General features: G+C 38.9%; 2 protein-coding genes across 7 annotated transcripts; both read left to right on the plus strand.

Annotated features, from left to right (window-relative positions):
* The first annotated feature begins 7851 nt into the window (after positions 1 to 7851).
* Positions 7852 to 26798, plus strand: TMEM41B (transmembrane protein 41B). 5 transcript variants are annotated; one of them, XM_062000251.1, is made up of 7 exons: positions 7852 to 7903; positions 18479 to 18596; positions 19597 to 19725; positions 21290 to 21383; positions 22177 to 22281; positions 24078 to 24216; positions 25083 to 26798. In XM_062000251.1, the coding sequence occupies exons 1-7, from the start codon at positions 7888 to 7890 to the stop codon at positions 25250 to 25252; spliced, it is 771 nt and encodes a 256-aa protein (XP_061856235.1). In that variant the 5' UTR covers positions 7852 to 7887; the 3' UTR covers positions 25253 to 26798. The 5 variants fall into 5 exon arrangements, with proteins under 5 accessions (XP_061856235.1, XP_061856234.1, XP_061856238.1 ...); XM_062000250.1 differs by lacking the exon at positions 7852 to 7903 and adding an exon at positions 16708 to 16885; XM_062000254.1 differs by lacking the exon at positions 7852 to 7903 and adding an exon at positions 17127 to 17147.
* Positions 26799 to 34219: 7421 nt separating this feature from the next.
* On the plus strand, positions 34220 to 101897 carry DENND5A (DENN domain containing 5A). 2 transcript variants are annotated; one of them, XM_061999297.1, is made up of 24 exons: positions 34220 to 34438; positions 54423 to 54494; positions 55089 to 55198; positions 55897 to 56557; positions 64699 to 64886; positions 71422 to 71739; positions 74038 to 74253; positions 75138 to 75372; positions 75812 to 75962; positions 76563 to 76656; positions 79747 to 79878; positions 81482 to 81634; positions 82413 to 82517; positions 84714 to 84798; positions 86081 to 86165; positions 87040 to 87168; positions 90956 to 91077; positions 92990 to 93135; positions 93687 to 93805; positions 94742 to 94923; positions 95772 to 95854; positions 96314 to 96437; positions 97398 to 97566; positions 98799 to 101897. In XM_061999297.1, the coding sequence occupies exons 1-24, from the start codon at positions 34330 to 34332 to the stop codon at positions 98980 to 98982; spliced, it is 3972 nt and encodes a 1323-aa protein (XP_061855281.1). In that variant the 5' UTR covers positions 34220 to 34329; the 3' UTR covers positions 98983 to 101897. The 2 variants fall into 2 exon arrangements, with proteins under 2 accessions (XP_061855281.1, XP_061855280.1); XM_061999296.1 differs by lacking the exon at positions 82413 to 82517.
* Positions 101898 to 107936: the final 6039 nt, after the last annotated feature.

Raw genomic sequence — 107936 nt, forward strand, 5'->3', positions numbered from 1 at the left:
TATACTTGTAAATATTAATGAGATCACCCCTCAGTCTCCTCTAGACTAAATAGCCCCAGTTCCCACAGCCTTTCCTCACAAGGAAGATGCTCCAGTCCCCTGATAATCTTGGTGGCCCTGTGCTGGACTCTCTCCAGCAGTTCCCTGTCCGTCTTGAGCTGGGGAGCCCAGAACTGGACACAGGACTCCAGATGAGGCCTCAGCAGGGCATAGTAGAGGGGAAGAACTCCCTTGACCTGCTGGACACACTCTTCTTGATGCATTCCAGAATGCCATTGGCCTTCTTGGCCACGAGGGCACATTGTTGGCTCATGGTTAGTTTATTATTATTAATCCAGTATTCTGTTCTGCTAGTTTTAGGAAAAAAAAAACCCCAAACCAAAACAAAACAAAACAAAAAAAAACCCCCAAAGATGTGTCAGGAATTTGACAGAAAACCATTATTAACAAAGCTGTCATTTCTGGAGGGGCTGACATACACAAAATCAGAATAGCACTGCTTAAGTTGACTCTCTGTAAGTCACTTCTGCAGGCTTTATCCTACAAGCATTTAGGCACTGAGTAATTTCACTTACATGAGTAATCACAATAAAATAAGCAATGCAGTTAGGTGCGTAGTGAAATGTAAAATTTAATCTGTAGTATAGCGAGTCATTCACAGTTTTGTCTTCATTTGGGAAAATGACATGCAGTTATATACTTGAAATTTTAAGTGTTGTTTTTGTCAGAGGAGTTTATTGAACAGATAATAAAATTGAGAAAAAAAAGTTTCACAGTCTGCCCTGGAACAACTCTGAAATGAAAGCAAGTTAACAAAAAAAACTACTTATCAAATAAAAAAGCAGAAATGCAAATATGTGTGGAAAATAATATAAGTTAATAATGATAGCATTTATGAAACTATGAAGGGCGCTGTCTCTTCTAAGTTAAATGATTTCAGTAAATGCCACATTAAAACTTTATTCCCTTTACCACCCTACTGTCCTAGTGGTCATGAAACCTTTTGAAGGCCCCCAGCCCAGAGAATAGCCTAAGACTGGATAATCAGTATCATCTCAGCTGGCAAAGTCTGCACTAGTCAGGTTTATCTAGAATGTCTATTCATATATGAAAGAGCTTTACAGACTTTCTTTTGTATATATATTTTCCAAATTAGTAACTTTTACATCATTGCTGTACCAAAACCTGGATTTTTCAATTTCTCTTACTACAGGCTTGTTGGTGTGGTTTTCTTACATGATGCAAAAATCAGTGATATACACTACATATATGGGTGGCTGTGTTTGGTTTTGAATTGCAAATATTAAAATGAGTGCCTCATTTATAAAACTAAACAGTGAAGCAGCCATGAATGGCTGGCTTTCTAAATAAGTCCAGGAGACAGACAGGCCCAGCAGACTCAAGTGGCAGTATAGCATAATTTGAGGACATGATGTCACAGGGTGATCTTCTGGAAGTTGCCCAGATCGGTAGTCACACTCCAATTCTAGATGTAGCCCAAAATTTTTTATAAAGGGAAACACAGTAGATTCAATACCATTTTAAAATGCTACAGCAAAGTATTTTCCAGGCTTTTGTGTCACAGCACAGATCAAATCTCAGTACTCTTTGTATCAAAGGAGCAAAGCAATAACGCCACTATGCTGAGAGAACACAGGTATTGAGCTAATCTACCAATTTATGAAACGGAATATATCTTCTTTAAAAAGAAAAATAAGTACTTCAAGTGACAAAGGGCTCATGATGTGCTGGTTATACATAATACCCTTTGTCAGATATACAAATGCAAAATGCTGTGAAGGAAAGCACAATGGGATGTGAACCATTGTCAGCAGAGGGGCTGTGGCTAGAGAAGCTTCTGCAAGAGCTGTTACTGTTTCTACACAAAAGTGAGAAGGACAAAGAATGTTATGCAGAAGATCTAAGCAATTGTCCAGAGTCTGAGTACTCTGAAAAAGAAAACACTATATGTCAAGGAATGTTTGCATTCACATCTTTGCCTGGCCAGAAATAGCAGTAACTAACCTCACAGCAGGAAATGTCCTACCAAAGCATTAATATCTTGCAAGATGCAACAAATGAGTTGATGTAAGAATTTCTAAGTAAAATTTCAAATCATGAGAGTTAACATTGGAGAGAAATATGTCCCTTAGTCACACAAGCCTCATTAAATTCTTGGTCTCAGAACAGAAAAAATAGTATACCTGCCGCAGAGCTTATCTGCCCAGTAATGTATTCTGTTGTGTATGAATGCTTGTAGACAACCTCAGGCTGCTATGAAAGAACTGAGCTTCTCAAATTATCTCCTAAAAGGCCGATGTGGAGGCTTCAAACGTGGGATATAGATTGGTCGCAATTACTCCTGACGATAAACATTCTCTCGTAGACCGTCCTGGATTTAGCAGTCGTGGATATTTTCCCTGGAAAGTTGGAACAACAACAACGACAATATTTGTCAGCTTTAATAAAGCAGTATGCTCCCTTGGAACTGACTGCAAAGCACTGCTTGGCAAGTATGCCTTTCTGGAGTACCATTCTCTGTACAGTAAATGAAAAGCTAGAAGCCAAGAATTGTGTATAGAAAGGAGCACGGCTATTGAAGATCCTGCTGGAGCCTTGTCGAGCTTGGGTGCTTTCGCCAGATCTTTCTAAAACATTTTGCATTAATTTTTACACCATCTACATATCCCAAAAAAAGATAGTGACTAATAAATGCTGCTATTGGTTGGTCCATGCCAGAACGAAGTGGCAGTATCCAAATTGACTCTAGCTCTGCAAAGACTGTAGGTGCATCCCTGCATCAGCAGCATTCAGAATATCAACCCAGGATTTGGAAGAAGATAATTCTAAGTGAAGGTACCTATTAAGTCAACAAACCCAATGGGCACTTGGACATGGAGTGAGCAGATGGATCACCAGCACTGAAAGCTATTCTGGAGCTACTTCTGCTAAATCAAAGATGGCAACAGGAAGGAAAAAGCACGTGGAGAAATATTGTGCCAATATGTGAAGACTGCAAATAACTGTTTAAGACTAATATAAAAGAAAAAGCTCGAATGGGATTCAGATATGAAACGACGAAATGAAACCAATGGGAGTCTACATTGTTGGTGTAAAATTGTCACACAAAGGTGATTATCTGAAGAGGTCTCTAGTTTGGCTAGGAAAATGCTGCAGAATAAATAGATTTCTTTGCTTTAAAGTGTCATAGTAGGATATAACGCTGAGCAGAAATTGAAAGGATTAAGAACAGGCTAAATTAGTGTTCTATGTAAAAAGGTGATAAGTGAAAAGCGATTATTTAAGGGATTGGTTACTATTGGATTTCTACTGATAGCGCCAGCTGACTCTTTGCTATTTGATACTTTATAGACAGTTTTGAAATAAATATAAAAATCACTGCAGATCATTGCAAGGATCAAATAAGATTAGCAATCAATCCTATATGAATGGGACAAGCTGGTAACCTGAACTACAAACAGAAATGCACTTTAATGCAGCCAAATGTGAAATTACATGTTCAAGAACAGGAAACGCAGGCAGGTTTCTGTAGACTGAAAGGATTGTCAGGGATACCATGGGCATGCAGGTTTTAACATAAGCTCATAGCAGGATGTTGTGGCAAAAGACTCAGTACAATCTTGGAACTTAAAACAAAAAGAGGAGTGTGAAAGTGATTTGACCCTCCCCTTGGTGCTGGAGAGATAGATGCTACATTGCCAGTGACTGCCAGAGGACATTTACAGATTTTAAGTCTTTACAAACTGGATTGTGTAAAATAGCCACAACAATTATTTGTGATTCAGAGTTTATTCTCTTCCTCTGTGCAAGATGTATTTGAAATGTCCAAGGTAGGTGTAAGACAAAAGTTGTGAGAAGTCTTGATTACTGTACATCACTACTAAAGCAGAGATTTAGTGGGCAGCAGGATTTAGTAGGAAGTTCCTTACCAAGTCTCTGCTCTGAGGCTGGCTTTAGCTGAGAGAGCAGGATGCCATAGCCTGCCCATCCTATGATTGCACAGCTCCCTTTAATCCTCTTTAGTCAGATGGGAGTTGGCTTTACCCCCGAGGTAAACTTTGCCGAAGTTTTGTTCAGGGAGGACTATAAAGTAGCCACTAAACTCCTTTCTGTAGCCACCAGCCCAACAGTCACTGCACTCTACCAAAAAATAAAAAGCACAAGCTACCACCACTCTCTCCAGCCAGATGGCATGGATGAGCAGATGCTAAACCCTATATTAAAATAGTTTTCCCAGGAGACAGAGGCTGAAAACTAGATTCAGTCATTAGCTGGTGGAAAGTGTATTGAAGTGGAACAGCAGGAGTAGAAATGCAGAGACAAAGGAGCAAATAAACAGTCACTGTAATAGAGACAATGATAGTAAGGTCCTGAGTAAATGCCAAGAAGATAGAGCTTTGATATAGCTTTTAGACCAATGGTTTATTTAAGAAAAAAACAAAACCAAACCAAAACAAACCACAAAATGCTGATTTATGATTCTTCTGAGTTCAGAAAAGTGGGACTTTTAACTTTTTTTTTTTCTTTTTTAATAATCATCTTTTCAAAGGTGCAGGACTCCCTCATACTTTTAATCCCTCTTTTAACAGTGAACTCTGGGCAGCAAGCTGGGAAAAAAAGAGCAACAGTATCTCAAGAAGAAAATATGGGGTACTGAACAGCTCTTTAGTAAACAAAGATGCAAGCAGCTCAAATGTCTTAACAAATGAAACTAGAGAACCACTGAAACAAATTCCCAGTGGCAGTAATCAGTACTGTGAGTACTGTGTCTTTTGATGTCTTCTGACTAAGACTGGATGCTGTTCTGGAAGATATGTTTTAGTAAAAACACAAGCTGTGCTTCAGTCACACCAATAAGATTAGGGCTTTAATAAAAAAATATGTGCATAAAACTTGAATTGCAGTACAATACAGTATGCTGGACTAGATGATGTGATCATGAACTGCACCATGGTTTGGGTTTTGCTGTTCATTTTCAAGTTAGATGTTTCTGCTCCCGAAGGCTCAGTTTGCAGAGTGTGAAGTCCAGCTAACCCAGCACAGAACCCGCTTCAGGCTCAATGTGAGAGTGGAGCAAGAGTGTCTGTAGCTACACAGTTTTACCCCCTCTTCCTTCACACACAGTTTTCCAGCCTGTGTATTTGTATATGCATTTACGCTTTTAGCTTTCTGTTATGGAGATACAAGGTCCTCTCCAGCTCTGTAACTACCCCCTACCAATCTGTCAAAAAATGTACTCATGCAGGGAAAATAAACCCTGCATGAGGTTTTTTCAAATAAACCTCAATGGCACGTAGATACAGTGATTGCCAGACACCAGAAAATGCTGAATTCTGTGTGCAAAAACATTGAATTTCATGGCCCCTGGGGAAAAAGCCAACCTTACAAAGCTGCAGAAGGGTGGATCTGGGGCAACCTGGAGAGAGAAGCAGGAGGTAATAACTGGTGCTTGTGGTACCAAGATAGCACTAACAGTTTATCCTTTTTGTATTGTTTTAATTTAGTTACCTAAACACTGAAGTTACATATGCATCAAATGGAATGGGTTATATTTTTGTGAAATGGAAACTCGTGCTGAAGATCACAGAATTGCTGCATGACATGTCCTCACAATAATGACTGTGATCACTGTGTTCTCCAAGAATCTTTTCTCTTTATATATGCATTATGGGTATGGTTTTATTATTATATTTTTGAAAAAAAATAAGTATGTCCTTTCCTACTGTTCCTTAACTAGGACCCCAGGCTCATGGAGACCTGTGGATCAAATTTAATGCAGACTTTAAATTTGAGGAAGCAAATTTCTAGAAAAACTAAGCATAAGGGATGTGCATCCATGATTTAGTAGGGCTGAAAGTGCTGATTTTTTAAATACAAGCTTTCTAGTGCAGTTTTTTACAGCCAAGATGCAGTAATAGACTGAAATTATTCAGAAATAGAAATAGAAAATGATCAAGCTGCAGAACAGGCAAAAATTTCTGAAACTTCCTATGAGTAAAAAATCATATTTAAGCAAAAGCTTTATTGTATTGGTAAATATTTTCTCAGGTAAGGCTTTTGCAAGCTATATGTAAATTTATTGAAGTATAATATTTAATAAGACAGAGAGTTCAAGTTTGTCCTGTTTAGAATAATTTTAGTCTTTATAATCATATCTTGTTTCCATTTAAACTGATTAAATACCAATGAGTACAGTAGAACAGGACTAAGATTTTATTATGTTAAAAATTCACTGAGTATACTCAGCACTTAGGAAGAGCTTTTCATTTGCAAGGAACTACATACGTGCCTGAAGAATTCAGTTTATTAACTCATTCCAGCCTGTACAATTCTAAGCAGTTCCCTCCACATCACATCTGTGTTTACAAGGTGTGCCAGTGTGTCTCCTCAGCAGCAGATGTATTTACTTAGGAAGCACTTCTAGAGCCCTGATGGCAAGGGAGGTGGTCAAGGCCATGGTGAGGAGCCTCTGGTGTACTCAGGGCTGCCCAGACACTTGGCCATGGTACTGTGAAGTGACACCAGAAGCCAGTATGTAGGGAAGCTCAGTTTCTTTCAAGCACCTTAAATTACCAGTAGGTATTTAAACTATACAGATGGTGAGCAGGATGGATGTATGTCATCAGTAGCAGCAAATATACAAGAAGGGAGGGAAGAAGAAGCAGCAAAATGGAAAAGGGAGGGAAATAATATCAGAGGTAGAAAAGAACGAAGTGTCATTTATGATAAATTTATTATATAAATATATACGTATTTTGGTTTTGCTGGCATGGTACTATATTCCTTTTTCTTACTTTTCCAACTTTTCAGAGCCACCTTTCCCTCTATCCTTTCTAAACTTGAGAAGGCAGTTACGTATACGACTAAGTTAGTATAATGAATCATAGTTTAAATAAAATACATAGTTCAACTTCTTGAAACTTTCATGTTTAATTTTCATAAATTGCAAGTTCAAGATGATGGTTTTCCAATGCCAAAGAGATATCCCTCAACTCCATTCCATTCCAAAATTTTAAGGTTAAAATTTAGGCCAGACAATTCTATTTCTTTGCCTATTTAATTTGTAAACTTTTTTTTTTTTTTTTTAAAGAGAAGTAAAGTATATGGACAGCACAGTTACCAGAGTTCTGCATAATACAGGGGAAGCAAGTAGATAGAAAGGAAGCCTTTTCTACAGGAAAAATATAAAACTAATTCAGTTCCTTAGTGGAATATATAGCTGAAATAATCAGAGCTGTGTTAAAAGCAGAGGTCCTACACAGGGCAGGTGAAGAATTGGAACTACACAGCCAAGTGCATTTATTGGGGTCTTGCTGCAAGTAAAGGAGACTGACTGTTGCTTGGTGAATTCTCTGTCAGTTTGAGAGGAAGCATAATAAAAGCGTCAAAGAGATACCCAGAAGCAAGGAGGGAAGTACTTCGAGCTGACTGGGAGAAAAACTAAGATGAGATACAGAGTTTGTGAGCAGCAAATAAGCTGCAGCGTTTACTTACAAGTACTTTAAGAAACATATTTCTCCTTTCTGTTTGATTCCTTCTACACTAAGTGACATACAGCTTTGAATACATATTTTTTAAATTAATGGAATTTCATAAAAGTGCCTTATTCCTTCACCAAATTGCTCTGGTATTAGAAATAGCTCTATATATCATAAGCCTTAGCTACTTCTGTTAAAAGAGTTAAAAATAACTAAATTAGATTTGAAAAGCATGGAGATATGTATTTCCTAATTAGAGCAAAGATAAATATCAGAATTTGAGTGTATTAAAAAGTATATTTTTGTGTTGTAAGACTAAATTATTTTAATTTCCTTCTTTTATGTGCACTTTAGATGTTATCTGATGAGCACTTTTATGAGGTGACTCATGACATTTATCCTTGGTAAGTCTTTACAATTTAGTATTGCTGAGCCAATTGGATTAATTTGGTTTCTATTATATTGTTTTAAATACTAGTATTTTCCTATTTAACAAAAAGACTTATAAAGCTGCAGAAGGGTAAACATAGGACTCGTTCTGACCTGTGTGCAAATTGCTAAAGAAATACAGATATTAAAACAAGTGATGAAATTGATACTGTTCAGCTTTATACTCTACCAGTGGGCACATGTGTGTTTCCTGATGACTGCTGGCACACCACTAACTGCTTTTGTGGAATATGGAAGCATGTCTGTGTTGCTGCTGGGTATTTGCCTCTGACACACAAACACACAGGACACGCACTTTATCTTAGTTAGCTTCTGTGTGAACAGCAGCCTAGGTATGTGATCATTATCTTAAACTGAGGCTAGCTGAGTTCATACAGAGCTGGCCCAGAAATTCTTACTCCTGTGGCATCCAGGCTCTTGGTAGCCATTAACATTAACTCAGCCTGGCCTATGGGACAAACACACTTCATGACTGCTGCAACAGCAGGGTGCGTGGGGAAATGTGAGCACTATATTGCCAATGCCCATGTCTTTGGCTGAACAAGCTCCATGTCTTTCCATGTGTTTTGTAAAGTAACAAAGTGGAAAACACATGCCTCTCATTTCACATTTTGAAGGCACAGGGAATGATGTACTTAGGGCAACATCATGTTCTCAGGATAACAAAGAGCTGTGTCAGCTTCCTCCCTGGCTGCTCCTCATACACCTTGGTTCCTGCTTGCCAGCATTCTGCTGTTCTACTCCTGGCCTTTCCTGAGCAGGATTCCTCTCTACAGAACGTGAAATGCATTTTCATTCATGTTTCTGCTGGGTTGACAAGATAAAATAATTAACTGCTACAGCAAACTATGCTGAAAGTTTATGAAAGAATTTGCATGAAATTGTATCATCAGTACAGCAAGTAATTCCACATAGAAAAAAGCAAACCTGCTGGTTCAGCTACAGTAAGGATTTCTACTGAAGAATGGCATATGAGCATTCCTCAGTTCTTATAAAACCATTTCTCATTCTTCCAGTGGATTCCTTTAATTTTCTCTCCACTAGCCATGCTTATTCAGAAATTATTAGGTCTTATTAATTAATAATGTCTTATACAAGCATTGACATTTCTGCAGTCATTGGCTTTAGCCTATTTTGTTGTGGCAAGTGGGCTAAAAAGCTGACCCCATAGTCTGTAGCAGGCAAAAAAGGAATGAATATCATGTGCAGAATTAAAAATGTGCACACTTCCCTGTCACAGGTATGTGTAAATCTGGATTTCTGCATTCAGCCAAAGTTTTCCACTGGAAACTTGTTTAGGACCGGTGCATCATGTTCAGGATTTCAATGAAGAGGTTTCCTTCACAGAACTGCCCTAGGTAGAAACAGTCAATATTTAGCAGGTTGTCTCTGTTTAATCTCTAATCCTGATTAACAACTGACTCTGATGCTCATTTATGATTATAGTAAGTGCTGTCAGTCACGTTATAACTCTTTCATTTAATAATTTCCCATAGGAGTACATGTACAGCAATTCATTCCTCAAAATGTTTGGCAGCTTTTCTAAAATGTTTCAATTAAACAGATTCTGACCCCTTTGATGTTGCTCTGAATGTTAGTTATCTTCTATTGAAGGATACTGGTTTAATAATGACATTAATATATTTCTTAAGTAACTATGCCTGTGGTTGCATATAGCATGGGTGAAAGGTTTGTTCCTTGTGGATTGGTTTTTGGCCCACTAATTATGATTGGTTCATTTCTGGAAGATCTTGGACCTTTGAGGCCAAATTGGGAAAAATTCTCTCACTGTTTGTATCTCACAGAAAAAGCAAAACAGAAGAAAATATGGTGTGACATTTCACATACTCTAGTTAGACCATGCATTCTTAAATTGTGAAACATATCAGAACAGGAAAAAAAATCCTATGAACTTTTGCCCCCCTAATTTTTACTGCAGTTCATGCAATTTATCTGAAGGTCACAGGGATGCCTTACAATATGTACAAGTTATAAACTTTTTCATCAGAAGTTTTGCTTTTTTGGAAAAAGTAATACTGGGTTTTCCTACTTTAATTTTTCCTATCCTTTCTTCTACAGTCTCTTTTGCACTTCCTTATTAATCTCAATGCACTCACTCCTCCCTCTTCCTTTCCCCATCAGAATCAGTGTTCCACATTTTCTTCCTGAATCATATATATAACCACTATGCCATTTTTCCCCCAAATGTTCATCTGTCTGGTGTCCACATCTAAAGAGTCCAAATTTTTCCTCTCTTCCTCCTCTAATATGGAAGAAATGTTTTAAGTTAACAAACTCTTCACATCTTCTGATATCCTTGGGCATCACCTGAAAATAAAGCAAAATATCAACCAACCTGTAGTCTCTCGCCTGCTGGTCACCCGCCAGTGGTTCATTGGCAACTGTCATTAACTGCTGGCCAGACTATTGAAATCTGAAAATTAATTCTGAAAAGGAGGGTATATGTAATTTTGAAAATCTTCACTGAGGTTTCTAGTGCAAATTGGGAAAAACTGCAGAAATAAACCTCCAGCTACCTGACCATACTGTTTTCCTGCAGTATTTCCATAGAGTGCCTGCTTTTGGACAGACTCTGAGATCATCCACTTTTCTCTCCTGAGCAGGGGCACTGTCTTTAGTTTCAGCCATTTTTGATCACTCTGTATGTTGTGCCTCAGTGCTGTGAGATGCCCCATTGTGAGCAGGAGAAAAAGCCTCTGCATTTATATGGCTGTGTGATGAACTATATTTTATTCCCTTCTCATCCCACCTATGCACACACTGCATTTCTGCAATGCAAACGACTGTCTCTCAGAGCATGTGCAGGGAATGGCTTTGTTCTTCCAAGCTGCTATGATGTGTGGGTACATTGGTGATGAGAAGAGATTCAGAAACCACAGCAAAAGCAGCAAAACTTCAAGCTGATGATTTCCTAAGGATTGAAAGAAGGATGAGTGAAATACTGCCCCTGTCAAGCATAGTAGTGTCCACTATGGTGTGTAAGGCCTTATATCATACACACATGCTCCTGCCATGAAAGCAGAAGGATGTTCTTTCTGCCTGTGTGACACAATATTGTTTACTAAGTTGTGTAGGTAAGAGAAAAATGTATTCCCAGAATATAAAGCCCTAGGAACACAGTGTCAGATGACACTGCTACATTGAGACATTCCAAGCCTGAATTTCAGAGAAGCTGATGTCACAAGTCAGATACTCTGCATTTCTGAAAAGCTCAGTCTTTATAATTTCTCCTTTTCCAGACATGGTTACCATAGTCTGTGTCACATTGCTATGGTCATTCTGTTATTTGAGTAATTAATGAGAAGACATGCAAATCCTTCCTAACACTGAAGCAAGTGTTAATTTTCTGCTTTATTGATTTGTTTTTCAAAGTGGTGTGCCTGTACCGCTGATTCGCTCCTCCTTTTCCAAGTCAAATGCATTTACTGCTTAACATGAAAGAATGATTAGAACTGTACTCTGAGCGTGACATGGAGGATGATTGCTGATAATTTCACCATTTGACTCTGCAGTGCCATTAGGCAATTGACGTACCTGTTGCCTGTTGACATACCCTTTCTGCTGGTAACCCAGCTCAGGTAACCAGCTGGCATGTTGTGTAAAGATCGCATTCCAGGAGAGCTGTAGAATAAATGAGGAAGCTGAACTGATTTCTTTTCAGATCTCAACAGGATCTTATTTTTTAGCTTTCATGATATTTACTCTCTGCTTTGCAACTTAATAGTTTAAATTATTTTTATAAACACATTTTCCCCCTCTAGCTTCTTTCTCAACGTTTAGGGGACAGAGCTAGAACATCAATTTAGGGCAAATTAGAATAAAAGGAAGCTTTCTTTACAATAGTGTAACCTGCTTAGCCTTCTTACAGTAAGAAAGCAACATGCAGAAAGGAAATATTAATAGTTACAATGATCTGACCCCTCATCTGTGTTTTAAGAACTCTGGCAGCAAAAACGGAGATCACTCAGGTCTTGGTGAGTTTCACTGGGTGGTTCCACTTTGGCTTTTGTGAGGATAGTGGAAAAAGCAACTTAAAAACAACTGACTGCACTCTGCAGCATTTTTCCTGTCATTACTCCAGCAGATTAGCCACTGTCAAAGCTACACACCCCAGTATGTGTTCAATACTGGGAGGTGGCCTGAAGTTGGCTGTCCAGACCAATGATCTTACCGAGTTACCTTCACATGAACCCCAGGCTTTCCACATAAAGCATATTATGGGCCCACATGGCTGGATACTGCTATCAGGAACAGTGACACAGGCCACAAAAAGGTGATAGAGTTGAGACAAACACAAGCTGTTGAAACAAGCACTGGAAATCTCCAGTTTTTTTCTGGCAGTATACAATTCCCACTTTTGAATCACACCATGGCCATCCAGTGAAGCAGTTTAGAAACTATTCCAACAAAGAAACCACTGAAGAGAAACACTGAAAGATTATTCAGCCAGATCAAAGGTCCCTGCTTAGGTTCACTGTTCAACCCCTCCCTCTTGAATTTCTCATATTATAGCCCAAGAACAAGAATTGAAAGACAGAAACTTCTGCCAACACCCCAATATACATCCTAAGCCTCAGTTTAACTGAATTGAAACTCAATTCCATATTTGTGGAGGCAGAATCTGTAAAAACAGTCTTAAGAGTATATAATGAGAAATTAAAAAGAAGGCTTTGGTCAGATTAAAGTAGCATTTTTCAGAAGCATGGAATAACGTAGAGTTGGGAAATTAGATGAGAAAAGGGTTCTAAATCTGCACTTCTCAAGAAAATATGCCTATGATTTATGTATTGATTAATGCTCTTGATTCTGATCATTTTCAGCTAGAAGCTCTCAGGAGCAGGATGACTCTCAGTCTCTCCTTCCTCTTGCTGACAATTATCATGACTCTGTCTAAGAAGCATGGCAGTGTCAATGACTCAGTCATGTGACACATGCCCTATCAGTCCATCTGGGTGTAACTTTTAAAAAAGGGCTAAATATGCTGTGGGAAGACAGCTCTTTTGATTTGATAAAAATAAAGCATTCCATCCAACCAACCACAGAAGGAAGTGGCTCCATACAGCTGACCACTTGGCTGTCACCCTAGTAATTAGCAATATAGTTTGTTTCTTTCTGGCAGGTCAAAAAAGCATTTTTTCCTTTTGGTTCACATATAATTTGAAAGAACTCATATTTTGAGTTAAGGTGTATTTCCAAAACTTAACTAATATAAAGCTGGTGGGTGCTTGCTTCATTTAGTCTATAGCCTATAGGTACATGAAATGCTGCTCCTGCTGGTAAAGCCAGTGAGCAGTGCTATAATTTTTCCTCTGCTGAACAGAGTTCTTACATAGCATATGTTTCCTTTCAGGAGGGGCTTAGAAAGAAGCTCCCAAGATAGGAGATTTTGTGTTGTTTATGAAGTTATACATTATGATGAGTGATACTTAATACATGAAGAGAGTAAACCTCCTTTCAGTCTACAGCTACAATTCTCAGCACGGTGAGGAGTGAAGCTCTTTCCAGCAGTCCTGATCTCAACCATGTGTTGAAAGTTTCCTTGATCACTCATTACATTCTAGTAACCCAAAATCTTTCTCCTCTGAACATGTAAGGGATGTGGCTTATGTGTAGGCACAAATGTGGCTTGGACCAGCCAGCTTGAATAAAGATGGTAGGGACAAGTTAATGCAGATGGCAAGCTACTTCCAACTATCAGAAACGGGTGCTGCAAGTTAATCAATTGAGCCCTGGGTGATCACATGGGCAGAAGCAGCATATAAGGAGGTAGCTAGCAAAGGAAGGGTGGCTTCCAGTCAACTCTGTTGGTTGTACTACATTGCCTGTGTATGTCTCTGTATGTGCATTACCTAGATTCTCTATGTCTTTGAATGAATATTGCTTGCACCACTACATGGTGGTATTTTTCACTCCTTCCCAGTAAATTAATCTAATTTAATGTTTTAAATAGGCGTTCTGAATTATTTTATTTAGAGTCCTAAGGAGCATTTCCCGGAGAGGTCCCTGTATTTTCCTAAGCAAATGCAGAGGTCTTGCTGATCGTTGCTATATGTGGACCTCTTTAGAGATTATTACTCAGTCTGTCAGCAGATATGACATACTGGTGACAATTTCAAAGTTTAGAAATAGTCAACACATTCACAACAGCTGCATCTCTCTCAAGGGGAACCAAGGACCACATAACACAGACAGTTTAAGAGTCTGCTGGTAACTTAGTCAAACAAATATCACTTAATCAGTATATTTCAACTTCAAAGTGATCTAGTAAATGAATCCTTACATGTCACTCTGGCAGCAATTCAGAAGGCTGGAGCTCCATAACACTGAGTTGGTTAGAGTTATCTTCTCTATTTCTAATGAGACATATACTAATACCAGGAGCTTACTGCAGAATCAGCGTCCTGGGAACCATCTACAGGCTATGCAGATGTACTAAACAGTACTAAACAGAAGTACTAAATAGAAGAGGAAGCATGGAGCAGATTTGTATTGCTGTAATTACTTGTTCTATGTCTTAGTGTGGTGTCTTGGAAAGAGGGAACTGTAGAGAATTGAGCAGGAATTAATGTTAGCCCAACCTGTCTTGTCAGGTTACCCACATTTAGGTAATACAGAGGGGCTACACAATACAAAACCAGTCAACTGGAAGCCCGAGATAGCCCAGTTTGTGGCTCTGGGTGATTACAGAACAACAAACGTGACAAACTGGGATTCGTGCCCCACCATACCAACTGCTACACCAAAGTAAGAGGTAGCCCTTGCAGCATTTGAAATCTAGTCTACATCTTTTGAATCATGGTACCTATTTTATTTACAGCTTTTAGTACATGCTTTTTCTTCTCTGTTTCAGGATGATGTGGTAAACTTTTTTTTTTTTTGCATAATAACCTGATTTCCAATTTAACTTCTAACATTCTTCAGTTTAATATCTGACATTTTGTCAGAAGTTATCCAGACAAGAAAGCAATCCCAATGTTTGAATTATTTTATTTGGAGTACCAGAAGCAACATGATAATCAAAGACAGATGACACACATGATGCACATTACAATAGGGGGAAAAAAGGCCATCATTCACTATGGTATCAGCAACTCCCATCTTGCTAGTATGTACAATTTTCTAGTGAAAGGGTTTGAAAAAACAAAGGATTCTGTCATCTGGCACCAATGCCCAGAACAAATTCATAGACATGACTGACTCCTCAGGGCATTAGCATTTCTGAAATATCAATTAAAAATATTAAAATAGGGAATTACAAGATTTAATGAAATAATTTTATTCTAAATATAAAAAATTCTGAGTAAATTAAAGCTTCCTGTGGAATCTGCTCAGGAGTTGAAGGTTTATTTGGAATCTGATCATAATTTATAGCTTGGATTATGTCCTCCACTGGATTTGGCAGGAGCTGTCCTTATGTAATAACATATTACACTATTTAGATATTAAATGAATCATCAACTTCCTGTGGCCACTTACACTGTAACAGAAGTGGGTTTTGTACAGTGTATCAATAAAGCAGTGCTTCTAAGAGGACTCCTGTATGAACTGCACCTTCCTCACTGCTTTACAAGGATCTATGATCTCAGGAAATGCAACCTGTAAAAGTCAACTGCTATAAAATTACTTATCTGTTGTAACCTGTGCAAGGAATTTTAAAATATATGTTTAGTCATGGTATAAAATTGGTTGCAGCCAAAGTACCCAGATAAATGAGGCTTAAGTTGAATCTTAGAATGGTGTCTGCCCTGAAGGAGTGTGACATACCATCTCCTTCAGTTAACAACTCTGCCCAGAAGCTTATGCAATGCGTGTTGTCTGCATAGTTTCAGTATTGTCTCGGGAGAACGCTGACTGTAAGTAGCACTTCTCGCTGGCAGGGGAGAGTTGAAAGGTTAAACGGTATGCTACAGCCAAAAGGCTGCATGAGGAAATAGGTGCTTTGAGGTCGGACTGAGCTTGAACGCCAAGGAATCTCCGAGCTGTACCTTTTCGGAGGGATTTCAAACCTTCTTACTGTCAGGTAGAGGCAGTAGGAAAATCCGGAGATGCTACAGCCGGTTTCTTTCTTCCCAGGAAAGCGCAATGGGCTCATTTAAATCATCGCACCGAAGCTTTCCTATCGAAAGCGAGGGAAAAAAAAAACAGGTCGAAAACCCTAAAAATCTCCCTGTAAAATCAAACCAGGTGTGCCCTTCTCAGAGCGCAGCGCCGTCCCGCCCCGCTTCTCAGAGCCGCGCGGGCCCCGCTGGCCTCCCGCCGAGGGCTCTCGCCGCCCTATCTCTGAGGGACATTCCCATCCTACTTCACACATGTGAAGGCGCTCGCATGCCTCACGCAGTTACCGAGGTTAAGGCAGCCCGCAGAGGGGATTTAGCCCGCATACCGCAGGCACGGCCGCCCTTTTTTTCCAGCCAAGGCCGAGCTGGGCCACCCCCACCCCACCGCGCTGGGGGGGAACCCCGCGCCGTATTTACCCCTACTGCGCGCAAGGCCGATTACCGTTTATACGCATATGGACGCTCCCAATGCGCTACCGCATTTACCGCGACTAACGCACCACCCCATTTCAGGACGAGAAGCGCAACACGTGCTCCCGTATATCACAGCGCAGAAGCGCAAACCGTAATGCCCTTCATAAAGGCGGCACGCGAGCAGCGCATGCGTCGTGCCGCCACAGGGGCGGGAGCGCGACCGCGACCCGGTGGGGTGAGGAGAGGAGAGGAGAGGGAGGCGGAGCGGCCGGTTCCGCCTCCTTCCCGCGTCTCTCAGTGCCGCGGAGGGGTGTCTTGGCACTGGTTCGCCGGCCTGTGGGGCCCGGGGTTACCGCGGAGCCATGGCGCAGCGGAGGGCGGTGGAGCGTGGGCCTTGCCAAGGGACGGCGGAGAGCGCCCGGTACCAGCGGCAGCTTCTAGAAGGTGTCGGGGATTGGGACGACGGGAGCGCGCGATCTCGTCCTGCCAACGGCGAGCCGCCCGCCCCGCCGCCCGCGCGGGCCTGAGAAGCTTCCCGCTGCGCCGGCAGGCAGGCGGCGTCCCGGGCCCGCGCGGCCGGCAGCGCGGTCGCCTCGGGGAACGGTGTGTGAGGGGGGTGAGGCGGCGCCCGTCGCGGGGCCTGTCAGCCGCTGACCGCGGCGGGGACGTGCCTTCCCCCATCGTTGATGAGGAAAGAGGCGTAGAGGTGTGTGGGTCAGTGTCACCTCACTGTGGGCACGACTGAAGTACAGAAAGTGGAAATGGCTGGAAGTGCAGCTCATTGTATTTTCTATCTTCATCCTCTTGAGTTTTAATTTATTATTAATTTATGGTTTTTTTCTCTCTGGAGAAGATGTTATTAAAATAACCCCTGGTGAGGTATTTGTGCTTGTAACTGCTACATGGATACTGCCTTTGGCCTTGGCAGAACCAGTGCACACCTGTGGGATCATACTGACCTCAAAAGCGAAAAACAAACGATAAGGAGGGTGAAATGGCAAGCTCGCCCAGTCGGCATTGCTTACTCCCTGGGTTTCATCACCCTTTTGCTATGTTTCACAACAGTGAGGTGGCAGTGTGACCCGCTGGCATACTAGTCTTGCCACCGCAGCCTTGGCGGTTTTTTCTGTTCTTCAGCTGACCTAAAAGTGACACTTGCTGCAAAGTTGTGCTAGCCTAGCAGTGTCTGAGGAGAGAGGTTTAAGTGTGCACACATCCACCCTCTAGTGTGGATGCAGAGAGTTCTGTCATTTATCTGTTTAAAATTCTTTGTACATGTGGATGTGTTGTGCCAATTAGTGTCTGGCATATATACGGTCATATTAGTAAAAGTCTGAAGTATAATAGAGGCCTAAAATGTAATTGTGTCACTTATTGTACTGTCACTACTTTACATAAGAATTTAAAGGCTAGAAAAACTATAGACATATGCAAGAGAAGTCTTTTAATGTGACTGTAAAGTACATGTAATTCATAGGTCTGAGGACTGTAATCTTTATATCTCAGGCTGGTGTGTGTTTTCACATGTTTCTTCCTGATGCCTGTGTCTCGTCTAACTGGCTAGTGGCTGTGCCTGATGTTCTTTCGCAGGAGAAGAAAAAACAAAAGGTATCTGTTAATGAGCATGTTTACAAATTGCACTGTACATGCTGAAGATTTAACTTCAAGTTAAATCTCTAGCTAACTAGACTGAAAGAAGATTTCTGGCAAAAAGGAAAAAAAAAAGTAAGGCTGATTTCTACTGTGTTTTTCTCTTTACAAATTTATTTATTAACTGAGGCTTAAATTATTACAAATCATAGAAGTTGACTTCTCCAGGGTGTTTGTCAGTGTAAGAACTTCATATGAGGTTGAAAGCTTTCAGGGAATGAGAGCAAAGTGTTGTATATGTTATTGGCAGCATTGGTGGCACAATTTTGTCTGCTTAATGTTTCCTTGAAGTATAAGTTTGAAATCTGTTGTAAGATTTGATGGTTTTCTTTGTTGTTGTTGTTTTGGTTTGGATTTTTTTTAAACATTGGTTTTCTTTAATTTCAGGGAAAGCTCAAGCAGAAGGTGGATCAGCTCGGACATCACTCCTTATTTTAGTGTCCATCTTCTTATCAGCTGCTTTCCTTATGTTCCTGGTATATAAAAACTTTCCACAACTTAGTGAGTAAGTATGTTGGGAAAGGTTAATTTATTTGCTTTTCAGTCAGTATTAGGTTGTAGAGGAGTCTACGTGGGGTTAAGTGATTTTTAAACTGTCATGATTAAGTTACAGACATCACCCAAGTTTTTTGAAAGATAATTCGAGTTTATAACCTAGAATGTCAGGATACAAAACTTAATATTGAAACACTAACTGGTAACATCTGCATAAACAGAGTTGTACTTGACTTAGGGTTTCTGTTTGCACAGTTCAGGTTTGAAAAGTTACCCCTATCACATTAGCAATTGTGATGTTCTTAACCTTCTACAGTTGAGAGCCAAAACATGCTTGGTTAGGGCTAGGTTAGGGTTAGGGCTAGTCCTTGTGTTGGGAAGGTAGATAGTTTGACAAGATGAATTGTCTGACATTTTTTTTTCCTTTAGTAGTTAATTTTCTCTCTGATTATTTTGCTCAACAAGTTCAGTTTGCAGCAGTTCAATCACTAAGTGTGATACAGAGGAAGCGAGGGCACTCAGCTGCTCTGCCCATGGTTGCACCAGATTAAGGTGTGACTTGAGATTTTGCTCTTAAAGATTTGTTTGTAAGGTAAAGCTCTCGTACTCCCGCTGCACTTCACATGTCATGACCCTAGTGCTGAGGCAGTTACAGTTGTTTTTGGCTGAAGTGTCCACTGTTCAGTTGCCAAGATTTGGTTTGAGCAATTCTTTCTTTTTGATCAGTACTTGGTAAGAAAAAAAAGGATGCTGGAAGTGAAGCAGATTTTTGTAATAAATTTTTAAAAAAGCAAGTATCTATAATTGAGTTTTTCTAATACAAAACACTGTACGTATTACGTGTTCATCTGATGACGTTATCACAATAATCATGTGATTTTTCTGCTGAAGTTGTAGCTTAGTTATGGAGCATGTCTAATAACCTATTCAGTAAATCATTTGACCGTACTATTAGATTATATTTACCACTGTTCCTGCTTTGTTCTTTTTTTCTTCTTTTTTTTTTCCAGAGAAGAAAGAGAATGTATCAAGGTTCCTAGAGATATGGATGATGCGAAAGCCTTGGGAAAAGTCCTGTCCAAATATAAAGACACGTTTTATGTTCAAGTGTTAGTGGCTTATTTTGCCACATATGTTTTGTATCCTTTTTTTTCTAATGCAAAGGACGGTTTGATGTCATCTTACTTCTCTGAAAGAGAAATGAAAAGATACAAACTTAAGTTCTTGATCATTAGTGACAAAGGCTAGCATGCCTAGGGCTGTTTGTAAATAGACACAGGTATTGCAAAATCTTTGAGTGCAACATTTCTTCTGTTTCAGTGTGCTTTTTGGATTGTAAGAGCACACTGAATAGAGGGAAACTGATGCATATCCTTATGATAGTAAATGTGTTGGGGATTTGCATGCAGCTGCACTTTGTTGCAGTCAATATTTTTAGCTTTGATATTAGACTTGATCTCGTTCTAGAGTTACGCTAACTTTTTGATTGCCAACTGAATTGCTAGGTTGAAATTACTGTTGATTCTAAAGGAAAAGTGAAACTACTGCATTGCTTTTCCTTGATATGTTAAAAAAAATGTGTATAAAGGTAATTTACAGAATATTTACAGCATTTTTGAAGGAATATATTTTGAACTTTCTTTAATCATTAAACACCCTTAAGTGGATACTTAACTAAAGGTTAAAAAAAACCCAAACTGTAGTGGAAGCTGTATAAGAGGTCTGCTTCATAGTTTAATGGGGGAGGCTTTTGTAACTCACAGAAAAATTGATGGTGAACATGCCATTAGTAATTATCTTTTATCTCCTCCTTTTTTGATGTATTTCTAAAGTCATACATTTATGACGATCATTAAAATCTTAGTTTATATATTAACAAAAAGTAGAACAGAATAAGCTGTTAATTGCACTACTATAGCAGCTGATATGACGACATTTACTATCTTGGCAGTAGACTGTGATCAGTTTACAAGCATGTTACAGTTGATTACAGAGCCTTGACATTTGCTTGGGAAAAGCTGTACTGGTTGTAATGGCCGTAAGGAAGATTATTTGACTTCTTGGTATCTCAGTCAATTCAGATAAAATAGTGTGCGGATTTTTTTTGTGTCATAAGATGCATTTCCAAGGTGGACAGTACATCATAGTCTCAAGTATGCCTAGCAAGACTTAAACTCAAAAGCCTGCTCGCTTATGCTGCAGAAACTTGCTTTTTGCCTTTTTGAAAAATTCTAACTGAAATGAGTGATCATGTATCCTAGTTATCTAGTGACTGCACCATGTCTATTAGTAGTTGAATTCATACATGTAAATTTTCCATTAATTCTTAGTTTATGGACTCAGTTTTTACGGAGAAAATGTCTGAAGTGTGCATATCTACAGTCTACAGTGTAAAATCAGACATATGTTTACTGTAATGTCACAATAAATCTACAGATGTATGACAGATAAATAGATAAATTAGTGTAACTTTTATTAGTGACTTATTATTGTATGTGTAATGGTGAATCTACCACTTGTTTCTCTGTGCTCACACTTCTTGTGCTGCTCTGCAAATGTATTTTGAAGTGCAGATCTTTAGAGACTATGCCAGTTTATATTTATGGTTTTTCAAATTGTAACATGTATCCTGCCTGCTTATTAAATTAAGGTTTGGATAGCTTTTTTTAAAAAAAGTATATTTTCTTAACTAAGAACATCCAGCTTGCAAACATTTGCTATTCCTGGGTCTATTTTTCTCAGTATCCTGTCAGGATTTCTTTATCCCTTTCCACTGGCCTTATTTCTTGTTTGTCTGGTAAGTATGGAAAATAGTTGGTGAGGGCATATGTTATTTTAGTCTATTTGGAATACAGTCAAACATCTGAAGAGCTTCCTGTTTGAAACTGAGAATCTGAGTGAAATAGGGGTATAATTCAGTTTCTGAGGAATGAGTAAGTTCTCATTCAGCTTTGTTGTGAGAATGTCGTTAACCACAGAATTTGCTGTAGCAGTGAGTGATGATCCAAAAGCCTGAACTGTTTCTCCAAGTTGTCTTTATAATGGAAGCACCTGAATGTGAGTCAGTTTCCTTTACTTGAAATGTGTCTAAGCATCCCCCAGAACCTGACTGTAACTTTGGAATATAGCTGTGTTTTTATTAGCAGATTGTAAAATGCATCTCGTTTTGAACTTCAAGCTTCAAAGAATGTCACATATAAAAGACACAGTCATAATGACTGTAGTGCATAAGGATGAGAGAATTGAGTAGCTATGGAGGACCACGTTGATTAATTTTTGAGTTAGAGTCTAATGCCATTATGCCCTTTATTTGCAAAGCTTTCACTGTTCAAAATCTTAAAACTTCAGAAGCACTCCATATTAACTAATAAGTAATCATTGTTGTCTACTTGGAATGTTAAGATTGATCTAAATGCCTTGGAAATAAAAGGAACTGGCTTGAGTCAACAATTCTCATGGATTGTGTACATACTACTGAAGGACGGCTGCATAGAAGCAGGCTTTGTTCAGCTAGTGTAAATAGGTATATAAGGCTCAGAATAACAATTCAGTTTCTGTTCATTTGTTCTGTTTGTTTTTATTCCCTGTAGTGCTCAGGACTTGGAGCTTCATTTTGTTACATGCTTTCATACCTAGTGGGACGTCCTGTGGTATACAGATATTTAACAGAAAAAGCAGTAAAATGGTCAGAACAGGTAAAGTTTGTAGAGATGCTGAAATTTATGATAAAAAAATGTATAGTAGAATAGCATGGAAAACTAGGGGGGGTTGTGCTATGTATCTAGTTACAACTGCTTTTTAACACTATGTAGTTACTTTGTCTTAGTGTTTTTAAACACTGGGGGGGTACTCCTTAATTTATGATAGTTCCACTGAGAAAGTTGTTTTTATGAAGAGTCTGCAACTGATAAACCTTTGTCTTAGCTAATTTAATTAGCAGCCTCCAGTGTTCATTTCAAGTAATAGCTTTCTAAGCATCAGAACTAAAGAGAGCTTAGTTTGTGTTGGGTTTTTTGTTAGTTTGTTTTTGTTGGGGGAGAAATCTGTAGCTGTATGTCTGATTGCAAAACCTTAATTGAAGATATTATAGTGGTGTCATAGTGGAGCATTTAGAAACTTTCTCTTACAGTATCTGGTAATAGTTTCATCAAGCTTTAATTGTTGGATGAAGTTAAATATTTTGTAATACAAAGAGTGTGATTAGTATTCAGCCTCATCTCTTGCTTTGATATTCTGAAACATGTTCAAACAGAGGTTGTGAGATGGTTTTTTTTTTTGGCAAAGGGAAGCACAACTTGCTACTGTACTCTGATCAAGATTTTTTTAATCACATAAAATATTTAAAATATGTTCCTCACTAGGGAAGATATGGAGCTTTGTCTGGTATAATTGACCTTATTAAATAATACAGTAGTATTTTTTTACTCTGGACCCAAGTAAATCTTAATATTGCAGTGTAATCCTGAGGCTGTTCTTTGAGTAGCAAATGGTGACTGTTTCCATTAGTAGTATTGGTTATGTGGCTTAAAATGGTATAATTACATATGCAGCTCATATATCCCTATTTCCAGGTTACTTGGACTAAATTATACTTAATATTTTGTGGGCTAAGACATTTTTATATGCGGGAATAATCAATGTTTAAATATTTGTCCTTAGCTAAGATTAAAAAACCCGCTGTGGTATTGCTGAACAGTAGCAGGGCTACTGTTTGAATTCAGCTCTTTGGGACCAGATGACCATGTTTAGGTTTAGTGAAGGTCTGCCAGGACAGGCCAAAGTGGTGGATGCTTTGCTCTCCTTTTAACTTGGTTTGAGGTTACAGTTCTTGTTCTGTCTGGAAGGAGAAGAGGCTTTGGTGTAGTACTAGTATAAGCCGCTGGGCTAGGTTTGGGAATAGACTGTAGATAAAGTTGAGGCTGGTGTAGTTGCTCTGGAGGGTAAATGTTAATGCTATCCATTGTAATGCACAGATAGATAGATTTTGCAACTGTGATGACAGCAATCACCTGCTGAACTTCAGAGCCTTGAGTGGGTAAATTTCCAAATGAGGAATACAGCTGTGTTTTGAGTTTGTTCATGAGTTAGGATAGAATGGGTTGAGGAACACACTTCAATGGTAGTTCCTGAAAAAGCGTTAGGAATAGGGTGACAAGCTGATCCTGTTGATTGATAGACAGTTAAACAGGAAGAGGTCGCTGTGCTAAAGTTAGGTTGGGCCTGCTGCTCTTTGCTATTTAAGGTGGCTGATTCAGACACAGCATCACCATGCTCTGCTGAAGACTGGTATTTCCAGTCTAACTTGAGTACTTTTTTAACAGCTGATTCACTGATGACTTGAAGAATCACTTGTTTAACAATTTTTGTGTTAACTAACTTGTTAATTTCTACAGAAGATATACAACCTCCCCTAAACAAACCTCTAGTAGTAGTACATTATCTATTTTCAAGGCAGGGATTCTTTTTACCATATTTCCTTTTGTTTTGGCAGGTTGAACGGCACCGAGAACACCTCATTAACTACATCATATTTTTGAGAATAACACCTTTTCTCCCCAATTGGTTTATCAATATAACATCTCCTGTAATAAATGTGCCTTTGAAAGTGTTTTTCATTGGCACTTTCCTAGGTAAGAATTCTGGCCAGTGGACTAATACTTTGGGGGTAGCTATTTGCCTGTCACTACGTGTGGTGTTCAGCAGAGACCACCACCTCCTGGACAGCTGAAACATTACACTAGAATGTTAGTTTTGTACTTTCCAACATGTGGAGCTTATAGCATCAAAAGATTTCAGTAGTCAGGACTAATCTGATGTGCTAGATGAGAGGTAATGAGCCAAGGCTTAATTAGTTGCCCAAGAACATGTACATTATATGAACACTTAATCAGTAACTTTTTGTTCTACTCTGTGTCTGTGAGACTTTTGTGAACTATAAGTTCCTGTTTTGAGTTCAGCATAATTATGTGAGAGTACATGTGACTTTGATCTGAAGGATATTTTCTCCCCTTTGTAATACATTTTTTTCATTGTCATATATCTTCCCATGAGCAAATTAATACTTTAACTAATGTAGTGCTAAACATTTTAGTTTTTTAATTAGCTTATTTTTGCAATATCTTTGCTTAGGAAACTATCCATATTTCTCCTTTGTGAACTCAAATAAAATCAGTTTGTAGAGAGACAGCTTGAAATCTGCAGTCTAAAGAGCAGAGATTATTTTCTTAGTCTTCGAAATGTGTCTGAGTTGTTGTTAAAAATATTGGAAATGGCATAAACCCTGTTCTTTAGGGGGTTTTTTTGTCTCTGAATTTTGTATTTGCACCTCACTTTTTAAAAAAAAGTACAAGGCCGCAGAGTGAAATTTTTGTTGTTAAAAGTTGGGATGACTAATTTATGGGGCTTTTTCTGTTTTTTTTTTTTTCCCCCCTAACAAGCTCTTTGTTTTTTTTTTTTTCTTCCGCTGTCCTCCCACCATTCTAATTCATGGCTCCAGGTGTGGCACCACCTTCTTTTGTAGCTATTAAGGCAGGAACAACGCTCTACCAACTGACAACAGCAGGGGAAGCTGTTTCCTGGAACTCTGTTTTTGTTCTCATGATTCTAGCCATCCTTTCCATCCTACCAGCTGTATTCCAGAAGAAACTGAAACAGAAATTTCAATAAGGATCAAACTGGACCAGAATTCCCACATCCTTCATCTCAGGATCAGCACTTCTGATATTTGTATATTTGCTTTTATATTGGATCTTAAGCAATTAAAGGGGAGGTTTGATAAGAATGTCTTTAAATGAACACATGGCCTAAAATTGAAGGAACTGTGTTCAGAAATGTACTGCATATAGTTTTGTAACCAAGCCATCGGTGTTATACTTTGGTAGGCTGTGTTTGTGGCCTTTGAGATAAGGGAAGTGAGAACACAAATGTCACATTTTGCTCTGATTATTTGCGGAGCAAAAATTGTAATGTAGATATAAATGACAGATACTGCTTTCTAAAACTTGCAGGAAAAAAGCCCTTAATTCAGTCCAGTTTTGTAACATTGTCTTTACGCTCATGTGTGATCTGGTCTGAGTACATTTCTCATCAACTATATTTTTCTTCTTTGGTTTTTTTTTTGCCTTTGGGAGTTCCAGATTAATAGTATAATATAACAACGGTGCTCACTCAGTCAAAGTTTTTTCACAGTACTTAAACTACAATGACATTCTCATCCTGGTTGTTTACTTATATTTATTAGTGCTGTATGGATTGAAATACTTGAACCTACATCTGCTTTACTAACTGGATTAACAAAGGCAGTGTCATATTGTTCCCTCTTGTCCTCTGGAAAGTTTTATTCTGGGAGAAGATCTAGGAAGGTGAAGAGTGGGTTAGAATTTTTATTGTGGCTGGCTGCTGATTTTGAAGTTCTAGTTTTAATTTTTTTGTGTTGATCATTTTGTCAGTCTTCATACATGTATTCTGCCAATTTAAGAAAGTGATTGAATGATTATATAAAACTTTCAGCTCACAAGTGATTGAAAAAAATGTTTAAGCAGTGTAATATCGCCACTTCTCAAGCAATATGTAGAGTGTAAGATTTTTCCATTGCAGCTCAATTAGCTGGAAGAAATGTCAGGTACACAAATTGGTGCAGTTCTTATTAATAAGAGCTGATTTTGAATAATGTTCAAAGCATCACGTAAGAGAAGGATCTTGGGTCAGTGTATATACGTTAAAAGGATGGTTCCATTGTCTGTAAGTCAGTAGCTGGCAGTGGACAGCCAGGTGTGATACTCCTTTAAGTAGAAGTACATATGTTCATTCAATAAGGTATACAATACCTCCCTTTGTATGCTTGTAACTGTTGTAGTTTCTTGTATTGTCAGTGGAATCCTATAAAATGAGGCCCCGATCAGCAAGGAACTGGGCTGCACGTTTAAGTTTTACCCTGGTGAAACCAGTGCTACTTATATGCTTTAAGTTTGTGCTCCAGAAGTCTATTGCTGAAAGGGGAGTTGATACATTAGCCCATGCTCCAATCAAGGGTTTATTTGTATGTTTCCTGTTATCCATATGATAGGTTGTTGATGTGAGTCAAGTTCCTTAAATGTGATAATGTTAAAGGTACTTGTACCTTTAAAGGGTTTTGTTCTTGTTATACCATAATGTTAATTGACTCCATTTCATCACAGTATTACATGTAAATATATAGTAAATATTATTGATACACTATTTGTCTTTTATTTAAAGCTGGGCTGCACAGTAAATGATATTTTTTACTTACATAGGTAAAGGATTTCATATCACTCCTGTTTGCAAGTTCCTTGTAAGATTATTTAGCTTCAGCAATTGCTTAGAATTTACTCTAAAAATTTAGTGGACTTTATTGGCATTTAAAACAGAACAGTGATTATTTGTATTGCAGAGATTTTAATCTCAGAGATCATCTAACCAGGGGATTCATTCCAGAGTAAACCTGAGTGTGAATTTAGCTGTAGTGAGCAAGTGTCCCCTGGACTATCAAGTGCTGTAAATTTACAGCCTACTTTTCTGCATAGTTAACTTTTCGTGCAGGTGAACTCTCAGAATAAATTACCTGCTTCTTATTGTCTAGTGGCTTTTCTCAAAATTTGTGTCAAATTCTGGTCAATAACAGATGCTGTTGTAACATCCCTTCTATCGTGTGTAAAGCCAATGTTTTGGTGGAACCTTGACTCTAAAGAAGGAACTGAACTATGTTTCAATGTAATGTGACTCACGCTATCCCTTGACATTTTTCACTGGATTATATTTCACTGTGTAGAAGAGATCAGGCTACGTGACTGAAAAACCAGCTGTGTTTCAGCTGTAGCCTGGGTTCCCATCACAGTAGCTAAAAGCTTTAAGACCTTAAAAAGGTTGAAAATAAGGTTCTTTCCTTTTGTAAAGTCTTATTATGTTTTATTTTTGTTGTTTTTGGGTTTTTTTTCATCTGTCCCTTCTATATTTCTCTTCAGCTGCTAATGACCTCAGGTGGTTTCCTACCCTAGGGGGACTTCTGAGGGTTGTGAAGGGTAAGGAAGGCCCTGTGAAAGGCAAAAAAGCACTGCATTACAGAATACTGGTACTAGCCTGCTCTTTCCTTTAGGGAATCCAGCAAGTGATCCAAGAGATGGCCATGACATTTTGACAGGTCGACAATGGCTATCATAACACTGGGAAATTAGGAAGGTGGAACTTTGTTTTTAATTGCAAGAAATTTTAAGCTGTTAGGCGACATCTTTTGGAGTTTTTTTGCATGACATCATTCCTAAATGTCTCTTGCCATTTGATAGTAAAACTCTTATGTAAAACATGAAACACTGTATTTTTTAATACAATGAAGCATGATGAACCTCTCACTAACCTTAATTTTTTTATTAACCTGTTCAAAAGAGATGAGTTATTAAATGGTATTTTTAATCACTGATTAAAAATTTAACTGAGATGATTACATCTGGAGATGAGATTCATTTTGTTTCCACATTGATTTTGGATGTGTAGGTAAACTTCTGTTTCTATCTGGAATTAATTTCTCAAAACCATGATTTGGAAGAGTTTTTACTTTTTGCACAGGAAGGAAATTGGATCTATCTTGTTTTATCTCCTCCAATAGAACCATTTGCATTTGATTTTTTTTTTTTTTTAATGAAATCCTGATGGAAGGCTCATGTGCTGAAGTTATTATAGTTCTGTTCACCTTCCCTTAACATTCCATCACGTCCAGTGTATTGAATTCTTTTTTTTGCCTTGTATAGGAAATGGATATTGAAAGCTTGATGAAGGTTAGGACAAAAGAAGTAAAAAAAAAAAAAAAAGTCTTCCTTTAAAATGTTATTGAAATATGCTCTTATGCAAAGTCAATTTGGTAACTTTCAATATTTTTTGTGGGGGTTTTTTATTCCCTGAGAATAATCATCATGTCTAGTTTCTGTGGTAACCTAGTTTTATGATAGTAACTAAAATGCAGTGTGGATTGCTCTGCTTTGCATTGGAAGTGAAGTATGTGTCTGCCTCATGCCTTGCAGTTTACTGTGATTAAGCTGAACAACAAGCAGGATCAACTCAGCCAGGTAGCCGATCAAGGACTGAAACACCCAGCAGCTACTGCAGGTACATTTTTATAAACGTAAGGACTAAGTGAAATGGAGGTTTTTGTGAGAGCTGTTGCTGCAGGAGTTAAATGAATACCTCTAGTGTTTTGCACTAGAAATACACTAAAAAAGAACAAACCAGGAAATATTTGCGTTCTTAGTAGCATGTTTTTTCTTTCATTCAGTCTTTGAAGTAGTAACAATGAAGTAACTGAGACTTGTGGGAGCTAAAGCACTAAAAATTATACCTTCTAGTCAAATCCCTCCATTCAAGATTGTTCTGCACAGTTAAATCCTCTCTCAGGAGTGCTGTGTTGGATACCTGTCCATTCCTTAGCATCCACTACAGAGCCAATGCCGGAAAGGGGAATTCAAAGTATCCTTCAAATATATAGTGAACTGTTTTTCACAATGTAGTACAGTCTTTGCAAGAGTACAAAATAGGGGTGTTTTTTTTTTCCCCAGAAGGCTAGTAAGAATACAGGTCAAGTTATAGAAAGCTTTTCTTCTGACATAAATAGTGTGAAGTTTTGGAGCCTTATATTTTAGTATGAGAGTGTTAAGAGGGAAGTGAAAGAAGTTTTGACAGGAGAGCAGGATCCCAGAATGAGCTCTTCAAATTTCCATCAGAAAAGTCAGTTATTCTGACCATTTTAATGACCAATTGATGTCTTGCAATTACATGTTTTCTGTATAACTCAGCTGGTGGCTTTGTAGCTCAAGGTCACCCAAACTGAAAGAAGTTACGGCCTTTTAATTATGGCAATTGGTATGAATTAGAGCATAATATGTTTACTATGAGACTGTAAATCCCCTTGTTCTTCAGAACATTCCATGTGGTGTAATAATTCATGTTTCATTATTTTGTAGTATACAAGGAAGAATCTGGGTCTGGATTATGAGAGTTCCTTTTTGTAGATAATCTTCAAAACAGAATTCTGTCTCTGCGTATCTTTAGGACTTCAATGATGTCTTTATAGCTTAAAAAGGTTAGTGGACAGGAGGTTAGTAAGTTCTAACTTACTAACTGGAGTCCAGGAGTCCGGGAGCAGGAGTCTAATGTTGTGGTCATTAACTCCTGATTTTTCTTTAAACAACTTACCTCTTGAGCCAGTTTTATTTGATAACCTGCAATCTGCAGTGTTTGCTATACTTGGAAGAATTCATGCCATGAAAATGTACTTGGAGCAGATAATGGAATCATTCTTATGTTTGACTATTTATTATGTGTAAAATGATTTCTCACAGGGAGTATCCCCAGGGACAGTTGGAAGGGTAGAACACAGCTTAAACATACCCATGGTTAGTGGGGTTGAGACCCCAGCTGAGGCTCGCCAAGACCACTAAGGTCTACTGGTACCCTCAGGACTCTGTAATAGGCAGTTTCTATCTTGATAAGCTGACTTTGATGGGACTTACCCTGAACTATATCCTGTAATATCCTCTGATTCTCGTCCAGTCTTAAGGGAGATCCTAAATTCTCAGTCTGAATGCTATCAAATTTATTAAGCAGATAGAGTAAATTAGGCATTTTGATACCCAAAATGGTACAATTTTGATCCGTTTTTTGGATTTAGTGTCTTAACTAGGACACTAGGCCAGACAGGCACAAGTTTTCAAACCAGTCAGACTTAACCAATGTGTGACCTTGACTGTGTCACTATTGTGAACTTTCCTGGAAATCTGATTCTCTTTGGCTTGGTCTTGACATGGGTGATGAAAATCAGAGTGTTACTTTCTCTCTTCTTCACGGTTGATTCTGAGGTCAAAGGGAAGCTCATAATAATGTAAAACTCAACCTTGTTCTGTTGTGAGGTGCTCTTACAGGGGTTCCTGGGCTGCCTTTGCAAACACTGAATCAAGTCTTGGCCCTCCCACAAGTGGGAAGGTGCAGGCCTTGAAACTATGGATGTTCTCAAGAGTCTTCTTGGCTGTTGGTGCTTAGGCCTTTGCCTCCACCTTGGAGGACTTGGCCTCAACAAGAGGAAGTGAAAGAAGTGGAAATAAATCATTCACCTTCTGCCTTCATCTTTGATACTGACAAAATTGGACCTCACCTACACGTGGCCTGTTGCCACTGCCTACCTGATCCTCTGGGAGCCCTTGTAGTAGATAGACCTGCACAATGGACCTATGACAGCCAGATGTGGGCTCCTGGAGCTGGGGAGAAGAGAACAGGTGCTGCATGGGAGCTTAAGGAATGTTCAGCACCTTGATGTGACAGTTCCCTGATATGTGCTGTGGGAAGGTGTTTAAGTTATCTGTTGCATGACTATTGCTTACACCAATTGTATTGTCATTTAGCAGTTGTAGAAAGTTTCAAGTGTCTAGTTTTGCAGACTGGAGAGTATTGCTTTAATGTTAAGTGTTCCTGATTTATGATTTTTTTAAGAATCCAGAGTAAATATCTTAATTGAAGTTGTCAGAAGACACCATGTACAATCAGCACCCAGACAATTGTAGTAATCTGTTTATGCTTTGATCTCTGTTAACTTTCTAAGCTTAGTTCATATTGGGAAACAGTTGCACAGAAAAAAGGCAGATATTCTAGGCATTTTCAGTTCTTTGAGCAGTGTTGACTGAAACTGATTTGCTGTTGGGGCTTCTTAAATAATGATGAGTGTGCTTGCTGGCAACGTAAGTCTGAATTAACTAGTATGAGGAATAATCAAGATATGTTCACATTAAGTTCTGTCTTCACTATTCTTAGAAGACTTTACTCTCTGACTTAGGGCTTGAGTTTGAAAATTCCCATCTTTGCCACTGAAAAGAGCAGCTGAATCAACAATGATCATCTTGCCAAAGACAATGGATCTTTTAAATCACTTCCTATTTACTAATATATCTTTATGATTCTGTGGCTAAAGATTCCTAGTTTCCACAGTTTTTACAATTCCACAGATTGCAACATAAAGAATGCTTTCAAGAATCCATCAGGAGGGTCATTGCCTTACTCAAGGCCGTCTAAGCAATTTGCAAAGTTTACTGACAAGGTTGCCATATTTTGAGTTTCCTGTGATGGGAAGACTGAGAGACTAAATCTATTGACCTTTAATTTTTATGTCAGAGATGTTGCTTGTGGTCACTAGTCAAGAGCATTTCAGAAATTAAATTACCAGGGAGAGGAGAGACTTTCATTGACAGTATGGGAAGAGAAGGCTCTTGGGTACATCAACTGAATGCCTAGATTTAAGAGTAGGGTGAAGGGGAATGCACAGCATCAGTCTGACAAACCATATAACAAAAAGTTGTGGTAACCCTTATACTTCTTGATTAATTAGCCTTTTGTGGATTCTGGTTCATGTAGTTTCTCCATTCTTGCTCCTTTCTTGTAGCAATTCAAAGCAAGTCTGAATTTCTTAGTCTAAGACTCTCCTTTAAAAAAATTACTTGTCCCCTTACCCTGTTGCATATCAAGGCATGTGCATGTTGAAGTATTGCTGTTCAACAGCATTTCTGGTAATCCGCTGCTTACTTATTGGCCCATCTAACTTTATTTGCTAAATCTTCTATGTACATGTTACTGCTGGAACAGTTGAAGTGCAAGGAAAAACATTTTTTTTACTTCTCCATTTTACTCTTTGACACACACCCCCCGCCCCCTGCCAATATCTGTGCTGTTCCTCTAGACTTTCTTACAAGCCCTTTTTAGACCTTCAGGCTATGATTTTTGTTTATAAGGGTTAAACTGCGGTTCAGGCTTAGTCAAAACAAGTTTACTATGTGCTGAATACATTGTCTTTTGCCTCATTGAAAGCAGACTGAGAAGAAAAATGTGTGAAAAATGTCTAGAGAGCACAGCAGAACAAGAGCAGCCGGATTTATCTACTTCTGTTCTCTGTTAGTCTTCTGCAAACCTCCAGGCAGGCTCAACGTATAATGTAAATGTATGTGCTTGCTGTAGAGTTAGCTTGAGACTTTAAAGTTGCTCTTAATTTTCCTGTTATCTTTATTGAAATCTCTCCCTCAGGTTCAGTAGTGGTTTAAAATTGAATGGTCAGAAGTGTCAATCAAAGCTAAGCAGTAATTCATTCATTTGTAACCCATTCTCTGGTCCAAACACTTGTAATCAAGTGAATGTAAGAAGCACTGGTGCTATCAGGAGTTTTTCCTATTTCTCAGAAGGCTGGAAAAGCCTTCCAGCCTTTCCAGCCTTTCCCTTTCACTGGGTAAAATAGTGTAAGACCACAGTTGTGCTGTAAAAGGCTGTAGACCATTGACAGTGAAGCCTTACATGTGCTGCTGTCTCTAGTGCTTGCAAAGAACTCCATCTGTCTTGGCAGTGTGAACTCAAATACGTCAAGTCTTACATGCTGGATACCAGGGTACGTTAGACTGGTGTCTGAGTTCAGCATTATGGATCCAACCTTAACTACTTAGGCAGTCCTAGTTAATAGTCCTAAAAGTTTTAATTTCTCCTTGTAAACCATTTCATATAGGGAAGAATCCTGTTGTGAAAGCCACAAAGAGAGAAGAGAGTAAGGAAAGGAGATGGGGGAAACTGCTTACAGGCCTTATTTCAGTCTAGCAAGGTTATCCTAGGTGAGAACAAGAGCATGAGTACGTGGTCCTAGCACCTCAGCAGCTTGGTTTGAGTGATTCATTTTCTTGCCCTGTTCCACAGGGGTTGTTTCTTTTTCCAGGCTGGGCCAGAGTCTGGTAGGGGGTGTAATTTCATTTAACCGTTAACAAGAATTGTCATAGAATCATAGAACGGTAGGGGTTGGAAGGGACCATTAGAGATCACCTAGTCCAACCTCCCTGCAGAAGCAGGGTCACCGAGATCAGGTCGCATACGAACATGTCCAGGCGGGTCTTGAAGACCTCCAAGGAAGGAGACTCCACAACCCCCCTGGGCAGCCTGTTCCACTGCTCCATCACAGAAAAATAGTTTTTTCTTATATTTAAGTGGAACTTTTTGTGTTCCAGCTTCATCTCATTACCCCTTGTCCTGGTGCTAGATACAATAGAAAAAAAGGACGTCCCAGCCTCCTGACACCCACCCTTTAGGTATTTGTATAAAATCCTCCCCTCGGTCTTCTCTTTTCTAAACAGTCCCAGTTCCCAATGTTAATTCAAATCGAAGAAAAAAAACCCTGCACTAAATCGAAATCAACCCAGAAACACTTCTGCAACCACCCTCTTTCCCCTGCCCTGTGCCCGTTGCAGGGGAGGGCTGCTCCGCAAAGCTGCGGAGTCACGCCAGCCCCTGGGGCTGCAGCTCGGGGAGCGGCGCTGGGCAGCGGTTGGTGACAGAGGCAGCTGCACGTCCAGACGCGCTTTCACAACCCTCTAGCGCTAAACCGCGCTGGCGGCGGGCAGCCCGGAGCAGAGTCTCCGTAGCCTCTGTCCGTGGCCGCGCGGGGACCTGCGGGCACGGCCCCAGCGCAGGCCGGCGCGGCGACTGCCGGCCCCAGCGCCCGCGGCACCAGCAGCATGACGTCACCCCGCGCCCAGGGCGCAGGCGCAGCGCTGCGGCTCCCCCCCGCCCCCCGCGGGAACAGCTGGGGGCCGTACCCACAATGCCGTGCGGCGCTGCCCGCTCCGCTCCATCATGGAGGCGGCGGGCGCAGCTGGCGCAGCCCCGCCGCCCGCCGCCGCCCGGCCCCGCACTCCGTGAGCCCCGCGCACCCCTCGGGCTCCAGCATGAGCGGCGGCAGCGGGGGCGGCTCCTCGGCACCCGGCCGCTTCGCCGACTACTTCGTGATCTGTGGGCTGGACACGGAGACCGGGCTGGAGCCGGACGAGCTCTCCGGTGAGTGGCCGCGGGGCCGGGGGGCGGCGGCTGTGGATGGTCGTCTCGGCGGCGGCGGCGGGATGACAGCTCTGGACGCGGGGTCCGGGCTCACCGCCTCCCCGCTCCGCGGACCCCAGGCGCCGTGGCTCCGGGGCACGGCGGAGCCAGCCGGGGGGAGCCCGCGGCGCCCCCCGCCCCGGCAGCGGCGCCTGTGCCCCGCGCCGCCGGCCCCGGCTCCTCGGGCGGTGTGTGGCTGCCCCGAGGGCTTGACGGGCAGAAATGCACGAACGGTGCCTAACTTCTGAAAAACCGCGCCGAAGTATCTGTGTAAGGCGGCCTTGTCAAAGTGAAGGCTGCGTGTGGCAATAGTATTGTTACAGATCATCTACTTTACAGCGGTCTGCTGCGCTGTTTTTGGAGCTTGGTGACGTTTATCAACTTTCAGTTAGGTTTTGGACATTTGAAACGTGACGGTGATCTTAATAAATAAGATTTTGGAGAGAAAGTGAAGACTTTTTGCTTGTTCTGGATTAAGTTTTGTTGTAGCATGGGACACATTCTCTTCCAGCATTATCAAAAAAAAAATCGGATTAGGAAGTACTTATTATGTTAGATGAGAGTGTTCACACCAAATGCGCAGCTAAACCGCATCAGTCTGTCTTACATCACTGTTGTCCAACTGTGGTTCTAGGGTTTTCAGCTTTAGTTTTACTATCCTGGCTTCAGTTAAATTAGATTAGATTGTTACTTGGTATCTTTAGCTGCTCTGAAGGATACAGGAATGAGGTGGTGAAAAGCTGACCTAACATCAGTGCTTGACCAAAGATGTGTTTTGTTGTTCTTTTCTTCATAAGATATCATGAGGTTTTTTACATGACTGTGTTTAACAACACATACACACACACACGTGCTCTCCACTCACCTCAAATTAACATTTGTTTTTGGCAAGTGAAATTTGTGTTATTGAAACTGACTTTCCCCAACTTTGGCTATGATGGAAACTTTTTTTTTAATGACTTCAGACTTCTCATTTATCCCTCATGCTGACCTGTACCTTACCATAAAATAATTCATGTTTACCTAATGTTAAAATAACTGTAGATTCCAATTTGGGACGTTAAGAGTGAATACTGCATAATAGTTTGCTCTATAATAGCGCTTCAGTTTAATTTAAGAAATTCAAGAGAACAATTTCATTGGATATGTGAGGTTCTACAGATTTGGTTTTTTATTTGATTAAATCACAAGTGAACAGAATTTCTAGATTGAGAACAGTTTCTGATTTTAATTTTGTTATTAATTTGCTATACATGTGTTTGTGTAACATAGTGCAAGGTGCACTCAGTAATATTTCCTGATCTTGATAAGAACAGGAATAACTTTCCTCACATAATTAAATTTAAAACCAGCAGTGTATTACTTTGAGCTAGCTAGCTAATAGTAAACTGGAAGACATCAATGCCTTTTTAAAAATATCCTGCCTGAGTGTGCAGGTCTCAAAGCTGGAACATGATGTTCTTCCTCTACTTGCTTTCCTGGTCAAGGGCTTTGTCTATCGTATGTAAAACTGCAGTGTGCAATATGCCTTGGACTCTGCTGTTCCACCGTGATGCTGTAATGGTGTTGGCTTGTGGCACGATGTGGGATTTGGAGGAGAACAGATTTTAGTGTTTATGGGGAAGACCGATTTCTGTGTGATTTCAGGAAAGAGTTTAAAAAAAGGGGTGGGGGGAACAGGAGATGGGAAGATAAATTTATGATAGTGTCACAGCATATGAGCTAGCTGGAATTCCAGTGCATTTTCTTGAGTTTGTTGTGTTATTAATAATGCATGATTATGTGACTGATAATGCTGTCAAATCGTGTGTCAGCTTATAGTCTCCTCCAGTGTGCACTGATGTAAATGGAAAGGGTCTCTGTTGATTTTAGTGGGTTTTGGATAAAGCTTTGAAACACTTTGTACTTCCTGGAAGGCTTTCTTGTTTGAATGAAAGGGTTATTGTTCACTGTTGTGGGGTGCTTTTTTCCCTTCTTATTTCTATGCTGAAAAATAGATTCTGAATGCTTGTATTGTTGAAACAATTCGCTTCATAAGTGTCCATTGTTGGAAGAGAGGTACTGACACTTGAGCTGGTGGGTGCAGGGGTGGGGAGCAGGATGCCTCCCCGGCAGGGTGAGAGCGGCAGATCGGGTCTCTCCAGGGCTTTCCTGCGTCAGGAGCTCAGCCTGGCATGATGTCATTGCTACCGGCGGTTGCTGCTGGGGCCCCCAGGGATGCTGCCGGCAGACTTTGTTCTCACCAAGCTAATGAAACCATATATTTTAGATATTCAACCTCAATATTGATGATGCAGCATTTTCTGCAGGCTTATAAGTGAAGCACAAGATCATGAATTGATGCTCGGTCTATTTTCTTTGCTTGAAGAGACACCTCTGATAGCGTTTTCCTTTGTATGTTGGAAGCTTACTAAATAGCACAGCTGTAACACTTTTTTTTCCTGAAAAAGTTATCTGACTGATAAAAAATGCACTGTATATGTGTATATATGTTTGTCTTCTTCTAATACAGGGAGAAATGCTATGTTTATGACTTTGTAGTTAGTGTGGATTAAAGATACAATGTTCTCTATTGCTAGGGCTTTTATCCCCAAATGCAAGTGATCTGATTGTCTGAATGTCGTTTCATATTTTGATAATTGCATTCCCACTGCGTGACCAGTTAAAGGTAGAAAAAGATCACTAGGTAATAGTAAACCAAAATGAGTAAACAAAGAGAACTACGAAGCCCCCAACACTGGATGAAGCATCCAGAGTCAGTTGCTGAGCTGAACAAGAGAGGAGCTGAGGTCATTTTCACATTTCCAAATGGTGTTGATGTGCCAGAAATGATGATAGAAATCTCTTAAGTATGCTGCAAGGGTCTGTCACGGGTACATTTACTTCATAGAGGAAATCACAGAATGGTTGAGACTGGAAGTGATCCCTGGAGCCTGTCAGGTCTAACCCCTCTGCTGAGACAGGGCCACCTAGAGCTGATTGCCCAGGACCAGATTCAGGTGAGTTTTGAGTATCTCCAAGGATGGAAACTCTACAAAACTCTCTGGACAATATGTGCCACTGGTAATCACCCTCACAGTGGACAGGTGTGTCCTGATATTCACATGTAACCTCTTGCATTTTGGTTTGTGCCCATTATCTCTAATTCCTCATGGGGCACCACTGAAAACAGCCTGTCTCCATATTCTTTGCATCCTCTCTTCAAATATCTATATGCATTGATAAGACTGTGCCTTGAACCTTCTCTTCTGAGCCTAAACAGCCCCAGCTCTCTCAGCCTTTTGTCATATGGGAGGTACTCCAGACCCTTACCGTCTTTATGACCCTTTGCTGGGTCTCTCTGCTATGTCCGTGTCTGTTTTGTGCTAAGGAGCATAGAACCGGGCACAGCACTCTAGGTGCGGACTCACCAGTGCTAGTAGAGGGGATGGATCACCCCTCATGACCTGCTGGCAGTCCTTTGACTAGTGAGGCCCAAAGTACCACTTACTTTCTTTGGAGCAAGGGCATGTTGCTGACTCATGGTCAACTTGGTGTCCACCGGGAAATAACTCATCAACTACCAAAAAACTTCTGTGTGTAATATAACTTGTCACAATGTTGCAAAATTGTGATAGGGTTTCTTAATTTAGACTGTATGCCTGTGCCCTGGAAAGGTAATGAGAATGAAGTGGAATCTCATCTTTCAGCTGAATCCCTGTATTGAGCGAGTCAGATGTGATCTGAGTTACAGGGGAAGTGCTTGTACTATATGGAACTGCTGGAGTTTTTGTTCTACATTCTTTTTCACTGAAGATTTTTTCCCTTTTCCTCCTTGGTACTGTGTTAGTTTTTAACAATCACTTTCCAATAGAGTTTGTTTATTATGGAGTGCCAAAACAGAGGATCAACCTCCCATTGCATTACACTTATGTGTGATTGTAGTCTGGGAGTTGCTGTAACAAGATATAAAATTTAGACCCAAATATGTGCAAACTGTATTCTACTCTAAGATTTTCTGTTGCATATGCCTTAGTAGTATTGAATGTCATATCATAAAGGTTATTATTCAAGGAGCTTCTCCACCCTAGCAGCTCCTATAGCAAAGTCTCAGGCTTTAAGACTAATGATGTAATTTGAGAGGCACAGTGGTAGAAACAACTTGAGCTGGGTGACTCTGCAAAGGCACCCTGAGCAACGAAATCCATGGACAAATATACTGTTGCAATCTAAGTTCCCCACTTGTCTTGTGACAGCTCTGACCAGTAGTAATATTAGAGTCTGGAGTCTACCAGTTCTTCGTTAGATCCCTTCATTGTCTCTAGCTGAGCTGTTTCTTGTCTTAACTCTAAGGTTGCAGCTTCTGCTGCTGAGTGAAGTGGCCTTCCTTGCTTCCTTACCTTCCAGCTCAAACCACCTCTGAGGCCTCCTTTTACTTGACTAAGTAAAAGTTCAGCATATCTAGATGAATGTTCACAGCTTATGGCCTAAGGCTTCAGCAAATTTAGCTACTCATGCTAAGCAAGTTACACTGAGCAATTAATATCCTTTATTTCTTTACAGTTATAATAGTTACTTCAGAAATAACAGTGTTGCAAAGGAGAGAGTGTGAAGAAAGAGAAAAGGAAGAAAATGCATGTAATCTGTGAATAAAAGGTTGATGATTTAATAATAGGATTGTTCTTGAAAAAAATCTTGCTCTGGAAGACAAAGATCAGTGACTAGTCTGTCACGGGTATTTCTTTCTGCCTTTCTTCTCAGTCTGAGCTGATGTTTTAAGATTTGTTCTAAAAATTAATTTATTCAGTAGATGGACTTGTGTTCCTTTTGCCAAGGTTGTTATCATGGTGCTTTGAGTTGTCCATCTGATGATGAGCTTCATTCTTAAAGAAGGATGAAAATAAGTGTTAGATTAGGCCAGTGTGTCCAGGAAATACCCTTTCTGTAGAAACCCTTCATGTGCCTTGCCAGAATCCATATTAGATCTCCTTTAGTATATGAAGTGGTGATACCATTTTCATAATTTTGAGGTGAGATCTCCCTGTGTGTGTAGATTATGTAGCATAACAGGACTGATTATGAGTAAGGCATCTATATGCTGGCACTGTAGCCAGTTTGTTAGTGCTGATGTGTGAAGTTGTAAAGGAAGATGGTACCTGGTGTATAGAATTCACATAGCTCTGCTCCAAATTAATCTGACAAACTGATATTAGAAAAAGTGTTTCTTCTCACTGGTAAAATACAAATCTCATCTCACCACATCCTTTGGCTTGTAACTGAAATGTTGTTATTTTTCTACTTTGTTGGCTTCTTAAAATGACAACTTGTCTTCATACATGTCCTGGTAGTAGGATTTATTTTAACAGCATGCTATATCAGTATAAACTTAAAATAAATTAAAAGGCTGCTATGAAATGATTTAAGGCATTTATCCTAAATAAACCCATAAACTACTTAGAATTTCAGACTTAGGGTAGTAGTTTCCTTTGTAGTAATCCATGTAGTAATGCTGTTATTGGCACTTGTGTTAGATTCCAAGCTCAACAGACATAAATGTTTGAAAGGCCTTTATGCTGCCTCAGAGATATTTTTAAAGGGTAGCTAGAAGGAAAGGGAAGGAAGAAGAAGAGCAAGCTTGAGTTAGCAGATAAAAAACAGGTCAAACATCACTCAGAAAATTGTATTTTTGTCTTTTGGGTGTTTTTATCTTGGAATTAAGAAATTGCACTTGAGGTTGGAGCAAGCTGTGATTCACCAAGTGAAGCTCTTCTGCAATACAGTTTCTTCCTTGGATAAATAGTGAGTAAATTTCTCCATCTCTGCTATGGTACTGGTACCAACGCTTGCTTCAGAAGCGAATTATGTTGGAGGGAGCCATTGCTTGATTTTTCCAAAGGCTGAAGTGTTCTTTGTGTTCACCCCTTGTGATTTTGGGGTTTTGGTGGTGGTTCTTTTTTTTCCTCACCTCTTCCTCTCTTTGTCCTAGTACAGATGGTATCCGTACAAGCTTCCTACAGTTACCTAATGGTGTGCCCCTTCCCTTGGGAATTCATTGTGAGACTGAAAGGGAGGTTTTTCAGTCTCTTTGCTTCTCTGGGATTGCTAACCAAGGTGTTAACTCTGTGGGGGGCCTCTCCAGCAGCACCAAGACTGAGACCACACACTGTTTTCGGATTGGTCACTGTGGACTGGCAGTAGATAGCAACAACTTTTGGCTAGACTTACACTGGCACATGTGAAACATTTAAATCCAGATAATAGTTTATCCCACTCTTCCCTACCCCCTCTATATTTTCCCAAGAAGCTGAAGCTGTTTGCCATGTTTGAGTGCCAAAAAGATCTTTTGTCTCTTTGGGAACTGAGGCAGACGTGCTAGGGTAGCTGATATGTAGAATAAAGAATGGGAGAGCTGATGTAAGGGGCAGCAGCTGTGCTTTACTGAACTACATTTGAAACCACTATTTGTTAGATTGTGTTTTGATAATGTCAATCTTGTGATTATTATATTTGTATTTTAGATTCAACTTAGCTGTGTGCTTTACAGAATCACCCCCTCAAAACCCACAAGACTTCATTCTTCCATCCTTCAGTATTCAGTTACTAATTTGGCATATTTTGGAAGGCTCTTAGATAACGTGTGGAGAGGAGAAAGGTTGTCGGTTTTTGATCTGAGAGTAGACTAAAGATGCTAAAACTGTGTCTTAAAGTGTACAAGTGTGACTTTTGAAGCCTTTTAAAAAAGCCATTTCACCCTATTAAAAAGGCATACAAAGATACATCAATTTTTCTTTTTGTTCTTTTGGGGTTTTTTTGCATTGTGTTTTCTTTGCAGTTTCTTTTACAAGAGAGAAGGTACAAAGAGAGTCTTAAATGGTTGTGTAGTAAACACTGCCATTTACAAATAATAAAGCACTTCCCCTGCACCTCCCCTCCCAAATCTTCAAATTATTGATACTGTAGTTAAAAACCATAACTGTTTTCGTCTGCCTTTTGCCCTACTGATGTCATACTTGGGTATTCTTGGTGATGACTTCTCATGCTTATCCTTTGAATTCCCTCTAACTTGCAGAGCTCCTATAGCAGAGGTAATGCACATGAAGGGACAGTGTCAGAAGCAATTACTTACCAATATATGCTGTGCAGTAATTATTCTCTGTGGATTTCTTGACAATGCTTTCCAATTTGTGGCTTGTAGTAAAATTTGCAGTGAACTGGAATGTTAGTCCTGGGAGGCTTAAAATAGTATTGCATGGAGAAATTATCAAGCATTCTAGCACAAAACAATGAATGATGAAGAATTTACTTGAATTGTTTCTGCTCAAAGCTTGTTTCTTAGTCTTTCCAGGAAAATGTGACTTTGTTTATGGTCTAATAGGCAAGAGACCTTTAGTTTCAAGCTTTCCTGTAGAAGCACAGAGTATTACATTTTTTATGTAGGGTTTTTTTGTTTGTTTTTACTGCTTGTATGATTAGCCACAATCAGGTGCAGTATTTACCTCTGTTTTCAGTCATTTACATATTGATACTGAAGCATCTTGAGAAAGAAAATTAACTGCGTTTAATTGATAAGTGATCTACAGGCAGATAGCATGGCAGTCATAAGCAATCTTTTCATTTTCGAATATAGCAACATTTCAGTGTTCGAGTGAAGAGAAAAGCTTGGTTTTACAGAAACCTCTTCTTTTAGTATGGCTTGAGGTGAGTTTGGAAAAGTTTTTTTGCAACTGTAGTTGCTGCAGCATGTGTCCACAATTGCACTCAGTGTTGCAGAAGTGTGTGGTCCAGGATCTTGAGGTTGCTACAAGGTACTGATCTGTGCATTGCTCCCGACCTCTACAAGCATACATTTTTATGAACTATTCTACTATTTGCATATATTACTTATTCCTCCTTAACCTTCTACTTGGAGAAGTTTTTTTACCAACTATTGTTTCCTGATTTTGCTCCCCAAGCTCAGCACTGCTTTACTTGAGCTGTCATCCAAACTGCATTGGGGAAGAGATAAGTCCCTTCAGTTAAGGTCAGTGCCAGCTCTCACTAGCCTAAGACTGTCGTGTCCCTTTGTGGCTCTTGTATTTGTGTAGTCTGGGAGCTTGAAATGTGAAATAACTTATCCAAAGGTTTTGCTGAAGTCTGGTAAAATTTCTGTTTATCAATATCTCAGTCATTTCTGACAATGAATCTGGCAGAGATTTTATGGCAGCTCAGGCCAGTCTAACTGTAGGTTGTTAGTCTCTCTTTTCCTGTCCTTACTGTGGTCATGTGCTCCTGCGTCCTTCCCTGGTGTAAGGACTAGCTAGTCACATTGGATGTGGTAGCAGATTCCAGGGAGCTCCAGGCCTTGTTGGTCATGCACAGCCATTGGCATAGGTGTCCTGAAGCACAGCTCCATTAGAGCCATATTCAAAAAAGTTCTTTTGACTGAAATGTGTGTGAATGGATTCAGGCAGAGCACTGAGCTGGCCTTAAAGGGATTTGTTGTCCAGAGGGTGGAAATTGCTGATGCTTTGTGAAGTTGCTGTAATGCTACAAGGTTCATAACTTTCCTGGAAGTGTGCTCAGGATCCATGAACCTAACCTTCCCTACACAGGGGTCTGCCCTTGCTTGTATTAGTAGCCTTGAGAATGACTGCCATCTCACAGCTGAGGCCTTACAAACAATGCCTAATCTTGGCTTGGAAAGTCTGGATATATCCACAGAATGAGATGAATTGAATGTTCTTTTGATAATTCATTCTATGAATTGTCCAGAGTCTATTAGCCATGGGTGACAGTATGCTCTGGGAGGTACTTATGTGTGTGTGTGTGGGGAGCTAATTGTTTTGGTTTTTATTACTTGTGTCTTTTTTTTTCCCCTTCACGGATAGTCTTCCATAGTTAAAACTATATGTAATGTAATGTTTTGTTTTCCTCAAGCTCAACCAGGGAAGGTATTTAAGCTTCATTCTATGGAAGTAGGAGTCAGCATCTTTGTTTATGACTTTGAACAAAGGAATTATCACAGTTTCAAGTGTGAACTTGTGTTTTTAGGTCCGAATAATATTTATTTATTAGTTAGTTCTTCCTATTCTATTCAGATTTTCATATTGAAAACTTTTAAACCAAACTTGAATCATGTCTTGTGAAGAAAAAAGGTAAGCTTGATGTGGTACATGTAAAAGGAAGAAAGTTTGAGATAAGGAAGTATATATTCAGAGCTAAGATAAACTTCATAATTTGTCATATCTGTTGACCAAGCTGTCAGGACATCTGATGAATTTCTGGTTTTGGAAATCAATTCTATTTTAAAAATATATTTAAAAAAATCAAGCTGCTAGATTGTTTTCTTACTTTGAGGGGGGACAGCAGTCCTTATTAAGGCAGGTTACTGCAAAACACTGCTTTCAAAGGTTAGATAACAGAGAGAAACACGTTGGACAGGACTTGTATACTGAGATGGTTGTATAGCTGAACTTCCTGTATTTTACTGACCTCTATATGTTGTTGAAAGCTGTCTGAGAGGCTTCACGTGTATTTTAAGATATGACTATCCAGTTCAGTGCAAAACCTCAGTGGTATCCCATAAAAATAGCAATAGCTGGTTAAAGGATTCAATGAGACACTTCAATAACGTTTGGTCCTTGTGCTTTTTACATAGCCATGTTTCCGTCAGTCTTCAGAGCTCAAGTTGGAGGGCAGTGGGAATACAAAAAGTAGGGACGTTTAGATAGGACATGTCACTGTAAAAGGAGATCCACAGTGGTTCAGGAGGGTTTTCTGAGATGGTCTGTGTTTCTGTCTGCTCAGACTTTCCTGAAGCAGTTTCATGGAGTCTGCTGCTGTTAGATGAGCATGAGGAGAGGAGCTGACTTCTGTATTAAATATACTTAAAATATACCTGTCTTCACTTCTGTTTTTATATTTATCGTAAAATAATTGTGTGGTATTCTGAAGAAAGCCAGCCTTTTCCTTTCATAGATTCTTCTGCTGCACGTATTTCAGATCTATTGTGTAATGGAAAGACCTTCCCCACTCCAACTCCTGTGGCTGAGAGCATGCTTGTCATTGTAATTTCGAGTGCTGCTTCTGTTGTTTAGTTGGAAACAGACCTAAATATCTTTGTCTAAGTCTTTTTGTTGTGACTGAAGCAGAAAAGTAGCTGAGTAAAACAATTCTGTTTTGTAAGAATATTTCTTTGAAAATTTCTGCCAAGTAGTCTTGATAAAAATACATCTGCCTGCCTGTGTTACATGCAAAGTAGTAAAAACAAAAGTTTGGAATGCTTTTTAAGATGCAGGCTGAGGACTTTTTTGGTGTTTTTTTGTTTATTTCTTCAAAAGCTGCTGTAGCTTCTTGGTAATTTCTTGTGCCACTTCCCCGTTGAACCTCTTCCCGCCTTCCTTGAAATGGTACCAGAAAAATAAAAGCTTTTGGTTTCCCGATCTTATCGTCACAGAGTGCAGATGTCTTCAGCTGTTTTTCTGAGGTGCTTTAAATTCGTTGTTGCAGCTTTTGAAACCACTCCAGAGTGTGTGTGGCAATATGTTTTGTTATCAAGTAGATGAGTACTGAAACTTAAAAGTTTAATGGATGTCTATTAACTCCTAAATTTTTATTTACCACAGGAGGCTTGGGGACATTCATGCTTTTGCAGCAATGGATAGTCAAAGGATTATATGTATCTAGGAGAGTTTATAATAAATACCTATTTAGTGAAATGAGCTCTTTTTTTTAAATTTCAGTTTACTGTGAGGTTCTTTGTGTTACAGTTCTTGAAACATTACAATTCTTGAGTTCTGTAAGACAAAAGAAAATGGGAGATTCTTTTGCAGTTAACAGGTTTGGGTTAACTTGTTTCTTTGCCCTTCTTGCTCTTTAATGACTACAGTAAGAGGAATCGTGTTGTTCATTGAATGTGCAAATATATGTTGTATACTGAAAGGAATGAGTTCTCATGGAATTGAGATAAGGGATATTTTCAAGCAAGTTTGGGTTCCCTGTATGATAAGCATGCAAAAAAAATACTGAACTGGTTATTTTCTTCTTTTCTCTACTTCCTCTAAATAAAGTCTTTCAGCTTTACAGGTGAAGGATGATACTCCACCTAACACACATTTCATTTGCAGATTCCCAAGTAGAGGGCAGTGTCCCCATCATGCATATTTGCACCTTTGTTTTAGAAAGGCAGGCAGCAGACTGACTTCATTTGCCTTTGACCTCTTTTTTCAGGGAAAGTGAAAGAGTAATTTACATAAAGAAGTTCTTAGAGGAAATCTTACATGTGAAAATCATAGGTTACAGATGTGTTACAAATTCAGTGGAATGACAACTGCTAGAGACAGCATTTAAGCCCCCTGATTCGTTGGAGGCAGTGAACAAACCTTCTGATTCCAGTTGCTTAAACATCAGTGCTGCATTGAAATGCAAGTGATCCTGAAGATTTTCTCATATTGGTAACCTGATCCACTTTAAAAACTGTTTAAAGTCCCAGTTTAAGTAGCAAATTAACTGGTCTAACTACCACTTAAGCTTGCACTATGCCAGGTAGTCTTGCCATCAGGCAGGAGCGGGGAAAGAAGTGTAGGGCAGAGAGTTTATGTTTCAGGATAAAATGGAAGAATTCTTTTTTCTGTATATCTGAGGAAGAGGCTTGATGGGGGAGTCCTCTCTAATGTGAAGTACGTGCAGTTTTGCTTATGGAGGAGGAACTTGAAGGAAGGAAACAAGTCATAATTTGAAGACGTTTGTTCATTGATGAGGTGGCTGTTTGTTCACAGATTTGGCAGCTGCAGCTTTTCTTGAATCGTGTTTTTTTTATTCCAAGAATTATTGTTTAAAAACTTTCTTTAAAAAAGGTTTGGATGTTTATTTCCTACACTGTAGAGTTGGGGCTTTTTTGTAGTTATGTATGGTTTAAGGTTTGTTAAAGAAGGAATTGGAGAAACTTGCTGTTTTGTTTTTAAAATAAACTTGATCTAATTATTAGTATATTGATAGCTCTCTAGGTATGTATTGAAAGGATTTTAATATTAGAATATAGAGTTCGGAAAAATCAGAGTGGTATTGCTTTTCTAAAGGTTGTGTGAGGTGGTTTTTTTCTTTTTTCCTTGTCTTTTTTGAGTGCTGGAATGAATCAACAGACAGCCTTGTGTTTCACATCTAACATGGTATAGGCCAATAATTTAATTACTTTTTTTATTATCCTACTTTTAAGATTTGGAAATAAAATATTTGACCATTTCCATTGGTGAGTAGAAATACGACAAGTCTTATTTTTAACACCTGTTTTAGCTTTGATTTTAAGGTACTGATTTTTTGCTTGGTTGTCTTTCTATGCCTACATGCATCTTAACCACTTATATTTTCTTTCACAGTGTAATCAGGTCAACTGTTCATCATCTGTCAGCTTGACTAATCAAAAAGTCCTCAAATCTCTCAGTGTATATACCACCTCTTCTCCCCAGCCCCTTCCCTGCAGATTGCTCTCATTTGCACCGTGTGGATTCCAGAAGTATGCACACTATCTATTTTGACAGCCAGCTATTTTTATTTTTACTTTGGAGTTGGGGTAATTTTATGTTCAGTAAACATAATTATTTACCCTAATATCTATAGCCTTATTGTGTGTACTGAGAACAATTGCAGGCTGAACTAGGGATCCTGCTGCTGTTTATGACATTGACTGCTGGCCTTAGATTAACTGAATTCTAAATGTGGACTGCTGCCATTCTTGTATCTTTGGAAACAATTTGGGCTGCGTTTCCTACGTGTTAGGCCCTTTGACAGGCAAGTTATTGCAGTTACTCTTTTCAGCCAAAACCCAAGAGTGAGAGACATTGTTTTCAAAATGTCCTACGATGCCCATTTCCACTTAAGTATGTCTTTATCCTTTATTATATTTTTTAATTGAAAGCAGGATGAGATTAGGCTTGTTGATTGACTTCTGACTTGCAACCCATGCTTAGGAAAAGCTCTATTCTTTATCTGTCGTGGTCAGCTCCATCTCAAGCCTGCACCCTGCACAAGTTGGGATGACTCCCACCAGTGCAAGATCCTTTGAACTGGGATGTAGAAAGTGTGGAGGTAAATATATGTTTGTAGGGTTCTCTAGGGTTTCTGAAATCCTAAGTTCAGTTTCTCCAGTGTGCTGTATAGTACGGGGAAGCTGCCCTAACTGTATGGCTCATTGTTTCCGTTGCTGGTATGGACTCTCATTGTTGTTATTCATTTGTTTAATTACAGCAATATGACTATTACATGTTGAAGCTGTTTTATATTTATTTCATCAAGGCATTCATTTTAGTGGCAGCAGAAATGGTGGCAGCTCTGTTTGCTAGCAAATTCCTGTAAGGGAATGCTATCTAATATTTTTTTTTTCTGTGAAGATGTCGTGTATACAATGAATGTACACTGAGACTAAATGAATTGGATTAATAACAGGCTGTATCACAAGAATTTAAAGAAGCTGCTTGGCAGGGTGAAAGCAACAAACCTCTTAATCATAATCAGTAGTGTTTTCTGGATATCTTTGTAATTATTTTGAGCAGATCAGTAGACTCGATGAATAGATGAAGGTGGCAGTATTAATAATTCTTTGAAATAAGCGTTGCGTGACCATTTAGTTTGTTTATCAAGCACTTTTTTTCTGCTAATTAGAGTAGCTTCTTCTGACTTGCTCCCTATTGTCATAGAGGAAAAATTGAGCTAGACTCTACCTCTGAAATAGCTGCTTAAAGCCTTTTTTTCTAGCTAAGATTCAGGGAGAAGTTCCTGTACCCTTCTTAGCATTTCATAATTTAGAGTTGTGGCACTACAGTCACTTTCTAAAAACTAAAACCAGAGAACTGACAAATATAAAAAAGACTGTGATTCGGTCCTAAAAAAATTTTGCTTGCTGAATAACCCTATATGTTTTGTAATCAAGTTTACCCTTTCTACTTAAGGACAACTTAAATCCCATGGCACTGTTCTGTAATAGATTTTTATTACATGAGTGGACATTTTTCATGGCAATGTGGATTACAAAGAAGAATGATGTATTGAAGAGAAAAAAATACCTAGGATTAGAAGCATGCTTACAAAAAAACAGACTACTCAGCAGGAAAAATGGAATTGTTACAGTCTTGTGAAAGTTTTCTTGGGAACTTTCATTAGAAATTTACAAGCCATCCATTTGGATATGTATTGCTTCTGTTGCTATAAGCTGCCTGAGAGGACTTACATGATCAGCAGGCATAGCCTGAATTTATAGTATATGCATTTAGAGGTTTCAGTACGGGTCTAGCTTATTTCATGGCTGCACAGGAAGGTTTGACAGGAAATATATTACTATTTAGATGGTTACATGCAGCTAATAATAGTGACAGCAACCATAAATTTTACTCCCCTGTGAGTCAGGTTGTAAACAGAACTTTGCAAATGGCATAATCAAGAAAGGGAAGGGAGTGGAGTGAGAGGTGTGTGTCTGTGGTGATAGGGTTTAAAGTCTGAATTTCTGTCTTTTAAAAAGAGCCTTGTCTTCCTCTTTTGTCGAGGATTCAAAATTTCATCTTACACTTAAGAGTAGATCCTCTTTTCAGTTGAAACTTTTAATTGTTTATATATTTGAGGAGATCAAGTTGTAGAACCTAATCATTGTTTCTTTTATGGATTTGGGAGGACTTTTTTGTTTCTGTTTCTTGAAGAGGAATACAGAAAGCTGTGAATCAGATTTTTCTCTGGCTAAATTAGGAAATAGCTAAAATTAGACTTCACTCTTTTTTTCCTTCTCAAAACTGAGGAAAGCTTTGTAGGTAGCATTTTGCAGGTTACTTACTGAATTGAAGAATGATTTAGGTCATTCTAATCTCTGTACCTTGTTTTTTGTCCCCGCTGTATGATCTTGCAAACAAGTAATATCCACTGATATGGATAGCTTCAGGCAGATACTTCTAAAGCAATGCTGTCCTGCACGGGTTGGAAACTCCATGTAGTACCTCTGAGTTTCTCAGTCTTAATTCTCATCAGACCAAGGCACAGCTGTCTTCTGCTCACATGTTGATTGGCAAGAAAAGCAATACAGGTTAGAATAGGGAGGAGCATAACAATGAGAGGCAAAGAGGTTGCCAATGTATACTACAAATCTACATTGTGATACAGCTTTACATTCAGTATTAGGTGACTCAATAAGGTATCACTCAATAAAATGAGGTGTAGGTGTTAGTTCAAATGTGAGATAATTGGAATGTATGCATTAGCAGTTCTGATGTGCTCATAATTAAGAAGTCCAAATTGCAGATACTTAGGTCAGTATCATTTAATATGGAATAAGTAAGTTTAGAACTGGAAGTGTCTTAGGCCTATGGTTCCATGCATTGCAGATGACTGTTAGAGCATAGGTGTGAGCTTCAACACAACTGTGAAAAGGGGTTGGTTTTAACTACACGTTCCAACAAAATGTAATGTATTTCAAATCTTTGATCATCTTGACCAGGTGTATGGTTTCCTTTTTGCATGCAATACAGTCATAGAATGGTCCATTATGTTCAGTTCATTGAAGATATGTAGAATGGCGGAATAGGAGAAACTACTTGACTCTTACGTGAGGTTTAATCTGGCCAGGACCAAATACACCTCACAGCAGTCTGTGACTCACTCCACTGTGATCGGAGCTCTGCCTGCCCTAGGAAGCGCTGGGCCAAGCCAGCAGTCTAGGTAGCAGCAGCATTCAGTGTCCTAGACATCCTTCAGCCAAGGAGATGGCTTATGCCTAGCTGATGGCTTCCCTTTTGAAAAGCAAGCTCACTCCAAGAACTGAAGTCTTTTATGTGTGTCTTTAAAAATTACATGGCAACAAATGAGAGAGCAATATAGGACTGTAATGAGGCTGACTGCCTACAGAGTGTAATGGGAAATAGCTTAGGTTTTGCCCCACTTGAGATACATTACAATATTTTCAGGTCCCTGATAGTGTAGCATTTCTGCTCCTTCTCATCCCTTGGTGGAGTCTTAGGGGTCTGATGAAATATGAAATAAGAGAGAGAAAGGAAAAGGTGTTACCAAAGCCAGGTGGTGGTTCCTGGTGTTGAGGACCACTACTCAATGATCAATGAGATGAGGATGGGCTTGAGGAGTTACTTGGTTACCCATGTAGGTTATTAAAACTCTACTACAGACCCATGTTTTAGAACTTTTGTGTCTGTGATTTACTCTTTGCTTCCTTCCTTTTCTAAGGGATACCTGTAAGGTAACAAAGTGGTGGACATGGGCTAAACTGGAATAGTGAAACACTAATCTTTGTTAACATGTTCTTCATTCTCTATTTTTTAACTGATTGTATTTTGAGTGGGAACACAACATTCATTCCAGCAACAAAGAAATTCTGAGATTATCTGCTTCACTGTATCTGGTTACAGTACCAGGTCTCATTCTAACCTAGTGTTTGTGGATTTGTACAGTGACTAGTGAAATGGTGTTTATGCTTTTATAATATTATTTACATTACAGAATACAAAAGGGTTCTTATTGTTTTGAAGATTTGATGTTAAAAAGCATCTTGGCCTGAAACTTTTTGAAGTATTCCTGTTTTCTTTTTCCTGAAATTTTGTATCTTTATGGATTTATGTGTTCTATGACAGTTCCTGACAAATGATTGTGTAGTTGTGGCTATTTGTATTTGGTTACTGTTCCTGCTTTAAATCCAATATAGTTGTAAGTTTGTAGTCTGGGAGATGGTTTGTATCTTCATTTTTGTTGGGCTTTTCCTATGCTGTGACAAAACAGCAAGTGATAATGTGTATGTGATGATCACAAAATGTGTTTGAAATGCCTCCTTAGGCTTCAGCAGGCAATACTCTATTCCATTTAAAAAAAAAAAATCCCCTTGACATAGAACTTGCACACAAAAAAGAAATTCTTTACAGAGAAATCATGTTTGAAGACCTCTTTATTATAACTCGGATCAATGCTTCTTAGCCATCACTTCTGCTAGAGAACAGAAACCTTATGAAAAGCATGATCAGATGATAATTGTTAAGTGTGGAAACTTGTACTAACTCTGAAACTTACGGGATACGTCATACTTCTATCACTTTGTCTGTTCGTATATCATAGAATCATAGAATGGTAGGGGTTGGAAGGGAGCTGTAGAGATCATCTATGTCACCCCCCCTAAATCTTAATTTTCTCTCTTCTAGAACAAAACTTTTTATCCTTCAGTTGTTAAATCTCTGCTCTTCAGGGTTTTTTTGTTAAAACCATTTCAGTTAGTACTGAATTAATCATACATTTAATTCACACAAAGACAGATCTTGAAACCGTGAGTTATTTTTGCTTGATGGAGATTGCTGCATTTGGAATTTGCTGGACCATTGTGTTTATGTTTGAGACTTCTGATGATAAATTTTGGTTTTTGAGTCTTGATTATAAGATACAAGTTTTTTGAGTCTTGATATAATATAAACACAATATTGTTTGTGGGTGATTTTTTGCCTGTCTGTTCATGGAAATCTACTGACAATCGCTAGCCAATTAGTGGGAGAAGCATTGGGGGAGCCCAGGCAATGGACTTGCTAGTGCTCAGCTTCTCCTTAGTTGTACCGACAAGAAAACAGAGTGACCAGTTTCCTTGGAGTTGCACAGATCACCTTTCTGTTCTGACTTGAACTTTCTAGATATTGCTGGTGAGCTGTCACTTAAGATTCCCTGTCCTATCAGTATCTTTGGAAGACAGCACTGCCTGATCTGAAGGTCCAGTGATTTGCTGTATGTTCTTACAAAAAGAGATAGTTAAGGTGGAATATTGTGCTGCTGTGAAAGACAAAATGAGCACACTCAGGCAGAAGTCAACACTAGAAATGAGATATTGGAGCTGGGTGGCCCTAGAAGAGAGCTGTGATATGGAGGTACTCTTGCAAGAGCAGTGTCTGTGCAATGGTTGAATTACAGGAAGCCCTTTAAGTGTTGTCTTATGTTTCTGACTGAATCAGGACTCAATGAGTTTCCAGAAAATAAATTTCATTACTTTCATTAAATAGTAGATGGATTTCAGGTCTAAAAAATTTAAATGTGTCTTGAACAGAATATCTCTTTGAAGGTGATGAGGCAAGGCTTCTTAAAATATATAAGTATCCTTTTGGTGTTGGTTTATTTATCAGAAGGGAAGAGCAGAATCATGTGTTTTTCACTATTAATCATCTTAATGATAAGGTCTTTGAATCACACACTTTATTGCTAAAATATGCATGATCTTGCACATTGATGAACACAATCATTGTGGCATGTGGTTTCCAAATTTAGGAGAAAATTTGTCCTTTAAATGTTTTCTCCCATATATGTATGTGGAAAGAAAAAAACCACAGAAACAAAACAGCTTAGTAAATGTCTGAGGTGTTTCCTCAGTTATCTAAAAGTTGACATTACATCATCTTCACAGATGTAAATGTAGAAAATAGGTGTGTTAAATCACCTGGCTTGTTTTTAAAATATCTTTCACGGAGGACATGCTTTACTTGAGTGTATGTTTGTGACAGTGAATAGAGTAATGCCTATACTTATTTCTCTTTCTGGGAGATTAGAAATTTCTTTAAATGCTTATTTTCATTTTTAAAGATTATTTTTAGCTCCTGTGAAAGTGCTGTGATGTTTTCTGTTGGCTACTCTGCTCTTTCCCAGGATGATAGTGCCTCAGTGAAGCTATGTTCTGTTTTTTTCCTAATTATCCCTCTCCCCCTTTCTCTGTGTTTCAGGTTTTCCCAAATATGCTTTTTTTTCCCTTTCTGAACAGTGATATTATTGAAAAAAATAGTAAATAACATAGTCGAGTGGTTTGGTATGAAAATCAGCTGAGCTGTTTTAGACAAATAGGAAAAAACAATACTTTCTTTAATTTTAGTGCCATACTCCAGCAGATTAGTAAAATAGATGTGAATATTTTGAGTATTGAGACCTGTCCTAGGTCCTGATTCAGGATTAGTTTTCTGTTCGAGGTAATAGTTGAGACTTAGGTTAAACATAATCCAGAGTTAAGTGACTTCTCAACTGTCAAAGAATTTTTTAAGCACTCCGTGGAAATGAATGATTTTTTGGTGCAATGTATTTGTTAGGTTATCGTCTCTAGGCAGTGTTATAACTATCTCTGTGTATGGCTACTTTGTCAATGTAAATGTATGAAGTAAAGATTCTAAGTTGGCTTAGAAATTGAACTTTAAATAATGCTGTAAAAGAACAAACCCAACCAATTCTGAAATCAATTTGTATTGCCATGTAATTGCTGTATGTAAGAAAACAAGTGAAAAGTTGAAATGTGTTTTCTCTTTTGCAGGTGTTGCTGCAATAGTTAAATATATTTAAAGCGTATGATTTCATGCAATTGTGCTTGATTGTTAGTGCAGCTGCTAACAGCTGCATACTCATTTAGCTAATTGTATTCTAGTAAGATGCTTATTTTAAGATACACAGTTAGGCGCTGCTTTTTCTTTAAAACAACTGCCCACATTCAGAAAATTTAGTGTGGAAGGTTCTGTGCTGTCACAGTGAACAATCTTTGGTGTAGGGGAAATTTGAGAGCTTAAAACCAAGACTATCAGCCAGTCTTGTGTGTGGATAACATCAATGAAAAGTTGGACCGTGCCACTTTAAACTTGTATTTTTCAAAAGGCTTTGCAATGGTATTGTCTTTGGGGTTAAGTCTGTCATCTGCTCCTTGGCAATATTTTATGGTTTAAGATGTAAAACTTTCTTATAACAAGCAACTAATTCCTATTGCTGCATCAGTGTTCTCGTTGTGTATATGGGAACTATGAGCTGCTGTTACATACTGATCATCTCCTTCAAGAAATATGTACCTGAAATGAGAAGTCTGGATCAAGTTATATATGTATCGAAAACACATTAGGAGGGTAGACTGTCTAACATGCATGCCAATTCTGTACAGCAAACTTGTTAGCTACGCAATTACGGTTGACACTATGAAATTTATAATGCAGTGTTGTTTTTATTTGTTATATAGCTTTATGCCAGTATATACAGGCCTCTAAAACCCGAGATGGTGCCAGCCGTTTCATTTCAAGTGCAACAGAAGGTAAAGGAAAAAGTGTGGGGGAAAAAAGCACACAATTTCTTGTTCATCTGATACCCTGTCTTTATGGGCATTTATGTAGTTCTTGATCTTCCAGCCTTCTAGCCTCTCTCTTCACAGCTAACTTCTTGTAGTAGATGATGGATATCCTTTTTTTCCTAAATCTTGAAGAAATTAAGTAACGTCACTTGTGTGTCTATCTTAGACTTGAATCATCTTCTACATCTTGTCTATTTGTGCTTTTCTTCTGTAACAAAAGTCCACTGAAACTAGCTTTAGCTGTGCTTTAACAAGAATCTCAAATATCTGAACGATAGCTTAGAAAATTGCTGTCATGACCATAATCTTAAGATATTGGCACTCAAGGAAAACCACAGATACTTAAGGACGTAGAAATATTACAGTGCTAATCCTTGCTAATACCTGCACTCTGATTATATGCTAACTAACTGTCTTGCATTTTCTGGTTCTCTTAAAAGGAGTGTGTGCTTGATTCACTTATCCTCGCCTCTGCTCACTGATATCCTGCTTTTTGGCCTTCTTTGAGCTTAAAAGGAGAATGAAATGTTTATTTCTGTATTTTTCTTTCACCTGCAGGGGAAAACTTTGAACAGACTCCATTAAGACGCACATTTAAATCCAAAGTTCTTGCTCGATATCCTGAGAATGTTGAATGGAACCCTTTTGACCAGGATGCAGTGGGAATGGTCAGTATCACTTAATGGCTTTTGTTTTTAAGATAAAAACCTATGTTAACAATTGAAGGCATTCATCTCTATTTTCTTGGACAAAAAAAGCATTAAGTATATTGCAGATTGGAAGTAATAATGAGTTTCTTTAAACTGTCCAGACTCAAAGGCCTTTTCATTTAATTGGGGTATTTTTAAAGGAAATTAACTTCAGAGGTGGAAGTGGTAAGCCCTTAGGAGGATTTTTTTGTTCTTTTACATTTTTTTCATTACATTTTAGAGAATTGGTAGAGAAGTAAATTGTCCTGCAATTAATGAATCTTTTTTTATGCATGATTTTTCTGTTTAATGAGATGCATTGTGGTTTCTCAGTTTTAGATTAACTTCTCTGCTGGGTTTTCTGGTCTTAGTGACCAAGATACTTTCCTTTATCTGAGTTTGAATTCTGTTATTTTATTCCCATTGAGATTGGTAACAAAATGGTTGTGAGTTTCAATAAAAACTGCACACAGCCCTTCTAATGCGTTCCTTTAGGTTTTCTGATTTAGGTGCATATTACTGTAACACAGAGACGTAACACTTCATCGAATTTGAAGTGAAATGTGATGTCAGTCTGTGGAGTCTAAGTCCTATTTTCACCAGTGATTCTGGAGGCAAGGGGAGAGAAAAGTGTGTTTTAATGGATATTAACTCCCCTCTCTTATTTTTTTTTATAGCTGTGTATGCCTAAAGGGCTTGCTTTCAAGACACAAGCGGATTCCAGAGAACCTCAGTTCCACTCTTTTATTATTACCCGTGAAGATGGCTCACGGACATTTGGATTCTCTCTCACATTTTTTGAGGAAGTTACTAGCAAACAGATCTGCAGTGCAATGCAGACATTGTATCATATGCACAATGCTGAATATGACATTATTCATACTCCACCCACAAATGACAAAGATAGCTGCAGCAGCACTGGAGACTGCAATGGCACTTCTGTTTCAAAGCTACAGCGTTTTAACTCCTATGACATCAGCAGAGACACACTCTATGTCTCAAAGTGTATTTGTCTGATTACTCCAATGTCTTTTATGAAAGCTTGTAAGAAAGTCCTTGAACAACTTCACCAAGCAGTGACTTCTCCTCAGCCTCCACCTCTACCTTTAGAAAGCTACATCTACAATATTCTCTATGAAGTTCCACTTCCTCCAGCAGGAAGGTCGTTAAAATTTTCAGGTGTTTATGGACCAATTATCTGCCAGAGGCCAAGCACCAGTGAACTGCCGTTATTTGATTTTCCGGTTAAAGAAGTTTTTGAATTGCTTGGAGTAGAAAATGTGGTTCAACTCTTTACCTGTGCCCTCTTGGAGTTTCAGATACTGCTTTATTCACAGCGTGAGTACTTTTTGTTTTCCTATCTCGTAGTTGTACTGCCACAAGGTCTTTTCAGTTATTGAATTTTAAAAACCATACAAACAACAGAATAGCTGCATTAAAGTGACATTGGCATGCTAATGCAGTCGGACTGATCTATGTGCAGGTTTTAATGTCAAGAAAAGAACTGGAGTTGCAAAGAGAGTGTTGCATTGGTTCTTGGTTTTAAACACCTAAATTTAGAGCTCTGGGCTTTCACATAATCTCCTATATTCACAGACTGACTATCCCTGTTATTGTGGTCTCTGGAAATGTTGTTTTGTTGGATAGAGTAGTATGCCTTCTCTCTAGCTGCTTAGCTAAATTCCCTGGATACAACAGAAAAAAAAAAAAACCCACCCCAGAAAAAAAGTGATGCCCCAACCTCCTGACATGCACTATTTAGATATTTGTAAATATTAATGAGATCCTCTCTCAGTCTCCTCCAGACTAAACAGCCCCAGTTCGCACAGCCTTTCCTCATAAGGAAGATGCTCCAGTCATCTTGGTGGCCCTGCGCTGGACTCTCTCCAGAAGTTCTCTGTCCCTCTTAAGCTGGAGAGCCCAGAACTGGACACAGGACTCCAGACGAGGCCTCACCAGGGCAGAGGAGAGGGGGAGCAGAACCTCCCTTGACCTGCTGGCCACACTCTTCTTGATGCATCCCAGGATGCCATTGGCCTTCTTGGCCACGAGGGCACATTGCTGGCTCATGGTTAGTTTATTGTCAATCAGGACTCCCAGGTCTCTCTCTGCAGAGCTGCTCTCCAGCAGGTCAATCCCCAGCCTGTACTGGTGCATGGGGTTGTTACTCTCAAGGTGCAAGACTCTGCACTTGTCCTTGTTGAACCTCATGAGGTTTATTATTATTATATATAACCTGCAGTTATTAGGAAGATTATTTTATTAGCATGAAATACAGGTGTTTGTTTGTTGAAATGTGTCCACAGATTAAAGCCAAAGATGCCTTTTGTGTGTACTGTCAAAGTGATTGTGTGTATAGTGGGAGCAGTGTTATATCACAATTGTTGCATTGTATAAATGCTACTAACTACCAGAGAAAAACTGTACAGTCATTCAGGCACAATCAAAAAAACTTGTTGTACTCAATAGTGGTTTCTCTTTTTGATTTTAAAAATAAATGACTTGGCTTATTATTCATAGAAAATCTAGAAGTACTAGCAGACAAAGTTGGGGTTTTTTTGTGGTTTCCCCAGAAATGGATTAGGCATTTCTATGTTTGAGATTTAGGGAGAGTTTGTTTATGTGGATAGTTTGTTTATCTGATGTGCCATCAATGCAAGATTCAGACATCATCTCTGTCATGGTTTGGCCCAGCTAGCACAGCAGCACCACGACAGTCTCTCACTCGGTGCCTCCATTCACCCCCACCCTCATTAGGATGGCGGAGGCCCTAGCAAAATGGGAGTAAAAAGATAAGCAAAGTTGTTGTGGATGGAGACAAGGGCAGGGAGGGCTCACTGCCATATACAGTTCTGGGCAAAACAGACTCCAGTAGTCTACTTAGAGAGGAAAGTAGGAAAGTTTATTCTACAAGAAACAGAACAGAATAAAAGCAAAATAGGAGTAGGATTATGAGAAAATTACAACCAGCACTTTAAGATCTCCTTCCTCCATCCCTCCTTTCTTCCTGGGCCCAGATCACTGCTCCTGATATCTCTACCTCCTCCCCCCTCAACAGCTCAGGGGGGCAGGGAAGGGGGAATGTGGTCAGTCTTTCACAGATGGGCTCTGCTGCTTCTGTCTTCTCAGATGAGGACAACTCCTGGCATTCTTCCTTGCTCTAACACAGGGTTCCTTCCCTGGAACACAGTCCTTAATGAACTTCTCTGGTGTGGGTTGTTCCCAACAGCTGAGGCTTCTGCTGATATAGGGTCCTTCACACAGGACGCAGTCCTTGATGAATATCTCTCACGTGGATTCCTTGCCATGGTTGCTGTTTCTGCAGTTATAGGGTCCCTCTCTTGGGACAAAGTCTCTTCTGGGCATAAGTTTAATGAGCTGCTTTGTCTTGGGTTCCTTCCCACAGTTACAGCTGTGGATGTTGGGTCTCTCTGTTGGGACACAGCCTCTTCCGGCCATAGTTTTAAAGAAGAAAACCACTGCCCCTGGCTCAGGGTCTGTAGTGAAGTGATTGGGTCCCTCCCACGGGACACAGCCTCCTCCGGCCATAGTCACTGCCCCAGTGAAATGAGTCTCTGCCCCCGATACAGGGTCACTATCAAAATGAGTCTCCACCACTGATGTGGGGTCAGCTTCACCAGCTCTCTCCATAGAATGCAGGGGAGTCTCTGCTCCAGCACACTTCCTCCTCTCTTTTGTCACTGACCTTGGAGTCCACATGGTTGTTTCTCTCACTGTTCCTACTCCTTGCACCACCACCAGCCAGAAGAAGAAGAAAGGACAGAAGAAAAAAAGAAATAGGAAGAAGATGGAGGAAGAAACCTCCTCTTCCGGCTTCTTAAAAAGTGATCATGGAGGCGTCTAATTGGCTCAGCCCCAGAAGTGGGTCTGGCTCTGAGCTGAGGAGAGTTGCAAACAACTTCTTACAGGAGCTGTATTTACAGCCCCTTCCCCCTTACCGGAAAAGGCTGTCATGTCAAGCAATGATAATCTCTCCCATCTGATGAAGAATGCTGTCCAGTTGGCCTGTGTCTGTGCTTGAGCCCTTCCATGGTAGAAGCCACGTGTGCCTGGCTGGTGGGAAGCACTCAGGGGACAGGAGGCCTGCATTGCCATGTTGGAACTGTGTTCCCTCATCTCTTCTGAGGCCTTTGCGTTACAGGCACTCTCTTCTCCTGAGCTGGAACTCAGCTCACTTCTGAACTGGTCTTTGCTATACTGGGTTCTCTTTCCAAGTTGTATTAACAGGCTAAGCATTTTCCTTGGACACTTGCCAGGCTCTGATCAGTGGCTAATTAAAGAAGCTTAAAATAGCCCTGGAACACTTGAGTTTCTTGTTTGCATGCACGGACACATGGAATTCAAAGAGACAGAAGCAGCTCAAGGCCTGTGGAACTGGCTTGTTATGACAGTTTTTGTCCTCTGTTCCCCCATCTCACATCAAGCTTTGGCTGAGTTGTGGTGTGTTGCACCTTATGGATCTGTTGCTCCCTATGAACTTCTCACCTGTAGTTTCTGCCTGAAAAGTCTTCTTTCAGTAGAAAAAATATTTTAGTTATTTGTCTGCTGATCTTTGGCCTATGGTTTTGGCAAGTTAGCTGTGGCTGTGCCTTCTCAGTAACAGTAGCCATAGTTTTTTGAAATGAAGCTTAGCTTAAGTAATTTCTCAGTACTTTTTTAATTGCTGATACTTCAGGTCTTTTACCTTGTGTTTCTTCTTAAAACACCCTTTGGTGCAGTTTGCTAACGTGTACTCATTTTCAGAGCTCCTGGTGAGTAAATAACAGAAGTTACTGCATACTGCTGGCATTGCCAACAGCCAAGTTGAAGACTCTTTTCTACAATGGTTTTGATACACATGTACTTTATTTTCATGTTACTTTGTTTTCACACTACTTGAAATAGGAGTGTGAAGTATTTTGGAGTTCTAGAAAGTCAGGTTTTTCTTTCTGTAATTTCTATTTTTATCTTTTCTTACCATGATAATCTGTGTTCTCCTACATTGCAATAAACTAGAGAATTGTTTTAGTAAAGCAATTACTTGTTTTGCATGGAAGGATAATATCAGTAGGAAAGTGAAACTTCTGACGGAGGTTCTGATTGTACCTTTCTACTTCGTTTTGTTTATGGTTTTGGGATGTTTTTTGGGGGGATGTGTGTCTGGTTTGTGTTCAGTTGTTTTTTTAACTGGAACATGCCCCCACTCTTTCTTCTGTATTGTTGACTAACATCTGTTTTTTGCTGTTTGTAAAACAGAGGAAGTTGAATGGTGATACAGGTAAATGTTTACCCAGTTCTAAGTAAAATCAGAAATTACTTGAACTTGTGCAAGGGCTTGCTCATGTCCAGGCACATGCATTAGTGTGAGGTCTAAGTTGTTCTTAAGAATATAGATTTTTGGTTTTTTTAATGTCCTTTGGGTTTGTTAAATCTCTTGGTGCTCAAACCTATGACAGCTGAGATGATTGGGATCATTTCTTGTCCTAGGTCAGATGAGATTGTGTTACTCATGGAGTGGATTTAGGTTCAGAACAATACGTGTCAAGACCGGGGGTTTGCTTGTAAAGGTTTTTTAAAGATTATTTTATTGTTTTTAAAAGAACACTGGAAAAACACCCCTAAATCCCGAATTCTTGGAGGACTTTGCTGAAAAATGAAGTTATTTTTGAAATAAATTATTTAACATCTTAAATTGCTGTGAGTCCTTGGAACAGTAGTAACTTACCTTGGCAGTGAATGGGTTTTGCTTTAAGATTCTGTTGACATGTTTCTGATTTTATGCTTTTTGAAATTTTTCTTTTATCCCACTGTATTGGTACAGCCTGTTTGGTTTTGGTCAGTGTAAAGCAAATGGAGGGAATGAATATCTCAGTTTGATTGTTACCTTGAGGGATTTGTCTTCCATTTGTAAAAGTGTTAGAAGAATGCAAGTGTCTGTAAGACAGCGAGGAATCTGAAGCTGCTGCTAATCCTGAGCCAGTGCTGAGGAACTCTGGCAGAGACAGTATTGCTGGAGGCCTTTAGTAGTGCCCTTATGCTGTGGGAGCTGATTTGCATTCCTGCAGTTTGTTGCTCTAGTATCTGTGAAATGGACTTATTCTTAATCTGTGTAGAACACCTAAGGCTTTTCGGAAAAGTGTGCACTGAGTTAAGACAGCTGTGAAATATGCTTGGAGCTGACTTTCTAAACATCTGTAAACAATAAAAGGAGAAATACAGTGCACCACTGCTGCACTATCATCTTGATCAGTTTTTATTTTCTGGCCACTGCTGTTAAATACAAATAGGGTTGGAGTGTTTTTCCTGCTTTCTTTTGCTTTTGAATCATTCCTCTCATCGTTTTTCAGTTGCTTAAAATTACGTTCACTCTGGAGATTTAAAGTATTAGTTTTATTTCTTTGCGGTATTAATCCCATGTTGTCCAACTCTCATCTCTTACAGTAGGACATTTTCTTCTTATGCAGGAAACTTCCTGCTTAGTGCAGACTTCTTTAATCAGCCCATCAGACACAGAACTGAACATGAATAGCAAGTACTTTGACCCACTGCTTCTACTAACCTCAGCTTGCTCTTACTGCAATTAAAGGGTTTGTTTGAAGTAAAAGTCCCAATTAAATGTTTCCTCTAAGGAGTCTGACATACCAGATAAGCATATTCTGGTTTCAAAAACAAGAGCAAGTTCACTACCAAAGTGCTTCTTCCCCCTTATTTTTAAAATTAGTGCTTTTGTACTCAAAATCCAGACAAACTCCATACCTCTCAGGGCAGGTGTAACATAAACATTTTGATTGATATCCAGTTTTGGGCTCCCCAGCTCAAGAGGGACAGAGAACTCCTTGAGAGAGTCCAGTGCAGGGCCACCAAGATGATCAGGGGACTGGAGCATCTTCCTTATGAGGAAAGGCTGCGGGAACTCAGGCTGTGTAGTCTGGAGGAGACTGAGAGGGGATCTCATTAATATTTACAAATATCTAAATAGTGGATGTCAGGAGGTTGGGACATCACTCTTTTCTATGGTAAATCTATTAACAGGACAAGGGGTAATGGAACACAAGCTGGAACACAAAAAGTTCCATTTAAACATAAGGAAAAAACTATTTTACTGTTCAGGTGAGGGAGCCCTGGCACAGGCTGCCCAGGGAGGGTGTGGAGTCTCCTTCTCTGGAGGTCTTCAAAACCCTCCTGGATGCCTTCCTATGTGACCTGATCTAGGTGGACCTGCTTCAGCCAGGGGATTGGACTAGATGATCTCTAAGGTCCTTTCCAACCCCTAACCATTCTATGATTCTGTGATATTTGCAGGCCTCTTGCTTTTGTCTTTACCTTTTGCCAGCAGCTCCTGATGTGCATAAAGCCTGCAGAATGTAGTCATTGTTACTTGCAGGCTGCGAGCATGCAGGCCAAATAGTTGGGAATGGCTTAAGCTGTGGATGGGAGAGCAGCATTTGTGGATAACTCAGTTGCAGGAGGTAGCTGCTGAGTGGATAGAAATTCTGAATTATTGATGTTACTTTGTAATTAATTTCAAAGGTTAATACTAAAGTTAGCTTAATGACAGAGAGAGATGTATTTAAATTAGCCCACAGGATTAGATGGGGAGGGGGTAGTAGGAAAACACTGTTTCTATTCTAAGACTTGTTCTTTCAAATAAACATACTGAATAGGAACCAGCTGGGATGTTTATATATCTATGTCTACATTTAAAATTCCTTATAAAGATGAAGAATATAGGCTATAGAATGGATTCTTCTTCTTCCCAGAGCTTATCATTAATTCGTTGCTTCTTTGTAGTCAGGCTGTGATTAAAGCTGCAAACCAATAAGTAGTTGTGTAGGCAGAAACTGGTGGCCAGGCAGAACAGGGGAGTGCTGCTGCTAATGTTCATTGATTGTTCCATAACATGTTTCAGTCTAAGCTTGTCAAAAATTTTAAACTGGTTAAGCTGTTCTCTCTTGTTTTAATTGAAGACTCTATCAGTTGCAGTAGATCTACTGTGGGGCAGTGACAAGCAGACCTTTTCCACCAGCAGACCTTGATTTGAAAAGAATAATCAAAAGTCTAGATTGCAGAATTAGGACTGATGTTAACAAAAGCTGTGCTGAGTTTTCCTTGGATGTGGGACTCTGCAGATCCCAAACTCTGCAACTTTTTCTTTGAACAAAATTAATCACAGATGCCAGGAACTGAATTTCTTGGCCCTCTGTCTTCTGCTATCTGAAGGCTTGAGTGGAGGATGGCTAAAGGCTAGAATTAAAGCCATAACCTTAAAAAGCACACAGTTAAGCTTTATTTTTCTCCATAGCATTTGTTTAGAGCAAGTGTTTAGAACAGGCTTTCACCTGTACCCTGCAACAATGTGTGCAACAGCTTCAGAAACATCAAACTTGAACCTATGCATTCAAGTGTCTTTTCCAGTGTCACAGTGTGTGTAATTTTATGAACATGTTAGGAGAAGACATGCATACCCCACACTCCACCACATACATGTAGGATACTGATTTTTTTCTTTCCTCTTATTGGCCCGTTTTCCTGGCTGAAGTTGAATGTTATTGCAATATCATGAGAAAGGTATCCTGTGTTTCCAGTTTGTGCTGTATTTATAGCCTGACTGAAAGTAGGAATTGTCTCAGTCTTGTGAGCTTTTTTTATACTCTTTCCACCCTGGCAGTTTGAAAGCAGTCTGAATGTTTCTTCAGTTTTGTTAGACCCATGTGCTTTGAGTTCATGTGATGTTGCTTCCTCTTTTATGGTGCATAGGTATCAAAACCCATTTAAGGTGATTCTGTAGTATAAAAGCAGAGTGCTGACATATACAGCTCTAGCCAGCATCTGCTGAATAAAAAGATCTTTTGATATGCCTGTTTCACAGGTATGTTTAGCACTGCTGTTAAAGTCTAGGAGGAGATGAGTTGGTTTTACATTGAGCTGAGACTTTGGTCATACATTGCAAAGGGTAAACAACGCTAATCCTTTTTATTTTCTACACAGTTATTTCAGTCACATTGTTGGGTTGGCTACTGTACAGCATGCTTTATAGACACTTAAACACCCTTTTAAAAATGTTTATCTGAGAGATACCAGCTGCCTTGGGTTCCATCCAAGGCTTCCATAGAAAGCATAAGCACAGGGAAAAGAAATTATTTCTGATGTGTTTCTTAACTGATTACAGTACCACTTCCTTACTCTTAACTAGTGTTCCTGGTAACCCTGATATACATAGCAGAAGGTGACTTAAAGGATGCTAATACTTAATTTGCTCATTACCATATGACTTGTAGAATTGACCTACTTTTCCTTGAGCTCTCTTTGTTGTTTAGGCAAAATGTGCTTGAGTATTCAAGTCTGGGCTTTCATTAAGATGCAGCTCAGCTAGTACTGGGTTTTGTGGTTTCTGTCTTAAAGCAAGCTCTCATTTTGTTAAATTAATTTACTTAAAAATGTTTTGAAAGAAAATGTTTTTTTTTCTTGATCTTTTTCAGATTATCAGAGACTGATGACTGTGGCAGAGACCATCACAGCACTAATGTTTCCATTTCAGTGGCAGCATGTGTATGTTCCTATACTTCCAGCATCCCTCCTTCATTTTCTAGATGCTCCCGTCCCTTACCTCATGGGCTTGCACTCTAATGGGCTGGATGACAGATCTAAGCTGGAACTTCCTCAAGAGGTGAGAGGAGCTTGTCTTGATTGATTAAATATTGTACATAGTGAGGGAAGTGAGAAATGAGCCAAAAGACTAATGCCAACTGCAACAGTCATTGTGAAATTCTTACTATTTGTTTTTGGAGATGCTAGAGAAAATCTGGTGAAATAGACAGGTAAAGTCCTGTTTCAGAAATTATATGCTCTGATAAAATGAAACTGAAATAATACTGGTATTGATGCAGTGGTGCAAAAAGAATGTTTTGAGTTGCAAAACTTAGCCCAGTAGTGACAGGAAATGTAAGTGTAATGTGAATTCACCAGCTGTGGCCAAGAGGCCATACAGCTCCTCCTGTGTGGTGCTGAGTCAGCAAAGCTTGACTAGCTTCAGTGCTGTGCTGATTTCTGGCTGCACAGGATTAGGTTGAGTTTCTTTGCATTGCATTTCTGAGTTGGTGTTGGCTTACATGGACCCAGCTTGTCAGGTGTCTGCACCAAAACAAGTTCAGATTTTCTTTTAGAGTGCATCCTGCTGTCTGCAGCAAAAAGCAGGTACTTGAGCAAACTGGTGCTAAGTGGGTTAGCACTCAGAAAGTCCTCCCTTGTAGTGAGGCTCTGTTAACACCAGCCACTGTATAAAGAAGCAGCAAATGGTCTGTAAAGGTTCAGCAACTCATACATGGGGCTGAGACTATACTCTAGTTGCTTAGAGGTTGTTTTTATTTACTTTATCACTCTGTTCACTTCACAAATATTCTTTTTAGGGATGTGCCGAGAGAGAGTTTAAGAGCTGTTTATGAGAGTCAGGGGAGCAAGAGTGGTTGAGCACTACCGAAGGTAGCAGAGGAAATGTCTGCAGGAGGCAGTAACCACCTCTGGAAAGTATGTCACGTGGCTGGCGTCTGGCTGGCTCCTGAGGCAGTTCCATCAGTCATTTGAATGACTTCTCTCATTGAGCACCACTGAATGGTTTATTTGCTCTAGTATATAGAAAATGCTGAGAGTTACAGTATGGTCTGACTGGCTGTTGTCAAGAAGCTGGAGATCTCTGTCAGGTAGTCCTGTAGGAAGTGAGTGCTCACAAAGTTATTATCAGTGGAACTGAGCTCTGGCCCCTGCTAGAGTCTTCTCACCTGTAGCTGTAACTTTTAAAGGCAGGAACTGCATAAACCATGGGGAACACCCTACTTAAAGGCACTGGTAGGATTGTCTAATATCTGCCATTTTATTGATTGTCTGCTTTCTTCTGTTACCATTCACATTACTGGAAAAGAGGAAGTGTGGCAGGCAGAGGGGTTTGTGGTGCTGGTTTTCATTTTCGTGACCAGCCAGCGCTGCAACATTGCTTGCCACAAAAAAAAGTCCTAAAAAGAGCTGCGTGAAATTAGAGACAAGATATTTTTGTGAACCTCCAGTCTGGTCACCATGCCAACATTGCTCTTTTTCTCAAATCCATATGCTGATAGTTTTTATTTGTTTTTCCTGGCAAGTTCAAAGGAAAATCTCCCTTCAAACTGTTGGGTTTTTTTCCTATGAAAAATAAAGTATGTATTCTCTCAGTTTCTTTTTTTCCTCTATTTTTTTCCACTGGCATAATTAATAGGAGAGTAGTGTATATTCTTGCCATGAAAATAATCTATTGCTTTGGTTTACTGCATTTTGACAAAAATTCTGTATATGCTGACCTAATTAATATCGTTAGTATACTTTTTAGAGAGAATAGCTAGTGAACTAAAATGCATGTATGGGTATGCATGTTAATATGTACTATGGATGTTTTCACTGTTATAACAGGCTTCTAAAAGACTGTCCTCCTTCTGTAAAAAAAATCCTAGTTTTAAAAGAACTGTAATGCATCCAATTAAGTTAACATATTATAGTTACAAATAAATATTTAAATTATTTGAAAACAAAATTCTTTTGAAGTGCTTTATTGGCTTATTATGGAGGTTTAGAGTAAGGTAGTTGATCTACTTTTAGATGTTAAAAATGAACTCTAAGTAATATTAAAATTAATCTGGCACCTCAGTTTACATTTTGGTTTACAGTCAGCCTTTTATGAAGGTGGAAGTGTAGAATTTTGATGGCATCTTAGAGATGAGAATTGTCTGTGAGGGCAGGGCAGGGTGGACACATAGGACTAAGGTATCAGCAGCAGTGTGCTCATGCCGTGGGATTTACTGCAGGATGTAAACTTGAAACGCTGAAGCTTCAACTTTTTTCTTTCTTATTTCAAGAGTGAGCTCTGAAAGCTTTGTACATGGTAAGTATGGCTCAGCCTGAGAAACCCCTCTGGTAGTTACTGCTGAGCAAGGTTTATTGTGAACTGTTAAAGCCTTAGCACTGCAGGCTGGGAGTGTAGCTATGGCACAGAAATTTTCCTTACTTATTGCAACGGGTGTATGAAGAGTTATTGTATGTTCCTGTTTATTCTGAGTTCTGTTGCTAATCTATTTACATGGATGCACAGGATAACTGCTGTTAAAAGAAAGTAATGTCAAATACAGAAAAGGGCCAAGGAAGTGAGCTTTGACAGAAAATCTAGTTACCCTTCTCAGTTGAAGAATATTACTATCTGGCATAGCATGGAAGTCATTGTAGACTTCTTGACTGTGATTTTTATAATGAAGTTTTTTAAAGAATAACTTGTCTTACTCAAACTGTGATGAGACCACTCTGCCTGAAAGGGTAGAATGGCCCTCGAAAGGATTTGCTTGGTAAGGGTTAATCGTTTCTGGGAACCTGCCTGAAAGGGTTGGCTCCTTGAAGCGTAGGAACCTGCCTGAAAGGGTTGGCTCCTTGAAGCGTAGGAACCTGCCTGAAAGGGTTGGTTTCATGAGAACAAAGCCCTGGTTTTACCAAGCACATTCTGTGTTTAGAGTAAGCGATAGTAACAGTACCAGATGTCTTGTAGTCACGGAACATGCATTAAAGATATGTGGTAAACAACATCATAAATTTTGTAAAATAATACTTGATTGTTTTGTAGCATATAGAAACTGCACATATTCATATTGTTTGTTGATGTGAACCGATGATCTTTGCGATATGTACTGACTATAAAAGAGCCTATGAAGAAGTAATAAACTATCACTTGCCCTAAGAGCAGTGGTCCGCCTGTCCTTCATCGTCCTGGAAAGAGCTGGTCTCTGACAAAACTGTTGTAGGCTCATGTATATGAAAATACTATCTGTCCTAACATGGTCAGGTTTGTTTCTGCACCCATATGCCGTAAGGCTTGTGTTGGTTTGCTTGTGGTGATAGTGTCCCATATTATAGTCACTTATCTGGTGCTTTAAGGAGTATACCTTACCACAGGAACATGGAAACCCAGCTTTATCTTTCAAATTGATGGTGATGAAGAAAATCTTCAGCAAAATAACTAGTTGTATTATTACAAAATTCAAGTTTAGACTATCCTTTGTGTACGTCAATAAACAGTGCCCGATGGAGAATTCATTGAAGCTCACCAATAACTTGGAAGAACTGACTGTGTGTGACCCAGTAAAATTGCAGAAAAGTCTTGAGGCTTACTGTAGGATTGAGTTTCTTGTACACGTCAGTGATACAGTGCACATAAAGTTAAGCTTGTTCTTGTACGTATTGCTGCTTTGCTGAGGACTCTTTCTGTACACATGAGCATCCTTGTGGTTTCACTTGACAGCTACATCAGAGGCTTGTAAGGAACCCAGAAGAGAAGAGAGGGGACGTGGGAGAAGTGTTGCTAGAAAAAGGTGCTGCAAAGATCAAAGGGGAAGGGAAGAACATGTAGTTGTTTCCCAAGTTGCTGGTAAAAATGTGGTTTGATTATCGTAAAATTGATCAAAAAAGTGGTAAAAACTAGCTTTCTTGCAGATCTTAAACCCAGCAAGTATTAAAATAAAGTGGTTTTTTTAATGTGTCTTTGAATTTCCTTTTGAATAAACTTCTGCAGTGGTGTAGCAGTACATTTTTCACACACAAGTTAATCTGGGCCATTTCATGCTACTGGATACTGCAATTATTTTGAGTGAAAATAAGCAACACTGAATATCCCAGAATAAGTTAAATCAAACAAAAGTAGTATCTCGATTGAAAAAACTTGTTTTTAGTGAAGTGATACCAAGGGTCTTGGTCAATAGCTTTTTCTTTTGGAAAAGTCATAAGATTTAAAAAAAGCTAAAACTCAGTTCTCTGTTAGCTTCTGACAGAGATATTCTCAATATTTGTATTTCAACCACTAAAAAGATGTTATTCAATGCTATTTTTTTGTGTATGTTGTTTTAGAAGATAAGAAAAATCTCTTAAAAAGCCTTTTCTTCTCTTAATGTCAACAGCTTTAGACCAGACTGACCAAGATAATTGTTTTGAAAGATAATCACTACTTTGTATGTATTCTCAGGCTATCTGCTGGTGTGATAGGTCTTTAATAATACTGGAGATTTATCGACAGACTTCAGTTTTTATGTTTTAAACAGTGACTTGAGGAGTTCAGTTCATGTTTCTGAAAGCTGCAGCTGTGTATTGTCTCAGTCACAAATTCTGGGTTGACATGAGGAGCGGCAGTACTGAGAAAGGTCAGTGTTGGCATACACAAATGGCACAAGAGCATCCTTCAGAACTGAGGACCACTGTAAACATGGTTTCCACAAGCCAGTTGTGTGTATGTATACATTTGCATATCCATGTTTCCTGTGTGTTAAGTGAAGTCAGTGGTTATTTGCAAGGTTGAGACCTAATGCAAAAGGTGATACATGCTGTAGATGAATGTCTTTTGGTTTATCAATGCTGTATTCAAGCAGAAGCCTTAACTTGGAACCATGTTTCAATCTGACTATCTGGGAGAGAATGTGGAGTTCTGTATGTAACCTCTAGTTTGAGCACCTAGGCTGCACAGAGAATTCAAGTAGTGGTGATTGTGCCACCAGAACTGAGTGTTCTCAATTGCTGTGGGCATCTTTTTACATACTGTTTAATTATATATTAATGTATAAAATAAAACATGTTTTCTGTTTAGGACGTCAGTGGAGTGAGGAACTTATTCATTATTCGTGAATGTTAGTTCCTCCTTAGATGTCTTTTTGACAGAACCTAAAACAATTCCTTCTATATTTTTGAACAGAGCTGAAAGGAAGGATATGGGCTTGATGCAGACCTTGCTAGATCTGTGATGGGGTTTAGCCCTTATTGTACTTGAGGTCAAACTAAAGAACTGCACTTGTCCTCTGGCTTTGGAATGGTTGGATGTAGTCCAGACCCCACTGAGCCAAGGGAAAGCTATGCTGTTGACCTCATGGGACCAGGCTTTGGCATCAGATACTTGAACACTGACTTACTTTCATCCACATTCCTAAGGTTTGTAAGGCTTTCACCTGGACACCACAGTGCTTGTGATAATGAAAGTTTATGGGGAAGGCAAGTATTAAAAATCAGATATGACACCCTTGTTCCTTAGCATAGTGCCTCAGGAGAATGTTTTATCACATGATGATAAGTGCCCTCTCTTGTAGCAATCTGCTCCTAAAGTATGTAGCAGTTGAGTTTTTCTTTTGGTCAGCAACATAGAAAACAATATTTGACTGCTCTAGAGTCTTGATGCTAGGGTGAATGTACTCTGTGATCTGGGTGAAGAGATTTCGTGTAGGGAAGGCTAAACAAAAAAGTGACAGTCCATATTAATTCTGCACTGGGCAAAACCTGAAATGCCTCTAGAGAAAAGCAAAATTGCTTCTGTATACTCCACTTTCCAAGTAGATTTTTCACATGGACGGGGTTATTACTGTGATGTGTGCAATTATGTAATGCATGAAACCATTTGATACAGGTTTTGCAGTGCAGAAGCCAAAAGAGGAAACTGACTCTCACCAAAGAGTGAAGTAACTCTTTGAAAGACAGTAGCTTCTTTTGATGTTGCTGTGGAAGCCACATAGGTGGTTTTCCTTTGTTTTCTTTTTTCTTGGTCTTTATTGATGGTAAATGAGATAGAGGTTGAAACTAGTTAAATTTATTTTTCCCTTGGAAACAAACCTCTAAATACATTTAAGGAATTGCTTTAGTTCTCAAGTTGCCTACAAAAGGAGAAGATAACTTCATTGCAGCTTCTGCAATATTGGTACACCTTTGCAATTTGCTGGATCTCTTAGTGGACTGATAATCTCAGCAACATTCAGTCACCTGCTTACCTATGCACATGTGTAATGTAGTATTGCAAATAGTTCGGTTTACAGTACATTTTTAGTGAAGTTCTAGCTGTATGTGTATGAAAAGATTCACATATCTGTACCTAATATATGCTACAGTCTCTTTTGTACCTAGTAAACAACTTGAAAATGAGTCTTTTTTTCTTAGCTACCTTCATGAAATACCTAGAACTGTGTGTCTCGTTCTGCTTTCTTCAAAGCCGGCCAAATAGTGCAGTTGTGATTGGGGCAAGTCTCTTTTACAAAACAACCAAACAAATGCAAATGTTTTTGACTTCTAAAATAAATTATTAAAATAAGCATAAAACCCAAAGATGAATAGAATGTGACCCTTGTACTTGGTGATATTGTAACGGTATCCTGTTCTATATTAAATCCCAGGCTAACCTGTGCTTTGTGGATGTAGACAACCATTTCATCGAGCTGCCAGAAGACTTACCCCAGTTCCCAAATAAACTTGAGTTCATTCAGGAAATTTCAGAGATACTGATGGCTTTTGGAATTCCGCCTGAGGGAAACCTTCACTGCAGTGAAAGTGCCTCCAAGATGAAGAGCCTCAGAGCATGTGACCTGGTTTCTGATAAAAGAAATGGGAACATAGCAGGATCACCTTTGAATTCCTATGAGCTGCTAAAGGAAAATGAGACTATTGCAAGACTCCAAGCACTTGTTAAAAGAACAGGTGTGAGTCTAGAAAAGGTAAGATATGAGATTATCTGCATCCTCTCTGGTCTGAAGTTGTGGTCCAAAGACTCTATTTGTGTCTCTTCACAAGAAGTACTTTCTGTTAACTTAGACCTTGTGAAGATCTGTAGAGACAAGGGCAAGCTTAGAGTGTAATGTGTTTCTTTGCCAAGATAATGTCTTTAAAAATACAGCTTGTCGTGTTTATTCTTGATTTTAAACTTTATTCTAAATTTACTCCACATTCTTATGATTTACATGACTAAAACTGACAACCAGATAATCTTGAAGTTGGAATCCAATCTTGGTTTCTGTAGGTATCTTTCTCATTGTGTGTGGAATGTGTATAATTTTGCTTGTATATTGTATGTATGCTATAGATTATGCTTTTTTCCAGTCAATGTTGTAGAGTGTATTAGTGTGTGGTTCCCAGCAAGTGAATTGCATTTATGGAAACCCTGGTTGGATTTTTCTGGCTACTGTAACTGGGGTAAAAAAGAGTTGTGTCCCTTTTTGCCTAAAAGGTATTACCTGAAAGACCATTTTGGGTTTTTTGAGCCTTTGAGGAATGGAGTTAAGATCTTTTTTAGCAAGGGTTTTTTTTTTTTTCTTGTGTTTTTAAATTTTCTTGACCAGTTCTTCATTACTGAGTCTGACTCCTACCCATGTGACTGTAACCTGGGCTACAGATGGGGACAAACAGAAATGCTGTGACCTACAACATATTGGTGGGGAGAGCTACTTTGTGGGCAGGAGGTGCGGGGCGGGCTGCAAGAAGAAGTGTTTGATTACAAGATAGGATTAGATGCTCAAATCAGCTCTGTTGCTTTTCTCAGGTTTTTATTTCTCATTGTTTTCTTCTTGTTCAGGGGAAGATTGGTAAGAAGCTTTTGTTCTTTTGCTGGATTGGAAGTGATGGGAAAAAGTACAAGTCTTACTAATTTCTTCGAAGTTTTTGTACATTCAGGCCTTATGTATTCTGTACTGTCTTCCATAGTAGTTAAAGTCCTGTCTGATTAGCCTTTTGGTGATGATAGGAGTGTATAACTGTTGGAGTGGTGCAAGCAGTATTCATTCAAAGATGTAGAGAATCTAGGTAATGTACGTGCAGAGATGTACACGGGCAACGTAGTACAACCAGCAGAGTTGACTGGAAGCCACCCTTCCTTTGCTAGCTACCTCCTTATGTGCTGCTTCTGCCCATGTGATCACCCAGGGCCCAACTGATTAACTTGTAGCACCTGTTTCTGATAATTGGCAGTAGCTTGCCAGCTGCATTAACTTGTCCCTACCATCTTTATTCAAGCTGGCTGGTCCAAGCCACATTTGTGCCTACAATAACTGTCAAAATTCTCTCACATAGGTAACTAAAAACCTGCTTAATGCCAATACCCATTTCATGAAGAAAGTAGAGATGCCAAGTGCTAGGAAGGTATAGCTGAATAGCAGAGCTCCCTCTAGCAGAGAGTGTAGGATGTTCTATATAGCTGACCTCAGAGTGTTTATAACACAGCAACTGCATCATTGTGCAAATGTTGTAAGCTCTAGATATTGTGTTTGATTATGTGTGGTGGTGGTGCAAAGGCAGAGGTAGAAAATGTGTACTCAAGACTACTGCATGGGTCCTTGTGGCTTTGATTTTTTTCCCTAGATATTCTTCCTATGTATACTAATAGGAATTGAATATAGGAATCTCATGTTCCTATTTTCATAAATCTTAGCCCACATGTTAACAGAAGATGTGTTTTATTTCATTAAAGATTACTCTGGGCTGTGTAGTGATGAACTGTGCCTTACACTGGTAAGGATTTAGGTTACAGGAAATTGGCTCCTAGACATGCACAGGTTCTTTTTACTGTGCATTTCTGTCTTCATTTGAAAGCTGGTAAGTATTAAACTGTTACAGTAACAAACTTGGACTTCTATTATACCAGACAGAAATTTGTATTTGCCTAATATGCAGAGGTAGTAAAAACCTCTAAAAAACCTATGCAAGTGATTAAAGGGTAAAACAAAGTTAGTATACGGCATCTGTGAGCACACATATGGTTACTATCTGTCCTTTTTTCATCTAAAACATATCCAGTGCAACCAGTACTAAAGTACTGTTGAAATTTTAACTTTTGTAGATTTTCTTTCTAGGTTTTTTAAACGTTGCTATTTTATTACAGTGCCTGAAACTAGAAGTAATTTTTAAATTGAAATTTTGACTTGAAGAATAGCAAATGAATAACAGATGAAGGTCTTGTGTACCTGGAATACCTGACAAAGCAACAGTACAGACTTTTTTTGTGTGTTTCCTTACTTTCTCAGTTGGAGGTGCGAGAGGAGACCACTAGCAAAAAAGATCTTAAAATTCAGTGTGATGAAGAAGAATTCAAGATTTACCAGCTGAACATTCAAATCCGTGAAGTTTTTGCCAACCGCTTTACACAAATGTTTGCAGATTATGAAGTGTTTGTCATTCAGCCCAGTCAGGACAAGGAATCTTGGTTTACAAACAGGGAACAGATGCAAAACTTTGATAAAGTAAGTTGTAATAAGAAGATATATCAATGTAAAGAGGAGAACAGTATTCAAACCTAATACTTGGTTTATTTGGCCTTAAAATGGAAAACAGTACTGACAAAATTGGGATTTCCTTCTTAAGTTTCAGCATTGCCCAAAGTAGTCCCATATTGTATGTGGAAAGATACACACGCACACTCTTAGAGAGATACTCTTAAGGATATTGTGGAAAAATACAGCTTACTGTAGATAAGTAGCTTAGAAAGCCTCACTTTGTGGCTAACCTCTACATTGAAGTTACTAGCAAAAGTGATATTTTGGGGAAATTTGGTGTTGTTGGTTATTTTAAACAGAGGAATTGGTGAATATGTTTATGAATAAAGCCATGACCCCACATAAGTCTTACATATATGGGTACAAAATGTATCCCTAGCTCTTTTCTAGGGAAACACAAGACCCGATTCTTCGCATTTTACTATTATCTTCTTTACTGGGGGTCAGATATTTGCCAGCAGGATAGTTCACATGGGTGAAGAGTATGTTGCAGCACTGCCTGCTAAAATGCTAATCTGACTCCCGTTAAATGGTATCAAAAGATTCTCATCAACTCTGCAAGCTTTGAGCCCAGCCAGGAGTACAGAGTATCCACAGCTGTGATACTGTTGTTATAGTTTGCTGGGATTCTCTTGGAATATTTAGGAACTTAAGGAAATGCTGGAATCACAGTTTAGTAGTTACTGTGCTATATAGTAGTGGATTGTCATGAAACTGAAGATTTCGTACAGACTACCTGTTTCAGAGATAGAAAAGCACTGTAATGCATTCTTGATTAGAAAAAATGATGCTTTTGGTGGATGTATTTCTCTGCAGACTCCCAAACACTTTTATCGCCTCTTGTCTGTTAGGCATCTTTCTTGTCGGACCAGCCTGAACCTTACTTGCCTTTCCTCTCAAGATTCCTGGAGACCCAAATGTTTGCATCTTTTATTGACAATAAGATTATGTGCCATGATGAAGATGATAAAGACCCTGTTTTGAGAGTATTTGATTCTAGAGTGGATAAAATTAGGCTGCTAAATGTTAGGACACCTACTCTGCGCACATCTATGTATCAGAAGTGCACTACCATTGATGAGGCTGGTAAGTGTAATTAACTGCTTTCTTGACACTTAAAATACATCTGGTCAAAACTACTTGTTAAGTAATGATTCATGCTTTGAAATATCAAAAAAAAATACAGACCAAAAAAAGCAAAGGTGAAAAGCTTAACTGGGGAACTAAGTGTGATATAGGGAACTGAGATGCGAGATGAAATTTGTGTAAAGTTTAATTGAATTCAACTGTTTACCTGCATATGTTGTGTGAAAAATATTTGAGCTTAAGATAAACATTTTTTTTCCCCTTTTGGTGGCAGTTCTTTGATGTTTAATACACTCTTGTACTAGTGTACCCGTTTGAGTCAGTAAGAAACTTCCACCTTCTCTCTTAAATTTGAGATCTGCTTTTAGTTCACGATGTTTGATTATACATATATATCTGATTAAGATACCTTTAAAAAATAACTTCCTTACTATTTCAGAGAAATCTATTGAATTGAGGCTAGCAAAAATAGATCACACTGCAGTACACCCACACTTGCTGGACATGAAAATTGGACAAGGGAAATACGAGCTTGGATTTTTTCCCAAGCTGCAGTCTGATGTTTTATCCACTGGACCAGCAAGCAACAAGTGAGTAAGCTAGGGCAACAGGTACTGGTTCTGGCCAAGTTCTACAGAGTGATACTAAATAGAAAGCATAATTCAATATGGTTTTAAAGTGAGAACAAATCAGATGATGTGGGTGGGTTGTGTGTGGTAGGTGTTTTTGTTATGTCTCTTGGTTTTTGCTTTTTTTCTTTTTAAAATATGGACTTCCAGAACCAAATTGGCCTTGTTATGTTTTTGAGATTACAGTTGATATACTTTGAGTTACTTATAATTACTGTTGATACAAAACCAGATCTCATTATTGGATCTCAGTTAAGAGCTAGCAAGTATTTTAGGTATCTTATAAAAACTTTGAAGGAAGAGGAAAAAAGGTGTAAATTGTAACTGGATATCACAGAAGAATGGAAAAGTAGAAATCAGGTGTGTGTGATCTAATTTTCTGAAATCCTCTGGTTATCCAGTGTTGGGTTCTCCTGCAGAGATTCTTTGTGTGTATTTGCAACTGCGCTTTTTCTTATATAATTGATGTCAGTGTGTTCAATACAAGATTATTTCCCCCATTGCCACTGCCCTTCATCTAACTCTTTTGACATTTGCTTAATAATACTGCTCTGTCTGTAGGTGGACAAAGAGAAATGCTCCTGCACAGTGGAGGAGGAAGGACAGACAGAAGCAACACACAGAGCACCTGCGTCTTGACAATGATCAGAGAGAGGTGACAATTGTTCAGCTATAGAGATCTGATTATTTTTTCCATGATTACCTGAATAATGCTTGTAACCTTTATGAAATGTCCAGACACCTACTTGCAGTTCATCTCTGCTTTTCCCTTACATGTATTTAAGACAAATTAAGTTCCTTGTCCTTAGCAGACCAAGAAGATTTAGTTTGCTTATTCTAAAATTTACACTATTTTTACTCCCTGTCAGGACAAAATTACTTCATCCCTTGTATAGGAGGGTTCCCTGAAAATGTCATCACATGCTTTAAAGGTTTTTTAAGAAAAAAAAAAAGTTGGAGGCAGGGAATGGGGAATTAATCTTAAGAGTTTTTAGCCATCTATTTCTTATCTCTCCAAAAATTTAGTAACCTTGTACTGCTTTTATATATTTGATGGAACAAATATAACCACCTCCAGAGAGTGATGAATTTCATCCTAAAATCAAATGCATTGCCTTTTGGAGGTGCCTGTTTTTCTTCTGTTGACCATAAAAGAAGTCTTAAGATGGCAAATTGACACATAACTTCATGCTAAAGTGGGAGTGTGAACCCCACTCATTCTGTCAGGTTTGTGTCTGCCCTTTTTTTTGCATGGCACAATCTGATGTGGATTTTACTTTCTGAGCTGATAACTTCTCTCAGCAGTACTTCTACAGCTGACACAGTTATTCTTTGTGGTGAAGGGATTTTGAAAGATCTGGATGATGTAAATTAATTACAGTACAATTTCTCATTTATATTATAGAGATTCCAAGCTGTTGCACTGTTAATTTATGGGTAATTCCAAGAATAATCTGGTTTAAAATGCCTTCATTAGTTTTTCTGTTTAGTAACCCCAAAACTTTGCTTTTGTTTAAATGTATGTTGTTCATTATCTTGCTTTGTTAAATATCTTCAGAAAAGCTTCATTTGGAATTCTAAAGTAATCTTGTGTCTGTTAGGATAGTGTTGTCAAAAGTATTTTTGCCAGTTCATTATTTTGTGATAGCCATGAGTTAGTTGCTTTTCCAGTGTACTCATTTCCAGAATTTTCTCATTGGTTTATTAAAATTGTATTGAAGTATAGTGTCCTTTATGTCATGCATAACCATGCAATAGAAGAATGCATAATAAAGAAAGTATGAGTAGTTTCTGGCTTTGACATGTTCCATATGCTTAAGTAACTCTAAAATACCATTTACTTAGAAGTAACAGAAGTAAAGCGTAATTGAGTTGTAACGTCATTATTGCTTTTAATGATTGCAATGTTTAGCACATGTAAACTTGTGAGATACCAAGTAAGTAATAACAAAGGCAAAAATCTACCTCTAGTAACTGGGGTTTTTTGTTTGATTTGTGTTTTGACTCTTTACAAATTGATTATTCTATAGGAGTTATTCTGACACAGAAGGCAAGTAATTTTTGAGGCATAAAAGTTAGAAATACATGAGGGTACAAACTACCAGGTTAAGCTGTCATGGTGGTTTAGAGTTTTATGCCTTACCTTTTGGTGACATACTACTGACTGAACATTGTCCCCCTCTCATAGGTGAACCAGAGACTTTACTAATAAATTTGAAAGAATAGCAAGGGAGCCCTTCTGAGATGAGCCCTGGGATCAGGCCGAGTATGAGGCAGGGGTTTCCAAGTGCGGTGTTGTGAGTTTTAGACAAATTGAAGCTTTGGAGTAGTCAACAAAACCCTGTGGAAGTGAGACTTAGTGGTTTTTAACTTACAAATACTTGTACCTAGTGGAAGGCAAAGTTTACACCAACCAATGACTGAACACCATCTTTTCTTTTTTCTTTTCAGATTCATTGCTTACAAATTTATTTTTATGTTAAAGGCTTGGGAGTTACACATTGTATTATGTCTTCACTCTTTTCCTTTTCTATTTTGCATGCTTGCTTTTATTCCTTCATATGTGCTTGCCACTTTCACTTTATATGATCTGCTTGGCTTTTTGCTGCCAACTTGTCCTGCCAGCACCTGGACTTTTCCATGTCAGAGCTTCAGTTGCAGTTATGTTTAGACTGGGACCAGCATGATTGGCCCTTCATGCCCTCTCTAAAATCTGTGTCAGAGCGTTATCTGGTATGTCCAATGCACAATATGACTGTAATCATCGTTCTGGATAAAGATGCATAATTAAATGTATATATATCATAGCTCTGTAGTGCAAGGCTAATTGAGAAGATGTGTTTTTTCGCTCTTTGCAAAGATCACATGTGATTGACAAATCTGTCTATTCACTGACTTTTCAGTTGGTCATTATTTCGGTGTAAGCCAGACAAGTTACTTATTAATTTGAAATATGTACTAATACTCTGTATTCTGTTAGTGCCTGTCCAGGACTTGGTAACTTATTCATAGCTAGCTGTGCCTTAACCAATCTGTCATCACCTGGCTTTCAAAATATTTATCATATTATTCTTGTCTTTGAGGTGAAAACAATGGCAACTCCTTGATGGCAGTAAGAGGAGCAGAAAAGCTCTTTCAAGTAGAGTGAGTTCAGGAAACGATTTTGCTGAAAAATACAGACGGTTCACCAGTGAGAGCTGTTAGTAGCATTTTGCAGCTGGCTCCTGAAAGAATGAGAGAGAGAGAAAGGATGGTTAAGAAATATGAGATCTGCAAGAACGTAGGGCATAGCACAGATGTCAGATGTTGTCAAGCTCCAGGCAAAGTCCTTGCAGTCCCCGTGTAGATCAGTTTGCCCATTGATTAGTCTTGATCTGGGTAATTATTACAAACTGTCATTTTTATATAGAAAAATAACCACACAATTTTCAGTGGTGGAGGGAGTAATTGAATCTCTATGCATCTAAATATCCTTGCCAGTTCACATTGTGATTTTGTTATTCAGCAATGTGTTTTCTAATACTAGACAGACAACGTAAATGGGGGTTTGACCTCTAGTGAAGTAGTACTTTGTCTTAGCCCAATATAATGCTGGATATAAAAAGGGACCTTTTCTGAAAGAGAATGTGATCCTTCCCTACTCATTGCACAGGGGTGAGCTTTAAAGCTAAGTTTACCCTGTTTTCTTGATAAAGTAGTCGCTTGCTTTTTCATCTGTCTTTCTCAATTTTCTACCCCAACACAGAAGTATATCCAAGAAGCCAGGAATCTGGGCAGCACTATTCGGCAGCCCAAACTGTCTAACCTCTCTCCATCAGTAATTGCACAAACAAACTGGAAGTTTGTAGAAGGCTTGTTGAAGGAATGCCGAAATAAGGTAATAAAATAATTCTGTTCTCTTGCACCTCATATCTGTCCTTATGGTCCATTTCATGGCCAATATGCTTGAACCCCCCATCTGCCGACATCTGTTTCTGTGTTATCCCTATATAGATTTTTGCATGGTAATGAGGTGTTCATGAAGAGGTAACATATTTATAGATTCTGCAAGGAGTAGAAACTTTATCAAGCAGATATATATGTATGATCAAGAATGTAAAATGATGGACAGAGATTGAATATTCTGATGGGCCTTTATCACTCTGCTGCCCATGTCTGTTACAGGATGTTTCAGTTATCACTAATGAGATTGTACTATTTCAACAAGAGTGAATACTCCAAAAGAGGAGATTGTGATTAAAATGCAGGAACTTTTCTCATAACTAAAGGAAGTGAGTTAAGAAACTTCTGAAATGTAAGATTTCAAGAACTTAAATTCGGCAATAGTTTGTAGACATGCTTCACCAGTATATATTTAGCAGAACACTAATCTGAACTAAATGTTAATGTTTATACAGATACAGTAAAGAGAGTAATTGTCAAATAGACACATTCTTGCCTTAAGTCAGTGGAGGTAATACAGTAATTGTATGCAACTTCTTGTAAAATCATGTTAAATATGTGCATCTGCTTCTGATTTCAAGCAGTTTTTGGTACATATGAAACTATCCAAATAATCCGCTTCACTAACAGAGGCATATGACAGTGAAAATCTTTGAAGATCACCTTGGCTCTTTCTCTGTGGGAATGCAACTCTAGTCAATGTAGTGAGCCTGCTGTTAGCAGAGACAGAAATTACCAACTTGTAGTTCTTTGCCACAACTAAGATGGTACATATCTGCCTAAGGATACATTGCTTATTTGAGAGTTACTCTAGAATAGCAACAAGGATGAAAAGTGTGTAAGAGATGAGCATAAATTATTCCCTGGACACTTTTCCCCCCAGGTACCTATATGATGAATATATTCTGACTGGGAGACTACTTTTTAAGAGTTGGTGAGAGTTTTGTTGACCAGCATGAATTTGTGCAGGTTTAGGAGAATGTAGTTCATGGGAAAACTTGATAGATGCACTGCAGAATGGATTTGATTTAAATGCAAATACTCTGACAGTAGGGTCTCGCAGGAATGTCACATCCCCTCAACACTTTTGCATGTTCACCTCCCCTGGGAGGAGGTGGACATATAGTACTGCTCCCAGTCAGCACTTACCAGGCTTAAAAGAACACCCAAGAATATGCTGCAGGCCTCCAGCTTGTTAATGTATGGCCTGCTCTTCTCTTTGTTGGGGCTGCTCTGTGGAGGTTTATGTGCCCGTTAGAAAGATGAAGAGGCTGAAAGGTGATAACCATGATGCTGCCATGACTTGAAAAACAGGGATTAAAAAAAAGTGGTTCTGCAGTAGCCTCAGAAATACTACATAGGCCCAGTTATTCTGCCAAGTCTTTGCTGTCGTGTGCTTCCTTGTTGGTTATATTTACAACTGTAATTTAAAATTATAGAATCATAGGATCATTTACATTCTATGATTTTAAATATGTAAGTGATCTTGGAAATTCCTGCAGAAAGAATTAACTTTCCTTTGCTTTGTCCTTTTTTAGACCAAGAGGATGTTGGTTGAAAAAATGGGTCGAGAAGCTGTGGAGCTAGGTCATGGTGAAGTGAATATCACAGGTGTAGAAGAAAACACCCTGATAGCCAGTCTGTGTGACCTCTTAGAAAGGATATGGAGCCATGGTCTGCAAGTCAAACAGGTGAGGATCTTCCTCTCTGCACTTTCAGAGGATGCCTTTTGTTTGTATATAATCATGTTAAAATATTTGTATGTACGTCCCCTCAGCCTTTTTTTATGTCAGTTACTGTTCCCTTGTCTGTCTCAAATGTTTGTGCTGGGGTATGTGCAAGAGCACATACAAATGTGTTCCACAGATGATTTCTTGGAAGACTTTCTTTCCATTTGACCTGGGTCTTTTGTTTAATTTGTGGGTTTTGATGTTTTGTTTTTTTTTTTTAACAGGAAGACAAATAAAACTGTTTGTTGTTAATGCTTTTGTTAATGAAGCTGTAGAGGCTATAGGGCAGCATTTGCTTAAGGTATCACTGGGATATGGTATGGGGAATTTGTTTTCATGAAGGGTAACTTAGTTTTGAAGAGTAAGACTCTTGCTATTTTGGTTCTTCCAAAATGATGTAGGGGTAGTTAAGTGATGTTTACAAGATCGCTAGTTAGAGGTGTTGTTTTTCATATGAAGTTAATAATTGTTTGTTCTGCTCTTCCATTTGGAGTTTGGAAGGCCTTTATCCTTTCCTCCTCCTCTGTGCAAAGGAATAGCAAGGACAGTGAAGATGGTAACTGTTTAAAAACGAATGTGCAGAATAAGTGTACATAATCCAGACAACTGTAATTCAGTATCTCTGTTCCCAGTACCCAAGTGCCAGTGTTTAAGTCTACTCTCCCTCAAACTATATAGCAGTTCTCTATGTGAAGATTTATCATGTGATTTTCTCCCTTCCCTCTTGTATATCACTTAGGATAGAAGCTGTACTGCTTTCGTCTTAGAAGACAGAGCATCAGTATACTCTGCTTCAACTCAGATTTGGGCCTTTCAGACCACCAGACGGCCAACCCTACATAAGGTTAATGTTTTGGATTGATTGCAGATGTTGGCAAGCAGTGCTGAATGGTGGAATAAATAGAGTGGTGGAATATAATAGAGGCCTGATGAGGGAAGTGCAGTGCATCTCATATTGTGATCCACATTTAAAAAAAGTAAAAGCACCAACATATCTCTGCGTGCTGTCTATGGCCTTTATTAAATATGCAAAAGCCTGCTGTTTTATACATCAATTTTACTTTATTTTTCAATAATGAGCCAAGGAAGACTCTTCTTTCTCAGTTGGCAATAGTAATGAGGATGACTTTCCTTCCACCAGTCCCTGCTTTTACCTCTTCCCTGCTGATGAACCCTGATAGTCTTACACTAGCTGCCTACTGATTTTTTCACATATAAAGTGAATCCCCACCTTCTTTTGCCCAGAGCAATGCAGGAGGATTGTCGTGTGTAGGGTCTAATGACTTAAGTAGTCTGAACTTTCAGAAGGCCTTGGTTATTCCCTTGTCCATGCTCTGTCCCACTGCTTTCCTTAGGCTGTCTTCCTTTCCCTTATAGATAAACCTTGCATCATCATTGCTATTTGGTGAAGTTAAAGGAGAGTAACATGATGGTAAAAGAAGCAGGCAGATACATACTGCATGAGTTCTTACATTCATTGTGATCGTTGACATCTGTTTGCTGCAGGATCTTTTGTTTGCTGATTCATGTAATCTTTTGCATTTCTCCTTGCCTTGGCAGCTAATTGCTGAACACTAGACTATGTGTGCATGTGTTTGTTTTTTGAGAAAAATGCCATTTTGGATATAACTATTCCCTGGTTGATATTTTTTATCTTTTGTAAGTCTTGAAATTTTGGCTCTCCATGCTGGATCTGTCAGGTACACACGAGACATTGAGCTTCTCTGGATTATTTTTTCTATATTTTCACCACTGAATGCATGTTTGTAGTAGATTTCTCTCAAAACAGATGTTACAGACACTCCAGGCTTTATCTTCTGGAAGCATGCCACTTCTGGAATAATCCATCATGGTCATTCGCTCTTCATGTCAACTGTAGTGACAGATTTTTTTAAAGATAGTTTTAAAAGAAAAAAAAATTCAGAGTTGAACCATAGTTGGTGCACCTCTGGGAAGGAACTTACGTGGTTTTAGATGACATTTCATGGTACTGAATTGACAACTGTTGCTTTGCAGTCATGCTTTCTTCTGCACAAAGTTGTAAACAAAAATATGACTTTACAATGTGACTACTTTTCTGAAATGGTGAATTGCTAAATCTTTATGAGGATTTCAGGTTAATAATTTAGGAAGATAAGTAATACTAATTAATTTGCTCTGCAATTAATTCCAATTAAGGTGCTGGAGAGCTCCTGTTCAATTACTACTGCCTTTTTGTGGTTTTGCAAGCTTTTGGCTTATCATAGGGAATATTTTAGGATGAATCCAAGAATCTTTTTTTGTTTGCCAACAAAAGATTTCCTCACACTCTGCTTGAAGCCACCAGAGGTTTAAGAAAGCAATATAATGAGCAAGGTGCACCTTTTCATATCAGTCGACAGATTTACCTTGGCCTAAATAACACCTCCTAAATTCTAAATTTACATGGGTTTTATAATGTATGGGGAATTCTTGCTTATAAGCTTTAATTGTCCTGCTCATGTTTTTAGTTGTCTTACTGTGTTTGTGATTGTCCAAGTCCTTTGCCTGATGAATTTGAGGGGGTTCTCTTGAGGTTCTAAAAATTGACAGAATGCATCTGTAGCCCTACATTACTCTGATCGGATGCACAAGACTTGATCTGGATAGAAGGTGGTTTTCTCAGGCTGACTCTGTGTCTCTTGTCATTTCACTTGCTGAAGAGACAAGGAGGGAAAGACACGTAGACTTCTGGTGTAGAACTCTATTTGCATATAATATTTTACAAGACTTTAAATGCTTTTTTTGCCATGTCGATGAACAATGAGGAATGAAGTTCAATTGCTTTTTTCTAGTTAACAGAATTATTAGAATGCTGGTAGTTTCTCTGTTTTTTTCTTTCTCAGTCTCTTTACAGCTCCAGAGCATCTCCAACTTGTGTCTCATTTTTGTTTTTTACCAGTGATTTTATAGGGAGAAACATATTTAAAGCAAGTTTTTGTTATGGCTGATACTTTCAGTGATGATTTAAACTTTAAAAATTCCTACTAAACTTTAACTAATATGTTTTATTCAATTTTAGGGAAAGTCTGCTTTGTGGTCTCATCTGTTACACTACCTAGAAAACAGACAGAGGAAAACTACATCAGGCAGCTTCAGTACCTCAGGTAATAAAAAAAAAGATGATAAAAACCAATGAGTAAGAGCTGCCTACAGATTTGCACTGTGCAGAGATTGCTTCTATGGAAATATCCTTCACTGGGTATAACTGAATCAAGTATTCTGTCGGCTATAGAGTTAATAGGGACCCGGTGTGTTGTTTTAATACATTTTGTGAAAAATAAGCTTGTTTTGATTGAGCCCAGTTGTTTGAGTCTAGTATCTGCCTATTGCAGTAGTCAGATAAGCTTTCAAAGACAGACTTTACAATGGATTGATACAATATACCATCTTCCATATGATGTCACTGCGTGACATACAAAGCAGATTATATTAGAGACGGGTGTGGAAAACAAGTGTAAGCATATAAAATTCTGCTGTACATCCTGAAGTTTTACATTCCCTCCTGAAAAGGAAAATGAACACTATACTTATTGCTTAAAACAAGACAACATTTATAAAAATACAAAAACCACGGAAGAAACATTTTTGTTCTATCAAGTCTTGCAATAAAGTAATATTGCACCTAAGAGCCACTGATAATCTATTTCTAAGGTTATAAATCATTACTTCTTGTGTCATATGGGAGCTTAGGGTATCACTTTGGAGAATTTGAGGCAGGAGGTGGGTCCCTTTTGTTTTTTTTGAAGTTGCTATGGGAAAAAAGGCTGAGCATTTGAAAAGTGATAAGGTCTCCTAAATGTTGCTTGGTGCATGATTTTTTGCATATTATACTGAAGTTACAGTCAGTTTTATGCTTTCTAACTTGGGATTGAGGGCAGAGGTTATATTTAATACACAGCTTGATTCTAGAGTGGAATTTTAAAGATAAGAGCAATAATATTGTTGAAAAAAACAAGAATGTGCCGTTTAAAAAACAAGCAGTTGTGTTACAGGAGTGTGCAAAGTGACAGATGCATATGATGCATAGTGTACTGAGTAAAAGCCGTTGAACATGGTTTTCTTCTCCACAATGCTGATCAGTTTCACCAAGTAGAAAGGAAATAGAGTAGTCTTTAGAAAATAATACTCGATTAATATGTCTCATGCTATTTGATGTCATACCAATTTCAACTGAATCTAAGCTCATTAGTGTGTTAATTCTTATCTGCATAGCCGTCTGGGTAGTGTATTAGATTTGAAGGAAAATATGCCACAATATCTTCTCAAAGCAGCGAGTCACGAATAACTCAAGAATGCAAGTTGGTGTTTATTCACCTTTTTTTATATTGATTTTAACATCTTTAGCTAAATTTCCACTACTAAGAAATTCTCTTCTTCTGAATCTAGGAATACTTCTTGATACAGAAAGGAGAAAGTCTGATACCAGTCCAGCCATGTCACCTCTTAGAATCTCTCTCATCCAGGATATGAGGTGAGTTTAAACTATTAAAACCAACATTGAAACCCCATGAGATTTGCATACTTGTTTCTGTGTCTAATGGGTGCTATACAGAAGAGTCTGTGATTGATACTGCAGGAGGAGAGTGTGGGGAAGGAACCTGTTGAACTGTTTGAAAGTATATAGTGCAACCCTTTCATAAATGTGTTTCATGCTGAGGAGATTTTATATAGTCACAGATACCAGCTTGTAAAAATACCCTGACACAGTTTTCATCCTTTTAAAGTATTCTGTATTGTTTTATTTCCACAGAGATGTGATTGTAGTGTATGTGATTCCCCAGTCATTGCGAAGTTAGTTGCGTAGCTCTGAGCTCATTCTTTCTTCTCAGTGAAGAAAGCAGTTTAAAGAACTTGTTTGACCTAAAGAATGAGTTTATCTAACATTGAGTACTGTAGTGTGAACAAAACTGTAGCTTCTGCTCAGCGCCTTTCCTTACTAGTGTCAATTTTTTCAGTTCATACCAATTGTGCCTTGCATGCAACCGAAGTTACTACTGAGCATGCAAAGACACTATTTAATTTTCCAAAGCATTCAGCCATAAATATTGCAGCAATGAGGTCCAGAATGACTCTTATATCATGAGGAATTGGGCCTTCTTTAGAATTTGGTAAATAGTGCACTGCATTGCAGGTATTTCTTTTTCAAGCTCTTATTCTTTCTGAGATAGATATGCAAGGAGTTTAGATAGTGCTGAATATGAGGGTGATCATATGTCTTTTTCCAATAATTTGCTTGATATTTTGCATTCTTGGCAACTTTTCTTTTTCAGCCTAGCTTGGTTCAAAAGAACTGTCACACATTGAAAATCCTGGGCAGTGTGTTTTGGTTTTTTTTTTCCCCTCAGGCATATCCAGAACATTAGTGAGATCAAAACTGATGTTGGCAAGGCCAGAGCCTGGGTTCGTCTCTCTATGGAAAAGAAGTTGCTCTCTAGACATCTAAAACAGCTGCTTTCAGAACATGAACTCACAAAGTAAGATGGTTTATCTTGGGTAAAGCTTTAAAAAATTAAAACCTGTTTTGACTTAAAAACATCCAAAGTGCCTATTCTTTCATCTGTTTAGCAGTGAGCAAAAGGAATAGAACAAACTAGCCTTCCAACTGTGTCTGTACCTGTATATGAGCTATTTGGGAATTATGATTCAATGCTGGTGTTCTTCAGACACAGAATCAGTTCTGTCAGTGTAGACTGTGACTTTTGAGGTGAAATCTTTAAAAAATGCTGTGGATTAAATGAAATAGGATGTAAGTCCAAATGACAGTACTTTCATAAGCCAAGCTCTTTATCTTGGCCCCTCTTCTGTACTGGGATATTTTGTTTCCTAGGATTGTTTGTGTGGTTTTTTTAGTGCATGGCAAAGTGCAGCTTCAGTCCTGGTTGCAGTTCTGCCATGATACGAAGAGCATAAAGGCACATTAGATGTATTTTTGTGATTCTAGTTAGTGTGACTCAGTGATTGTTCCTTAGCTTCTAAATTCTGTCTCCAAATTTGAGACATTCTTGTAACTGTTTTCAGTGCTGTGTAAAATAATGTAGATAAACCACACTAGAAGTTGATTTTAAGAGAGCAAATGGAGAACATGCAGTACCTTGAAGGTGACTAGGAAAGCTGTTCTGATCAATTCTTGCATCTTGTTTTGAAGCAATAAACTCAAGATGAGATCTGATAATCTTTCTTAATCTTGAATCTAGATCTTTCAGAGCATTGCTGTTCTCATCTCTGGATCAAACTGATAGTATCTCAGTCCTCTCATACACAGTTAAGGTTTTGCATTTATAGCCTGCTTAAGAATATAAGGCAAATTGCTTTCATAATAGTCAAATATTTCTACTAAGAACCTTTTTTTTGGTTGTTTTTATTACTTCTAAACATTTCAAAATATGTGACTTTCAGTTCTTTGTATATGAACTCAAAACAAAATTATGAAAAGACCAAATATTGAGGCCCAAAACACTCTTTAAAGAGTAATTGTACTATAAGAAGAAAATGGGAAAAGTATATAAAGTATGAGGGGGATGGGGATGTGAGTGAAAACCTGTAGAGTTCCAAATACTGCTGACTTAAGCTCTGTCAAACATAGTCTGTGCTTCTTGTAAGTATGCATCTTGAAGGGTAAAGGGAGAAATGTTCAGCACAAGGATGTCTTCACTTGGTGACATGCAGAGCCCTTGTACGTTATCTTATCCTTGTAAACATAAAACAATCTGTTGTAAATAGTTGCACAAATCAGAGTACAGGCCATGTTTAGTACTAATTGTTTTAGGAATAATAATTTGAGTTCTATTTAGTGTAGCCTTTGCAAAAAAAAGTATTACTAGTAAGCTTGGATGTACTGTTCACTGTGTGGAAATTAAAGATTCTCTTGTATGAATCCTAGGAATTTTTATCAGCTTTATTCAAACACCTCTTTCTGGAGACAGCTTAACCTATGCTGTCTACTGTTGCTTTCCTCTTCCCCCATTCACACTGCCTTCCAATAAATGTCTTCTTTCCCTCAGTCTCCCCTGAACCTCAATTGCTAATTATTTGAGATTTGTCTTGTATGGAATTAGGTTGGACTTTCTGATGAAGCTGTGGCCTTCCAACTGTGAACAAGAAAAATCAGGAGGACAGGATGGAGACAGCTAATAAATCTACCTGTATCTCTAAGGTTAAACTTCCCCAGTGAAGTCAACAGTACAGATCAGGTTAAATTCAGCAGTGCTTGTCTCATGTGGAACATATACTGTGAGAGGACTTTCCATACACCACCACCCTCTATAGCCATTCAAAGGAAGGAAAGAAAACCCCATCTCTCCTAATAGTCACTGATACACTCTGTCAGACAGATTCTGATTCTCTGGAACAGAGTGAGACAGCAGCAAAAAAATGTTTAAAATTAAAGTGACAAGCAAAGGAACAACTTGCATAGAATGACAAATTCTTTGTAATCATGTATGCTTTGTGCTGCCTATTTAGATATCGTACATAAAGAAAGATGTTCTAGGCAGTATGGATCTAAGTGTGCTCTGGTTTGGCCTTTGTTTTGTTTTACAGGAAGCAGTGCCAAATTCAGTGAGGCACTAAAAGTAATTGTGCGACTTCTGCCATTTTACAGTTAACATGGTTGTGTGTTGTACTTTTTTGAAGCAACTGTTAGTCATTCTAGTTAACCCATTCTCTCTACTTGGCATTTGCTAAAAAATATAAGAAAACTTTAACACATTTGGTTTCTTTCTAGTGTGCAAAGGGACTATAGTTAGTGAACAGAAGGAAATCACATAGCTTTACTTTGCACAAGTAAATTGAGAAATGTGACACACTTTGGAATGACAGGACAGCACATAGCCTTTGGGACAGGCTGCCTAAACATGCGGTTCAGATTGCGCAAACAAAACATGGACACTGTGACCCATGAGACCTTTGTGGGTTTGCTACTTCTGTGGCTTCAGACAGGTTATGTTGATGTAGGGCTCTGTGTCTTTATTTCCATTGAACATTTCCTGTCAATCTCTATTGTTACAGTTGTTATGTAAGTGAGAATATGTGCGTGTTAATCATCATTGTTTTGTTTTACCAATTTCTGGCTTGTGAATTACTTGCTGACTATTTTGTAATTGATCTGAAACTGAGGGGAGTTGCCAGGATGTCCTCCTGGCAGGAACAGCCTATCTTTGGCTGTGTCAGCATTTCTAAAACCTAATTCACACATTCATGATGTTCTGAATATTCCTTCAGTGTCAGTTGGATTTTGATGCATCTTGACATGCTCTTCTTTTATAGTCATTCACCAACATTGATGGTATTTATTGGTTGCATGATTGACAAAAATAGTGGTGATTGCTATGAAGAAGTGAGGAACTTTAAAGAGTGTTTTCCGGTCAAAATTTGCCCTTGAAAAGGTTGAAATTGTAAATCCTTTTTGAGGTTTCTCAATTGCAAGTCTTGCAGTGTTAAATTCTCTAATGTGTTTTAGTAATTTCAATAAAGTACATAAGATTGTTTCCATTTACAGTGCATTCTTCTGCATAAGCATTGGTATCTATACTAGTGAGAGAGGCTACTGAGATACATCTTTTGGTGTTTCCACTTAAAAGAAGTTGCAGTTTTGTGCTGTGTTGCAGTCTTAGCAGAGTTTGCAACACCCTAGAAGTGAGCAGGAAAACTTTAGGCCATTTTTGCATGCTTATAGCTTTGGTTATGTCAGGAAATCTGTACTGTCAACACTGAAGCTATTCCCCAGCTTAGTGTGTGGGTGATTGTAGACTTGGGTTATCACCGTAACCTAGCACAAGCAGATAGCCCCAGTATTTTCCCTAATGTCCTTTGAAAACCATCTTCAAATTGTCTTGTATCGTGTGCCAGAGGACTCTTCCATGACACCATCTACTTGGAAGTAATTTAGGAAGACTCTCTTTTCTTCAGTTCTGTCATTTTACCTGGCCAAAAGAAGTGAGAGAATTTCTTCCAAGAAAGTACAAAATTTCTCTTTCCATACTTTGGAGTGGCTTTTTGGGGTTGGAGAAGACCCTTAGACCACTCCACAACTTGCTTTTGGGAGGTAGAAAATAGTGTAAAGTACAGGACTAGTGCACTTGGGAGACTTTAGACTTGCAGAGTGTTGACATACCTTCACAGATGAAATACTGTTGGCTCTATCAGTATCATTTGTAATCTCTTGCACATTCTTCATAGTTTACCTAATAAATATGCACAATAGAAAACATTTCACTGAAAGCATCTTGTTACTATGACAGATTATTTGTTTTACTTTCTCAGAAAACTCTACAAGCGTTATGCATTCCTCCGCTGTGATGATGAGAAAGAACAATTCTTATATCATCTCCTGTCATTCAATGCTGTTGATTACTTCTGCTTTACCAATGTTTTCACAACAATCTGTAAGTATTTGTTTTCCCCGGAACTCTGCTTTCTGGATTTGGTTGAATCCTTATCCAAAAAGCTGCAAAGCTTTGAGCAATGTGCCTTCATGTAATTGTTCTGCTTTCCTCCTGGCATCCATCTGTGTATGCTCTATCACTGTTTCCATGATCGTCTCTGGTGGGTAGTAGTGTCTGTCTCTGTGACACTGAAGGCTTTTGTTTGTAACTTGCTAAATTACACAGCTCAGGCCTTTTAGTTAGGGGAGAGTTCTCAACAGAAATTTTTGTGGTGGGCTTGTTTGCATCATGCCAAACAAGACCGGTATGGCTTGTTCATTATTGAGATAAGAATATTAACACATGCTAGAAATGGAAAAGAAAAAAAAATGTCCCCTTTTTCATACTCAGCCTATTTTGCTGCATCTCTGGCTCTGAGTGTGAGATGAGTGAAATGCCCATTGAAGGCTGCATTAGAACTCTGAACACATTGGTGTACCTGTTTTTTTTTCTTCTCTTTTTTATAAAGGATACCCTAGAGAAACTTGTAACCTGTTGTTGCCAATGCTTAGATGTGTTCCAGAGTTCTCATGTATTTGTGTGCCTGCTGCCACAAGACCTCACTAGTGGGGCAGACTGGGGAAAGACCTTAGCAAGGCTTATAAAATTGGGGGTGAGGCTGTGTGAAAAGACTCCATTGGCTTCATAGTGGGGAGCTACCTTTGATGGTATATTGTGATCCATATTTGTGTTTATGAAAGACAAAGCAAGCAAATGTCTGAGCAAAATAGTTTTTGATCTTGTGGGCAAGCTCTGGCCAGTTCTAAAATCTGGTCTGCTGGATGCAGTTAAATTGTCACTCACTTTAAGACTATCAGCACAGAAAATTAAAAGGGAAACATTTTAATTAATTCTTAAATGTTATAAGCATCAAGGAAGTCCACCACCAAATGCTTTCTTGAGGGCATTGACAGCCGGAGGAGACATTGAGGGAGAAATGCACTAAACACCTCAGCCAAAAAGCTCTGACTGTAATCCATTTATGCACTATAAAAGAGAGGCAGATCGCCAAGAAACACAGTGGCCATTCAGATCATTGAATTTTGTTATAACAGTTTGGTTAATGAGGGGCTGTGCATGAAATGCTAGGTGACTGAGGAACACATGTGTGCCTCCAGAGCCAGAGAAGAGACTGTAACTCAGGTGATACTCTGTAGAATTAGTCACTGGTAAACCAGGGGCCAGAAAACGTGTGTGGTGCCAGTTAGAGGGGAAAAAAATAAAAGTTGTTCTTTTTAAAATCAAGAAGTCTTACAGTTGCCATAACTAAGAGCAACATGGTACAGAGAACCTTGCGGCATTATAATGTACTTTCACTGAATTTGTTCATCCAGAGTAGTGAATGGTGCTACAAATAAGCCCTGCAGACAAAGACCTGGGTTAGTAATTAAGTGGGAATTGGTGTTAGTTGTGTAGTGTGCATACATGCACACATGAAAGCAGGCAGTTAGGGATTGAGCTTTGAGTTGCATGCTGAGCTACAATGCAGTCCTGGATACATGAATATCCTGACTTTACTTCCTTGTGTTTATGCTGGGGACAAGTAACCATCTTCATGTCATGTTTTGAGGCTAATAAATGAAAAATTGCTCAACCCATATGAAGGCATTATTCCATTCATATTCCTCTTTTCACTTGACAGTGTTTTGCTGTCAGCCCTGCTTCTTAATGACTGCTATGTGTACGCTTCCTGATTGTCAATCGGTGCTTAGTGTGCAAGTGTTAGCATGATTAAATAGCAGCTCTGATGTTGATTTAATATTTCATGGTACTGCAGTATTATTTGATGACTTATCTTTTCCTCCTCTCTTCAATAAAGACGTTACATAATTATTCTCCTTCATTTTTAAAGTGTTACTTCTTGTGTTCACAGTGATACCATACCATATATTGATTGTTCCCAGCAAGAAACTTGGTGGTTCAATGTTTACAGCCAATCCTTGGATCTGTATCTCAGGAGAACTGGGTGAAACAGGGGTCCTGCAGATTCCCAGGAATATATTAGAAATGACTTTTGAGGTTTGTATTGCTTGAGACAAAAAAATGCTTTGGATGTCCTGTTTGTTCCATTTTCAATTCTCTCCTTGCTGTACCATCTTCCCTTATGTTTCATATCTCTAGTCTATGTGGCAAGTTGCAAATACTTTGTGTACCTGTACATACATAGCAAGTGTAATCTAATAACAATGACTGACAAATCCTTAGTGCGAGGATGGACAAGACTAACTTTATGTTACAACTTTGTGCTGTAATGGTGGGAGGTATTATATCCTCTGCTATTGGAAGCAAAGAAGTGATTCTGCTCTGATTTTTGTGTGTATGCACACATTGGGTAAAATTTAACTGAAAAATAATTTAACTGATGTTCTGTCTGCTTATCAAAATAGCATTTAACAAAACAAGGAAAACAAACAAATAAAGCAACCTAAAAAGGCTAGAATCAATCATGCATTCAGAAAAGAACCACCACATTTCTGCTACCCTGTCTGAGCATGTTCTCTAATAGTTTATTCTTCCAACGTACTTCTCTCTTTCAGTTTACTCTGACAAACTCTTTGTTTAATTTGCAGTGCCAGAACCTGGGAAAGCTGACCACAGTGCAAATAGGACATGATAATTCAGGGCTGTATGCCAAGTGGCTAGTGGAATATGTTATGGTCAGAAATGAAATAACAGGGCATACTTACAAGTAAGTATCATCCTGACCTTTCATGTTGGGTAAGTAGAATATCTGCAGGGAGCTGGCACAGTAGAGCTTGTTTGATTGGAAATGTCTTATCTCCTGGGACTGTGTCTACAGTTGCCACTGCCTCAAGGCATAGAAAGATCATTTGGCTTCTGACATTAAACAAGTTGTGATTCTTAGAAAATTAAACAGAGTTTTCAGTTTGCAGAGGCTCATGTCTAGTCTCAAAATATTGGTGGAGGAGATGAGTTGACTGTTGCACATCTTAAAAATAATCTGCCTTTAGTCCAAGGAAGAAATAGCAAGATGGAACTTTCTCCTTACCAAGTAAGGGTGGTGTTTTATATGAAGGCTGAGTGCTCTAGTTGTTCTAATGAGACCTTTGGAAACAAGCTGAAACACAGGGCTTAAGAGTGTTAGAAACCTTCCTTTGCATAGTGAAAGTAAATGAAATGGATTTACAGTAAGAATTACAGTTTTTTATGGTAGATTCAACATGGTTTATTGCCCTGTCCTTTATTTAGGGAAACTGTCAGCTCACGCTGATGACTGATTGGTGACTAAGTCCACTCATGTGTAAGTCAGCACAGGTGTATTTCGCCACCTATCTATAGTGTGTAGTGGGTCTTCCTGTTGTACCCCTATTTCCTCTGCAACCCTCAAATCATTTGCTACACACAGGAAACAAGAGAAAATCTGCCACTGTTTGCTTTACAGATCACAGTGTGACATTTAGCTCATGTGAAACTGAAAAGCTGTTTTACTTTTGCTCCCTCTGCTGGTAAAAGCCAAACCCAAGACTCTTACTGGATGAGGGAAGTGTTTGTAATAACTGGACTAGCAGAATTTGGGGTTTATGCAACTGCTGTCAAAAGTCTTCAGCATGGAATTGAGTCTGGATTGAAGACCTCAATCTATATGTCTCCTTTGTATTCCTAGGTTTCCCTGTGGAAGATGGCTTGGAAAGGGAATGGATGATGGCAGCTTAGAGAGGATCCTGGTGGGAGAGTTGCTGACTTCCCACACTGAGGTTGATGAGCGGCAATGTCGAACCCCTCCTTTGCAGCAGTCACCAAGCATGATAAGAAGATTTGTCACTATATCACCAAACAATAAGCCAAGTGAGTGGTGGGGGATGCCTTGTCTGCTACTGTCCTGCATTGCTGCCTGAGGAGAGCTGCTTGCAAACAGAACTGTAGGTTTTCTCATATTTTAGAACTGAAGCTTGGAGAGGACATGTACAATTCATATGTAGTTAGCCCAACCCTATGCTCAAAGTCCATCTAGCTTCACAATGACAGTCCTGAGCAACCTGTTCTAGGTATTGAAGTTTTGAACGCCCCCAAGGATGAAAGGAAGATGTCTCTGGACACCTGGTCCAGTGCTTAGTTGCCCTAGTGGTGTTTTCTGTAGTCTTATCCTTCATCTGTGGAATAAATGCTATGGAAGAAGGTAGAAATTTGCTGTCCTGTCTCTATCCATCGTGAATGAAAAAGCTTGCTTATGGTTTCTGTTCAAGGACTTCACTTTTCTACTGAGGTCACTGTTCTGGGGTTGTCTTATTAGTGCTAGATCAGGTGGTTCCTTTGCTCCCAAGCATGCTTGGGTTTACAGTGAGACTGTCATAGGAAGCATTTCCAGGATGGCCAGATTTGGTGACCTCAATTAAAGCAGAGCTCTGGGCCCTCGTCTGAAAAGTTACATTATATGTTAAAAACCCTTTCTACCTGTTGTTGTGTTGAAAAACCCAATGTTAACTTTGATATCAAACCACCTCCGTTTCTACCTCCTTCAGAACAAATAAAAGTAGAATTGGTTTTTTATTACCCACAGTCCAGCACCTTTTTACTAACAGCACAAGTTATGCTGGTCCATGCTCCTCTTTTTTGTGTTATGCCTTATCCCTCATGCACAGGTACAATTTCTAAAACTGTTACAGAGTGACTGGATATGTTTTTCTATTTTGCAGAGTTAAATACTGGTCAGATACAAGAAGCTATTGGTGAAGCTGTCAATGGTATTGTCAAGCATTTCCACAAGCCAGAGAAAGAGGTGAGGAGTTGTTGCCTGCATGGTGCCACTTCTGTCTTAAAACTCTTATTAGTAAGCACTGGAGAATAGGTAACAGAAAAAAACCCTTTAACTGAAGGAACAGACACCTGTTTGAAAATTCCCTTAGTGGAGCAACGGTGAGATATTGAGAGTACACTGTTGTAACAGTACATGCTCCAATACCTCAGTTTTGCTGCTAACTGCAGCATTCTGTTAATATAAATGTTAACACTCTGGTATTGGAAATTGTGTTGTTAGTAAAAATCTGTCAAGCATTCCACCTGTACCCCTGTTATGAGTGTTGCCTCCTGTTTAGTTTGTTCTGGATTAACTGACATTTTACATCTACACTGAGTACTGAGTAGATTTGTTTTTAATGCCTGTTTTGCATCACCTTTGCTACTTAAAAACACTTCTAAAGGGAAATAAATGTGTTTGTTTTCTGTGTGTGCTTGGCAGAGAGGCAGTCTGACGCTGTTGTTGTGTGGAGAAAGTGGACTTGTTTCAGCTCTTGAACAAGTGTTTCAGCATGGATTTAAATCACCAAGACTCTTCAAAAACGTCTTCATTTGGGACTTCTTAGGTAAGTTGGAGGAAGACATAGCAGAGCCTTTCTACATCTCTGAAATATATCCGTGTTCCTTGTCATTGCCACCGTATCTCAGCTGGTGGGAACAGCGTACTTCTTGGAGACATCTTGGCAGCAGAATCTCCATAGAGCTCTTACCTCTTCATACTGTTGAAAGGTTGACTCTGTACTTAATAGAATAACAGGGCTTTTTTCTTTCTAGCAGTAATAATGTGAAACAAACTTTCTTAGTGAGGAAGAGTTACTTAAATAAGGTGGTGAATTGACATATGATAATTTGGTTCTTAGTTGAGCATAATAAAAATAGTAAAATCCCACTTTCAAGAGATTGAGCTGCCTTACAAAGCACAACAGATGAGTCTGGTGCTATTGGTACTAACAGGACATTGTAATAAAGGGGTTATAAATCTATGTTTTTCACATGCTGGTCTAGATCCTTTGACATAGAGTTGGATAAATCAACCAAGCACACAAACACCTTTTAGAAAAATGATTCTTTTTAATTGTGTTTCTATGGTTGGAGTAGGTAATTTGACATCACTTTCCTCTTCATAATTTTACTGTGGCATCTGAAAAATCAGTAGATAGATTTTTTAGTACCATTCAGAAAGAAGTGGAATCTCAGTTTTGCACATGGAGAACACAGGACTGAATAAAAGAGCAAAAGCCAATGCCTAAATGTAGTCATTCAGGAAACTTTGAATCTAGGTCTTTCAACTTTAACTGTCCCCTTCATGATGCAAATGGTCTGATTTGTCAGTGGTCCAATATGAGCATCAGGATTTGTAAGCAGGGACAGCGTTATACTGAGATGGTATTAAATTTAATCACCTAAATTTGAAAGTCATAGTGCATAATTATGCTATTGCAAGCACAGGAGAATGGTATTTCACATATTTTTGTCACTACTGTATGCACTGATGAAACTTCATTATCTCCCTCCATTCTTTTAAGAAAAAGCACAAACATACTATGAGACCCTTGAGCAGAATGAGATGGTCCCAGAAGAGAACTGGCAGACAAGAGCCAGGAATTTCTGTCGCTTCATCACTGCTATCAACAACACTCCTAGAAACATTGGGAAGGATGGCAAATTTCAGATGCTGGTCTGTCTTGGAGCCAGGTATAAAGAAACTTCTTTATTATTATTGTTGATGTTATTTTTAACTGATATTTTTATAATATGAAAAGGATGTTACATATCACAGAATCATATTAGTAAGATAAAATCACACAACTGCTGGATTGGGAAGTTTGACTACTACTTACACAGTTCTTTGATGTAACTAAAGAAGGATCAAGTGAACCATGCCCTGACTGAGCTCCTAGGCATGTGAAGTGTGGAAGATCTGAGATAGAAACTCAAGTATCCCAAAGAGCTGAACAACTGAATCAGGAGAGAAAGATAGTAGTCTGGTTTATGACTAGCCTCCCTCTCATGTACATCTGGTAATGTCATATAATCAATCATAAAATGGTTTGAGTTGGAAGGGACCTTAAAGGTCCAATCTTCCTGCCACAAGCAGGGACACCTTCCACTACAGTAGACTGCTCCAAGCCCCATCCAACCTGGCCTTGAATGCTGCCAGGGATGGGGCAGCCACAGCAGCCTGTGCCAGTATCTCAGCACTCTCACAGAGAACTTCCTCCTAACATCTAATCTAAATTTTCCCTTTTTTGGTTTAAAGCCATTTCCCCTTGTCGTATCACTACAGACCCGTGTAAAAAGTCCTCTGACTTTCCTATAGGCCCATTTAGGGACTTGAAGGCTGCTATAGGGTCTCCCCAGAGCCTTCTCTTCTCCAGGCTGAAAAACCCCAACTCTCTCAGCCTGTCTTCACAGGAGAGGTGCTCCAGTCCCTAACTATCTTTGTGTCCCTCTTCTGGACTTGATAAAAAAGAGGCATACCCAGAAGACAGAAACAGAAAACCATCCATCAGTGAGGCTTCTCCAGTTAATGACTGGGTGAATTCACCAGCCTCCACCTACTCTCTGGTTCTTCTTGTTGTAGGAGATAGGTAGGAGAGAAGCTGGAACAATCTAGAAGCCCCTTGGCCAAAGGCAGTGGAGCGGGAGGCTAGTGACTTTGGTTTGGGCCACCTTGGGCCTTCCAGGCCTCCTGTGAGTCATACTTTTTGATGTGAGGGGTGAAAAGTACAGAGACACGTCTCTCATGGATGCTCCCTACTTAAATGAGTTCCACAGATGGTTACTCCCTCTTTCCCGTTTTGTAAATTGTGCAGAGAAGATGATAGATCTTTTTATAAGGCCAAAAATAAAAATCATGTCAGTAAAAGAGAGAAATTAACTTGGTTTTACTTTTATTTCCAAACTGCCAATTGCCACTTTGTCAGAGACCACCTTTTGCATCAGTGGATCGCCCTGCTTGCAGACTGCCCAATCACAGCACAGATGTATGAAGACATAGCACTGATTAAGGATCATACCCTTGTGAACTCTTTGATTCGAGTGCTGCAGACCTTGCAGGAGTTCAACATCACGCTGGAGGCATCTCTTGTCAAAGGAATCGATATTTGACTTCTTGTCCCACAGGAAAAAACTGTCTTTAAAAAAAAAAAGAACAAGGAGTGAAAAGAAGCAACAAGGAGTGAATCTTGTTAGTATGCAAAAGTTCTGTCTGCCAGTACATTGTATCGTGAACTTGTTCATGGCCCTAAAATGCAACTTTGACTTTTCTTGAAGGAAACTCCAAAAATAGTACAGGCAAATGGATAGAAGCTGTAAACTCAATGTAAAAAAGAGGATTTTGGTATAAATCTATTTTAGAGTTTATTTGCTGATTTGCTTTTTACACACTTTCATGTGAAAGAGATAGAGATGAGTATTGTGCAGCTTATTTTAAAGCTGCAGTATTTCCTTGCCATAGAAAATGTGCAGTGAGCCTTTCAGCATTCTGTGAACTTGCCTTCAGATACGCTGTATGTCATAGATCCCAATGTATACACTCCATTTCTGCTGAGAAGGTCATTCTATAGTTTTTAAACTAATATTTTATATATTAACATTATTACCAATGTTTGATTTTTAACATACTGGGTCAAGTTTCGCTGCAAGGGAACTACAAATCTGATGTGTGCTTTTTTTTAATAGCTCCAAAGCACCAATTTGTCAACAAATGGGTTTTTTTTTTTCCTTTATTTTTGTTGTCAGTATTATTTTTAGTGAAATCCAGGAGACTGAACCATGAAATGTGCAGAGATCAAAGTAATATTTTTCATATTGGTACGTAATTGCACAGAAGAAATGAAGCGTGTTTTTTAACTGATGGTTTTTTATTTATTTAACCTGTCATTGTGGTTTGTAAGTTTGTCTTTAAAAAAAGTCTTCTATGATATAACTGGCTATATTATGTTGCAATTCAGAATTTATAGTGCAGCCCACTTAAATGAAAAACCTAGAATAACTGTTATAACACAAAAACGTTTCCACCGGAACCAGCCTTTTGAAGTTTGGCGTATAGTTGCTGCTGGTAATTCTCTTAACTGCTAATAAAAAGGAACATGAGTTCCCCAAGTGCCAGGTGACTAAAAGTGTTTATACCCCTACCTATTAAATAATAATGGTATACCTTACTAACAAATAGAAGGATTTCGTAACTCTTCTGAAAAGACACCGAGTAGTAAGGTTTTTCCTTTTGAATGAATATGTCTTGGGTCCTGTTGTCATAGTCTGCTTTATTTGGGGTGCATTTGTTTTTAGCAGAGAGAGAGCTTTGGGCCTCTTCTACAATAAAACACAAACATTTTGAAAGCTGAGTTTATTGGAGATCTGGAACTTGGCACATGCCTAAAGACATCTTTGTTCATTTTGATCCTCTGATAAAAATCTCTTTGAAATGAAGATGTAACTTAAGAGCAGGCTGATTTATCAGTGTCACAAATTGCTGTACAGAAATTCAGGGCTATGTATTTAAGAGGTCTCCACTGTATAAACTTATCTCAGTATTGTCTCTTTTGAGAAGCAGAGTCTGAGTTTTTCCATTCATACCATGTTGTAGCACCTTTTCTTTACCTACAGCTTAGTCACATCTTGTGAGAGTTTTATTTCCATAATTTAAAAGTATAGTACATGTATTAAATTTTTGACTGTTTTTACTTTTGTCCTATTTATTTCATTATTAAACTCAGAAGTTCCTTTGTCACTACTTATCAGAGCAAGGTTCTTTTTTTGATTTCACAGTAGCATTAGGAAGATGCAAGGGCAATGTCCAAGCCACTCTTCATGCTGTATGGGTGTGAATTCTTTCAGTCTGGAGCCTACAAAAGCATTTCACAGAAGTATTTTGTGTGTGCACGTTTGGTTTTCTTGATTTTTGGTTTTTTTTGACAGCTTTGAAAAGGCAAAAATAAAACAGATTTACTTTATTCTAACATGTTATGTATTCAACTTAATATGTTGGGATAACTTTACACTTGCTCCAGGTTGCTTGTTTATGTATTAATAATAGCAAAAAAAAAAAATACAGTGCATCCACCTATATTTAAGACAGCTTTACTAGACCTGTATGTTTCACAGGGAATATGCCTACATAAGAAAGGAGGCTAAAGTAATGATTTTGACCATAACAGATTAGTTAAAACAGATCCTGTTAAAACCATCTCTCATAGTATTGAGTATGGATTAATTTTATCTTACTTGAGATAATTAACTCTGAATTAAAGTTCTGGTTTTATTCCTTTTTTTGCACAAGTTCACCTAGTGTGACATGATACCAGTGGTCTAATAGTGTTGCTTTGTTGTGGATTTCCTTGGCCTCATTATGACAGTTGGGATGGACACAAGCCAGGGTTTGCTGGTTCTTTGGCTGGCAAGTGAGGATAAAGCTGTCCATCAGTGACGACACCCTATGTGCTAGCTGTGCAGATGCAAAAGGAAGATGCAGAGGTCATCTCCCCAGCTCCTCAGTTATTTTACTTTCACTGAAAAGACTACTCTGAGATAGACCGTTACTCCTTCACTCATGGAGGTCTGTGTTTAATCCTATCAGGAGTCAAAGCACGTTTTGTTATGAACTTCCAAGTCTGGAAGGGTTTGCTCCACTGAAGGACCAGTAGAAGGTTCTGAAATGCAGAAGAAAGTGTCATCTTTATTGGATCCAGAGGCCACCAAGGAAGACTGAGGTAGTTGATACAGCTGTGCAGTAGCCTGTGCTAGGGTTTTGGGAAATTTAATAATAATCCAGTCTCCAGTGTTCACCACAAACTGACCTACTTCTATCATTGATGTAGACAGAAGGCCCTAGATAGGAGACATCAGGCCCTAGAATGAGGTTAGGACCCAGCGTTTGCTATTTCCGTGCCATTCTGCTGAACTGTGGATGGCTGACAAATGGTGCCGTTAGCATCTTTAACTACATTTTGTAAAATCCATCTCCCTTTTTAAAACTTTCATTGCAATTTTTTTGTTCAAAAATAAACTATGAAATAATGAAATTGCAACTTTTATTTTTTTTGTTACTCTTCTAAAATAAGGGAGCCAGTTTGGTGGGTGCAGGTTAATGTGGCTGTGCTGTTTTGTTGTTTGGGGTTTTTTTTTGGTAACAGTTAATGACAAAATGGAATTTACTTTTTTTTTTTACAGCATACGTGCATTCTGTATATAGTGATTAAAAATAAGTAGTTTGTAATGCAGTAAATGTCTAGTGCTAAATTGGCCAAACATGTTTACAGGCTGATACCTGATTTGAGGAAAAAAACCTCAGGCTATCACCTATCAATTAATTCTGCTTCTTTGATTAATGCTGTCAGACTTGATACACTTTATACAAAAAGAAAATGCAAATTAATAAAACTTGATTTAAATGTAATGAAATACTATGATGATAAGTTTATACAAAAAAAAAAAAGCCTTTACCTGCCATAAATGTAACCATCTCATTAGCTGAAGACTAATCCACAACTTTTTCTGTTACAAAGAGTACTTTTCAAATTGTTCAAATGGGACCTACTAGTTGGATGTTCCATATTTTTGAAGCATTTTGAATTGAAGAATATGTCAAGATTTATGCAGTGAAACTATTCAGAGTCAGCTTTTTTTATATGTCGTCAAATGATTTTTGTCCATAGTGCAAGATACTACAGAATACTTGAAAATACTTGAAGGTATTGTACACATACTTCACATCTTTGTAGTTCTTTATTTTATACGTAGAGTCTGGCTGTTAAACTAAGATAAAGCATCAATACCTTATAAACTATATATTTTACTACATGGGGAGATCACTGGCTTGTTTTTTTTAAGGGCGGGCATTGACGTTTACATTTTAATGACAAAACCAGGTACTGTTTTCCTTCTTTATTTTTCCTGTGGCATTTCAATGCATTGGACATTAAATGTGAATTGGATATACGAAACAGTTCTACAGGTGTAGCTGAATTGCAATAAAATTTGTCTTCTAACACAAGAAATAGCATGAATGTGCTATTTTCAAAAGCCTCTTATTCTAATTTGGCTAACCATCTTTTTTTCTTTGCCTGACTGCAGGTATGTATAACTTTTCAGTATCTGATTTCAGGAGACATTTTTTAGTACAGTTTAGTATCTGAACTGTTCAACTACATACCTACCTCCCTCCCAGCAGCAGTGTAGGCTTCTCGCAAGCTGTCGGTCAGACTGCCATCAGTGGAAGAGATACCTACTGTGTGATCAGGGAATGGGGAGAACAGGAAAGCAAAGGGACTAATGCAGATCTTGGCAAGTGCCTGTGAGTATGCACACACGTATGTGCTGCCATTTTTCACCTAACTTAAAGCAACTTCTAATCCTAATTTGATGGAGGTCTTAAATTTTTTTGTTCTGAAAAATATGGTTAGTCGCTTCCATGCACCATGTACGTGCCCTTTCTCTTTATGGGAGAGGATCCATACAGAGAAGCAAGAATTGTTATAAATGTAACTGTCTTCAGGGAGAAGATAGTGCTGTCCTCCATCTCTGAGGTTCTGACAACATCTGTGGCACATGTGTGCCCAAGCAGTACTGCCTATCTTGCCCATTTCCTACCTTTTTTTTGCTTTGCTCAGAGCAAGATCTAACTTGACAGATAGTCCCAACAGTGGAATTATTGGGTAGAGCGATTGTACTGGCACAGAGACAAAAGTGTGATTCCTTCCCTCTCCATTCTTTCCCCTTTTGAATTATACTGATGTAGTGGAGCCCTGTGTAATCTTGGTTCATTAGATAATGTGCTTCTTATCTCACCTTGAAACTGGTTCTGCCTGCCTTACTGTATATTAGATCTAGTTTTTAGATTTGAGTGGAGCAGTAAACAAACGGGAGCACAGCTCGACTGTGATCATGCTTGGGTAACTTTTCTGCTGCCTGTGTCCTGAAAGTTTATGTCATTTGTGTGAGAAGTGGGGAGATGAAGTCACTTTTACCTCCTGCTACATCCAAAATGCACTGTCCTGGATATCCCTGCTTGATATCCCAAAGTCCCTTCTGCCCTAAGTCACTGATTCTGTGGTTCCTCCCCACATGTGATGACAGGAACAGGTAAGAAGGCTGAATACCACTTCCCCCATGTTGTCTGGTTTCTGCTATTCCTTAGCATAGTGCCTGTTAAAAAGAGCTCATCCCTCAGGTGCACTTTTTTCCTGTGGTTTTAGGGAGCTGCCCTCTCTTTTGTCAGCTATAACTGGAGAGACTTCCTTATTCTTCTGCCCTGCATGTTAACAATGCTGTGACAAATTTCTGTTTTGAAGCTGACAAGTACAGAAGGTAATTTTCTCAGCCTGGGAACAGTGGTTCCAGTTAGGGCTACTCTGAAGTCGGTGGCGCTCACTCTGTATCAAACTCTATGAGACCATAATTGGATGTTTTATACCATCAGGGAGGACACAGAAGGGGAGAAGTTTCATTGTTATTTAGAGGTGTCTCTGCTTCCTTCACCTCTCTTTGTTTCTCCCCACACCCTGGTCTGTGGTAGAGGATTTTTTTAAGCAAAGCAAAATTACAAGTGTTAAGATCTCTCTTGGGAGTCTTCCTTGAACTGGCAGCAGTTCTGCACTACTGAGTGATGATGTCATCCCATGGGCTCACTGCAGAGATGTTGAGAGGGTGAACTCAGTGTGCCCTGTGCTTGGATGAGGTGGCCTGAGCCTTGGACAGGTTTCACGGGCTGCAGTTGTGAACTCAGTTCCTGCTACCAGGCATGCTGCACTCATGTGAGATGCCAAACCTGCCTCTCTTGGAAACTGAGACCATTTGAATACCGTAGGCTTGTTAGACCTGCTGCTTTCTAATTCCTTTGCAGGGCACTATGGTGATGGACATGGAGCAGGCCTGGATGGACTTGTGAGGTAAGCACAACTTCAGGAATACATTCACTTCATCGCAGGTGGCCTCAAATATTTCAGACATTCTGCAAGAGGAAGGGACAAAAAGAACAGGAACCTTGGTGAGCAAAATGTGTTGTGCAACTGCTGGATTCACAGAACTTTTCCAAATGGCAGGTCTGAGGGGAGTTTATAGAAGGTGATGCTTCTTAACATCTTATTAGGCAAGGATTGTCTGTTAACTGGTCCAAACACATGGGTCTAGAAATGTTATTATTTGTTGTAATGATGACTTAGGTGTCACAAAGATACAAGTGTCAGAGAGCTGCACCAAGCAGATCTTTTGACTAAAAGTTATTTCATATAGCAAAAATGTCTCCTTTTTACCTATTAACTCAAGATGTATATCCATTAATAGAATGTACTGTATGCAGTCCTGCAATAAACAGGAACTTTTTGGCTTCATGTCAGTGACAGTGGCATTTTAAGATGTAGATCCTACAATATTTAAAATGTCTCTGATGGATCTGATGTTTGTTTCAGGGAAGTTTTTCTAGCAGTGGCATAAAAAGACTTAGACAAGGAGTATGAATTATGTGAGAGGGTCTTTTAGACTCCTTGTGACCAGAGGGGAACCCCGTAGTTCCTCTCTGTGAGATAAACTGTGTGCAAGTCCTGCTCCCAAGGAAAGCAAAAACTGAAATGCTGATTGCTGAAGACACATTATTTTATGTAAAACTCCACAATCTAATTGGTAGCTTGGAAAAATCCTGGATACTCATATGGAAAGTGTAAGCACAAGTTTTTGAGTAGTTCGTTTCAAAGGAAAACAATTGTTCAAAACCTAGTGTATATGTACGAGGATGAGTAAGACTTGAAGCTGCAGCTCTGAGACGTGTGTTAATTATTTGGAATAATTAAATATTTGAAAGTGTTTCCTCACTTGTCTGTCTTCCCCTTTCTCTTTTTTATTCTGGCATCTTCCCATCTTCCCCCTGCTTCTGCAATTGTTTTCAGCTTCTGATGCAAGCACTCATTATGCATGCTCAGTGTGCTAAATTTTGGGTCAATATGATGCACTGCTGCTTAGCCTAGCAGACTCACTGCTTCTCACTGCATTAAAGCACAAATGAAATGGCAGTCTAGATGTCTTCAAATAACATTTGCTTATCACAAAATCAAATAATGACATGTAACAAGGATTATGAAGCAGTTTCTATCCCAAATTCAGACAAAGTATGCGGATCAGGAGGCCAGGTGCAGAGTTTCTGGAGCAGTTTTTACATCCAGCTGCTCTGTGGCAGCTTAGTCTGGTCTCTCTGTGTGAGGCAACTTTGAGTGATACTTAAGGTGTAGGGCAGGGAGGAGTTGGGAATCTTATCAGTATGAAAGAGTTCCTTTGTAGCAGCAATGTTGTGCTTCTGGGGTCCAAAGAGATCTGACTGTTAGCAGGAGGAAGTTCTACATTTTGCAGGGTATTGGAAGTAGTGCACACATGGGTACAGCTGGAGAAAGCACACTAGTTTTCTGACATGCAGCCTTTCTTTAAACATATATCAGACAAACCTCTGTCTCCCCAAAGCATCTGTGAAATGTAACTGAATGGGACTCTGGTCCATGCAACTGAGAAAATTCAGTTTGAGACTGAAATGCTTTATCTAGATGAGCAAAAGCTTTGCTGTTGGTTTTTTTTTTTTTTGCATCAGTAGGTACAATGTGTGCAGATATCCTGTTTGCATATACTTCTTGCAGGTATTTATGAGTAGCTATTTTACCCCCTAAAACTTTGTGATTTTAATTTAATGACTGGAAAAAAACCCCAACCAAACAATTCCATTTGGGGTGTCTTCCTGTTGAACTGCCCTGGTATGTTTGTTTTTTCTTTCATGATAATTTATTGCTAAAGTTGAGCCTTAAGAACTTTTCTAGCTTCTTTCTCTCAGTAAAGTTCTTAATACCCAGTGCAGTCATCTGTCACTGGGACACTATAGTTGAATAGGAATAGCTAAGAAGGATACAGCAAGACATCTGAGATGAGATCTGAGCTGCTGTCTCATTTGTGTCTTTCTTTAAAGAAATATTTTGATGGCAATTCTTCATCATAAACAAAAGTATTGTGTGTGAAATAATGGCTAGGATCCTTCACAAGGGACTTGGAGATTTATGTATGAGAAAGGGTTTCAGTAACTAAAGATAAATTGAATATTGTTCCTGTTTGATTTCCAAGCTGTGTTCAGATCTTTTGATCAAACTCAGGCATTGCCAAATGTTTATGTGTCACCTGATATTTTAGTTTAAAGAAGTAAATAAGATGCTTTGCTTGTACTGTGCCTCAGAAAGCTTTAGTTGCTCGGGCATATGGCTCTCCAGCATACATTGAACATCCTTCATGTGTAGATTTTTGTATCTTTCCTCAAATCTGGTGATGAATTTTAATTAAATTAATATTGTTTAAGTTCACTGAGGAACCCTGACTGGAAAGTGCCTGAAATGTGTAACAGCTTTTCTGCAAGGTGGCGTGTAGTCATGTGCATTTGGGACAGTTGTTTGTAGAGACACATTTGACTGATATCTCCAGATGAGAGGGGTGGGGATGTGCCAATTCCCATCGCAAATGTGGTTGTTTAGTCATGAGGTCACGAAAACTGTCAAGAAAGTCTTGGTTCTTGTATTACTTTCTGTTGGTGAGGGGAGGCTTGGGGTACCGTGCAGGGATGAAGAATCCATAGAGTGTTTAATGAGCAGCTCTATACATTTATAGATGAATTTGACTAAGACTGAAACCATCCAGGAGATACAATAGGTTGTTTCTCATTGGATTTTAAAAGAGAATAACTTTGATCATTTCAAAAGCAGTGAAGCCTGATGCTCCAGTGAGAAAGTAGTGGTAATTTATAGCTATCATTAAGGAAACAAAGACAAAGACCGAGGGATTTCACTGTGAAGATTTACTAATGTGTATAAACCACCCTTAGAACTAGAAATAGCTTGGTATTTCTTGTGGAACAAAGCAAAAGAGAAAAGGCAGCAAAATGGGGATGGGAAGGAGGGGTTGAAAAGAATACTGACTGCTTTCACTTGCACCCTGAAAGGTCAAGTAACATTTAGGAAATCACAATTTCGGTGAATAATGGCTAGACCACTTTTACCTGCCAAAGGAAGGACGGCTGTGAGAGATGCCCGTCTCGGAAAGGAGGT

Source organism: Colius striatus, chromosome 7 (assembly GCF_028858725.1).
Source record: "Colius striatus isolate bColStr4 chromosome 7, bColStr4.1.hap1, whole genome shotgun sequence".
NCBI lineage: Eukaryota > Metazoa > Chordata > Aves > Coliiformes > Coliidae > Colius > Colius striatus.

Coding starts and splice junctions, on each gene's coding strand:
- DENND5A (XM_061999297.1), top strand. CDS start 34,330: ATGAGCGGCGGCAGCGGGGGCGGCTCCTCGGCACCCGGCCGCTTCGCC. Junction 74,254..75,137: donor AGATGCAAAACTTTGATAAA/GTAAGTTGTAAT, acceptor CTTGTCTGTTAG/GCATCTTTCTTGTCGGACCA. Junction 75,963..76,562: donor ACTGGACCAGCAAGCAACAA/GTGAGTAAGCTA, acceptor CTCTGTCTGTAG/GTGGACAAAGAGAAATGCTC.
- TMEM41B (XM_062000250.1), top strand. CDS start 16,804: ATGGCGCAGCGGAGGGCGGTGGAGCGTGGGCCTTGCCAAGGGACGGCG. Junction 18,597..19,596: donor AACTTTCCACAACTTAGTGA/GTAAGTATGTTG, acceptor TTTTTTTTCCAG/AGAAGAAAGAGAATGTATCA. Junction 21,384..22,176: donor CCTTATTTCTTGTTTGTCTG/GTAAGTATGGAA, acceptor TATTCCCTGTAG/TGCTCAGGACTTGGAGCTTC.